The 144179-nt window shown below is 42.7% G+C and overlaps 2 protein-coding genes across 3 annotated transcripts; one reads left to right on the top strand and one right to left on the bottom strand.

The window, feature by feature from the left end:
* The first annotated feature begins 36116 nt into the window (after window positions 1-36116).
* Window positions 36117-112288, top strand: cc2d1a (coiled-coil and C2 domain containing 1A). 2 transcript variants are annotated; one of them, XM_052042057.1, is made up of 29 exons: window positions 36117-36488; window positions 39341-39479; window positions 45573-45679; window positions 47573-47665; window positions 49046-49177; window positions 49482-49821; window positions 54001-54125; window positions 54949-55021; window positions 55238-55336; window positions 55713-55843; window positions 56271-56343; window positions 57224-57348; window positions 60888-61014; window positions 61897-62069; window positions 63277-63399; window positions 64684-64742; window positions 66369-66485; window positions 71973-72046; window positions 72944-73002; window positions 74638-74689; window positions 75838-75937; window positions 77703-77793; window positions 80539-80670; window positions 83376-83431; window positions 100500-100566; window positions 102069-102195; window positions 102818-102894; window positions 104036-104083; window positions 106409-112288. In XM_052042057.1, exons 1-29 carry the CDS (start codon window positions 36429-36431, stop codon window positions 106427-106429), a joined length of 3000 nt encoding a protein of 999 aa, XP_051898017.1. In that variant the 5' UTR covers window positions 36117-36428; the 3' UTR covers window positions 106430-112288. The 2 variants fall into 2 exon arrangements, with proteins under 2 accessions (XP_051898017.1, XP_051898018.1); XM_052042058.1 differs by lacking the exons at window positions 100500-100566; window positions 102069-102195; window positions 102818-102894; window positions 104036-104083; window positions 106409-112288 and adding an exon at window positions 89040-89203.
* Window positions 112289-114297: 2009 nt separating this feature from the next.
* On the bottom strand, window positions 114298-137090 carry LOC127584862 (podocan-like). The gene is made up of 10 exons (XM_052041830.1): window positions 137034-137090; window positions 135026-135253; window positions 134070-134163; window positions 133053-133117; window positions 130643-130752; window positions 128337-128493; window positions 121636-121751; window positions 118962-119619; window positions 116655-116803; window positions 114298-114517 (listed from the first exon to the last, which is right to left on the bottom strand). The coding sequence occupies exons 1-10, from the start codon at window positions 137076-137078 to the stop codon at window positions 114298-114300; spliced, it is 1842 nt and encodes a 613-aa protein (XP_051897790.1). The 5' UTR covers window positions 137079-137090.
* Window positions 137091-144179: the final 7089 nt, after the last annotated feature.

Here is a 144179-nt window from a genome sequence, read left to right as displayed (position 1 = left end):
AACCATGTAATTACTGTAAGATCTACAAAGTTCAGACTTCTCCTTAGTGTCCTTTGTGTAACGCATGCCTGGATGCTAGTTCTGCGATTTTCACCAATGCAAGCAAGCATGGTCCACATCTTCACAATGCTAGCAAAGCCTGCTTCGGTGTTATCTAAAAGGGACCATCTTAAGTAGGTTCCAGTCCTCAAGTAGATCCCCTTTAAGGAATATACTCTCTCAGGTTTCAACCTCTTAGCAATTTGTATTCGACACCCCATTATAATTCTTGCACACTGGTCTCAGACTTGCCTTTGTCCAGATCCCAACTGATTCCTGGCAGCCTGCCCCACACTGACCCCCTGGCCTAACTCCCACTCCTGGCCTTCACTTTATCAATCACAACAAGATACTCCATACCTATTTCAACATCTGCCACCCAAGACCAAAGGCTTCTCTCTCCCTGAACCCTCAGTCATCCCACCCGCTCAGGACTTAATCAATTACCTTGAAGAATTCTGCAGTAGTGAACCACATGAAGGAATAACTTAATGTCTGCTTGAAAAAACACACCTTGGGCTTTGTGCTACTGAATTGTTAAGCATCGGCTCTCAAATGAAATGTACCTTGGGCCGCTGTATGCACTACCCCATAATGTGCCTTTATGGAAGTCATTTCAAGACATTAATCTTTTAAATTCTCTTAAGACTGAAATCACATTTAAAAAAATTAAAATTTAATGAGCTTGGCTTTTCACAGAAAGTATTTATCCATCCTATTTTTGTTAGTTAGGCAGTGATGTGTCAGAAGTAATGCATGGTAAAGTTCTATTTTGTTGCTGTGAAAAATCAACAATTGGTGCCACTGAGTCCCGGGGTTTAAATTGCTAATTACCCCATTTTATGTTTGCTTCTGGATCTTCTCCAAACAATTCCTACTGATCTCTTTCCATTGCCACAACAGTCATTCTTGTGTACTGTTAACTTTTTTTGTTCAATGTCTCATTTGTAAGGCTTTTCAAATTCTAGCCAACAGCCCCTGACCGTTGCTTAAACTTCCCCATATTAGTTACGTGTGTGGCCAATTCCCAGGACAGCCCCAGAAACTCGAGTTTACATATTAATTTCCTGGATACTGCTATGAGAAACTTGGGGGTGGGGGGGGGGGTGGGTGATGGGGGCAGGGGGAAGGAAGAGGGAATTCACATATTAAAAGTGTTATAGAGCTATAGAGCAATACAGCATGGAAACAGGCCCTTCGGCCCAACTTGTCCATGCTAACCAAGTTGCCTGAGTCAGTCCCATTTGCCTGTGTTTGGCCCATATCCCTCTCAACCTTTCCTAACTTTGTACCTGTCCAAATGTCTTTTAAGTGTTGTAATTGTACCTACGTCTTCCTCTGGCAGCTCATTCCATATGCACACCACCCTCGATGTGAAAATCTTTCCCCTCTTACTTAAACCTATGCCCTTTAGTTTTGGACTCGCCTACCCTGGGGAATAAACTGTGGCCAATCACCTTATTATCTATGCTCCTCATGATTTTACAAACTTCTATAAGGTCACCCTTCAGCCTCCTATGCTCTCAGGAAAAAATTCCTAGCCTATCCAGACAACTGACTGCAGATGCTGGAATCTGGAGCAACGAACAATCTGTTGGAGGAACCCAGCAAGCCGAGCAGCATCTGCTGGGGAAAGGACTTGTCAAAGTTTTGAGTCAAAACCCAGGTCTTAACGCAATTCCTGTTCCCCCCCCCCACCCCACAGATGCCGCTCGACCCGCTGAGTTCCCCCAGCAGACTGCCCGCTGCCCCAGACTATCCAGCCTCTCATAATTCAAACCTTCCAGTCCCAGTAACATCCCGGTAGAGTTATATTTTACTATTTTCTTTTAAAATTTTTGCTTAATAGTCATAAAAATAATGAAGGTGGGAAAATGGTGCTCAACAGACTTGGGTAACAAAGAATCTAATTTGTCTACTTTCCAGTTAGCATGGAAAGGTAGTGTGCTGTGAAGCACTGGCTGACCAGTCATGGGAGAGACTTAGAGGTCACGCAATTCAACCTCTTGGACAATGTCCAAACAGAATTGACATTACAGTATCCTATAAGCAGTACGAGTGCAAACGTGGCAACCAAATAGATGTTCTCTATGAATCTGCTATGTTACTTTGCATTAGATTGGCACTTTGAGGTTTCTCATAAATTAAGAAGCTAATGCCACTTGAAATTTAACAGTAATTCCAAATCTGCAGTTAATTGGCTGAGGGTAAACCATAAAGGAACAATTGTTGAGAGCAAGAATTCCTCTGGTCTGTGTTCAATATTTCTTTAAAGATAGTAAATTGAGGAACTTTCATCAATCGGTAATGATATTACTTCAACGACCCGAGGAATCCTTACCTGTGGTGTGTTGAGGAAGATGAAGTTCTCCTACTTATTATGTATAGACAGCAAAAGCAAAACTATACAAATGTATGCTCTCCCTAGTTGAGAATAGGTAGATAGTTGCTGACTTTATTAAGATACAAGCATTTATTTCATTAACAGTTTACAAACATTTCAACATAATGAATTAACAGTATCTGCCAATAAATGAGCTGGTGGCAGTGTTTCCTAACCAAACATCATTCACTGCAAGAACTTATTTCAACATATATAAAAACAAAACTAATTGTGCTCCAGGATAACTTTCCCCAGTTACTGTCTAGTGACTTAAATAGAAATACCAACCAAAGGACATTCACCCACACCTTCTTAGGAATCATCAAAGGGCAGTGTACATTTTTCAACTGATACTATCCTCATATAATATGAAAGAGGAACTATCCAAGAACATTGATAACAAATTTCTGCTACCCAGTGAGGTGATAATTCCCACTGGACAACAAGATTCTATGGTTTCCTTTACACTCAGAGGTGGCACTGTCTAGTCTTTCACATCATCTATAGCATGCACCATCCCTTTGCTATGGTCTACTTATTTCAGACTGGTGACAGTGTCCTTTTGATTTTTGAAAGTTATTATTCATTTTTCTTAATCCCATCACACCACCTCCTGTCATTTTAAAAGTTTGCTTATGTGACAATTGAATAAAACCATGTATGAAAGGGAAAACAGAATAAGAGAAAAAGTTAGCTAAATTTACAAGGTGGGACATAGTGATCCATGAGAACTGGTGCTGGGCCCCTACTGTTCACCATTTAATAAGCAATTTGGCTCAGAAATAGGAATCTCAAAATTTGTGAAAAGAACCAAATTGGGGCATGCGGGTCATACAGAGGACTGATAAAATACAGGAGCGCATTAATAAACTTGAAGGATAAGCATGCAATTGAATTTCAAAAAAGGTAAGCGCGAGATGTATATTGTGGCAAGGAGAATAAGGAGGTCATGCATTCCTTGGAAAATAAGTTTTTAAATGAGGCACAAGAGGAGGGATCTGGGGGCCATGAACACTACCTCATTATTCCTCTTTTTGCACTATTTATGTTGTAATTTATAGTAATTTTATGTCTGCACTGTACTGCTGCAAAACAACAAATTTCACATCATACAAGTCAGTGATAATAAATCTAATTCTGAAAACTAACAGTAAATGAAGGCTAATAAACACTGCAGCTCATTTCTGAAGGGGAAGAACTGGAATGCAGACAAGTTACAAAACAATGGTTTATGAAACTTGGACTACTATGATGAATCTTTGTATAAAAAGGATTTAGAAGTTTTGGTGGCGCAATAAAGATTTACTAAGATGGTATCACAATTGAGGTTAATCGGGAAAGACTGATCACACTAGAGCTCTTTTCAATAGAAATAGGGATACTGAGGGGTGAGCTTAGTATCTTTTATGAAGAGGTAGATACAGATGTTTTCACTTGTGCAAGAGGTCATAACTAAGGTCCAGAAACATAAGATAGTCATTGGAAAAATGAAATCAAATGGGGATTCCAAGAAAACTTCCTTACCCAGAGGTTAGTTGCAATGTGGAACTTGCGGACACAAAAAAATATTGGAATAGTCTAGATGTATTTAAGGGGAAACTTGATAAGCACATGTGGGAGAAAGGAAAGGAAGGATGTCTTGATGATCTAAAGAAGGGAGGCAGGAGGTTTTGCGTGCAGCATAAACACCAGATGGACATTGGGACAACAGGCTTATTACTGTGTTGCAAGCACTTCAGTGACTGTGTGAAACATCAGCAAGCCGTAATTTCTTTCATGGATCTTTTCTCTTCAGTAAATATGGTATATTTGTTGATCCTTTTGAGAAGTGTGGGTGTCGGCCAACAGGTCTCGCTTTCCTGTTTTTGTGCCGTTTCATGCTTTCCAGCTCCCGGTGAGTGATCATAATGATACGACTAAGAAGAGATTATCAATCAAGAAACAGTTACAATATTATAAATAAATATGAAACTTATAAGATAATATGATTAATGATTTGACACTCCAGCTTGGCTTAGTTTGCAGTGCTCACAGCTTTTAATCAGAGGGGCTGTGGGCTTCAACCCCACTAAATGACTGGAGCTAACAAGGCTGACACTGTAATAGTTCTGTATTGTCACAAATAACACCTGCACTTTCTCGAGGTACAGGTGGATGGTCAGGAACCTAAAGTGCTGCTGAACAAAAGCAGGAAGTCTAATCTCTGCTCAACAATAACCTCCAGGATCACATTAGGTCACTGTCCTTGTTCGAAATCAGTTCCTTGATTTAGTTACATTATGGCTACTGCATTTCACCGTTTGCCAAGATTTTCTATCCAAATCCTAAACAGTTGGTAATCCTGCATTCTGTGGTGCTCATGTGGAGGAGAAAATCAGCTTTAATTCTGAAGCAAAATAAACTAATTGGCTATTTGTGGAAGAGCATTAATCACTGCACTTCACCTTGTGCTGCTGCAAGTGGAAATTTGGCTGCAGAGTAGTCAAGGAAGATTGGCTCCACGTTATTACGAAATTCATGTTTTGGTCTCAATTATTTGAAGTTATGCAATACCCCTCCAGAAATACAGATATACCTTGGACTTGTTCACTTCAGGGGACTCCAGCACCTAAACCTGCCTGTCCAATGGCATTAGTTATTGGCCAAAGAGCCATGATTTTGAATAGATCCAATAGCTAGCTGGCACTTATTGTCTATCCTTATTTACCACTAATGGAGGAAGTACTTAAGATTCAACTACATTACCGGGTCTGGAGTCACCTATAGACCAGAACGAGCCAGATCAGCACATTTCCTTGCTGAAGAACTAGCTGAATTTCTACAACAATGTGGTAGTTAATTACTGCAAATAGTTTTCTTTTAATTGCAGATTTTATTTAATGACTTGAATATAAACTCCCCTGCTGCAGTGGTGGGATTATTCTACCATGGATGAACCAGGAGATCCACTCCCTACTGAAGGAGAGGACTGCTGCACACAAATCCGGTGAACCTGATCTGTACAAGAAATCGAGCTATGACCTTCGGAAAGCTATCAGGGATGTCAAGAGGCAATACCGACTCAAAATAGAGTTCCTGACCAGCCGCCAGTTATGGCAGGGCTTACATGCCATAACAGGCTACAAGACAAAGTCGGGCTGCATAGCTAACAACAGCGCATCCCTTCCTGATGAACTTAACGCATTCTATACGCGTTTTGAACAAAAGGTAAGTGGATTGTCACCATCCACCCTGACGGCCACCAACACAGCTGAACCTGTGATCACAGTGGAGGACGTAAGATTAGTCTTTTGGAGAGTGAACACGAGGAAAACACCTGGCCCAGATGGTGTCCCGGGCCGCGTGCTCAGATCTTGCGCTGATCAGCTGGCAGAAGTATTTGCGGACATATTCAATCTCTCTCTGCTTCAATCTCAGGTTCCCTCCTGTTTTAAGAAGACCACTATCATCCCGGTACCAAAGAAAAGCAAGGTAACATGCCTCAATGACTACCGACCAGTGGCTCTGACATCCACTATCATGAAGTGCTTTGAGAGATTGGTCATGGCACGCATCAACTCCAGCCTACCAGACAACCTGGACCCACTGTAATTCGCCTATCGGCAAAACAGGTCTACAGCGGATGCCATCTCCCTGGCCCTACATTCAGCTCTGGAGCATCTAGACAGAAAAGACACATACGTTAGACTATTGTTTATTGACTACAGCTCTGCCTTCAATACAATAATTCCAAGCAAGCTTGTCACCAAACTCTGAGACCTAGGACTCAACACCTCCCTCTGTAACTGGATCCTTGACTTTCTAACAAAAAGACCGCAATCAGTGAGGATAGGCAGCAATACCTCCGGCACGATTATTCTCAACACTGGTGCCCCACAAGGCTGCGTCCTCAGCCCTCTACTCCCTATACACTCATGACTGTGTGGCCAGATTCTGCTCTAACTCCATCTACAAGTTTGCAGATGATACCACCGTCGTAGGCTGTATCTCAAACAGCGATGAGTCGGAGTACAGGAAGGAGATACAGAGCTTAGTGGAATGGTGTCATGACAATAACCTTTCCCTCAATGTCAACAAAACAAAAGAGCTGGTCATCGACTTCAGGAAAGGGGGCGGTGTACATGCACCTATCTACATCAACGGTGCTGAGGTTGAGAGGGTTGAGAGCTTCAAGTTCCTGGGAGTGAACATAACCTACAGCCTGTCTCGGTCAAATCACGTAGATGCCACGGCCAAGGAGGCTCACCAGCGCCTCTACTTCCTCAGGAGGCTAAAGAAATTTGGTTTGTCCCCTTTGACGCTCACCAACTTTTACCGATGCACCATAGAAAGCATCCTATCTGGATGTATCACGGCTTGGTACGGCAACTGCTCTGCCCAGGACCGCAAGAAGCTGCAGAGAGTTGTGGACACAGCCCAGCGCATCACAGACACCAGCCTCCCCTCCTTGGATTCTGTCTTTACCTCTCGTTGTCTTGGTGTAGCAGCCAGCATAATCAAAGACCCCACCCACCCAGGACATTCTCTCTTCTCTCCTCTTCCATCGGGTAGAAGATACAGGTGCCTGAGGGCACGTACCACCAGACTTAAGGACAGCTTCTACCCCACTGTGATAAGACTATTGAACGGTTCCCTTATACAATGAGATGGACTATGACTTCACGATCTACCTTGTTGTGACCTTGCACCTTATTGCACTGCACTTTCTCTGTAGTTGTGACACTTTGTACTGTTATTGTTTTTACCTGTACTACATCAATGCACTCTGTACTAACTCAATGTAACTGCACTGTGTAATGAATTGACCTGTATGATCGGTTTGTAAGACAAGCTTTTCACTGTACCTCGGTACAAGTGACAATAATAAACCAAGTTTCCCTTTTAATACTATGATTCTTCAATGTTGCAGACCCATTAAAGTCCAGATCTACTTCAAACCCAGGACCCTTCCTGCTTGAATGAGTTCCAGCCTGTGAGATTGCCTCTACTGAACATAATTATAGTGCACAGTGTGTTGACAAGAAAGCAGTCAAAGAAATGGAATGTGAAACTGATAATTTGTTCTTTAAATAGAGGAATACAGTGAATGGAAAGAAAAACTACCCTCAAACTCTTGTTCTCATTAATTCCTCTTGTTCCCATAAAAATTTCCTTTGCAAGCTAATTACCTCCTACTTTTTACTTTCCTCCTGGGCATAATCCCTTCCTGGCATTACTCTTACTGCAAGATTACTGCAACAAAATTGGCCACATCTAGTGCTGCTTTTGGCTAGCTCCTTGAAGGCACCCAAGAGCAAGTATTGAGTATGTAGGTTTTTCTCACCCATGCATTTGCTTGGCCCACGCACAGTTCCTCCACACTCAGCCTGTCAGCCCAAATACTCCAGATAACATTCACAATTCCTTAAAAGTAAGCATCATAGCATTCCCATAGGTCTCCAGTGAGTTATATTTTTGTATAAATTGTGGGTCGGAGCACAAAACCCATTTATATCTCACTTGCGTGTGGGGTAGTCAGCAGCAATCATTACATTAAGTACAAAGCATTAACAGAACATGATTCACTACTAAAAGAACTGTAACCATTACCTATATTAGTTGTTTCTTTCTTCAGCATTTACACAGAATTTTAAACACTTGTTAAAAATGTTTAAATACATATTATTTTACAACGGTTTAGAATTCTGTTAAGTGATTTCAAGAGCATAAAATTTACTCACTTTATTTTGGATAGTTCATTAATGAGGCCACAGACAACATGTGTAGCATCTTCCTCTTCTGCAGAAGAAAGGGCCTGCCAATCGGCTTCACTGTAACCACACCAAGAGTAGATGCATTTAGATCACAAAATTATGGAGGTGCTCATTAAGGCCACAAATACTACACCTGACTAGAACTGTTAGGGGTGATTTACACGTTTCATAAAACATAGAACAGTACAGCACAGAACAGGCCTTGGTTGGCAGAAAAAAAGTTGGGAGAATGACAATCATCAAACAAATATTACAGGTAGGTGTGTAACTAAACTGGCAATACATTTACTTAAAAATCGATAAATGGTGCTATGATATGTAAAATGGATTCCTATGCTTTGTTAAACAAAGTTTCTTTGCATTTGCCAGATGCAAGCAAGCAGAGCTGCACTCAGCACACATTGCCTCTGATATCGAGCTATCAACATGTTATTACCAGCATCCTCAAAGTTGAAAAAAAACTTATCTGAGGCCTCTGGTAACATTGAACAGCTCAGTGGAATAGCCAGATGAATCTCATCTCCAGACTTTCAGGACAACTTTCTATAAGAATCTGAATGAGGCCCAAGCCCAAAAATGTTCTACCCCAGAGTGAGCAGCAAATCTGTTTCAGTGACTGTGCACCCATTTCAGGTGGAAGACTCCCCACACCTCCTCCGCCACCCCAAACTCGCCTACTACCTCTTGAGAAAACTAGTTGAAACTCTGTGGCATTATTTAAACAGAAAAGACTTCACCTCTGGTATGCTTGTGGCCCTTCACCTCAATTTGAACAAAGACGACTCCATTGGGTACATTAAGTCTTTTATGTTTTATCCTTTATGTAAAAAAAGGTACCTCTTTAAAATGCCACTAACTTAGGAAAACAGGATCAGGAATAAGCCCTTAAGGCTGTTCTGCCACTCAGTATCATGGTTCATCCATAACCCAATGTCAGTAAAAATTCATGCAACACTGAACTAGCATCCATAGTATAATAGACATGCCATCCTTTACATACGTGTTTCCTAACTTCACTCATGAAAAGTTCTATTATCTTAGACTATGTACCAGTTCCAGATTCCCTCTTTCTTGAAAACTTATATCAAATCATCTCCTCTTAAATCACAGGAAATACAATTCCAGTTGTGTAATCTCTCCTCATAATTTGGGGATTGCAGGTATTCGTTGCACTGGCTCTAAGCAATCCCAATTTGTGCACTCTCTCCATTTTGTGATTAAAAAATGGCAAAACTAGATCTACCAAAAAGTCTTTCAATAGCAGCCTTAAATTCATAATATAACAACTCTTAGCAACAATTAATCCTTGTAGACAAGGTAGGTCAGAGCTATAGCAGGCTGCTCCTTACTAGTTTTATGGTGACATAGTGATCATGTTATTAGGCTACTGGATCTTTGAGATCAATTCCCATCACAAGAGGGAGGGAGTTTTAATTTAGTTTTTCTTACCTATTCACTAGGCATTGCTCACACAGCTAGTTAATCAAGTTAACTTTAGTCAAGAGTCCTTTAACTGTGAGGGTTGATAGGCTACTTCTGGGGGCAATTTAGTATCAACCACCTCGTTGTGGGTCAAAAGTCGCACACATGTAACATCACACGCACAAGGTTCCAGAGGACTAGAAAATCACAAACATCACTACTCTTTAAGAAAGGAGGCAGGCAAAAAAACCCCCAGAAATTATAGGCTAGTTAGCCTGACTTCAGTGGTTGGTAAGATTAACATCTTACATGACAAAATAGGCCGAAGTCAGCATGGTTTCCTTAATGCCTCACAAATCTGTTGGAATTCTTTGAGGAAGTAACAGGCAGGATAGACAAAGGAAAGTCAGTGGATGTTGTTTACTTGGATTTTCAGAAGGCTTTGACAAGATCCTGCACATGAGGCTGCTAAACAAGATAGGAGCCCATGGTATTACAGGAAAGGTAATAGCATGGATAGCAGATTGGCTGACTGGCAGAAGGCAAAGAGTGGGAATAAAGGGCGCCTTTCCTGGTTGGTTGCCATGACTAGTCGTGTTCCGCAGGGGTCGGCTTTGGGTCCGCTACTTTTCACGTTAATGATCTGGATGATGGAATTGATGGCTTTGTGGCCAAGTTTGCAGATGATACAAAGATAGGTGGAGGGCAGGTAGTGTTGAGGAAGCAGGGAGTCTGCAGAAGGACTTGGACAGTTTGGGAGAATGGGCAAAGAAGTGGCAGATAGAACACAGCGTAGGGAAGTGTATGGCCATGCACTTTGGTAGAAGAAATAAAGGTGTAGACTATTTTCTATATGTGGAGCGAATTCAGAAATCAGAGGTGCAAGGGGCCTTGGGAGTCCTAGTGCAGGATTCCCTAAAGGTTAACTTGCAGGTTGAGTCAGTAGTAAGGAAGGCAAATGTAATGTTAGCATTCATTTCAAGAGGATTAGAATATAAAAGCAAGGATGTAATACTGAGGCTTTATAAGGCGTTGGTCAGACCACAGTTGGAGTATTGTGAGCAGCTTTGGGCCCCATATCTAAGGATGGATGTGCTGGCATTGGAGACAGTCCAGAGGAGGTTTACAAGAATGATCCCAGAAATGAAAGGGTTAACGTGTGAGGAGTGTTTGATGTCTCTGGGCCTGTACTCACTGGAGTTTAGAAGTATGAGGGGGAATCTCATTGAAACCTACCGAATATTGAAAGACCTGGATAGAGTGGACGTGGAGAGGATGTTTCCAGTAGTGGGAGAGTCCAGGACCAGAGGGCACAGCCTCAGAATAGAAGGACATCCCTTTGGATCAGAGATGAGGAGGAATTTCTTTAGCCAGAGGGTGGTGAATCTGTGGAATTCACTGACACAGATGGCTGTGGAGGCGAAGTCATTGGGTATATTTAAAGCAGAGGTTGTTAGGTTCTTGATTAGTAAGGGCATCAAAGGTTACGAGGAGAATGAAGGAGAATAGGGTTGAGGGGGAAAAATAAATCAGCCATGATCGAATAGCGGAGCAGACTCAATGGGCTGAATGGCCTAATTCTGCTCCTCTGTCTTGTGGTCTTATAGACCAGACCAAAACAGGAAAGCAAGACCTAATGACATCTATAGTCAGAGAATGAATGAGAAATAAATAAACCTTAATCTGCCAGTGTGGTACTCTCCTATTTCCCATAATTATTAGTTCAGCATCAGATTTATTATCACTGACATATGACGTGAAATTTGTTGTTTTACAGCAGCAGTACAGTGCAAAGACAAAAATCTATAAATTACAAAAATATATTGGTATTGGTTTATTATAGTCACTTGTACCGAGGTACAGTGAAAAACTTGTCTTGCATACCGATTGTACAGATCAATTCATTACACGGTGCATTGAGGTAGTACAGGGTAAAAACAATTAACAGAATACAGAGTAAAGTGTCACAGCTGCAGAGAAAATAAATAGCACAAAAAAAAAGTAATAACAAGGTGGTTGCACTGTACATCCAGAAATAAGATTGCCAATTTATCAACCATTTCTATAGACTGTGACAGCACTTTATATACTATAAGCCAACATTAAATAGGAATTATACAGGGTCTGCCTCATTAGATACTGGAACTTTAAAATTTGTATGAAGTTCATATTGAACACTAGGAAATCTGATAGTTAACATCCTAACAAGCCTAAATTCCATTTCTAATTAAAAGCCATAGTTGGTACTTTATTAATACCTTAAATGCAGGTCTTCCATCTCAGATGTAAAATTAGCCTTATCCTGAGGGGCAATGAGCAGTGAAACATTCATTACGTCCTTGTTTTCCATCACTGGTTTAATAAGTCGTAATTCATAACCTTTATCATCTACGAAGCAGATATGCTAGTTAATTGCTTTAATTAGTAATTACAATAGCTTTCTGTGCAATTACAATTTTAGAGATTGCCATGACTCTGAAAGCCTATATTAGATATATCCTTAGCTGCTCCTAGGGCCATAGCAACCATTCTTTTAACATTTCTGGAAATTATATACTGTACCATGAGAAAATAATCAAAATATTTTTAGCTATGTTATCTCCGAGCAAGTTTCCATATAACCAGATACTGTGAAGTTTCTACAACAGATGTTTTAATATTTACACCTAGAAAGTTTCATGTATTGCCCAATGTTTTTATGTAAAACCAGATTGTTTAACTTGATTGGGCACAGTATACAAAATTCTACCAAGCATTTGTAACTAATGAATGCTGCGGTCATTGCACATACTGGAGCAGGCCTTAGCTGTTGGGTTGAAGCCTGCTCTCGTATTAGCTCAGTGTCTGTCCCTCCCTAATCGAGTCAATGCTGGTGAGACTGCGACAACGAACTTCACTTAGTCAAGATCTTCTGTTTCCTCCATTACCCCTTCATCATCTCCACTACCTACCTACCCCTCAAAACCCTGCTTCCACATTGATCTTCACCCTAACACCCTGATCTTTTATCAGACCCATTGACCTCTTAGCTGACCTTTTCCTTGCTATCCCTCCAGTTTCCTTTTGATACCTGATCATAACCCGGGCACCATTCTCCTCCATGATCTTCTCCACTTTCTGCTATGGTATTCTTCCTCTAATCACTTCATCAACACCCATTCACACACTCCCTTCCTTCTGGTCTCCAGTCCCTCAGTGTAACCTCCCTCCCCCACAATCATCCTCTTAGTCCCACAATATTCTCTCCATATCCCCAGTTTTCTCCCCTAACATCTCCCCAATCCAATCTACTGCCCAATCACTCTCAGCAATGGCAAGAGATTATGACAGAAAAGCTCTTGTGCACAATTGTGTGTGAAAGATCTGCTATACGTGGCAATTTTTTGGGTTTTGTGCACTAGAATATCAGGATCTAGGGGCCTTTGACCAAACTGGCATAAGTCCCCACCCAATGTCTCTGCAACAAATGAAGTTATGTGCTGAATACTTGCTAGTCCTTAGTTCTGTAAATATCATGATTGTTAAGTCTCCAAATTTCTACTCCTTCCAATATCTAAAGGTGCTTAAAATAAGCAACATCACAACCAATTAAATCTTACCCTTTTTCTCTTACAGTTTTCCATCTTTGCTGTTGACCCACGCAATAGATCTTCAAGTGTCAGCCAAGAATGTGATGTTTTTCCCCCTGGTTTATAGTCTTTTTACATAACATATTGTAGACGTGAAAAACATTTAAAATTTACACATCAACAGTTGCAGTTGAATGTGCATGAAATTATCAGCATGCTAATTCTCAATTTGTCACTGTGAAAGGTCAAATGGTATTAAAATGGGGAAAAAGAAAGTCAGTGAACACACCAACTCTCCTACATCTCTTAGCAACCAGCTCCAGTTTAACACGGACAAAGCTTTCAATATGATTTTCTGTTTCCTAAAGAATCAATGAAGAGTACAAAGGGATTTAAAGTGGAAAGGAAGCTAAACCCAATCCAAACAAGTGCCAATATACCATGCCGAGTGTTAGAGTGATGGGATTTCTTTCTACAGTCTTCCTCTGCTATGGGGTTGCCAGTCCATCTGTACAAACTCATATCATCTAACAAGCCTCCAACCATCTTTCCTCTTTCAAGAATGATATGTACCATGGAAGACTCGAAAGAAAATGGGGAAAATGTATAAATAAACAATGAATAAAGTTGATAAACTTTAATTAAAACATTACGTCACAAAACATACAAATAATTACCTGGCTGGACCTTGTCTGGAATGGGCTTGGAGGTCTAAAACAAAAGAAATAAAGCTAGTGAAATATCAAAGAACCTGTACAAAAGGGGAAAGATATTTATTGACTGATATTTTATCATATATTTACACTATTTTGTTCTTTGTTATGTAACAATGTTGAGTACAAACAATTTCATGGATGATCGGTAAAACTGCCCATTTTGTTTTGGTGTCTCATAGATCACAAATGAATAAAGCACAGATGACATGGTGGCTACATTACTGGTTAAACACCAAACATTGACCTTAAATCTACACTTTCAGCACAAGCAAGTTGAGAAACAATATCACCAAATGTCAATGATGTTAGATCTCACCAGATTGAAAGCGTACACTCAATGTCTCAAGGTCTGCTGAAGGTTGAATCTAACATTAATTGCAACTTATAGTTATTTTGAACCTGATCACATCTCTCAGAAACTCTGCAAAGTATTTCACATAAAATGAATTATATTGTTGAGATATGGATAAACACACTTATTCCCTCCCTCCCCCACAGAACAGTAATGTGTAAATAGTTATCCTATTTACATGGTGTTAGTTAAGGAAGAAATGCTTATGGTGCTCACTGCTCTTGAAATAATTCCATAGGATTTTTAATCACCTGAATCAAGAGGAGGGCACTACAGTATGAAGTTTCAGCTGGTACACAGGACCTTTGAACATGCTATATATCCACAATACTGCATTGGATTACCAGCCAAGAAAATGACATGGTGGAATTTTAAACTGCAACCTGTTGACTCAGTAATGCTGTTAATAGCCAAGCCAGTGATATTCAATACAGAAAAATGGAAACTGCTCCAAACTGTGGTTATATTCTGATGCTGCAGAATAGTCAGTTTCTGCACTGAGCATCAGAATTATGAGAATTATTACACCAATTCTGCTTTTATTCTTCGCTCATTTCCCTCAAACTCCCCCAGATTCTACCATTCACCTACATGCCAGGAGCAATTTACAGTGCCTAATTAAACTACTATCTTTGGGATGTGGGAAGAAACAGGAGCACCCAGAGGAAACCCCATGTGGTCTCAAGGAAACATGGGAACTCCACACAGACAGCATCAGAGATCAGGATTGGAGCTAGAGAGGTAGCAGCTCCATTAGCTGCACCAGAGCAGTGTTGGGAATAAACACACAATTAGATTAAATCCATTCACTAAATAATGGAGGAAATAGTCCTAACTGTAAATACAATAACTAAAATACTGTAAATGCTGTTAGAAATATTTGCTTTGGTTGTTATTTGCAAATTCATGCATCATTTCCTTTATTTTTGAATTAGTTTTCTTTGTCTCTAGAAATTACAAAAAGAACAAAATATTTATGAACACATTTACAACATCATAGCTCAGGAACCAAAGAAATTCTTTCCTGATATCTGACAGTTAACGTTTGCAAAGTCTGACGTTTAACGTATGCAAATGGGTTAATTTGTCTTTGGTTGATAGTGCTAAATGTATGTTTGTATACCTCCATATATTCTGTTTTACTGAAGTCCATGGAACTGAATATATGGAAGCAAACCCAAATGGTAATTGGTATTCTTGCATGCGTTTTGATAGCAACCAAGGACAAATTATTCCTTCAATAACTTTCTAAAGCACTTTGAGGAATTGCAGCCGAATATGTAAAATGCAACAAGGTTATTAATAATTGTTAATAAAAGCATCTTTACCTCACAGTTTGTACTGAGGCATGGATTTTGCTCACTTTCGTCCCTTTGATTCACAGTCCAAGGTGCTGACACATGTTGAGCATTAATCCTCTCCTGAGCCTTACTGGAGGATCTCTCATCCACTACAGACAAACTGTAGCCCTTACATTCATTAACATTATTTATCCTGTGATCAGTTTTTGTGTTTGTTTTCCTATGAACAGAAGAAGCATCTGCTGTGTTAACACTTGAAGTTGGTATTGCCATTGAAAGACCTCCGTGCCTTGCTGTGAAATCCTCAGATTGATACTGTGAGGAAACTACTGAAATGGTTGTTAGATTTGGACCACTTCTGGGTAATGTGTTCTTGTCTCCAGTCACAAGGTCATAACCTAGTTGCAAATCCACCTCTGCCATAGAAAAAACTGTTTGATCAGAAGTACCAGATTTATCTAAACTTTCTTCTTCCTTAGCATGGTCCATCGAAGATGGCACTGTGTGTTCTTCTACACCGGATTCTTCATTACCATTGTTGGTCACACCCCCACATTCCATATTTCCTCCATCTTGAATCTGTTGTTTTACTTTTTCTTTTTGATGACACCTATCAGCATCATCTTCCATTCCACTGCCAGATAACTGTAAAGCTGCAATAATATCCTCATTCTTTATTTTAATGCTAACCTTATGCTGGATTTCTCTTCTATTTAAATCTACCTTGCTTGAATCTTCAATGTCACTCACATGGCTTTCAATCCAGAAGCCCAGGTTATCTAGTGATGACAATTCATTACATGTTACTTCTCTAGTAGTGGCTAATGACCTTTTATTGACCATTTGTTCTTTTGTGTCCTCTGTACCCTTACTAAAGTGTATCTGATGACTATTTACTTTACTATCAGAAATAACTTCTTCATTCTTGACTGGATAGACAGCTGTTTGCAAAGGGTTGATAATTGTATTCAGCTGTTGTGGTCCAGTGTTGCCACTTTCCAGGTGTGGCTCTGGCTCAGAACTACAGCAGTTTCTTGTACGCATCTTGAAGTCCACAAGGCTCTTGGACATGTCAGTTTGGGAGAAACTGAGTACTGAGTTGGCTAATTGAGTTTCTAAAAACTTTGATTGACTGGGTTCAATGCACTGTTCTCCTAGTCTGCCTTGACATTGTGTAGGGGAATTACATTTCTGGTCTGCACAGTCAGTTGATATAGCACCACTGCCATGATTTTGACTTATTGTTTCCTGGATCAGCTGCCTTGTTTCTTCACCAGCATTACCACAATTTACAGAATTACATCCATGAAAAGTTTCACAAGAAATCAGGATGATCTTCTGATATTCATGGTTTCTGGCTATATCCAGTTCTGTTCGGTCACCAGGATGCATCTTAAGTTCAATCTCCATCCTTTCAACTTCCGAAAAGCATTGGTTTAGTTGTTGTTGAAGTTTAACATCTTGATCACCCGAGCCTTTGTGGAGAATTATATTGTCAGTCACCTCAGCCAAAGAGTGGTCAGGGACATTCCTGTCAGACCAGTTACCATTAGATTCACTTTGGCAATCATCATAGTTTTTCAAGACACAATTTCTCACTGAGTTGGGTGACACTGGCAGTTTCTTATTTACATTTTGGTGTTCATCCATTATACTAGGCTGAGAATTAAAGTCACAGTTCTCCAGCTGATTTTCAGCATTAGTATCAAGTGACAGGTCAACAGGTTGTGAACAAGTTTCCTCTTTCAGGTCACTCTCTGCAAACAGATCTGTGACGAGATTCATTCGGACAAATGGTTCCTGTTTGTTAACTTCTATCTCTTCACAGACTACATTATGAGTCTTCTCTCCACAGCTGAAGTTCCTTAATACCCCAGGGGTATGTGTACTGCTTTCGACATTCTTGTCAGCATTCTTATTGATTACTATATTGCATGCTCTTTGTTCACTTTGGGATAGTGCCAATTCCTCATGCGTGACTGGCACTTTGTCAATTTTTTCCTGGTAAAAAGAATGGTGCAACTGCTCACTGCCAGGCTCTCTGTCAGAGAAAGGGCTGCTTAAATTCTGTGTTTTGTGTTCTGATTGAGTTAGTGGCCACCTAAATGCTGTACTATGAGCTATTGGGATTGGACTGCTGCAAAGCACATCCATTTCATGTTGATGGCTGTTCATTTTGCTGCTTTTGTTCCTTACTTCAGTAACATCAGAATTTATGGGGTCTGAGTTGCATGTCAACCCTTCTATGGCATGGTCTACAAAGTCTGCTCCCACTTGCATTCCTGAAAGCGATACACAGCTATTGCTCCCTTGTTGAATGCAATCCTCATCTGCCAGAGTCTCCTGCTGCTCTTCCCCTGACACTTTAGAGTTTAGATGACTTGAGTTAAGGGTAATCTGTTCTGAAGGCTGTTGCGAAACCTGCACTTGGTGTTTGGTTGCAGCCAGGCAGAATCCCGAACTCTCAAGAACCATATTATGAGAACTGTCATCACCTTCCGTTTTACTGCTGTTTGCGCTCTTAAGTAATGAAAATAAGGAAATTAAAATAAGGACATGTCTAATACATTTACTTACAAACAAAGCCAGAATACAAGTCAATCTTTGTTTTATGTTATTGTCTTTCATGAGTACAACTTATTGACCATTGTTTTGCTATTCTACACAAAAGGGATATGATAAGTGGACCTATAATTTACAAAATTATTACCTTCAGAAAATACACTCTGATGAGATCATCTCAACAGAATATACCATAATTCCAAGCTACAGAAAACAAATGCATGATAGGCCAACTAGTAAACCACACTGGTCAATGGAGACTTAGGAAGACTGTATAGATGCAGTCAGTGGGATAGCTGATTAGGACACTACATTGTGTATTGTCATGCTATGATTTAGGTTCAGTTCTTGGTCTATGCTAACTTTTCGGATCTCAGCCAAGTCAGTGAAAGGCATGCTAAACTGGTTTCACTGATCAGGCTGAAGAAAGGAACAAAAACAAAAAAAAAAGATCTGGAGACACAAGAGATTCTTCAGATGCTGAAATCTGAAGCAACACACACAAAATGCTGGAGGAACTCAGCAGGTCAGGCAGCATCTGTGGAGGGAAATAAACAGTCGACTTTTCGGGTCAAGACCCTTCATCAGAACTGGGAAGGAAGAGGGCAGAAGCCAGAATAAGAAGGTAAGGGTAGGGGGAGGAGCACAAGCTGGCAGGTGATGCGTCCAGGTGAGAGGGGGAAAGTAAGTGGATGGGGGAGGGAGTACAAGAGGGAATGATGTGAGAAGCTGAGAGGTGATAGGTGGAAGAGGCAAAGGGTTGAAGAAGGAGTCCTGTAGGAGAGGACAGCAGCTTTGTAAAAGATCTGGAAATACCTAGGAGGTCAGACAGCATCTGTGGAGAGAGAAACAGAGTTAACAGTTCATGTCGATGACCCGAATGAAGAAAATTTTGCACTCATCATCCTGTAACCCCTGTTGTAGTCTGTACAGATATTGGTGGAGGCAGGAACATGTTCAGTTATGATGCCTTCCAGAGTCAGCCTGTTTTTATTTTCTGTCTAGGCGCATGCATTAAAATAAGGCCATTTGGAAGAAAATTTTATACCAATAAAATAACATACCACAAAACAGGAAGAAAAAGATCCACAATAATTGAAATGAAAGAAATACAAGCTCTGGTGTGAGTAACTTGGTATTTCATTGACATATTTCTAAACTTAAAACAGATATGACAATACAGCTAGTATGGTATTGCCATCCCATGAAAGAATTGCCGCATAATACCTCTTTGTTCATCTTCACCATAACATTCTTCAAAGAGTCACTGTGAATAAGTTTATGTTTTGGCTTTGGAAAGACAGGAACATATCTTCCAGCTGAATTCTGTGGGGGAAAGAACAAAATCACAAAAATAGAATGAAATAAAATAATTGAAGTGACATTTGTTTGAGAGAAGAATATTTATTTATTTTGCATTTTACAAGATGTATGCAGGTTCAATAGCTACTAGGGTGCCACAGGAATCAGTGCAGGAGCCTCAACTATTTATAATGTATTATAAATAATAAACCATTATAATTGATAATTTTGATGAAGAGGCTGAAGGTATTGGAGCCAAATTTGTTGATGATACAACAGTAGTTACAAGATGTGAGGAGGACATAGGGAGCTTGCAAACAGATATTTAAGTTAGTGAGCAAGAGTGGCAGATGGAGTATATTGTGGGGGGGATAAAAAGGAAATTATCCAGTTTGAAAGGAAGAATGAAAAAAATATTTAAATGGAGAGTGGCTATAAAATGTTGTAGTAAAAGGGATCTGGCGAAACACAAGCAGCTATAATAAATGACACTAATGGAATGTTACCCTAAATTGCAAAGGAAATAGGGTAACAAAAAAGGGTTTTGATTCAACTCTACAGGGTGCTGATGAGGCTACACGTGGAATATTGCAAACAGTTTTGTCTTTTCTACTTAAGGAAGGATATGCTTGTATTGGAGGGTGTGTGGAGAAAGTACACTTTACCGATTCCTGGGATGGTGGGGAAGGGGGGAGGGAGGTGGGGGTTGGAGAAATACACAAAGCAAGGTTGAACAGTTTGGGCCTGCAAACATAAGAGTAAAGAATGAGAGAAGATCTTATTGAAACTACTGAGGGGGACTGACAGTGTGGCTGCTCAGAAGGAGTTTCCCCTAGCAGGCATATCTAGAAAAAAAAAGGGCATAGTTTTAGAATAAGGGGTTGCTCATTTCAAGTCAGGTCATGTTTATTGTCGTGTGCGCAAGTATGGCGAGGTACAGGTTCAATGAAAAACTTGCTTGCAGCATCATCACAGGCATGTGGGTACAGAAAACACAGAATATAAATTATACTTAAATTATAGAAGACAGTGAAGAGAGGGAAAACAAAGACTGTGCAAAAACAAGACAAGACATTTGTGCAAAAAGAAGACGACAATCAAGCCGTACAAGAGGTGGTCCAAAATCAAAGTCAAATTTATTGTCGTAAGCACAAATACACATATGCACAGGTGCAATGAAAAACTTATTTGCAGCAGCATCACAGGCACATAGCATCATATAAGCAGCATTCAGAAATTAAACATAAATTACGCAATTTTTTTTACAAGAAAGAAAAGAATTAGAACAAAAAAACAAAGTCCATTTTAGTGCAAAGTGATCAGTGTTCCTAAACTGTAGTGAATAGGGTTAGTATGTAGTGTTCCATTGCTGAGGTAGGATTAGGATCATGCAGGTTGGTTCAAGAATCTGATAGCTATAGGAAAGTAGCAGTTCCTGAACCTGGTGGTGTGGGACTTCAGGCTTCTGTACCTCCTGCTGGACAGGGGTGAGGAGGAATTCCTTCTCTTACAAGGTTGCAAATCTTTGGAATTCTCTACTTGAGAAAGCTGTGAAGGCAAAGTCTTTGAATATACTCAAGACAAACACTGACATACATTTAAACTATAAGCATTATAAGAAAGGGCACAGGAAAGTGGTCTTGAGCCAAGGCTGGATCAAGCATGGAGATCAAAGGGTCAATTGCCCCATTTCTACTCCAGTTTCTTATGATGAACCACCTAAAATAACTTTAATGACAGCAAAAATATCAATTCATTTACCACCATCACTGATTTAGACAATGATATCATTAAGGACTACATCATTGTGCAGCAAACCCGTGATGGAGTATATCCAGCAGCAGAAAATGTTCCTTCTGAACTACTTACAGTATAGTGCTCTATTATAGCATTAATGACAATAAATGTTTGGTTTCAATACCCAAAATTACAAACGCAATGAACAGAATAATAAGTACACGTTTTGATAATTGAATGACTGCATATTTGGGATTATAGGTATTTGAATGTGCATGTTTGCTGAGCCTTCCTTAGTGCTAAAATTAGAAACAAGCTATTAGGTACTTCAGTATGAATCACTTATAAAGTTCTATTTTCATTATCAATATTTGCACAGGAAGAAAGAATCCAGTGTTTGAAAAGTGGATTTTTTTGTTCCTTTTAGGTTTTCATGGAGAGGAATGTAGTGGTGGTGAATATTAATTTTTCAGTTTTAGATCCCTAATGCCAATGACTAAAGGAAGTAAGCTCTGAGAAACAGACAAAAGTTCCTTAATTATTTTTATACTTTTTTAAAAAAATTAATCCTAGCCTTTAAAGAAACCAAAGGTTATTGATGAGCTATGTATCTTTTACATGGATTGAAATTGTGTAATTCTGAGATCAGCAAGGCATGTTCATGAGAGAAGCTGGTTCTTCAATCCTTCTCAGATACGAACCAATTCTCTTCCAATGTAGCAGTAAGAACACGAAAAAAGGTGTCAAAATGTTGTGGTTAATTCTAGTACTGACTAGAGCATTCTACTATACAGAAGGAATACATACCCATTAAACTGAAATACAAATCTGTCCTTGGCTGGCAATGCTAAATGGGCATAGGCAGAAGCAAATGCATATTGGACAATGATTCCAAAATTCCACTGAAGTCGTTCACTTTTAACACATAATTGAAGACTAACTCCTACCCCAATTAAATTCTGCAACCAATGTTTTAATTTGTAAGGTATGCTGACAAACCTGGGTAAGTGGAAGTGATAAATGTTCTTCTTCCTGAGATTCATTCACTCTGCAGTCTTTTTCCTCTACTTCTGGTATAATCAGATCAGTTCTAAAATAATAAGAAAATAGCAATGAAGTGAATCTAATTATTAAGGTGGCATGGTAGTGTAGCAGTTAGCGTAAGACTATTATGGTGCCAGCGACCCGTGTTCAATTCCGCCACTGTCTGTAAGGAGTTTGCATGTTCTCCCCATGACTGTGTGGGTTTCCTCCGGGTGCTCTGGTTTCTTCCCACATTCCAAAAAAGACGAATGGCTTAGGAAATTGTGGACATGCTACGTTGGCGCCAGAAGCGTGGTGACACTTGCCCCCAGCACATTCTCAAACTGTGTTGGTTGTTAACACAAAAAGACTCATTTCACTGTGTGTTGATGTACATGTGACTAATAAATAAATATTAATAAAATATTAAAAGTGATAACATAAGAAATCTTGAGAATTGTAATATACGTGCAGTCTTTTATCATTCTTTCTCTATGTAATAGAATAAAAAGCGTCAACCACTTCAGAACTAAGCAGACTGTACTGATGGTGACTTTAATGTTTTTCATAATCTAACTAACTAAATATTTCTATCAAGGTATACAGAACTTCTGGGAAAACTGGCAACCATCTGAAAAAATTCCGAGATTAGTGTCTCCAATGACCACACAAAAGAACCGGATTTTCAAAAATTTACCTTTCTCCCATGATCAATTGAACTTTATACAGGAAAAAATTTGGGCACCCCTGGTCAAAATTTCTGTTACTATGAATAGCTAAGCGAGTAAAAGATGACCTGATTCCCAAAAGGCATAAAGTTAAAGACGACACATTTCTTTAATATTTTAAGATTACTATTTTTATTTCCATCTTTTACAGTTCAAAATAACAAAAAAAGGAAAAGGGCCCGAAGCAAAAGTTTGGGCACCCTACATGGTCAGTACTTAGTAACACCCCCTTTGGCAAGTATCACAGCTTGTAAATGCTTTCTGTAGCCAGCTAAGAGTCTTTCAATTCTTATTTGGGGGACTTTTGCCCATTCTTCCTTGCAAAAGGCTTCTAGTTCTGTGAGATTCTTGGGCCGTCTTGCATGCACTGCTCTCTTGAGGTCTACCCACAGATTTTCGATGATTTTTAGGTTGGGAGGCTGTGAGGGCCATGGCAAAACCTTCAGCTTGTGCCTCTTGAGGTAGTCAATTGTGGATTTCGAGGTGTGTTTAGGATCGTTATCCTGTTGTAGAAGCCATCCTCTCTTCATCTTCAGCTTGCTTTTTTTTAGACAGTGTGATGTTTGCTTCCAGAATTTGCTGGTATTTAATTGAATTCATTCTTCCCTCTACCAGTGAAATGTTCCCCGTGCTACTGGCTGCAACACAAGCTCACAGAATGATCGATCCACCCCCGTGCTTAACAGTTGGTGAGGTGTTCGTTTCATGAAATTCTGCACCCTTTTTTCTCCAAACTTCCCTGCATCCTCACCACAAAATTCAGTGTCAGAAGTTTGCAAAGGAACATCTACACAAGCCTGATGCATTTTGGAAACAAGTACTGTGGACTGATGAAGTTATAATAGAACTTTTTGGCTGCAATGAGCAAAGGTATGTTTGGAGAAAAAAGGGTGCAGAATTTCATGAAAAGAACACCTCTCCAGCTGTTAAGCACGGGGGTGGATCGATCATGCTTTGGGCTTGTGTTGCAGCCAGTGGCACGGGGAACATTTCACTGGTAGAGGGAAGAATAAATTCAATTAAATACCAGCAAATTCTGGAAGCAAACATCACACCATCTGTAAAAAAGCTGAAAATGAAAAGAGGATGGCTTCTACAACAGGATAACGATCCTAAACACACCTCAAAATCCACAATGGACTACCTCAAGAGGCATAAGCTGAAGGTTTTGCCATGGCCCTCACAGTCCCCTGACCTAAAAATCATCAAAAATCTGTGGATAGACCTCAAGAGAGCAGTGCATGCAAGACGGCCCAAGAATCTCACAGAACTAGAAGCCTTTTGCAAGGAAGAATGGGTGAAAATCCCCCAAATAAGAATTGAAAGACTCTTAGCTGGCTACAGAAAGCGTTTACAAGCTGTGATACTTGCCAAAGGGGCGGGTTACTAAGTACTGACCATGTAGGATGCCCAAACTTTTGCTTCGGGCCCTTTTCCTTTTTTGTTATTTTGAAATTATAAAAGATGGAAATAAAAAAGTAATCTTGCTTAAAATATTAAAGGAACGTGTCATCTTTAACTTTTTGCCTTTTGGAAATCAGGTCATCTTTTACTCGCTTAGCTATTCACAGTAACAGAAATTTTGACCAGGGGTGCCCAAACTTTTGCATGCCACTGTAAATTTAACAATACCAAGTGAAGCAATTCAGGGATCTAAGCAAAAGGCATAAATGAAGGTGGCATGCGTTAGTTGAGGTGGCAGACTGGTTAAGAGAGTGACCTGTTCTGCTACCCAGTAGCTGCTTTTTTAATCCTTTTTGTAAACTGACAGAAACTGATAGTACTTGCTGCACCTCATAACAACCTTAAGGTGAACTACCATACACCTCTCATATAATAGATAAAAATAAAAGACAAAATTAGGCAAGACAAGACACAGAAGAAGTTATTATGATAGACACTCAAAGGAATGATCAGATAATTTCAGTGAGGATCTTTACATAAAAAAAGAGAGGTGGAGAAGTTTAAGGAGAGAATTATGGAGTTCAGGGCCAAAGCAGATTAATTAAAATCAGCACACAAGAGGCCAAAAATTGAAGTGTATGGAGATATCTAGAATGCTTGAGGCTGAATAAGAATGCAGGGATTAACAGGGTGGACATTATTGGGGGTTCAGAGTGCAAATGATATAAAGTCAGAACACAAGCCAATGTGAGTCATCAGTCATAGTAGTGAACACGAGCTAAGTGAGTTAGAGACAGGCAGTGGAGCTTTGGATGGGCACATCTCTTCCAGTATGAACTAGAAGGGCAGTCAAGAGAGCAACGGAATAGTCAGGTATGGAGATTACAATGGAATGGAAGAAGGCTGAGCTGAGGATGGAGCCCTGCAAGGTTACAGAGGTGGAATTTAGCAGTTTTATCGACGGAGCAGCTAGATAGACAAAAACTTGGCTGTGTCAAACCACATGAAAAAAAAGCTGTGAACCAACTGACTCAGTTTTGAATGATTTCCTGGGATGCCAATGGTGGCCAAAAAGCCAAATATGTGGCAGGGCCAAAGACACTCAAATCTTCCGTATACTTAGTTTTAAGAGATTTCTGTTCATTCAGGTAGTGGAGGGGCCAGAAAGGTGTTTAGGAGATTGAGCTCCATGTTCCCAGTATCGATGTAGAAATTGATGGAGCTTTGAATAACAACATGAAGGGGAACTCCAGAGGATATAGTCTAGAATTGGGATGAAAAACCATTGCAGACATTTTTTGTTAACTAGGAACAGAAGCAATTAAGAGCAGCCAGCTATCTGACTAATGAAGGAAAGGTATTAGAAGGGGATGCAAGGATGTTGAAGGTAGGAGGGAAAGTTAAGCAGTTCCAAAACCAAAACAAATTGTGAATTTTCTATGAGCCATTTCACCACTGAGATGGGGCCAGAAATCGAATTGGAAGAATTCAAGCTGCTTTTTCTTACACAGACCCTGGGGTCAAAAATATCTTGCTCCCATTCAAGTTCTGTGGGTCCTGAGGTGGCTAACAAACATGCTTGACATAGAGATGGGTAGGTACTTTAGGACATGATGTGCTCCTTTTGCCATTACGATGGGCTTAGCCAAAAGATCAAGAAATATTAATTTATTCCACAGAAAGAGTGGCAGAATTGCTCAATTAGCTCATTCTTGAATAACAGAACCCATTCCATGAAGACAATATTCTACTTCTGAGTTCATCTTTTAGATGTACCCACAGTCTTTTTCTTTCAGCTGGACGTCCTCTGCCTATTGTGTCTCACGTTGTGTGGTGATATCAGAATGCTTGAGGGCTATGACAGCACAGTGATGGTCAGGTCTATCATTTCAAGATTGTTCTCAAGGGAACTGACATTTCCAGATCCTCAATTTCACATTGAGATGTGGAAATTGTATACATAGAACATAGAAAAACTACAGCACAATTCAGGCCCTTCGGCCGACAAAGCTGTGCTGAACATGTCCCTACTCTAGAAATTACTAGGCTTACCCATAGCCCTCTACTTTTCTCAGCTCCATGTACCTACCTAACAGTCTCTTAAAAGACCCTATTGTATCACAGGATTTATTTTAACATGGAATAGTTGTTGCAAGCTGATAAATCCATACCCACCTTTTCTTCTTAAGTATCATGTTCAATGTCCATGGACAGGAAAAGTAGATTGGAGATGGGTGACAATTTATCCAGAATAACATCTGAAGTCTCAGTGAATAGCTATCCCTATTTCATTGTTATTTTGATTTTACTGTTTTCCCACATTACATTATTTTAGGAATTAAAGGGAGAACAATACTTTACCTTTGCTTTTTACATTCCATATTGTGACTCATGGTTATTGGCCCTTCCTCCTCTTTAGGTTTCAAGGCAATATCCTCTGTACCTTGCTTTTCTGTCATAATCTTGCATTCTTCTTCTGCTGTGTCTGTACTCTGGTCCCTGCCAGGTTGGAAATGTTTCTTTCTCAGTGTCCTTGCAACAGGTAACAACGTTCCATCTTCCTTTCCTTTAACCAGTAACGAAAGAAAGAAAAAGAAAGAGGCACTCTTAAATGTTCACCACACTTTCTGATAGAATGAGGAAACACCCTTTAAATTCTCAGAACAGTGTTCTAAAAATGAGGATTTAATATAAAAGTAGCCACAAGTTAAAGTAGAATGTTGTAAAAGTAAAAGCAAAAGTGAATCAGGAAATGTTTAGTAGAACAAAATACTATAACATTAAATATTACTCCAGAAGTCAGGAATAGTACAAATATATATAAAAATGCTACATGTTATTTGCCCTGTGCAACACTTCTTATAGATGTTTAAGCTTCATTAACTTTTGTATTTCTCAGATTATTTATGTTGGTTACAAAAAAGGCATACCCTGAATAATAAGAACCTCCAGATTCCTCAAGTACATGGAAAAAGATCTCCTAAATTTAGTGTATACAAGGGTGCTTGGCACACCCACAGCAGACTCTTGCTTTCTCTTGGTTAGAACATTCCCTTTGGCGTCTATTTTTATCAATTATTTATCCAGTAAACATAGAAGGGTAACTTTTACAAGGAAAGAGAATGAGGTCATATATAAACAAAAATCAGATTAAACAGCTGTGCAAGTCAGTAAGGTCAGAATTAAGAGCTTTAATATTGAACAGGTTTAAGTCTATTTACTCATATACAGTCAATTGTATCTGTAGTATCTCAGTTGGAGAAGTGGATTTGAATGGAACAGAAAATTGCATCACTGTAAGGTAGCAACATCAACTCATCATAAGAACAATACATATAAGCTCGAGATGTACTGATAGCCACCAGCTCACTCAACCATCACAGACTATCTAACACAGTGAATTCGTCAGCTATTTAGCTTAGTAAAAGCTAATTTGTTACTCATTAAGTAACTATTAATTATTGGTTATTCCTATCTAATCCTATATATAGTTATTTGCAGGCAATAATTGTTCAACAATTCATTATTTATATACAATAATTAGTTGTTAGTGCATCACTTGCTGTTTGACTTCTTTGACAATTTTATGTGAAAGAGTTAATTTATTCATTTGGCAGCTAACGGATACCCAATTGTGAATTGGCAAACTCAAATTCAAATCAAACTGGGAGATAAAGGATTTTGTCATCATTCACTCCTAAAACCACCCACAATTTTCTGATAAGAAGCAAGGAGAGATCAAGGATTTATCTGGTTCTTTGCCACATATTTGTCAGATACTGAAACCCAGTTTTCTAAGAAACAGTATAACATATCTTGCAATTTGCCTTGGAAGATCAGGAATTATCTTTATTTGCTGCAATTTTCAATATTACACCCTTATCACACATCTGTACTTTTAAAGTGATAACATCCCATGGCAATTCACAATTTGTCACCCAATCTACAGACATTAGGATAAAAGAACAAAGGCTTGGACAAGTAATAAGTTTTTTTAGGAGTGTCTTAAATCTGTCAGGGTAGAGAAGCTATAATATTTAAGGAGTTCCAGATTTTATGACCTGAGACAGCTGAAGACCCCACCAGTAAAATAAATGGTGCACTGAATGAAATGACAAATCTGAATGTAAATCAGAAATTGGGGTTGATCATGTTCAACCAGAACTCCAGTGGCTTCCTACCAAACCAACTCAAAATGTTCACCCATGTAGGTATTTGCTGCAGCCTACAGATTGCAGTTTCTGAGCTGCAGAAAATCCTGAGTGATCATAGTGTAAAGCTGGTCAATTGCTTCAAGACAAGATGCCTCCAACCCAGCAATAGCACTCTACCATGCCAAAGGAACTAAACATCTTAGTGAATGTACGAAAACTAATGCATTCTGCACTACTCGACAATAACATACCTAAGTCAACCGAGCAAGGTAACAATAAAAGTTAAGACGTGTCTTCTCCCTTCTGAGGGAACTATTGTGCTCATCGGGAGTGACGCCACAACCATTAGGGCACAGCCTCAGAGTAAAGGGACAAGCCTTTAAAACTGAGATGAGGGATTTCTTCAGCCAGAGGGTGGCGAATCTGTGGATTTCACTGTCACAGAGGGCTGTAGAGGCCAAGTCATTGGGTGTATTTAAGGCAGAGATTGATAGGTTTTTGATTGGTAAGGGGGCTAAGGATTATGGGGAGAAGGTGGAAGAGTGGGATTGGAAAAAAATCAGCCATGATTGAATGGTGGAGCAGACCTGATGGGCCGAATGGTCTAATTCTGCTCCGATATCTTATGGTCTTCTGGCTTCAGTCCTTGCCATCCCATAAATGGTGTACTAACAAGAACTGCTTTGGCAAACTCCAAATTCCAGTTTAATTCAATAAATGACACAAACTTTCCAGACATCTCATCTTCTATGGCTCCTCTCTTGCTTTGTTACAGGAAGGGCAGCTTCTGGCATCAGCCACAAAATGGTCTCTTATCATCTGACCCTGGCCCTTGCCTGCCTGGATTCTACCTGCCATGTCATCAGTTGGTCCTTCTTAATAGCTTGCAATACGAGGAAGGTATCACCAGTGGATCAGCACTACAAGGATTTCTGAGACAACCGAGCCTGCAGCTGTGATGCACACTAAACCATGGCACATATTGTGAATGAATGCCTGCTGGCCAAAATTATTGGTAGCTGTGAGCTAAACTTGCTTATCAAGATCGCTACTTCTTGGTTTAGAATACACGCAAAAGCTGATAAATAAATAAGCAGCAAGGAAATTAGCAAATAAATAAATAACAGATAAAGAAAGTACAAAAGACAACTGCATGCAGGGAAATTCAAGCATGAAAACAATGAGAGAGAAGGCAGCACAATTTAGAGAAAATACTTGTTACTTCTCCAGATTAAGTGCTAAAAAACTTGATTGAAGCAATGAGGGATGTAAGACAGCTATGAGATCTTGGTAAGTTTTGATTTTGACAAGTACTTATGAAGGTGTAATAGTGTGTGAGATAGCACATTTAGGGCTTAGTGGCAAAGTTTAAAGCTTAAATTCTATATTTCTTGACTAGAGATATGGAATTGGAGGGGGAAAGTTAACAGTATTGGAAGAAACACACAACAGACTCCAGCAGTTTTGGTACAGGATCTTTAAGGTTCTGACCACAACACAGAAAACTACTTTTGTTGTTAACTCCCAAATATTGACTTGCAAATGTAGTGGTCATTATAGTTTGAAGGAGAAAGCAAAACAGGGAAATTATCCCTGCAAGACTGATGTGAAATGATAATAGACAAGCTCACACTTACTTGCAGGAACATATTTCTTCCGTTTACTCATGCCCCAGGTGTTTTCTGCAAAGCAACAAAATCTAAAAGTAACACATATCACAACTAGGTACAGCGTACAAATAAAAACAAAGTCTGAAGATTGAAATAAAGAGAGAATGTTCATTAGTAAGGCTACCAGCAGCTGAAACAATGGACAAGTGTATTAATTCCAATTGAAATCCTTGATTAGAACTAACATTGAATATACATTATTTATTTTGCATTAAAATTTACTGATTTTATTCAACAACTAAGTTTACCAATATAAATAATGGACGTTAACCATTGAATTCAACAATCATTAGCATTGAGGGAATTTTAGTTATTGGTTATAGGATCTGAAGAAATCTGTTTTTCTCAGCAGAAACTTGTTTAGCACGTTAAATGCTAAACTAATTATTCTGCAGTAATATTAATTAAGAAGATTTATTTCTTCCCAGTCCATATAACATCCACGTTTAATAGCAATATGCTCACCTAATATGAAGCACATAAGTATCTTGTATTCAAGCATACAACTTGGACATGTAAAACAAAAGAACACTTTGACTTTAAACTAAACAAAAAAAGTGATTAAAAACACTGTTTTGGGAGCCTTTAAATTCAAAGAAGAATAGAAAGTAATTTTTCACCAATTAAGTTGTACCTTTGTTAATCTCTATCATGCTCCTCAAACTGTAGCTTGCATCCTATATATAATTAACAGAGCACTGTTTCAGTTATACTGTTTGCAACAAGGGGTTTCAAGTAAAACTAGAAGTCTGCTGCAGCCCCAGCAACACCATTTGAGATTTTAAAATATCCCTAAAATTTCCTGATTACATTTTGTTTACAACCATCATGCTATGTCCAGAGCTTGGGAATATTTCTCACACAGGCATTAAACTTTATTAAACGGTAATGGTGGCATTACATTGAGTGCTTATCACCATAGCAGTCATCGTATATAGCAGCAAATCACTTTTCCATAAGGGTACCCATTGTAAACTGTTCGATCAATATAACCTCTTGTATTTGCAGTAAACAGTTAAATACATATTATAGAATTGAAGGGGTGTGAGAAGGGGTTGAACGAACTACTCCTGCTATTGTTTCTTACGGTGACTAATACAAATTACACTATAAATGTGTACACATCAATTATCACATTGGAACTAATTTACCAATATCATTGCAGGAAATTGGATGAATTTACTCTTTATACATTTCAGTCTTGACATTGGTAGTAGCTCTTGTCTCTGAATGAGGTTGCAGGTTCAGGTCCGACTCTAAGTATGAACATATAATGTAGCCTGATATTCAATGTAGTACCAAGAGGGAATATCATTATTTCAGAAGTCTCGTCTGAGGCAAGATATTACACCAAAGTCTTCTCTACCGCAGATAAAATGTTCCACATCATTGGAAACTGATGAGAATGAAGGATTTCAGCAGAAATCAAACTGTAAATTACCCACACTGTAAATTTTCGTCGCCAAACCTTATTCAACTCCTTCCTCTATTTTAGGAAACTTTTTAAAGACTTCCTTTGATGTAGTCGACTCACTCTTCTCTGGCACAGCATTCAATTCTTTATACTCAAGTTCATGGGATACATTCAGCATTAAAAGACATTATAAAATGTTGAATCATGCAATTCATTCTATTTTTGCAGATGGTTGGATTTAAAAATATCAAGTATACAAGCTTGGCCAGCTAGTACATACTATTAACAGATGATCTCACACAAGGTTCTAATAATTTATACACTGTCTTTATCTTTTGGTAACTAACCGCAGATTATCACTTGAAAATTACTGTATTGTAATAAATACAAGATTAATGACTTAAACCAATTGAAAAAGCATGAGAATGAAATTACTGGCCATCAAAGACTGCCATTACACTATTTATAAAACTGTTCTGTGAAATTTAACTCAAAACTCAGTCTAGATTAAAAAATGATTGTTATTTTAGAAGGAAATCTCTTACTCATCTCTGATTTGGTGTCCCATTAGCGAGCATATCCTCATAGCAGAGCCAAATTTAATTTGAAGAGAGTAATCAAATTTCAGGAGATGCTGGAAATACTCAGCAGGTATGGCAGTACAGGCGCGACCTGTGTTATAGCTGTTCGGGTAACAGAAGTTTGCCCGGACAGAATTTCACAAATCACTACACAAAGAGATATTGAATGAAATTTGTTCTCACGGAATTTTTGAAAAAAAAAGTAAATGAATAAACATATTTTTCCACCAAACTTGTGTTTCTTGATGCAGATGATGTAGTTTCAAGTTATGGAAAATCACAATACGAACCATTTTCCAGGAACACAACCCCTCCCCTCCCTTAACATTGGGGGAGGGGTGGGGGGAGGCAGGTGGTCACCTGTATCTGACGTTCATTAGTGGAGTCTGATGAAAAGTCAATAACTCAAACACTAACTTTGTTTCTCTCTCAACAAAGATGAAGCTTGATCTGTTAAGTATTTCCAGCACTTTCTGTATTTATTTCAGACTTCCAGCATCTGCAGTTTTTAAAAAAAACTTGTTAAATCTAATTTCAAGCTTGACTTTATACACCAAAAATATGTTTCTCTCAATATTTCCAACACCATCTGAGTTCTTTCAATGAAATTGATGTCCTGTAAAATATCAGTTATGCTCCATGTGCTGTCATTGCAAAGAAATTTAACAGGGAATATATCTGTAGTTGATTAAGGAGAAATTTCACATATACATCTTATGGCAATTATCTCACTAACAACTACATTGTTCCACTTCAGTTTCAGATTCTGTACTATATCCTGGAAATTACTAAGAATTAGCTTTGTTTTAAAGCCAGGATTACAATATTTTATCAACTTTGATACAATGACCATCTCATATTCTAAAACAGACTACAGTTAATTTCAGTCATACATTCTTACCACAAAGTTCACTCCACCCACTAAAACTACCCATTGCTAACATCTGGAGATGCAACTACTAGATGTTCTAAATTACAATTATATTGACCACTGCCTTTTACTGTGCATTTACACTGCAAGTTCACTGTTAATGTCAAACAGTTGTAGACCTTGCACAGAACAATAATCTTACGATTGCGTCAAACAACGAATACAGAAAAAGAATTCCCGACACAGAAAATAAAACAAACCATGAAACTAGTGAAACTTAAAAATATTACAAATGGGAAAATTACTTTGAGCTGAAATTTCTTCAGGGCACCTCAAAGCTTGTGTTCCTCTACTTACTAAAGATGTTTTTACCTTTAATGGGACGCCAATGAGACTTTGCAGTATCTTAGTGTCTGTACAAACTTTAAGTTGCAAAGTACAAAGCCAATGCGCCAACACCAGCAGCACATGAGCAACAAAATGACAACAACCCAATGATTTGGGAGGTTGGATGAGGGAAAAATATCTGGCACATAGAGGAGCAGCACCTCATATTCCACCTGGGCAGACTCCAAAGGCACGAACATTGAATTCTCAAACTTCCAGTAACAATTCCTCCTCTGTCCTTTTTCCCTCTCTCCTCCTGATCTACCCGGCCACCATCACCACATCTCTGTTTCCCCTCCCCACCTCTATTCTATGCTTCACCTTCCTCTCCTATCAGATTCCACCTTCAGCCCTTTGTCCCTTCCACCTATCACCTCCCAGCTTCTGACACCGTTCTCACTCTCCCTCCATTCCCTCATCTGCCCATCACCCCTTTCAGCTGGACCCACCTATCAGCTCTTGCTCTAACCCTTCCTCTCACCTCTTTATACTGGCTATCTCCCCTCTTATCTTTCAGTCTAGATGAAGGGTGTACTGTCCATTTCCCTCCATAGATGCTGCCTGACCCACTGATTTCCTCCAGCAGTTTGTGTGTTGTTCCAGATGCCAGCACTTGCAGCCTCTTGTGTCTCTAGAACAGTACTCTGGAGATCTCATCCAATCTGACAGGGAGGGAAAATGGCTTAACGACTGGCTTGATGTGTCGACCAAGCGGCACTCCCTCAGTGGAGCACTTGAATTCAGGCCTGGGGCTTCCAGCCGCTCCCACCTGATCTGCCACACCCAGTCCAAAACACTCAGCATTCAGCTTTTTAGAACATAGAAAACCTACAGCACAATTCAGGCCCTTCAGCCCACAAAGCTGTGCCGAACATGTCCCTACCTTAGTGATTACTAGGCTTACCCATAGCCCTCTATTTCTCTAAGCTCCATGTACCTATTGTTACGGACTCGGTGAATGTTCCTTTAAGGTAGAGTTAGGTGTGCGTGTGTGTGGCGTGCTTACGTCAACCAAAGATAAAGGACGTAATGATGTTGTTGAAGAAGTCAGTGAGAGAGAGAGAGAGATAGAAAAGGGAGAGAGACACCAGCCTGCTAGTTTCTCTTATCGATGGATGAGAAACAATAACTGTGTCTGTCACTGCAATCCACGTGTGGAAATTGGAAGTAATCCAGTGGAGTTCACTTTGTTGCTGACCTGTAGAAGGAAACAGGTATTTGTGTGGACGGCCACGATTGGGATGCTTTTCGGGGTGAGGAAGTCACTACTAAGTAAACACTGAGGTGTTGTTTGGGTTCCATCGTGGAACATTTGGATTTCGTAATTACTCTCTACGTCCTCTCTACATCTACGTTTTATCTTCAGACGACGGTGGTTGTTGAAGAAGCCTTTGCTCATGTTTCACCTTATGGCTTGCTGAACTGAACTTTAAGAACCATTCCTGGACTTGGAGTTTGGGACTTTGCCACACACACACACACACACACACACAAACAAAGAGTTTAGTTTTGGGGTTAATGTTCAAGGTTTAACATTTTTACTTCTAACATACTAATATTTTTACTTTTATTTTTCTTATTATCATAAGTAGTGATTAATAAAGTAGTTTTTAACACTGAATCATGACTCAGTGTGTTTCTTTTGTTGCTGGTTCGTAACACTATCCAAAAGTCTCTTAAAAGACCCTATCGTATCCGCCTCCACCACCGTTGCCAGCAGCCCATTCCACGCACTCACCACTCTCTGAGTGAAAAACTTACCCCTGACATCGCCTCTATGCCTACTCCCCAGAACCGTAAACCTATGTCCTCTTGTGGCAACCATTTTAGCCCTGGGAAAAAGCCTCTGACTATCCACACGACCAATGCCTCTCATCATCTTATACACCTCTATCAGGTCCCCCCTTATCCTCTGCCGCTCCAAGGAGAAAAGGCCGAGTTCACTCAACCTGCTTTCATAAGGCATGCTCCCCAATCCTGGCAGCATCCTTGTGAATCTCCTCTGCACCCTTTCTATGGCTTCCACATCCTTCCTGCAGTGAGGCAACCAGAACTGAGCACAGTACTCCAAGTGGGGTCTGACCAGGGTCCTATATAGCTGCAACAATACCTCTCGGCTCCTAAATTAAATTCCACGATTGATGAAGGACAATACACCATATGCCTTCTTAACCACAGAGTCAACCTGTGCAGCTGCTTTGAGCGTCCTATGGACTTGGACCCCAAGAGACCTCTGATCCTCCACACTGCCAAGAGTCCTACCATTAATACTACATTCTGCCATCATATTTGACCTGCCAAAATGAACCACTTCGCACTTATCTGGGTTGAACTGCATCTGCCACTTCTCAGCCCAGCTTTGCATCCCATCTACGTCCCTCTGTAACCTCTGACACTCTCCACACTATCCACAACACCTCTTTTCTTTAATCCTTTGCTCCAACATGTCATTTTAATGACATTGCCAGACATAAGACACGCTCGGACGACACACTACCTGACTATCTTCGCATCAATCAGCTCCCCAATCCACCTCGTTGCCCTCACGAAGCCGACAATCCTTTCCCGCCCGCTCCGCGAGCGCCAAATGCGCCTGCGCGCCCGCCCGCCGTCCCTTGGGTAATGTAGTCGCCCTCCCCGTCGCCTTGCCGGCACGACGTCGGGGGAGGTGGGGGGGGGGGGCGAACTACAACTCCCAGCACGCACAGCGCGGGCACACCTGCCGCCGCTTCCCCGAGCACCTTACGAAAGGAGCGCCGCTTTCACGACAGTGCGGGCATATCTTTTGCGACGGTGTGGGCAGAGCCGTGCGGGTTGTCATTCACTGGAGCGGGGGAAGAAGCCGGAAGTTCCAGTTGGAGGGGAGGTAGCCGTAAACATCTCTGGCTGGGGGGTTTGTGAGGGAAGGGGGGGAATCTGCGCTCTTGGAATGATCCGATTATAATCGAGATGCCCTCTGATCTCGGCGGCCCCGCCTAAGTGGGAAAGGAAGCGAGGATTTTTGACGTGTTTCCCCCCCCCCCTCTGAGACATGAGGCGTTGAGAGCCGGGAGGCCAGCAATGAACAGGAACAGAAGAGCTCCGGAGCCCAAGGGCCGGGGAGCGGCCAAGGCCAGGCAGGTAAGGCTGGGCCGGACGAGTGGACGCTGCCTTCGGGCAGATACCAACCTCCCGGGAGCTGGCAACCAGCCCCAGCCCCTTACAGTTTCATAATGCAATGGGCATTACTTTATGCATTAATGCCACTGCTCTCCTGGGCGTCAAAAGTGTCTAAAAATATACCCCCACGCACACAAAAATATTAATCTTGGCAGTAAAAACATAAATAAACAGAGCTTGTTGGCATTCTGGAGAGAACACAGTTGGTGTTTACAGGAGAGTTGTGTTTTCAGTCTCGGATTGTGTGTGGCGAATGCACTTTGAGCTTTTCAGGCCTGCCACATCGGTAACCAACAGGGTTTATAAGGGTGAGGTTTTTAGGGTTATTAATCTAATCATAATGGTTTAAGGTAAAATTAAAATGTTTTCTGAAATAAGTTTTATATTATCAAAAAGTATTTGGTTAATTGAAAACGTCCCTCTTACAGTGCAGTGACAACACTGCCACTGCGTGGTGGGTCGTGGGCTTATTCAACAGTTAATTAACGCTGAGAACTCCCCAGAAGCTTGATCTACCCTGTGAATAAATATCCTTGTGATTTAACTATTCATTAGAAATAGCTCTAATGGCTTTCTCTGAAAATATAATTTTACTTGCTATTGAAATTAGAAATAAAAAATACAGAAAATGCAGGAGTGAGTTAGATGTGTGGAGAGAGAATCAGTTAAGATTTCAGGTTAATCAGAACTGGAAAAGTGAGAAATCAAATGTTTTTAAGTTGTATAAAAAGGCAGAGAAAAATTGAATAAGAGGAATGTATGCGCTAGGGTGGAAAGTAAAGTTGTTCAGGAGAGAATAGCTGTCTGATGGGGGAAATGAATGCTTGTCAATCATAGCTGATGCATGAACTATTCATGATTAAGAAGGAAGTATAGTCAGTAGGCAAAGTAATTGGTGTGTTTTATCACTTGATTGGCAACAATGGAGATGTGTATGGAGACGAAGATGACGGCAGTTTTGAGGATGAAATCTACCAGCACTATTAGATGCAGAACATAGCAGTTGCTGGGAATGGGGAATGGTGGAAATACTCATCAGGTAGCTTATGTGGGGAGAAAAAATATTGTTGCAAGTGGATGATCTTCCATCAGAACTGGTCAGTTCTAACACTAATGGGTAGGGTTGGTTATCTGAAATTATTGTATTCAATATTGAACCTTGAGGGCTGCAGCGTGCCTGGGTAGAGGTGCTGTTCCTCAAGCTTGCGTTAGGCTTTGTTGGAAAAGTGTAGAAGGGTGAAGAATTAAAATGGCAGGCAACTAGAAGCTCGTGGGCACTCTTGAAGACTAAACAAAGGTGTTCTGCAAAGTAGCTACCCAATCTACCTTAGTTTCCCTAAGGTAGAGAAACTTACATTATGAGCACTAAATTGGAAAAAGTGCGAGTGAATTGTTGTTCATTTGGAAGAACCAATTAGGTCCATGGATGGTGGGAAGGGAGGAGATAAAAGCATATGTTACATCCTCTCTGGTTTCTTGGGGAAGTGCCATGAAAAAGGGAATGATTGGGTGGATTAAAATTAGATATTTAGTATACAGTAGCAATTCCATTGTAAAATTTGGTTTATCAATGTTTTATTTATCCTTGTGTGATTTCTGTTGTATTTGGTGATATGTATATGATATTTGTATAAGTGATATGCACTGATAAGCTATTTGTTCAAAACTGATGGTAAAGTTTTGAAAACTAGACCAGTAAAGAGGAATAGATTTGAATGTTTTACAAATTGTCAAGGATGGGTCTGTTGTAATATGATCCATGACTTGGGAAAAATTAGACAACTTGTTAACAGTGCAGTTTTAGCTAGCTGATTGATATGCTGTACTAAATGATTTGAGCTGGCTTCATAAACCATAAGAATGAGCATGTGTGCTTTAGCAGCATCACTTGGACATCTCTTATTTTTGATGCAAGTGGTATTAGATAAATTTTAACTTGAAGGATGTTTGTTGTGTTTTGTGATTTTGCTTTTTCTGTGTCAAACATGGTCAGGTCCAAAACTAGTTTGCATCAAACATTTCCTATGTGATCTGGCTGGTATATATGCTGGGACTTGAATAAAACAATAATTCTGTTTGTGTGAAAATAACCAGTTGTACCCACTTTGATAATGTTTGGCAGTACAAATGGGACCTTGGTTGTGGGAAGAAACGTTGTGCACCACTAGTTTGCATTTACTTAACCAATAGGGCTAATCCCTTAAAGTTGCCGTGCAATACTGACAGTGACAGGTTGGCTTGGAGCATCAAGATTTGCATCAATGCAAAGCAACTGGGAATGGCTGTACATGGATGTGATGGAACTGTGGCATTGATTCATGTGCTCACTGTAAGTGGAGGCTGTGTTGCCACCCATGTAACGGGTATCCTGGCAGCATTTGGGAAGGCAGAGTGAAAAATGGTTTCTTTTAAATGTTATAATCCAGGTAGTTAGCTATCTACAGTACATTTAATGTCTGGCTTACAACTCTACCCTCTATTTTGAATTTTGTACTGGCTTTGAAGTAATGAGAGAGACTTCAGTTATAGTTAACTATCTTGAGGAGTTGGAATTATTTGAATTTTTTCCTAAATTTGCTGCAATTTCTTTTTTATTTTTGTGAGTGAAAAGTTTCTCCACATTTGTCACCAAATAAGCATCATGTCTAATGATTTCTGTTCTTGGGGATTTGTCTTCAGTGAGGTCATGAACATTGCAAACTGATACAATAAAAATTCCAGTTATAACAGTAATTTTTATGGAATTTTATTTGGAAATGTTGTCTCTTGGGTGTTTATCGATGGTCAAGTTCATTGTAAGTGTGTTTTCACAGCTTGGCTTGCTGGTTGACTTCTCGCCAGATGGTATGATGATGGATGTGAATGACAATGAAAATGATGCTGACCTAGAAGCAGAACTGGCGATGATTACTGGACAGAAGCCGGCTGTTAAAGGAAATCCAAAGGGGAAAGGTATGATATGAGACTTATCACCTATTCTCCACCCTTATGCTATTAATATTTATATAAAGGGTTAGGGTGGGTTCTTGGCATTATTTGAAATTTTAAGTATGTGCATTAATTGAAAAATGTCATTGTGTGGGTTGGGAGGAGAGGTGTGTGCATAACTTGATTTAATACTTGTATCTAGTTTTTTGCTTGGTGAGGAGTGATTTAAAGAGACAAACTGATAGTCTAACAGTTGCCTCTGGACTCCAACTTATTACTACTTTCAATTCACAGCCTATCAGCTACGTGCTTTGTGCTTGGTTTGAATCCTCTGTACAGCTGGGAAGAGCCAAAAGTGAGGTACTCACCGCAGAGAATCCAACCCTTGCCCTAGTGTTAATATAAGAACATAAGAAATGAGAGTGGGAGTAGGCTCTTAAGTTTGCTCCACCATTCAGTAAGGCCATGGCTGCTCCAATCTTGGCCTCAGTACCACGTTCTCGATCTCTCCACAATCTCCCTTGTAATCAAAATGTCTGTCAGTCTCTGCCCCAAGTATATTCAGGGACTCTGCCTCCACAAGCCGCTGGGAGAGAAAATTCCAAAGAAATTCCTCATCTCCATCTGGAATGTGCAACCTGTTATTCTGAAACTATGCCCCCTAGTTCTGGATACAACCACTAGAGGAAACATCTTCTCAGACCCACCCTGTCAGTCCACGTCACTGTTGTGTTTCAGTAAGATCATGTTTTATTCTTCTGTACTTCAATAGGCTAAATCTTTCTTCTTCACGGAATCAACCCAGTGAACCTTCTTTGCACTCCCTCCATGTAAACGCATCCATCCTTGAGTATGGGCTCTGTATTGGTTTATTATTGTCACTTGTACCGAGGCACAGTGGAAAAACTTGTCTTGCATACTGATCATACAGATCAATTCATTACACATTGCAGTTACATTATGCAGTACTCCAGGTGCTGTGTCACTAGAACTTTATAAAGTTGCATCAAAACTTCCCTACTTGTATACCTTATATCCCTTGCAATAAAGGCCAACGTTCCTTTAGCATTACTTGCTATGCCTGCTTGTTAGCTTCTTGTGTTTTATGTACTAGTCTCCCAGATCCCTTTGTATTGCAAAGTAGTCTCACTCTATTTAAATAATTTATTTTCCTTCATTCTTTCAGAAGTGGACAGTCTTGCATTTTCCCACATTATACGCCATCTGCCAGCTTTTTGTTCATTTGGAGGCTCTTTCAGCCCTCCCCTCAGCTTTCTAACCCACCCCTTTTTGTATCATGAGCAAATTTGGCTCAGTACACTCAGTTCCTTCATCCCAAGTAATCACTATGAATTATAAATAATTGAGGCGCCAGCACTGAACCTGTGACACCTCACTGGTTCCTAATTGCTAGCATGAGAAAGATCCGTTTATCTAGATTGTCTCATTCCCTGTTTGCTAATCCCCTACCCATGCCCTCAACCCCATGCACTCTTGTGCAGTAACCTTATGTCACATCTTATTGAATGCCTTTTGGAAATCTAAATATATTGTGTATACTTTTCCCCATTATCACCTTGTTTACGTCGTCATCCTCAAAAAAAAATTCTAGCAAATTTGTCAAACTCTATTTCCCTTCCATAAGCCTGTTGGATTTGGTTGATTGCCTTGTGATTTTCTTAATGTCCTGATATTACATCCTTAATAATGGATTCCAGCATTTTCCCAATGGCTGATCTTAGGCTAACTGGCCTATGGTTTTCTGCTTTCTATCTTCCTTTCTTGAATAGTGGTGTTACATTTGCAGTTTTCTAATGCATCATGTCCAGTTAGACTTCAGGCTGGTGATACTCCCTCCCAGGATCGTTAGTAATAAGGAACTAGTTGGTGGTGTGCTGAAAGGGATAATGACTCTCTTACTTCAAGTGACAATGACTCTCTTACTTCAAGTGACTAGAATATCAGAAATTTAGTTGGTGACTATACAAAGGAAAGCAGAAAAGATGAGACAAAAAAGTAAAGGAATATGTGGAAACCATCTTGTGCACAAGATTGCAGAGACAGCATAGAGATAAATGAAAGATAATCTTTGTTTAGAACAAATTTTGGTTAGGTCAAAACAGTCCCTCTTACCTTAAGTGTGTCCAATAAGAGTATGGCTGATTTTTATCTTTTCTCCACCTTTCTCTCATTTTCCTGCTTTAAACTCCATATCCCTTTATTTTGTTAATGTAAAAAAAACCTATTGATGTCAATCTTGAATATACTCAATGACTGAGCCTCTATCCCTCTTTGGGCAGTGAATTCCAGAGGTTTACCACCCAAGGTGGTGAAGAAGTTTCCACTCGCCTCAGTGTTGAATGGCTGATCCCGTATTTTAAGATTGTGATACTACTGCTAGGGGAAGCTTCATTCCTGGATTTACTCTATGAAGCCTGCAAGAGATTTGTATCATTATATGTATGCTTCAGTGAGAGACTTTCTAAATTTGGGAGAGTTTTGGCTCATTCTTTTTAGCCTTTCCTTGTATGGTGGCTTCTCCTCTGCCCCTGGCCCATCAAATTCCAGGAATTAATTTGTGAACTTCTGTTGTACTCCCTCTATAACAAGTATATCCTTCTTTAAATAGGGAGGCCAGGTCTGTATACTACTTCAGGTGCAGTCTTGCAAGGGAAATATCTGTTGATGACCTAACCAAATTTGTTCTAAACAAACACTGCCAAAAAAACAGGTTATCTTTCATTTACCTCTATACTGTCTCTGCAGTCTTGTGAATGAGATGGTTTCCACATGTTCCTGCACCGTAGCAATGGCTACACTGTGAAATATTTTGTGTCTGAAGTACTCGAGCATCACTGCTGTTGTAGGAATCCCAGATTGTTTGATTTTATTTCAAATATCTGGAATCTCTGCCTTGCATCGGGAAAATTCCTGATGAATAACATCTGGTAAGTACACAGTGCCATATTGTTTAGTACAACTGTATAAAATCATGGTTTGGTTTTAAGTTTATACATAATAGTAATTAATAATCCAGTTACTCATTGCAATATATCTTGCCTGCCAAGCTCTTTCTCAGTTGATAGAATAGGCAGGTCTTCATGTCTAGTATTTGTTTGCAGGAAATGGGCAAAGTAGATGTTAGTTAACTAGATCTCTCATTTATTTAAAATTTAATCAATCAGAGTTCCTCTCATTACTTAATGATCAGGAAGAGATTTGGTGATGTATAAAATCTATATTATTCTGAAGATCATTATCTCAAAGGAACCTTTTTTTCTGATTTAGGTGTTATCTAGGGCATTTGTTTTCAACAACTGGGCTGTGTAGTTACTGCAACAAGTAATAATCTCACAAAACCTCATTAATTGTGTTTGAATGTCTTTCAATCCTATTCAGTTGATCTTGACCTAATTAGAAAAGTACCCGACAGCTGTCCCACACTTGGTGACATTCTTGCCTTTAAGTCAGACGATCCCTGTACCAAGACCTACCAAACCTGAGCACACAAGTATATGCAGATAACCCAGTGTGATACTGCTGGCTCCAGTGTTAGAAGTGCTATTTATTAGGTGACTTGTCTGTGCTGTCAGGTAACTGAAAAGATCCTTTAGTTTTATTTCAAAAAGCAGTGGAATTTTCACTGTAATTGCTCAATGTTTATCCCTCACTTAACATGACTAAATATTTTTTTAACTAGGAACAAAACCTGTTGCTATCATTTTGTTTGTGGAACCTCCTTTTGAGCAAATTGCCTGCCTCATTTAAAGCATTTCAGCAGCTATCAAACTTAGAGTATGTTAGTGATTGAATGTGTTTAAAGAGAACATGAAACGTGCTTTCAAAATGTCTTTAATTTACTTGCAGCAGATGGTCTTAAAAAATGTTCATTGTAGTCCATTAGTTAAACATATCTTCTGGCATTTTATTACAAGGAGTGGCATTAGGCCATTCATAGCAGTTATTTTTCATTTATATCTTTGTGCTGAGTAAGTGAAGAGAAGTTAAGTACAAGGAATACGACATTTCCTACTACTTGTGTCAGGTATCTGGTACTTTTGGATTTGGCTTGCAATGGACCAGGTATATATTTTTTTACCCTGACAAATCTTATAGACCAGACTTGAAAGAATCCCTCTATTTACTTGGCTGCCATCAATATTTTATCAATTTACAAAAAACACTTTGCATTTATATAGTGCCTTTAACATTGTACTTTGTCTTTAAGTTTCTTCATGTTATCAAATAATTGAAACCATACCAGAGAGCTCAGTAAGACGTGGATGGACCAGATGACGTGGCTATAGAGGTAGTGGATGCTCTGGTTGTCATCTTCTAGAATTCCATGGATTCTAGAATGGTTCCTGCAGATTGGGAGGTAGCAAATACAATCCCACTGTTTGAGAAAAGAGGGATGTTGAAAACAGGGCACCGCAGACCAGAGAGCCTGATCGTGGAACATGGTGAATGTACTATTAGGGGAAGTAGTAACAGAGTACTTGGAAAATAATAGCAAGATTGGGTAGAGCTAACATGGATTTAGTTTGGCAAATGTGTTGCAATCTTCTGAGATTGTAACCAGCTGTATAGATGGAGAGGGGCTGGGGGTGGTGGTGGGGGTAGGTGGAAATCGTTGGTTATGGTGTGTTGTATTTTCAGAAGGCCTTTGAGGTGCCAGACAAGAGGTGATTGAACAGGTTTAGAGAATGTAGGATTAAGGGTAAAATACAGTCAGATTGAGAAAAGGTTATTAGATAAATGGTCATTTAGGGTTGGGAGGCTGTGATTAATGGGGTCCCACTGGAAAGGGTGCTGGGTCCCCGACAGTCGCATCCTACATCAATGATTTGGATGAGGGGATAAAGTATAATGTATCCAAGTTTGTGGATGATACAAAGCTATATAGCAGTGTGCGTTGTGAAGATAATGCAGAGACTTCAGGGCTAAGTGAGTGGGCAAGGACGTATCAAATGGAATATCATGTGGCAAAACATGAGGCTGTCTGTTTTGGTAGAAAAAAGTGCAGTTTTTTTAAAAAAGTGAGAGACTGAAAGGTATCGGTGCTAAAGGGTCTTTGGTGTCCTTGTTTGTGAATGAATGCAAATTAACAAGCAGGTACAGCAAATAATTCAGAAAGCTCAGAATATGTTAACATATGTTGCAAGAGAATTTGAGTAAAAGAGTAAATATATCTTACGGCAACAATATAGACTCCTGCTGAATGTGCCTGGAAAATTGTGTGCAGATCCTTTCAGGTTACGGCAGGGTTCCATTCCTGTGAACTGTTTGTAACCCGAACTGTTTGCAAACTGTGTTCCCTCCTGGCAGAAGGTACCCACAGCCTCACAGCAGTGGGTAAATCCATCCAGCCAGTCTCCCAAGTGCTCGATTTTTTTTTAATATATATACATATCTATATATATGTGTGTGTGTGTGTTTATGTGTATGTGTGTGTATATATATATATTGTGTGTGTGTGCGTGTGTGTGTGTATGTATGTGTGTATATATATATATATATATATATATGCACATACATACATAGGCTGTACTTAAGATGGGTATTTGTAAACTGGGGAGGACCTGTACAGATCTGGTCCTAGGAAAGATATATTTAGGATAGAGTGTGTGCAGTGAACATTTGTCAGATTGATTCCTGGAAAAGAGGGTTTATTGTAAGGAGAGACTAGGTAGACTGGGCCTATATTAATTTAGAAGAATGAGAAGTGATCTTATTGAAATATAAAATTATAAAGGGGCTTGACAGAGTAAACACACAGAGGTGGTGAACCTTCAGAATTCTCTACCTAGGGTTGTGGAGACTTGGTCACTGGGAATATTTAGGAAAGAGTTTCAGGAATTCAGGGATAAGTGGTTAGTGCAAGAAAGTGACAGCTCAATGATCAGCCATGATTTTATTGAATGATAGATCAGGGCAGGGGACTAAATGGCCATCCTCTGCTTCTATTTCTCATTGTTGTGACATGCCTGTGATGACAACTTAAATCTGTGAACCAGAAGTTGTCAAGTTGAATGCAAGCTCAGCAAGATGCTCAAGTACTGAGTGGAATAGTGAATATAACAGGTTAATTGTCCTGATGGGTTCTTTTTTATGCAGCCCCACTCCCAATGGAAGCTATTGAGAGAATGGCTGCTCTGTGCATGAAGGACCTTGATGAAGAAGACAGTGATGATAATGTGGACGATGATGACCCAGACTTGATGGTAAATATATCTTCCCAAAAACCTTTGACGTATCGCCCCTTTTGTTTTGTCCAAGCTGAAGGATAATTGCGGTTTTCAATGTTCTCCGTGACCTAAGCACCTACATGATAACACTAAATCAACAGGCAGGTCTATGACTCAAGCTTCAGGGGTCAACAAAATGTCTGGGAAATGCTATCTGGAATAGTAGAAGGATTATTAATTCTTCAGTCTGAGAAATGAGTCCTTTGCTTTTGAAACATCAAATAAACTAGGCTATTGTCCCTGTTATTTTAGTTGCTTTCCAATAGGATAGTTATAGATTAACTTGCAGAATGCAGTGAAGGCATGATGTATTCTGCTCTTAATGTGTTTAAATAGGGCACACCTGGTATCTCATTACCTGTAGTACAGAGGCCTTTGAACCTGCAGTTATGTTGGTGTGACCAGCGGTACCTTGCACAATGTTTTCCCATCGAATTAAGAGCTTTTACATCCCTGCCATTTGGGCTAATAACAGCAATACTTCTGTGATTTGGGAAAGCAAGCGTCTGATTTAATAATTTATTAGTTTGATTGTGTTTGTTAGTCTATTAGTATTAAAACATTCATGGCTATTACTGCCAAGCTTCCTCATACTGTAATGTATTTGCCACATGTTTTCAACAGGTTTGTAATGAAGTGCTAGTGTTTTTTTTGTAGCTGCGGATACTTGTGGGGAAAGGATTAAAATAACCACTCAAAAAGTGGCAACTGAGCACATTAAGGGTGTGTGTTAGGGGCTGCCTACCAGTTGAAGGTGTCTAAAATCATTAAGTTGTATCTTTGGTGTTCCTCACTCTCCCTCTGTTATACTATGCTATTGTATGCATTCTGTCTGCCATCATGCTTTTCACAGTCATTTGTTGTTCTCTTTCTTTTAATGTTCTCTCTTTTCTTATCTTGGTTTTTTTAATACATCTGAGAATTGCTGTCCTGGGCATTACCACTGCAGAGACAGCCAAGAGCTGGCAGTTTTATGGCCTTGTATCTAACCACTGACCAGGGCCACTTCTTAGACTTGGGAATCTATATTGTAACTTTAGTGTCGAACTAAAAGGGTGATGTTCTTTGGGGCACTAAGTTAAAGGTAGGCAGGAGAGTTTTCGTGTTACTCTGAAGAGCAGGAGTCCTGGGTAGCAGTCATCCTTTAATTGATGTAAGTAAAATGATGATTTAGTGATTGTAACATTGCTGCTCGAGGTCTTGCAGTGTACAAGTTGGCTACCATGTTTTCTACAATACATCTGTAACCACCTTCAAAAAGTACTTCATTAGCTAGAAAGCCAATTTGGACATTCTGTGGGTATGAGAAGTTCTTTTTTTTAATCTCTCTTTCTGTGCTCTTATAGGAAGTGGGATTTATTGATCTCTCAATGCACAGGACTGACCTATATTTAAGAAATAAATCTAAAAGTTCCTTATTTACAATTGCTTTGTGACTTTGCTTCTCAATGAAGATCAGGTCTTATTTTCTTTTTCCAAATATCAGCAAAACACCTTGCCCTAATTTTCTGGAATAAATCTTTCAACTCCTATTCCTGTTGGAGGTTTCAATTCTACTGGTAAATGCCAGGGAAAAGAAGCACAATGGAACTTAAATACAGTTGGGTTAACTTCTTAATGAACAACTGTTAATGTATCTACACAAAGGAATGAGAAAAATAAATTTATCCTTGTGTCAGATTGAAATTCTTTTAGTTTCTCAAAGCTCTGACTATTGTCTAAAGTCATCTATTAATACTGAAAGAAACTTGCTACAGCTACTTTACAATTATACTCAGGGTGAGTGTTTTGAACTAATGGTAAGCCATTAGTTTGAATTTAGATTAATCTATGTAATTTTGGATTGTTTTAAAGTTACTGCTTTTCTAGGCAGAGCTGAATGAAGTGCTTGAAGATGATAAACCGAATATGAATGTCACTTCCGTTGCAGAAACTAAACCTACGCCTGACAGAATTTCGCAGGTAGATTAAATTCTATTTGCATTCTTGTTTTAAAAATGCAATTTATTACAATGGCATTTCTTGCAGTTGCCTTTTGAAGTTGCCACTAGAATTAGAGCTTCTAATTTCCCAAGTTTTACCTCTAAGTTATCACTGCCATGAAGGTCAGTGTGGATATGGTGGGCTTGCTACTGTGCTGTATGACTCTAAGTTTTGAGAAGCGACTAAAGCCTTCCCTATTTTAGAATCCCTCATTTAATGGCTTGCGTATTTGAGTAGTTCAAACAAATGCAAGGTGCTAGGGGTTAAGATCAGCATAAGAAGCTTAAACAGAAAAGCTAAAGTAACTTGGATTTGCATGGCTGATTTATGAAGCTGTAGAATACACAATGAATTTAAGAAGAAATTAGGTGACCACTTGAATATAAAAAGGGAAATTAATTATGTGGGGAGAAAGTGGACAATTCTCCTTGAAGCACCTGGTCCACTTGGGCTTCCTTTGAGCTGAAATCTCCATGATGCTTGCTTTGAGAAAACAATGGATTTTCAAATATGGGATTGCTAATCTGCAGTGCTCTAGTAATTGTTGCCATTTGAACGATGGCCATTCATTTTTTCAGAAAGAGCTCTCCATATTAGAGTCCTAAGGTCATATGGCACAGAAACCATCATGTCTATGCTCACCATTGAGTAACTATCTATACTAATACCATTTACCAGCCTACTGTATTGTAGGTCTGTGAGTGTCTCTTTGGAAGGAATGTCTAAATTGAGGACCTTTGTGTCATATATGATGGTAGAAATTAATTTTGAAGGTATCTACTCAGATTATCAGGAGTCAGATTTGACCTATTGGGACTAAAATTTATCTTCAGACTTGAAATGTTAACTGAGTTTCCTCTTGACCTCGAGTGTTTCCAGTATCTGGGATATTCGATTGGACTGGATTCAAACAAAGCACCAGAGTTTAATTCTTAATAAGATCTCGATGTATAATATGACTTAGAACCAGTTGATAGATTGTTATATTAAATCAATATGCATTACTAAAAGCTCCTTAGTGAGTTCTGTGGGACAGGGTATAGTCTCACAATAAAGAATTGACCATTCAAAACTGAGATGGGGAATAATTAATTCTGAAATTTGAAAATCTTTGGAATCTTCTTCCCCACTGAGCAGTGGCTACTGCTCAAGGGGCCTTGTAGTTAGTTACTCTCCTGTTTCTTTTGTTCCTTTTAGGAATCTCTTGTAGTAATGTTCCAGCAATCAAAAGTTTCCCAAGTATTTTCTTCTTGGTTTGATACTTAGAATTAACCAAATGTTTGATCAGAATGTGAATTGTTTATAGATAGCATTTCGCTCTGACGTTAACTAATTGCGTGTGCTTGTTTTTAATTACAGTCCAGTACAACAGCTGCAGACGGACTGGAAGGCACTCTGGCAGAGAGGATTGAGATGTACAGATGTGCAATAGACAATGCTAAACGATCTGGCGAAAGCTCCAAGTTGCGAAGATATGAACGTGGCCTTAAGGTTTAAAAAAAATAGTTGATTTTCTGAAATCTAGTCAGTGCACCTGTGCAATTAGAATTGATGAACCTGATCTGTTTCTGTGGTACAATGTCGCCTGAACATTGGGTTCAGACTCTTGTTGCTGGATTGAGTGTCAGCCCAGATTATACTTGTTGTGAAATAGGGCTTGAACTGTCTTCTTCTGACCACTGGTAGCTTCTTGTGCTTCTTTGATGGTCAAGGATACCTAGATTGTGGATTATAGGCAACTGAGCAAATTAGCTTTTTCAGTTCTCTAACTGATTTACTCTTTTTGTTTTGAAAGACTCTACAATCAATGCTTACTTCTGTGAAGAAAGGGAAACAGATTAATGAAGAAGACATCCCACCTGCTGTAGCTTCTGGGAGAAATAACAACACAACTGCTCCACCCACCACAGAGACCTCAACATCTTTAATAGGGGATCAGTCTTCATTGATAGACCTTTCTGTGTCCAGAGAGCATCCCGTGCCAGCAGCAAAACCTGCAGCGCCTCCTTTGTTACCCAAGCCAAAGATGTCTGTACCCCAAGTTATTCCTCCATCAGTCAAGAGTCAAAGCCCACAGGCACTGCCAGAACCTGCAAAGATAGAAGCAGCCATCCCTGTGTCTGCTAACAAAGCAGGTAGGATCAGAGTTCTGCATGTGTCAGTCGGTTTCTATTTCCTGAAGGGTTTCTTTTTAATAAATACCAGTTGTGTCTCAATGGGTAGCCTTGCACCCCTGAGTTTAGAAGCTTGGAGTTCAAGTGTCACTCCAAAGATTTGATCTAACCTGATGCTCTTTATTGCGGTGGTGAGAGCATTGCTGGAGACATTGTCATTTGGATGAGGTTAAACGAAGGTCGCCCTCTCGAGTGGGCATAACAACAAGTACCATGTTGTTAGTTTGAAGAAGAGTAGGGGAATTCTCCCAGTCCGGACCAATGATTATTTCTTAGCCAGTATCACTAAATCAGATTATATTTGATTTGTGTCTCTTGACTGCACATGGGACCTTGATATATGTGAGTTAACTTCCTCATGACTTCACCCTGTGCAGGACGTTTCTGATGGCACTTAAACTTCCTTCCAACTCAAACAGAGTTACATAGAACTCTCCTCTCCGGCTCCTGCAAGCTTATTAGGTACAACAATGACTATACATAATGGTGAAAGATTACAGCATGCTGTTGTGCAGAGGGACTTGGGAGTGCTTGTGCGTGAATTACAAAAGGTTGGTTTGCAGGTGCAACAGATTATCAAGAAGGCAAATGGAACGTTGGTCTTCATTGCTAGAGGGATTGAATTTAAGAGTAGGGAGGTTATGCTGCAACTGTACAGGGTACTGGTGAGGCTGCAGCTGGAGTACTGCGTGCAGTTCTGGTCTCCTTGCTTGAGGAAAGATGTACTGGCTTTGGAGTTGGTGCAGAGGAGATTCACCAGGTTGATTCTGGAGATGAGGTGGTTAGCCTATGAGGAGAGATTGAGTTGCCTGGAACTAGACACGCTGGAATTCAAAAGAAAGAGAGGGGATCTTATAGAAACATGTAAAATTATGGAGTGGATAGGTAAGAGAAGTGGGACAGTTGTTTCCACTGGTAGGTGAGACTAGAACTAGGGGACATAGCCTCAAGATTTGGGGGAATAGATTTAGGATAGAGGTGAGGAGAAACTGCCTTTCCCAGAGAGTAGTGAATCTGTGGGATTCTCTGCCCATGGAAGCAGTAGAGGCTACCTCATTAAATATATTTAGGACAGAAAGATTTTTGCATAGTAGGGTTTTGGGGGGGGGGGGGGGGAAAGGCAGGTAGGTGGATCTGAGTCCACAGCCAGATCAGCCGTGATCTTATTGAATGGTGGAGCAGGCTCGACAGGCTAGATGGCCTCCTCCTGCTCCTATTTCTTATGTTCTTAAAAAGTACTTAATTGTCATTTAAGTTGTGTTAAAGTGTCATACCTTCCACTCACTACAAAATGCAAAACATTTTGTAATCATTTCAATCTAATAATTGATATCTATATTTGATATAATCTGATATGTTGCATTTCTACAATAATTTTTGCCTTAATCAGAAGCCTGACACATGGTCAGACTGTTGTCTGAAGGTTATAATCAGAATCAGGTTTATTATCACTGACTTGTATGTTGTGAAATTTGTTGTTTTGTGGCAGCAGTACAGTGCAAAGACATAATTTTACCATAAATTACAAAATAAATAGTGCAAAATAGAAGGAATAACAAGGTAGTGTTAATGAGTTCATGGACTGTTCAGAAACCTGATAGTAGAAGAGAAGAAGCTGTTCCTAAATCATTGAGTGTAGGTGTTCAGACTCCTGTACCTCCTCCCTGATGGTAGTAACGAGAAGAGGGCATGTCCTGGATGATGAGGGTCCTTAGTGATGGATGCTGCCTTCATGTCCTCATTGGTGGGGAGAGTTGTGCCCATGATAGAGCTGGATGAGTCTATAACCCTCTGCAGCCTCTTGTGATCCTGTGCATTGGAGCCTCCATACCAGGCTGTGATGCAACCGGTCAGAATGCTCTCCACTGTAAAGCTATAGAAACTTGCAAGAGTCTTTGGTGACATACCAAATGTCCTCAAACTCCTAATGAAGTAGAGCTGCTGACATGCCTTCTTCATGAATGCATCAATATGTTGGGTCCAGGATAGGTCCTCTGAGATGTTGATGCCCAGGAACTTGAAGCTGCTCACCCTTTCCACCAATGATGCCTCAATAAGGACTGGTGTGTGTTCTCCTGACTTCCCTTTCCTGAAGTCCACAATCAATTCCTTGGTCTTGCTGACGTTGAGTGTGAGGTTGTTGTTGCGACATCACTCAACCAGCCGATCTATCTCATTTCTACCAACAACAGTGGTGTCTTCAGTGAATTTATAGATGGTGTTTGAGCTGTGCTTGGCCACACAGTCATAAGTGTAGAGAGAGTAGAGCAGTGTGGTAAGCACATATCCTTGAAGTGTGCCTGTGTTGATCGTCAGTGACGAGGAGATGTTGTTACTGGTCCACACTGACTGTTGTCTCCCGATAGGGTAGTCGAGGATCCAGCTGCAGAGGGAGGTACAGAGGCCCAGGTTATGAAGCTTGTTAATTAATACTGAGAGCTTGATGGTGTTGAATACTGAGCTGTAATCAATAAACAGCAGCCTGACGTATATTTTGCGGTTGTCTAGCTGCTCTAAAGCAGAGTGGAGAGCCTGTGTGATTGTGTCCACTGTAGACATGTTATGGCAGCAGGCAAATTACAGCGGGTCCAGGTCCTTGCTCAGGCAGGAGTTGATTCTAGCCATAACCAACCTCTCAAAGCACTTCATCACAGTAGATGTGAGCACTACTGGGCAATAGTTGTTGAGGCAGCTCACTCTGTTCTTCTTGGGATTGCTGCCATTTTGAAACAGTTGGGAACCTCTGACTGCAGCAGTGAGAGGTTGAAGATGTCCTTGAACATTCTAGCCAGTTGATCGGCACAGGTTTTCAGTACCCGGCCAGGTTCACCGTCGGGGCCTGACGCCCTTCAAGGGTTCACCGTCTTGAAGGATGTTCTGACGTTGGCCTCCGAGACACAGATCATAGGGGATTCTCCCTTTCAAAGTGTACATAAGAGACGTTAAGCTCAACTGGGAGTGAAGCGTCACTGCCATTTATGCTGTTAGGTTTTACCTTATAAGAAGTAATGCTGTTAAGGTTTGCCTTTATAGCAAACCCTGCCACACAAAAATATCTGATTCCTGTTATCTAATTAAGATCTTCTGTTCATAAACCACAGTCAAAGTTTACTCAGTTGTCAAGGCAGTAAGTTAGGTCCAAATTATCACAGATCTAGGTGTTAGCAAATTTATGCTAATATTCACTAACAAGCTCTAATTTTTTCCAGAACACACAACTACCAGAAATCAGACAAGTTTATATGTCTTTGTTTTTATTGATGGAAATTGAACTTGTAGATGTCGAATAAATATTTAGACATTTTAGGAGCAGCATGTCTATTGAAGCTGTTTAAATTTTCATGCAAATTCATACTATCAAAATGTATTTAAAAAATCCAGAAAATACATTTGTTTCCATGAGGATTTTTTTTAAAATTTAAAAATAAATATTGTTTAAATCAGAAGGTAATAGGAAAATATAAACTGCATACTAAAATTTTAAGTACAATTTTATGCTTTCTGCATGATGGGCAAGTTACTTTAATGAGTAGTGGAGGGTTGTAGAAGTTTCACTGAGTCAATGCAGAAGATCAAGGAAACTGTACTTTAATTAACAATTGACTTCTTTGAATTTCCTTCCTCTTTTACCAACCACTTGTCAACTTTGACACCAAAACACAGTATGGAGTAATGTTGAAGTATGTACATTTAAGGTCTTTTCCTTTGTACAGAGATTTGGGATTGTTTACAGATGTGTATTTGGATAGTGTAGGAAATTGCATCATGTGATTATTGTGAAGTGTTACTGAATTTTGTGTGTTAGTATGCATGAGTAATGTGAACAGCCTGCAAAGTACATGATTGGCTAGACTGTTGCTGGCTGGGACAAAAATCTCTAGTTCATAGGCTGCAGAGATTTAAAGAGAACTTTGAGTTGGAGCTGAATTCCTTGTGTGAATGAATAATATGATCCTTGCTCCTTCTGATGCTCCATTTCTCATGCACACAGAGCTGGTGCACTTCACCTTGTAGTTTGGCGCTACTGTTATAGAATGTTTCTCTTGAAATTAATGAGGTATTATCATTCTAAGGAACAATGTGCATGATTTCTCTATTGCGTTGAAAAGCTATAAGCTCTGTTCTTTCAATTTTGTTCAGTATCAGTGAATTCCAGCATGAAAGAGAGTGCAATGAGCAGACAAAGAGAATACAAGCTCGCCGCACTGCATGCCAAACGTAATGGGAATATCGAGCTTGCAACAAAATACTACCGAATAAGCAAGGTGAGGTTAATGTTAAACCATATTAACCTTTGTTTCAAACACCAGCAATCTGAGCAGGAAGTGAGTTGCATGCCAGTGTTCATTGAATGAGGGATAAATATTTCCCAATATGCCCAAACGTTATCATGTCCCACTTGACTATATTGTTCAGTTTTTAATGATGTTGAGAGTAATGTTAAAATGATGAATAGCACTTTTCTGCAGTGAACGAACTGGTGATCTGTTGGGTGCAACAGCCTAAATTAGATTGAACATCTTCCCTGCTTGTTATCAGCGTAGATCTGACCTGAAATGGATTCAGTCAGTTTTTGTTGCTTTCATAACTTGACCAAAGCACAAAACCATTGTGTAACTAACTTGTCATTAAGTATGCAATCTTGCTCAGAGAGCTTGCTAAGATACCTGGTGAAAGGAATGGGAAAGTAATAGGATGATTTGATTGGTATCTGAGAATGCTGGCACTGTGCACCTGAAATGGAAAGTGTTCCATCCCTACCCCTCCAGTTAACATCCCTAATCTTGATACCAATGAAATTGTGCAGAATTTGGACTTTCAACTAAAAATTTTTACGCTTTTATTAACTATGGGTGTTGAGTTATGGACCAAGATGGTAGATGCAAACCAGCCATGATGCCATTGAATGCAGAACAGGAAACGGAATAATTTCCTCCCCTTTCTGCATTTTTGCACAGTATTTGGAGAGAGGTAATGGTGTGATTACTCCAGCAAGGTCACTGACTTCCACACGGACTGGAGGCTATGGTGAAAATGTAGATTATCTTTGCATCTTTAACAGCATTTTGTTCTTTCTGTTCAAACTAGAAATTTGATCCTTTTCTTGAGGCACTGGATAGAGGAGAGACCGTGGATTTCAGTGAGCTGCCACCCCCTTTCGGTAGGCATTTGTACATCAGTATCCCTTTGCGCTTTAGTGTATTTTCACTCTTCGATTGCTGCAGTCAATGATTCTTGCAAAGTGTCATGTGATCTAGTTCTTAACTGCTTAATCTGGGGTTTTCTCTGAGTTTTATTGGCTTAAGAAATTATTCAGAAATGTAGAATTAGTTTAACTGCTACCATTTGTTTATTCAAGTGTATTTTATCTTCCTAGATGCTGTACCAAAGGACCAACAATCAACCCCTCCTCCTTCTCATGTGCCTGCTCCCTCAGTCCCAGTAGCCTCTCCTGCACAGTCAGTGACTGCATCAGGTGGGTCTTGAATGCATTTGGTGAATCCTTCTGTTAGTACAGAATAATCTTGGTGTTTTTTTTCCCCCAGTTCTCTTCCCTTCTGCTATTTTGAAGAGTTGATTTTTTTTCTTCTGTGTTTCTTGGTGTTTTGGTTCTAAAACTGTAGGCACCATCTCACTGCCGGTAATCTCAATGCAATCATGCACTCCTATTCTCCACTGCCTGCATTGGAACAAAGCAGTGAAAATACACAGTTGGCAAGTGTTAGAGGTTCAGTACCGTGCTATAACACTTGTCAAGTGTCGTCACTGCACGGAGCTTTAAATTCTGCCCTGTCCTTGTGGAGATTAACAATCCTTCTGTTAATTGAAGGTTTCAATTATCTTATCCACAGCAATTCCCCCTCCCCCTAAAGATGTCATGGAAGCCCTTCAACAGAGGATGGACAAATACAAGTTGGCTGCTGCACAGGCCAAGAGTGCAGGCAATGACCGGAAAGCGAGAATGCATGAACGCATAGTTAAAGTAAGCAAGCTTCCAGAATCATGCACTTTGGTCAACCTTTCAAGTTAACTGCTTGTTCCTATTTAATTCTAGCTTAAATATTAAGAGATTGTTGCTATGTTCAGTCTTTATTTTTCCAGACTGCCTCTCCTTAAGAGTTGGTCTTGAGTGAGTCAGCGGGTCATTTTAATCTAATTGTTGGTTGTCAATAGAAATTTAAAAAAAATAGGAGATGTGTGAATTGGTCTGCTGACCCACTTTCAGCACTGCAGGTGTACACAAGGCCTTCCCTCCCTTCCCCTCTCCTTCTCATTGATCATCTTGTGTGAGGTCATCTTCCTGCTTTGCTGTCACACCTCTGCTCTTACTCAGATTTGGTGGTGAAGGAGCAAAAGCTCTGTATAACAATTCCCTGCTTTCTTGACCAATGTTCTACAATCTTTTCCAGCAATACCAGGATGCCATTCGAGCACACAAAGCTGGAAGAAATGTTAACCTCAGTGAACTTCCAGTGCCACCAGGTAAAGAACAGATTTTGATTTATCTTGGTCATCTATTGCTGGACGAATCAACCTGTGACCTGTAGTGTGCAGAAGGCTAAAATACAACACAAAATGTTGGAAACACCTAGCTGGTGGGCTGGGGGAGACTCACAGGTTGTCAAAGCAACTGTCTGAGTGCAGCCAGCTACTTCATTGGGTCTTGCTGTAAGACTCTGCCTGGAACCTAGAGGCATTGGGGAAGGTAATTAGTTTTTGGGGTACAGAAGACATCTCCCATTGGTGAGGTTAGGAGCATGGATGAGGGGAGCATTGACTTTGGCATGAGTCAGTCTATACATATTCCATATTTCCTTACGACATGGAAAGAGGACACTTTGGCCCATTGAGTTTGCTCACTAATTTTCCCTGTAACATATTCTCCTGCATTCTCATCAACTCCCACTGGATTCTACCTCCCATGCTGGGGGCAATTTACAGCAGCCAATTAACTCACAAGCCTGCACATCTTTGTAATGTGAGAGAAAACTGGAGCAGCCAGGGGCAACTAATGCAGTCACAGGGAGAACATGCAAACTCCACACAAACGTCACTGGAGGTCAGGATCAAACCTGGGTTGCTGGAGCTATGAGGCAGTAGCTCTACCAGCTGCGCTCCTGTGTCAGCCAGTTTGTGCTGTGGAGATTGTAATTCCATGGATATATTTTTTTTATTTTTAGTGTTTCATTCCTGAAACAGTCACTTCACAAATTTCTGCATAAAAATTGGTTTAAGTGGCTGATACTGACTGCTTGTGTTTCACCACTAACACCCACATCCCTCCCTCAACCAAATAGCGTGGTAACTGACAAGGTGATTAAATGCTGTGTTACGTCTTTCTGCCTCCATCGTGTATCTCCAGGTTTCCCACCACTTCAGGGATCAGAAAGTAGTGCACACAATCAGACCATTGTGGGAGTGCTGGAGAGTGCGATGAAGCTGGCCAACCAGGAGGTGGATGAAGATGGTGACCGTGAGGAGGGTGAGGTAGGCTTTCATAGCTGGCAAAAAGATTCCCATCCCATCCCGTCACTAATAAAACATCGTCATATTCTGTCTTCAAATCCTGTTTGTGGATGTGTTGTCAGCTACCATGGAAATGAGCTACTATAAAGCATAGTTCTGTGATTCAGAACAGTACATGCCATAAAACTCTGATAACCTGCTATTCACCTGTTTAGAAATCCTGATGGTTCGACATCTGGCTCACAAGCTCAGGTTTGCCACACTTGTTCAGTTGGGCCCTGGTTCCCGCGCCATCTTTAAACTTGCTGGGTTCACTGGGCAATTTATTATGATACCATGAACATTTTTAAAAATAATTCTACAAAATCTGCCAGTCTAACACCACCAAAGTCCCAAACATGCCAGATTATTGGAATTTTGTTGTATCTTACACAATGTTATAAGACCATAAGGCATAGAAGCAGAATTAGGCCATTTGGTGCGTCAAATCTGCTCCACCATTCGATCATGGCTGATTTATTTTTCCCTCTCAACCCCGTTCTCCCTGTAACCTTTGACGCCCTTGTCTATCAACCTCCGCTTTAAATACACCCAATGACTTGGCCTCCACAGCCATCCGTGGTAATGAATTCCACGGATTCACCACCCTCTGGCTAAAGAAATTCCTCCTCATCTCTGTTCTAAAGTGACATCCTTCTATTCTGAGGCTGTGCTCTCTGGTCCTGGGTCTCCCATTGCTGGAAATATCCTCTCCACGTCCATTCTATCTAGGCCTTTCAATGTTTGGTAGGTTTCAATGAGATCCCCCCTCTCATCCTTCTAAACTCCAGTGTCATCAAACAGTCTTCGTATGTTAACCTTTCATTCCTGGGATCATTTTTGTAAACCTCCTCTGGACCGTCTCCAATGCCAGCACATCCTTCCTTAGATATTGGGCCCAAAACTGCTCACAATACTTCAAATGTGATCTGACCAATGCCTTATAAAGCCTCAGCATTACATCCTTGCTTTTATACTCTAGTCTTCTTGAAATGAATGCTAACATTGCATTTGCCTTCCTTACTACTGACTCAACCTGCAGTAACTCTAGTACAAATAAATATAATGTGCTATAAGTATTCAGATCAGGCAGCACCTGTGGAGCGGGAGGGAAAAGTCAATGTTTCAACTCAATGACCTTTCCTCAGAACTGGGAAAACAAGCGGGGTTTAAGTTGCAGAGAAGGGGGTGGGGTAGGGAGGACCAGTGGAATCTTGTGATAGAGGGGAGACTGAGTAACTTGTGGTGGTGCTGCCTGAGAGAGGGTTCTGAAGGCTTATTAGTTGTAGCTGGTCTGTCTGGAGATGTATAACTGAAGGGAGATGAATGAGAATAGAGAGAAAAATTGTTAGAACTGGGATGCTGTTGCTGGACATCTGAAATGAGAAGGAATCTACTTAGCAGGTCAGGGAGCACCCATGGATTGGTGACCTTGCATCAGAACTGGCCATTTCTGAGAGGAGAAATAAAATGGGAAAGGCTGGTTATCTGAAATTGTTAAATTTAATATTGAGTCCTGAAGGCTGCAACGTGCCCAGATGAGTAGCTGTTCCTCAACCTTGCATTAGATTTATTATAAAGTCACAGCAATACAGCACAGATACAGGCCCTTTGGCCCAATGAGTCTGTGCCGACCTTAAAAACTCGACCTTGTTGAAACTCTACAAGGGTCCAAAGATCGAAGTGTCGGAATGGGAGTGGGATGGAGATTTAAAGGGACAGGCAACATGATGCTCAGGATTATTCTTGTGGATTGAATGGAGGTATTCTGCAAAGTCCATCTGCATTTGGTTTCTTCCTTGTAGAGGAGACCATTAAATTGGAAGAAGTGTGAGTGAATCACTGCTTTGCCTGAAAGGACTGTTAGGGTTTCTGAATGATGGGAAGGACAGATGTTAAAGGACATGTGTTGCACCTCCTGCGATTGCCTTGGACAGTACCTTGAGAAGGGGAGTGGCTGTTGGAGATGGGAGGATGGACTAGGGAGGTGCACAAAGAACAGTTCCTTCAATATGGTGAGGGGAAGAGGAGGCTCTGTAGTGGTAGCATCTTGTTGAAAGTGGTGAGGAGACGTGGTCAAGATGACGAGGACTGTGATGGATATTTGTTGCTAACCTGTTTCCTGAGATGGGGTTGAGTGGGATATGGATCATATGAAAATAAGAGTAGTGTGGAACATGACAGAAAGAGCCATGAAATTTTTGAACTCCATCTAAGTGCAGCAAGCAGCACCAATGCAATCATCAGTCTACTAGAAGTGGAGGTGGCTAGAGCAGGACTGAAATGATGGATGATCCACTTGTCCTATAAAGAGATGGGTGTAGCTTGGACCTTTGCATTCAAGCCCTCAGCGTTGCTATGTCACTTAAGATCGTGACTGATCTGATTGTTACTTCAGTTTGCATTCCCATCTACCCTTTCATCCCCTTGTCAAGTTGAGAATAGATTCTGTCAGTTTGTGGAGGAGGGAACTGGCTGGACCTCCGTGCAAGGAATCGGGGAAACTTTCAAAGTGTTGAAGGTTATCAGAGGTGTCACAGATGTAAATGGGAAGTGTGGATGAGAGGAGGAAGAAGAGAGATAAAGTGGGACAAGAACAGGAAAAAACAATATCTACAAATAATACATTTAATTCCTTTGTAATGTGTGTAAATGGCCTGGGTTAACCTGGGTTTGTTCTGCTTAGCTGTTGCCTAAAAACCCCAGAGCCTTGTTTCCAGCAACACTGCACTGGAGTAGGCATCACACTGTCTTGGGTTGGTGTCTTCAGGATATGTTAAAGAAAGCACCTTAACCACCCTATGATAGATGTGCTCTTTAATCACATGGTGAGGGATGAGTGAGACATCTTCTTGGAAGGAGGGGAGGAGTTGGTTGTGAATTAAGCCATGACATGTGTACCCTCCTGGAAAACTAAGAGGCGAGCTGTATTGAGAAGCCAGTAGACATGTCTAGGAACGTTGGACAATCTGGGGCGACCAGTGGATGTCTCTGAATTTAGTTAAGTAGGAAACTAGCAGAGGTTAGGGCTGAGAACTTGGCTGAAGAATGTAGAGTAAATATGGTTCTAAAAAGCGGCTAATTTTTAAATATAAGAAAATTCGGCAAAACTACTATGTTCAGTTAATTGTGGATTAGGATCTTTTCCATGTCCAGTCTTTCTCGCATTCTAATTCCTTTCAGGTGTAACAATCACTTCCTGTTGGTTAGAAAATGTAACTCGGGCCTTTCTTACCAGCTTCATGGAGATCTGAAATGGTGCCCCTAAATGTCAGGTCCAGGTGGGTTTTATTGGCTGTGAACTTAACCAGGAGTTTAGCATCCCACTGAAGTTCTCACCCTGTATGTTGTACTTTCACATAAGTGAACTCTGTGGCTATTGTTTTCTAATGGATATTTTTTTCTCTGGCCAAAGAGAATGATTTTTTTCTGTAGTAAATGAATCATTGAACATCTAGATATTGCAAAGTGCTGGAATGTGAGCAGTAATGCATATTTTTCCCCCTGTACTCTTTTTAAAGCCAGCACAAAGGACACCTGCTCAAAGACCTTCTCAGCAAGCACCCTCCCGGACATCAGCACCAAAGGCATTGCCAGCTGCCCCCAATGGCTCTGAGAATCCAGCACCAAAGCAGATGTCAAACAAAGGTAGTATGGAAACTGAACTTTGGAGAGCAGCCACACATCGTGAAACGTCCCTGATGCAAAGTTGATTGTGATTTTGGAATTTTTATTCAGTGCAAGCTTCCCTGCGGCACCAAAATATTTGACTTCACTGGTCTATTATCTGGATCTAAGGCCCCTGATTCCTATTCAAACCACTGTGCCATGAATATTCTGCACTGACTTGTTTTGGCCTGTTTTAATGTGCTAAATGTAAGTATTTACAAAGCAAGGGTTCAAGATGCACACGGGAGTCTGCAGGTTCAACCAATGTAGCAAGAACTGTGGAGCCCAGTGTTTAAAGGACCCAAGTTAAATCCCAACTCTGATTTGAAAAGTATTAAAATAAAAAGCTACAAATAAATTTAAAAGTAAAGTTTTCATAACAAATGAAGATCAGATAGTTAAAATTATTCTTGGATTCAAATCCCCCTCCTTTTCTGCAGCTGTTGAGCAGCAGACTGTCATTCCTTAGTTTCTTTCCTAAGTGACCTGTCTGCACGTGTGAGTGTTGAATATTTGACTCTGCAGCACCTTGTACTCTGACCTGACTCTAACATCCACAGGTATCATCCTGCAGGTCATGGAACTAAATGTTTTGAGATCTGACTTTTGTTTTCTATTTCTAGTCCACACTTTTGACAAAATCCCTTGCCGGAGTTGCCTTTAACTCTTGCAAACCTCGCTCTGTCCCTCCCTCTCACCTGTTTTTTACATCCCTAAGAGCAGGCTGAAGGTTGAACACTGCATCTCCTTGTATGTGTGGCTCAGCACTGCATGGCATCATGCTTGTCACATTGACACTGCAGTTCACAGAAGCATTTATCACACTGAGCCCCTCCTTGTTTGTTTTATTCCACCTGGCAGCTCAGCAGCAGTTGCAGTTCTTGCAGAACAGGAAAAAGCAGTTCATGCAGGCAGCCCTGCACAAGAAGCAGAAGAATGACATTGAGGGAGCAAAATTGTATCTTCGGCAGGCTAAAGGCCTGGACCCCATGATCGAGGCTGCCAAAGCCGGGCTGCCTGTAGATATCACCAAGGTAAAGAATTTGCTTTCTGAAACAACTTGTCCTTCACTTTGATAAAAGCCTGTTTGGGGGGTGGGTGGGGGTGAAGGGGAAGGAAAAATCTACAAATGCATTGTACAGCTGGGATGTTTCAAAGACTTCAAAGTCACCGAAACCTTTTTATTTTGTAGCATGGTAACAATTATATGAAAATGACAGCTAATGTGTGCAAACAGCTGTATGATCTTTTTCGTCTCGGTGATGTTTGGTGGACAACAGAATGATGTTATGGTGTCATTATGTGACCATCTGAAAGGATGGGCGGGGCTTCTGGGTAAATTTTCATCCAAAAAGACGGCAGCTCCACCAGGAAATGTCGGCAGCATTTTGTTCAGGTCTTGGATGCGTGATTTAATTTGAGTTTCATCAGTGTTCTTGTTGTTGCCAGTAAACTTTAGTGCTGAGTAGACTACTACTAATGTGGACGAGACACAAAGGACCACAGATGTTTGTAGCTCCACAATCCAACAATCTGCTGGGGATCTCAGTGGGTCCATAACACCATAAGCTTCAGGAGCAGAATTAGGCCATTCGGCCCATCGAGTCTGCTCTACCATTCAATCAAAGAAAACAGCTTTAACCCTTAACAGTTTTTAACCCTATTCTCCTATCTTCTCCCCTTAACCCCCTTACCAGTCAAGAACCTACCAATCTTTGCCTTAAGTGCACCCAATGACTTTGCTTCCACAATCCTCTGTGGCAATGAATTCCACAAATTTACCACCCTCTGAAGAAATTCCTCCATATCACCTTTATTCTTCACCTTTAAAAGGGGCATCCCTTTATTCTGAGGCTGTGCACTTGGATCGTAGACTGCCTTACTAATGGAAACATCCTCTCCATGTCCACTCTATGCAGGCCTTTCAATCAAGTAGCATCTGTAGGGAGGAAGGAATTGTTGACATTTCTGGTGGAAGCAGCATGAGGTCTGGAAGTGTTGACGATTCCTAATTCTTCTCCCCCATCTCCACAGATGCTGCTCAACCCGCTGAGATCCTCCAACAGATTGTTGCTGGAGAAGCCCATGCTTGCTTCCAGATGGGGAGAACAGCTGGTAACCCATAGGACTGGGTTGATTCGAGCCCCTGTTAACATTGACGGTTGTGATGTTAACTTGTCTGGCTAAATGATCTAATAACTGAGCAATGCTTAATCTTGGTGGCACCCCTTAAATTTCTAGGTACCAGCACCCCCAGAAAACGAGGAAGACTTTGTGTTAGTGCGACAAAGAGGGGTACATGTACCCCAGAAAACGGCGGAACAATATGGTCAGCTGATGGAAGTTCTGAAACAACAGTACGAGGTAAAAACACAACAGCAATAGTAGGATTAAGGAAAGGAGTATAATAGAGTATCTAGTCATGTTAAGATCTTTTTCTCAAACAATCCCTCAGGATTGAGGATGATTTATTCCACACAGCTTTTGTGGGTTCTGAAGTGGCTAAGGTGGGAAACACAACCTCTTTCACAGTTGGGACAGGTGGTGACTGACCAGACAGGTAGCTTTGTGAGGTGGTGTGCTCCTTCCACCATTTTCACAGGGACTCTGGATGCACTTGATCATGGTCTTAATGTTCTCAGTTAAAATAATAGAATAATCTTCGAATAGGTGCATATCTCATTTGCATTTGTGGAAGGGATTCTGTTCAGATTTTAAGTTCATTCCTCCAGCCTCAAATCTTAATATAGTATCCTCCATTTCTTTCTGCGTTAGACCATCTGTTTGTAGGAGTGTCAAGGTTCATATGTGGTATCCACACGCATTGTGGAAACGTCCAGTGGAAGTTTGTTTATGCCAGCACTTGGAATCTCTAAATGCATCATTCATTAATTCACTTTTTATTATTTTGTGTGTTTTTTTTCTGTATATAATTTATAACTGAGGAGGATAAACTGTGTTGGCAGTTTAGGTTGAACAGTTGGGCAAGGTGTGGGAGGATGCTGGGCAACTTTGAGGACTTTGGAGGAACAGAAGGTTGGAAAAAATTGTTTGATTAAAGTAATCACAACAGGGTGTTGCTACAAGGATGAGAAACTAATGTTCAAGTTGTGCCGCTTGGCACTAATGGGCATTGGGCAAGGTTATATCAGAAAGGGAAATTCTGTAATTATTGGGTGGGGGAAATAAAAATGAATAGAGTCAGAGTCATTCAGCACAAAATCAGACCCTTCAGCCCACCATGTTGACCCAGTACCCACGTTTATTAATGCCATTTACCAGCAACTTTATGATTGGTAACTGTTGATTTTTAAAATGAACGTTAAGTTAGTTTTGTACTTTTAAGGCTTTCATATGCTTAGTAGCCACCATGATTTGGATAGGTCAGGACGTAATTTTCTGTTTTTTTTTCTTGCTGCAAATGCACATTAGAACAACATTGGAAGTGATAAATGAAATGTTAACTTATCTTGGTCACATCGCTAACAGACTGAAGAAAGCCAAGTTTTTTCCTTTTTTGTTTTCAGTCAAGTATACTAAATTGCACTTGCACACACGTACTTGAAAAAGTTAAACTCCATTGCAGGTGAGATGTGTATTTGGGAAAATGTGCCTACTAATGATCCTTGCATTTGTGTCTTCCTGCAGAAATGCATGAAGTACTCCAAGCAGTACACACATCTTGGCAACGTGTCAGAGACCACCAAGTGAGTAACTGTGCTTTCACCCTTTCTTTTCCGTCCTGCATGAAGCATTTGATTTTCTGAAGTAAGTAGCAAGGATATCATTTGATGGGATAATATGGGATGCAGTAATCCGGTGTCCAGTTGTTTGGAAATCCCACTGGTTTGGCATCCAGTTTGCTGGGGCTCTGCTCTCCATGCTTCCTTTCAATTAGCCAGGTTCATTGGAAAATGAGAGACATATTTAAAACAAAAAGGTGAAATTGTTTGCATTTTAATTGGAATAACATCCAAAAGTCTGCAAAATCTGCCAAAGTCCCACGGGTATCAAATTAAGGTTTAGCTATAATTCCATAGTTGAAACTCTTGTCAGTTTGCATAGTTTTCTCAACATTATGTTGTAGCTGATTTGTTGCTTAACTTTACCTTTGTATCTGGTTGAATACAAACTGGAGATGTTTACCGGCATCTGCTCACTTTGTCGGACAATGCTCACGTGGGCCATTGTTGATCACGTATTTGAGATGAAGTGGTAGTGAAACTTGCAGCCCATGTTTTGCTCTCTACTTAAGCGCTGGTGGATTAAGTCTGTAACTGAAATCCTTTGGCTGTTTAATTTTGATTAAACCTTTTTCCTATCCTAAAGGATGCCAAGATTTAGATTAGTCATTAACACAACAAAGGCTAAGGATGGCATCCAGGGCTTCCTTGATGCATTAGATTAGTTTTATATTACGCAACATATTGTTTGATTGAGTCTTTGTTTCCTTACTGCTAATGTGCCGGAGCAGCATTGCACTAATTTTAAAATAAAAATTGCAGAAGAGCCTGGCCTGTTTCTGTTTCATTTCTGCAACTTGGTCAGAAAATGGTTAAAGTTTAAAAACTAGAGCCCAGATGCTCTGCATTTAGTTCTTGAGAATTTTTAATTTCGAGCTGAATTTAAAACTGAATGTTTCTGATTTTTTTTTATTTTGGAGTGCATTCACTTTTTTTTTTGGATCATTTTGTATTGCTTGCCTGACTTCTACAGGACATTAAATATGCATTATCAATAGTGAAATGATTTTCATAACTAGAATCATTGTACTTTTTTTCCAGTATTTTCTCTTGCTGTTGAGCAGCCTTGATTGCTGACTGGATTTTTCATTGCTGGCTGTTGATTCTGAGCAGTCACTAATATTATGTTAAAATTCTACTGAAGTTCAGAATGTGGTGCTGAGGTTTAAAACTTCCAGGGAGCAGAAGTTTTGAAGCTGTAATATAAACAGAAGGTGTTGGAAATAGTCAGCAGGTTAAACACCATCTGTGCAAAGAGAAAAACAGTTACTTTCCAGGTCGAAGATCCCTGTATCAGAGGAGAGTCAGTTCTGACGACAGGTCTTTGACCTGAAACTTTAACTCTGTTTCTCCTTCCACAGATGCTGCCTGACCTGCTTAGTGTTTCCAACATCTTCTGCTTCTAATTCAGATTTGCAGCATCTGTTTTTTTTTGATTTAACAATTGAGCAATTATAAGCTTGACTTGTTGGGTGCACGGAGTTGTGTCTTTATTGTAAATGTACCATAAACAGTACATTTATAAGGAAAATTGAGTAGGAAGGGGTTATTCTTTAACCAATTCATTCCACTGTTCGTTTGCTTCTAAAGATTTGAGAAAATGGCAGATGATTGCAAAAAGAATATTGAGATCCTGAAGCAGGCACATGCCCAGGGCTGCCCTTTACCCAGATACCACCAAGAGGAAAGGACCTTCCAGGTGATCAAGTGAGTAGCAGCTCAAGAAATGTGTAGAAGGTTTGAGAATAATTCAGCTGTTGGATTCATTAGCTTCTGCTGGTGTAAATTGTTCGAACATTATTTTGGAATAATTACTTTTGAGTAATATTAACATGCAAATCTTAATCGTATGGAACTGCAGGACTCCCACAAAGCTGAGAGTAAAAGTGCTTGAATTGTCTCTTGAAGTATTGTATCAACGCAGCCATCGTAATTTCCTTCTTTCTGTCTTGTCTTACCCAATGTTAGAAAATATGTGTAAGGGAGACTGATGTATTTCCGAAGTATAAATAATGTGCCAGAATGTAATTATGATGCCAAGTGGGTAAATACCCATCTGCATTACCCTAGTGGTTATGTTACTGGTTTTGTAATCCTGAGGCTTATCTTGGATAACAATTTGGCAGTCATGAGCTGAAGTTCCACAACAGCAGTTTGGCGGTTCAAATTCAGTGAATTAAATCTGGAACAAAACCAATTTATTATCAGAAATGGGGGGGAAAAAAAGCAAGGTGCTGGAGGAACTCAGCAGGTCAGGCAGCATCCGTGGAGAAAAACAGATGGTCAATGTTTCGGGTCAGGACCCTTCTTCAGGACTGAAGACAGGAAAAGGGGAAGCCCAATATATAGGAGGGAAAAGCAGAGCAGTGATAGGTGGACAAAAGAGGGGAGGCGGGGTGGGCACAAAGTGGTGATAGGTAGATGCAGGTAGGAGATGGTGATAGCAGAGGAGGAGGGGAGAGCAGATCCACTGGGGGATAGGACAAAAGTATGGAGGCAGGTGGCATGGGGGAAGGGGAGGAGAGGGAAAGGAGAGAGGCTAAGAAAGGAAAGAAAAGAAGAGGCAAGGTTGGCAGGTGGGGTGGGGGTTGGTTTACTTAAAATGGGAGAATTTGATGTTCATGCCGTTAGGCTGTAAGGTCCCAAGATAGAAAATAAGGTGCCGTTCCTCCAATTTGTATTTGGACTTCTGGCAGGGGAAGAGGCAGAGGACTGACATATCAGTGATGGAGGGGGATTTGAAGTGACTGGCAATGGGGAGAGGCAGATCGTGGATACAGACGGAGCGCAGGTGTTCTACAAAACAGTCACCTAATCTATGTTGGTCACGCCAGTGTTGAGGAGGCCACACTTGGAGCACTGAGTGCAGTAGATGGGGGGAAAAAAGGGGAGGTACAGGTAAATCTCTGCCTCACTTGAAAGAACTGTTTGGGTCCCTGGATGGAGGTTCCTGCAAAAGGCTGAAAAGGGAGGGGAGGGGAAGATGTTCTTGGTGGTGGGGTCCCATTGGAGATGGCAGAAGTGGCGGAGAATGATGTGTTGGATACATAGGCTGGTGGGATGAAATGTGAGGACAAGGGGGACCCTATCCCTGTTGGGTCTGGGAGGGGTGGGGGTGAGAGCAGAGGTGCGGGAAATGGCAGAGATGCAGATCCGAGCTCTCTTGACCACAGTAGGGGAAGAGCCATGGTTAGTAAAGAAGTTGGACATCTCGGATGTCCTGGAGTAGAAAGCCTCATCTGAGGTGGAGAAATTGAGAGAGAGGGATAGTGTCCTTGCAAGAGACAGGGTGAGAGGAGCTGTAATCAAGGTAGCTGTGGGCATCAGTGGATTCGTAGAAGATGTCAGTGGATAAAGAATCTCCTGAGATGGAGAGATCAAGAAAGGAGAGAGGTGTCAGAGATAGTCCAAGTGAATTGGAGAGCCGGGTGAAAATTAGTGGCAAACTTTATGAAACTGTCAAGTTCCACATGGGTGCAAGAGGTGGCACCGATGCAGTCGTCGATATAGCAAAGAAAGAGTTGAGGAATGGGGCCAGAGGAGGCTTGGAGTCTGCTGATATCGTAGCCAACGAAAAGGCAGGCATAGCTGGGGCCCATGCGAGTGCCTATGGCTACGCCCTTGGAAAGTGAGAGGAATCAAAAGAAATTGTTTAGAGTGAGGACAAGTTCAACCAGGTGGAGGAGAGTGTTAGTGGAAGGGGACTGGTTCTGTCTCTGGTTGAGAAAGGAGCGGAGGGCGGTGAGGCTGTCATGATGGGGAATGGACGTATATGGGGACTGGGCATCCGTGGTGAAGATGAGGTTGTGCATGCCAGAGCAGAAAAGTCAAGACGGCTGATATCGTGCCGACAGTTGGCTATGACTAGGTCCAGGGAAGGTAACACCCCTGGTGGGGAGATCCAGGTGGAAGAAGAGGGCTGGAAGTGGGAGAACGGGTCATCTGAAGGGGGAGAGGTCTCATTACTGACGAAGGCGGCGCAGAGGCAGCGGAAAAAAAGCTCGACATCATGGCGGACTCGGAATTTGTTGAGGTGGGGGCATAGAGGTACAAAGGTGAGGCCTTAGCTGAGAACAGACCGCTCAGCCTCAGAGGGGAAGGTCAGCAGGGAGGTCGCCCCTATCAGCCTTTAGCAGGGACAGCTCTTTCCATGACTCCCTGGTTCACTGCTTCCTCCCCACCCATCCCACTCCCACCTCGGGGACTTTCCACTGCCCCCCTTATAGGTGTAACACCTGCCCCTACATCACCTCCATCCATGGACCCAAGCAGTCCTTTCAGGTGAGGCAGATTTACCTGCAACTCCCCCAATATCATCTACTGCATTTGGTGCTCCAAGTGTGGCCTCCTCTACATGGGCGAGACCGAATGCAGACTAGGTGACCGTTTCACAGAAAACCTGCGCTCTGTCTGTAACCATGATCTGCATCTCCCCGTTGCCGGTCACTTCAACTCCCCCTCTCGCTCCATCAATGATATGTCAGTCCTCTGCCCCCTCCACTGCTGGGAGAAGTCCAAACACAAACTGGAGGAACAACATCTCTTTTTATGTCTTGGGACCTTACAGCCTAAAGGCACAAACATTGAATTCTCCCACTTTAAGAAAACCAAACCCCACACCACCCCCCCACCTTGCCTCTTTTCTTCCCTTTCCTAGCCCATCTCTTTTCTCCTTGCCTTTTTTTTCTCTCTCTCTCCTTTTCCTCTCCTCCTCTCTCCTCTCTCCCTTTCACCACCCCCCCCCCCCCCCCCCCCCCCCTCCACCCATGCTGTTTGCCTCCATACCTTTGACCCATCTCCTGGTAGATCTGCTCTCCCCTCCTCCCCCACACCTGCCCATAACTATCTCTTACCTGCATCTACCTATCACCACCTTGTGCCCACCCCACCTCCCCTCTTTTGTCCACCTATCACTGCTTTGTTCCCCCCCCCCCCCTTTTATATTGGGCTTCCCCGTTTCCTATCTTCATTTCTGACCTGAAACGTTGACTGTCTGTTTTTCTCCATGGGTGCTGCCTGACCTGCTGAGTTCCTCCAGCATCTTGTTGTTTCATCTAGATTCCAGCATCTGCAGTCCTTTGTTTCTTTATTATCAGAAATGGTGACCACAAAATTGTACAGGATTGTCAAGAGAAACCTAAACCTGTTCAGCAGTGTTTCAGACTTGCCTCATCTATCCTGCTTGTGACTCCAGTGCTTGACCCTTAACTCCTTTCTGTAATGACTTGGTAATCCACTTTAATTAGTAATGAACAATAAATGTCCTTGCCACTATCCTCCACGTGCCATGAACAATTTATAAAAACATAGCTGGACAGTTCTGCATGTAAACATCTAAAAGTAGTTAAGAGGGCAAATGGCATATTCACTTTCAAAGGGTTTGGGGTTTAGAAGCAGGGAATTTTTTTAAATTACAAATGTACAAGGTGTTGGTTAGGCCACACCTGGAGTAATACACACAGTTTTAGTCTCCTTCCATAAGAAAGGATATAGTAATGTTGGAGACAATCTGAAAGAGATTCACCAGGCTAATTTCTGGACTGAATATTGTCCTCTCTAGAGAGGCTAGACTGGTTGGGTCTGTGTTCTTTGGTGTGAAAATGAGAGGTGATCTTACAGAAACACAAGATCCTAGGGGGACTTGATAGGGTAGATGTCAGGATATTTTCACCAATGGAAGAATATTAAATAAGGGGACAATGTTTTAAGGTAAGAACGTAGAACACCACAGCAGAGTACAGGCACTTCGGCCCATGAAGTTGTGCCGACATGTTATCCTGCTTTAAGATCTATCTAACCCTTCCCTCCCACTTAGCACTCCATTTTTCTATCATGCATGTGTCTATCTAAGAATCTCTTAAATGTCCCTAATGTATCTGCCTCCACCACCTCTGCTGGCAGTGCATTCCACGCACCCACCACTCTCTGTGTAAATGAAAAAGACTTACCCCTGACATCCCCCTTATACCTTCCTCCAATCACCTTAAAATTATGTCCCCTCGTGTTAGCCATTGTCGCCCTGGGAAAAAGTTTCTGACTGTCCACTTGATCTATGCCTCTCTTCATCTTGTACACCTCTATCAAATCACCTCTCATTCCTCCTCCTCTCCAAAGAGAAAAGCCCTAGCTTGCATAACCTATCCTCATAAGACGTGCTCTGCAATCCACGCAGCATACTGGTAAATCTCCTCTGCACCCTCCCTAAAGCTTCCACATCCTTCCTATCATGAGGCGACTAGAACTGAACATAATACTCCAAGTGCAGTCTAACCAGAGTTTTTAGAGCTGCAACATTACCTGGCAGCTCTTGAACTCGATACCCCAACTAATGAAGGCCAACACAACATATGACTTCTTAACAACCCTATTGACCTGCGTGGCAACCTTGGTCATTTAAAACAGAGGTACATAGAAATTTCTTCTCGCAGGGGATAATGAAGTTCTGAAATTCTGTCCCAGAGGGTTGTGGCTAGCTCGTTAAAAGTAATTAAAGTGCAGGTGGATAATTTGTTTTGCAAGATCAGGGGATTGAGGGCTATGGGGACCTGGCACAGAAAGGAGTGGAGGTGTGGGGCAGATCAGCCATGATTATATTGAATAGTAGGGCAAGCTTGAGGGTCCAAGTGGCCTCTTACTGCTCTTATTTTCTTTTGTTCTTGTGTGATATTAATGTAGTACACTGCTTAGTTTTAATCTGTTATCTGTTTAAATAAAATATTACAAAGCTCTGTATAAATTAAATACAGATGTATTTACATAGCCAAAACTCTCAATTCTTCAGCCACCATTTATATTGTATGTTACATGGGTGGCCATTCTGTGCATAGGCACTACATTTGACAAGTAATTGATTGCCTGAAAAATATCCTGAGACTGTGAAACGATCAATAGATATTGAGGTAAATTTTTGCACAACATCAAAATGAAGTTGCAATCCATCAATGGAAAGATTGTTGAGGAAGGAAATGGACAAGGACATCTTGTCTTCGTTGAGATAGCTTCTTGAGATCGTTAGCATCTACGTAACTGGGCTTGCAGGGCCTCTGTAACAGCACTGCCAGTGGGGTATATACCCAAATTACAATCTGGTCCTGATATGGCTCTGACCCTTTGACCTTTGTATCTGATGTTTGAAATACTGTAGTTAATTTGATGTGGGGCTATGTTTTGATGTCTGTCTTTGCTTTGTTTCAGAATATTTCCTGACCTCTCAAATAGTGACTTGATTCTTTTCATCGTTAAAGGAATCAACCTGCCTCCCCCTCCAGGTAATACAGTTGGCTTAACAGTTTACCGACTCCCACCCATCTGGGTGGGAAGGCAACATTGGTCATTAGAGTGAGAAGGATAACTTCTAAGCCAGTGCAGCTCGGGCTTATCTTGGATGTTGGGTCTTCAGAGTGTTAGATACAGGCTGGCGTCAAACTAAGGTCAGACTGAAAGTGGGATAGAAAGTTAGTCACAGGCAGCTGGAAGCACTGTCACACTGGCCAACTAACTGGAGGTCTTCTGCATAATTACCACCCAATCTGCCTTTGTGACTTGTGTAGAAGAGAGCACATCATGAGGAGTGTAGAGCTCTCTCCCTGTGTAGAAGAGAGCACATCACGAGGAGTATAGAGAACTCTCCCTGTGTAGAAGAGAACACATCATGAGGAGTGAATGCAGCACACTGAATTGTAAGAGATGCAAATAAATTGCACTTCTCCTGGGAAGTGTTTGGGGGTCATTGACGGTGGGAAGGAAGGTAAAAAAGCAAATGTGCTATATCTTGCTTTCACACAGGAAAGTGCTGTGGGAACCAAACCAGTCTGTTTTCTTGCAAGCAGAATCTATGGAGACTGATGGTTGTGGATGCTACAGGGTATTGAAATCTGATTTATGCAATCCTAAACAGTCTCTGCGATTATATCTGAGAATCTTTTTGCATCAATACCCTCTGCACTTGAAAGAAGAATAATTACAGGAGTGGAGCTAGTTTCCAGGTGTTTTTCCTTTGATGGAAATAGTGACTGGCATTGTTGAGGTGGGTTGATGGTATCCTGCTAGTGCCAGTACCCATTCATTGATAGGGTATGGGGGTGGTTATAATTTGGGAGGGGCAGAAGCCTGTTCTTTGCTGAGTGACAGCATAATACCTAATAACCATTTCCTGTTTCCTGCAGGTGTTGCACCAAATGATCTGGATGCCTTTGTCAAGTTTGAATTTGCCTTCCCAAACACGGTAAGTGGAACAGTACTCAGGAGTTGCTCATTGACCCAGCTGTTGGACTTGGGTGTCAAGTTAAGCCCAGGACGCCCAAGAACAAAAACAGGATAGCAGACCAGGTAAATCCAGGGGCTACAGATGAGGCACAGAAACCATGATGCTGGAGGAATACCAAGAAAGTAAGAGATGTCCCTGTTTTAATAAACTGGGAAAGTAAGTTCCAATACCAGACAGCAACAAACTTTTTTCAGCGTGTTGTGAAAAGTCCAATGTATGAAAAGTTTAATGACCTTTATTTCACTGAAGTGAGTGGCTTGAATCTTAATTGGAATCAGTTTATTATATTCACATGTACCCAGGTACAGTGGAAAAACTTAGTTTTGCAAGCCATCCATACAGATCATTTCAAAACATAAGTACATTGAAGTAGCACAAAGGAAAAAGCAATAACAGAGTGCAGAATATAGTGTTACAATTACAGAGAAAGTGCAGGTAGATGATAAGGCCCATGATGAGGTAGATTGAGGTCAAGAGTTCATCTCTAACATACAAGAGGTCCGTTCACGAGTCTTATAACAGTGGGATAGAAGCTGTCCTTGAGCCTGGTGGTGTGAGTTTTCAAGCCTTTGTGTCTTCTGCCTGATGGGAGGGAGGGAAGAGACAATGTCTGGGGCAGGTGGGGTCTTTGATTATGTTGGCCGCTTTACCGAGGCAGCGACAAGTGTAGGCAGAGTCCACGGAGGGGAGGGTGGTTTTTGTGATAGACTGGGATGAGTTCACAACTCTCTGAAGTTTCTTACTGTCAAGGGCAGAGCAGTTGCCATACCAAGCCATGATGCATCCAGATAGGATGTTTTCTATAGTGCATCTATAAAAATTGGTGAGGGTCAATGGGGATGTGCCAATTATGTCACATATTCTACTAAATATCATATCCTGTGCTGTTTGCTGATGACATTTGAGAGCTTTACATGAACGAAAAGAACAACAAGCAGGAAGAAAGGAGGATGGAGAGTACCAGTGGGTATAATTGTGAACAGAGAAGTTTGAAAATTGGGAGAACCTTGAGCAAAGGTGCACAGACTCAATGAACTGATCTAATTGACTTTGTACTGCAATGCCTTTATTTGAAAATTCTCCTCCCTTGGGTAGCTCAATAGGCTTGTCCCTCCCTACCTCTAACCTACTTCAACCTGACAGTCCTCAGCTCTGTCCTTCAATTCTGGTCTCATGCACACACCTGGCATCCTTCACTTCACTGTTGCTACCTGTGCCTTCAGTAGCTTAAGCTTTGAATGCTGGAATTTTTTCCCTAAGCCTCTTCTATCTACTTTTTAAATCAATTCTTGAAACTTGCTCCTGACCAAGTTTTTGATCACTTGTCCTGATATCTCTGACTTGTCAGATTACACTCCAGCGAAGTACCCTGGATTGTTATTACTCTTAAAGATCATGTAAAAAAGCAGGTTGTTGTTGGTTTTAAATTTAATCCTAATTTCTATCTGTCTTTGTATTTTTTTTGTATTTATTTTCTCATGTAATTGAGTTCTACAAGATCCAACATACATCAGCACAACTTTAGTACCTCTTGTGCTTTTATGAATCTGTGTACTGCTGTCATCATGGTGGCCACTCTGTTCCTTTCAACAGGAAGAAGCGCAGAAAGACAAAACCAACGTTGTGAAGAACACAAACTGTCCAGGTATGTGAAGCAGGAGAGCTTTGGTTTCCACAGTCGTTGGCTTGCAAAAGTCGCGGTGAGTTTGCACTGTCGGTGGTGGCTGAGAGACAGTTGTTCACACCCCACTTCTGAACTTTCACTTAAGCAAGGCTGGCGCAGCCGTACTGAGGCAGTGCCATGTTCTTAAGAGGTGTGGTTTTGTACAGGTGGATGTAAGACCAAGCACTGATAGAAATGATCCCATTGCATCATTAAATAAATTGTATGAGGGACTAGTTTGGGGACAGAAAATGACAAATGGAATTTTATCCAGAGAAGTGAGAGGTAATGTAATTGGGAGGTGCAACCATGCAAGGGAATGCACAGTAAAGGGGACAATATTGACTGGTGTGGAGGAACAGGAATGTTGGAGCGTGTATGTGCTCATCCTTAAAAGAAGCAAGATCAATGGCATACGAGGACCTTTCCTTTGTTAGCTGAGGCATAGAATAAAAGTGTAGGGAGGTAATACATACAGCATTGGTTGGTGAGAGGTGAAGAGGGGACTTGATTGAAACAAGGGGTCTTGACAGATGGGCATGGAGGGGATTTTTCCTGTTGTGGGAGAATCTTGAACCAGTGTCATTCTTTAAAACTAAATTGCCTCAAGGGTAAAATAGATGCATCAAATCTTTTCCCCTCCAAGGGTCGTGATTCTTTGGAAAACTTTCTCAAAGGGCAGTGGAAGGAATATTTTTCAAGGCAGCAGGAGATTAAACTCTTGGTAAGGGGAGTGAAAAGTTACCAGGGATAGATAGAAATGGGAAATTGAGGTTATAATAAGACCAGCTATGATATTAAATCGCAGAGCAGGTTTGAAGATCTGTTAATTCATATGTTTGCATGACCATCGTTGCTAGATTTGGTGAGCAGGTGTGGACTGCAGGGAACCACAGCCAGTGAGTTGGAGGGAAAGCAGTCATCAATGGACAGCAGTAAAATGGAGTGACCAGGGTCACAGTGAGATGACAGATAGGCAACCCATTGATCATTCTGCTGTCACCCTGGACGTTGCTGCACTGTTTTGGTAGTGGGAGCAATGGAAGCTCTCAGCAATCCAGTCTGTTTGTCTTCGATCGCTGATTCCTTCAGTGCAGCCTACTATAATTGCACCTTTGTTTGCTTACTAGAATTCAAAGAGAAGTTTAAATTGAATATCAACCGAGAACATCGAGCATTCAAGCGGTTGGTACAGACCAAAGGAATTAAATTTGAAATACTGCATAAAGGGTATGAATTTTCACTTTAATTGGTTTATTATTGTCACACATACCTAGATGCAATGAAAAGTGTTTATTTCCATGCCATCCAGATAGATCATTTCAAACATAGGTACATCGAGGTAGTACAAAAGGGTGAGAAAAAAAAATGCAGAATATAGTGTTACAGACAAAGTGCAGTGCAGGTAGATAAATACAATATCTTTATTAGTCACATGTACATCAAAACACAATGAAATGCATCTTTTGTGTAGAGTGTTCTGGGGGGGGGGGCAGCCCGCAAGTGTTGCCACGCTTCCGGCACCAACATAGCATGCCCAAAACCTCCTAACCTGTACGTCTATGGATTGTGGGAGGAAACCGGAGCACCCGGAGGACACCCATGCAGGCACAGGGAGAACGTACAAGCTCCTTACAGACAGTGGCCAGAATTGAACCCGGGTCACTGGTGCTGTTATAAAGTTACGCTAACCGGTACACTACCGTGCCTGCCCATACGATGCAAGGGCCATTTCAGTAAATAGACTGTTAGGTCAATGGCATTATGGACTACACGTGAGCTTAATGAACTTGCTACAGCAAAGAGAGTTAAGGGTATTGAGTTGATCGGGTGATTTTTCCAAAGTCAACCACATGATGGCAGGGAAGTCAAACCTTTGATGCAGTGGCTGATTATTAAACTCTGATAATCCAGCCTGTTTGGGACTTTGGTGCCAGACTTGCAAATTTTCTAGACTATTGGATCTTATTTCAATTAATGCACCATCACCCTTTACATGAATGTTTTTTTTAGATGTTAGTATTAAAACACTTCTCAGTGAAGCAGGTAGGCAGGAAGGGAAGGCAATATGTAGGAAATGAACCCGGGAACCTGGGCCCTGGTGAGTGGGGAGGAAGTGGGCAAATGTCACCTGTGGCACCGGATGCTGAGCCGTTGGGATTCCAAAATTGTTGGCTAGAGGATTATCAGAGTTTTACTAGTAATTAGTTTATTACTATCATATGTACAGTGGAAAAACTTTTGTTTTGCATACAGATAATTTCATCACATCAGTACATTGAGGTAGTAAAAGAGAAAACAATAATGGAGTGCAGAATAAAGTGTTACAGTTACAGAGAAAATGCAGTGCAGGCAGACAATAAGGCGAAAAGAACATTAGTAATTCTTAAAATCTTAGAATTTAGATGTAAAAGAGTAGAATGATTATAAAAGAAGTAGTGAATGGATCTGCAGAGAGCAGTTTGCAGAGTCCCCACACTCTGGTGCCATCTTGTAACTAATTCTCAGTCCACTCAAACTCCACTTAAAGCTTTAATCCACGTAGCAGAGGATGTTGTCCGTCTCTGCTGTTGGACATTCTAGCTGGGCAGTCATGTTGCTATGGGCAAAGTACCCCTTGTTCTCTCTCTTGTCTCCACAATACTGGCTCGTACAATTGGATGCTCATAGTGAAGGGATAGGAGAGCATGTGGACGTGCTTGCTTATGCTCAGCTGTACTGCCAGGAACCTCAGTGGAAAAATTGAAGCCTTGGTATGGATCTCTTGAGCAGCACTTCTCACCTGCTGCCAGTATCTTTTGGTTCCCAACTCCCCAGCACATTCTGCTGTATATTGTATAACTTTTGGGTTACTATCTGAGGCTATAGAGCCCAAGTTATTCTATCAATTTTCCTTCAAACCATTGCATGAGGTTACCCAAGAGCTGGAGTGTAAAATAACAATTATTTACTGTCTTGTGTAACAGTAAATAATTGTTCTTTCTTACCCTGACAGGGGACTTTTCAAGAATGATCGTGTCGTGGGAACATCTCAGCTTAAGCTGGACAAACTTGAATCACGGTGTGAGATTCGGGAAATCCTGGAGGTGAGTTTCATGAGTTATTAAAATGAGACTTTATTTAATGTATCAATTACAAGTTGGCTTCTTTGTGATTTGAAAACTAGAGTTCAAAATAAATCTCCTGGAAAATCTCCTCGGCCTTTTCTCCTTGGAGAGACGGAGGATGAGGGGGGACCTGATTGAGGAGTATAAGGTGATGAGAGGTATTAATAGGGTAGATAGTCAGAGGCTTTTCCCCAGGGCTGAATTGGTGGCCACAGGAGGACATAGGTTTAGGGTGCTGGGGAGTAGATATAGAGGAGATGTCAGGGGTAAGTTTTTTACTCAGAGTGGTGAGTGGGTGGAATGGGCTGCTGGAAACGGTGGTGGAGGCTGATACGATAGGGTCTTTCAAGAGACTGTTAGATAGGTACATGGAGCTGAGTAAAATTGAGGGCTATGGGTAAGCCTAGTAATTTCTAGGGTAGGGACATGTTCGGCACAGCTTCATGAAAAAATGGCCTGAATTGTGCTGTAATTGTTTTATTGAAAGATTATGACCAAGTAACTTGAGCACCACTAAATTGACTCAAACTCTGTGCAACTTCCACTGCTTGCAGTGTGGAAGGAGCCATTCAGTTGGTCAAAATGGTACTGGCTCTCAAGGAGCAAATCAGCTAGTCGTGTTCCCTCCCCATAGCCTTGCAAACTCTGTCCTTTTACAGTTATCCTGTTTTGGATGCCATAATTGACTCGACTCCCACGGCAGCACATTTCAGACCTCAGTCACTTGCAACATTAAAAAAATGTGTTTCTGTATGTCAGCTTTTGTTCTTTTTGCCAGATGCTTCTAATCTATTTGCAACCTGAGTATCCTCCTTCAAGACAATTTGTGAGGACAGTAACGTCAGTAAATTTCAGGGGAATTAAGTCTTTTGAAAAAGGAACAGATTGTAATGTATGAGAAAGGGGGAGACCAGACAGCATCTCTCAGACCTGGAAAAGGTTCCTGATTCTATAGGTTTTCCATATTGCTGATTACTGATTTTAATTGTTCAGTTTCATTATCATTGGGACTGCTTTTTTTTCTTTGTCACAACGATCTGTCCTGAATGTTTACACCCATTCTGGCCTGGCTTTCTGACTTGTTTCTGCTTGGCTGTTAATTGAGAGCCTCTTCATCTGAACACTGGTACCTCCTGCAAAGCCAGTACTGAAGCAGTTCAGGCTGAAGACCCTTGGTCAGACTTGAATGCTCATTCAGTTGAATGGAATATTTTTTTAAATAGTGAAGCTAGGAACTGTGGATGAGCAATGAACCTGGGGATCTAATGCAGAAATCCCTAAAGAGTAAAGAACAGGCACAAAAAAAATGCCTCTATCCTGAGTGGGCTGCAGTATAATGGTTGGATAGGATTTATTTTGCAGTTATATTAACTTCAGCATGGATATATTGACTCAGTAAAAGGTACAACACTGATTAACAGGAATGATACAGGATTAAAAGTATTAAACTATTCACCATAGGGTATGTGGTTAAAGGTACATTCCCTTGAATCAGAGTCAGATTTATTATCACTGACATATGATGTGAAATGTTTTTCTGCAGCAGCAATACAGTGCGAGTGTGGAAAGTGTCCCTTGAATGTGGAGAGTAAGGGGTTCAGTGGTAACTTAAGTCCTCCAGCCCAGAACATAAAGTCCAGTGCTGTTGTTCGAAAACTCTGCACAATTTTTTTTGGAAATGGGGAACTCTTTCCCTAAAATGGTTGCTCAGGCAGATTGTTGATCAAAAATAACAAGGCCCTGATTTATGTTAGGCAAGCCATTAAAAGATGCAGAGCCAGGGGAGGCAGATTGAGTTGAGATTCGGGTTGGCTATAATCTGATCTCCCTGACAACAGAGCAGGTTGGAGGTGATCAATAGTCTGCTCTTGTTTCTGTGCTCCTGTCATTTCATGGATTGACAAGAATGGGGCATGGCAGAGGTCCTCTTCCTTGTTGAGGGCTGCTGGTGGTGGGTCTGCATTCTTGAATTGCTTTTCACTCTGACACTGTTTCTGCTAAGATCCTGGTTACAGCTAATAGACTGAGAGTATAACATGCTAAGCTGTGTGTCGATGGTCTAAGCTGCAAAACTTCAACCTGTTGCTGGTACCGGTGCCTGTGTCTTGTGTTCCTTTCTGCTGCTCTTCCTGGATGGGGTCAATGGAATTCACTGTTCAGAGATGGTCCAAACCATCAATTCTGATAGAATCAAGGCAGTGTCTGTAAAGGCAGCAAGGAGGTAATGGTTGAGCAGGCAGTAGAGGGGGATTTGGCAACTATCTGATCCATGGTGTAATTACAAAACTTCACTGTATTTGCGGTCACTACAAGAAAATCACACATCATGCTGCCAGCTGTCCAAATAACTCTACTAAACTATTTATGATGAAGGGTCTCAACCTGAAATGTCAACTATCCCTTTGCCTTCACAGATGCTGCTTGACCCACTGAGTTCCTCCAGTTTTTTTGCTCCAGATTCCAGCATCTGTAGTCTCTCGTGTCTCCAAACTATTTATAATGGTTTGGCTTATAGTTGAGATTTTCAGCAAAATCATGATTCCTTTTCCTCAGCATTCAGTGATGCAGTGTTCTTCTGTGGATGGAACTCTTGGAGAATTAGCAAACCCATCGGAACCAGTCTACTTGGATTTCTTTCCACCAGGCTGGGAGGATGCAAGGTCTAATCAATTGCTGTTTCTGTCCTTGCCACATGTAATAACTTTTTTCTTAATGTTGCTCTAGGTTCTGGATGGCAGAAAGACCACTGGAGGTCGGCTGGAGGTGATTGTAAATATCCGGGAGCCGCTGAGCTCCCAGCAGCTCGAGAGAGTGACAGAGAAGTGGCTCGTCATTGATGCTCAGAGCTTGCCAGTGGTACGGTAGCACTGTAACATTAAAAGTTAAAGCTCTTTGAAGCTGACACACTGAAGCTTCAATGTCATTTTGTAAACGTTTAATTTTAAGGATGTCACAATAGCAAATGTTTCTGTTGTCTGCTGCATATGGAGCAGGGAAGCCAGGATGTGAATATTTATCTTACAGATATAATGTTACATGGGAAGTTCTGTTGCTTTTGATATATTTAAAGTCTTGTTTCTTTGCTCAGTTGTAAAGTTGTTTCTCTGAAGGAGATGGTGTCATTTTGGATGGTTACCTTGGGTTTTGGGCTGTGGTTAGGATGATGAGCTTCCTGGCTCTCTACAAACTAAACCATGCATGTACAATATTTGGTTAATGGAGGTTCCTGAGGTTCAGTAGAAATCCCTGTTGCCATTTTAAGCTTTCTGGATGTGTCATTTGCCCTTGCTTTTCGGATAAGAGTACATTGTACATATTCTAGGTTAAGAGTATTTCTATGCGAGTTCCAAGTGTAATATGTTAGGGTGATTGAGTTCAAGAGCCACAAGGTAATGTTGCAGCTCTATAAAACTCTGGTTAGACCACACTTGGAGTATTGTGTTCAGTTCTGGTCGCCTCATTATAGGAAGGACGTGGAAGCTTCAGAGAGGGTGCAGAGGAGATTTACCAGCATGCTGTTTGGATTAGCAAACGTGTCTTACGAGGAAAGGTTGAGCTAGCTAGGGCTTTTCTCTGGAGCAATGGAGGATGAGATGCAACTTGATATAGGTGTATAAGATTATGAGAGGCATAGATAGAGTGGACAGCCAGCACCTTTTTCCCCAGGGCGGCAATGGCCATTACCAGAGGACATCCATTTAAGGTGAGTGGCGGAAAGTTTAGGGGAGATGTCAGAGGTAGGTTTTTATTTTTGACACAGTGGTGGGTGCCTGGAACGCACTGCCAGGGGTGGTGGTAAAAGCTGATACTATAGGGACATTTAAAAGACTCCAACATAAGCACATGGTTGTAAGAAAAGTGGGTTGTGTTGGAGAGAACGGTTAGATTGATCATGGAGTAGGTTTATATAGGTTGGCACAACATCGTGGGCCGAAAGGCCTGTACTGTGCTGTACTGTTCTATACCCATGGCATAATCTGCTGGAGGAACTCAGTGAGTCGAGCAGCATCTGTGGGAGGAAAGGAATTGTCAACGTTTTGGGTCGATAATTCCTTTCCTCTCACAGAAGGTGCTGAACTCACTGAGTTCCTCTAGCAGGTTGTTTGTTTCTACAGTCTCTTGTGTCTCCAGGGGTTAAGGGTTGGTTGCTTGGGTGGGGTAGTTCTGTCTTGGCTTGTATTTTCCATTATTGGCCATCATATAATTAAGAAAATTGTTTTGTTCCTATCGTGGTGCAGGTACCAATCCTGGCGATGGTAAATATCCTGCCGTGTGAGAGCTTTCAATGTGCAATCACTTTTAAATTAGTATTACAGCAGCAGAATTTGTGAATCAAGGTGTTGTTGAGAGTCTGGATTTCAATGACCAGGGTGTGGGTTCTGTAGGATCTGCCATGAAATTAAGGGAAAATAGTGAGTAGAAATGTGATAGTTACACACAGGTTTCTGAAACAAAAACTAAGAAGAGAGACAGCAGCACCTTGTTGTGGTCACTGCTAGGTTTGCTAATAATGCAAAGTATGAGGTGGATGGGACACAGATATCATGGCAGATGGAATAAAATATGAAGTCATCCACACTGATAGAAAAACTTGGAAAAGTAGAGCTTTTCTTTTACAATGGTGAGAGATTAAAAATGTTGCAGTTCACAGGAACCTGGGTGTCCTTGTACACGAATCACTGAAAGTTGACATGCAGGTACAGCAAGTAATTAGGAAGGAAAACTGTATATTGGCCTTCAATGCAAGAAAATTTAAATACAAGTGTAAAGTCTCTATAATTATATGGAGCCCTGGTGAGACTGCACTTGGAATGTCCAGTGTCCCGTCGCAGGATGTATCTGGGATAGCGGGAGTGCGATGTTACTTCACCAGATTGATTCTGGTGTTGGGAAAAGGGATGTTGGTGGTGGAGTGGGGGTGGGAGGGGAATTGGTTGTATGGGTCTTAAAGTTTAAAAATCATCTGCACATGGAGGGTGCGGAGGTCACCAGATTCAAAATAAGGGGTTGGCCCTTCAGGACTGAGAGGGGATTTCTTCACCCTGATGATAGTGAGTCTTGTCATTGTCATATTGCTGTTTGCCATGATGTTGATTAAGGCATAAAGATTTTCCAAGATACTGGAGATAACCACAAGGTCTTTGGCATCCACCAGAGTAAGCAGATGGGTTTGGTCTAATGTCTCATTTGAAAGACAGCTCTGACAGGACAGCAGTCCCCTCTGTACGGCATTGAAGTGTCGACCTAGATTTTAATGCATGTTACCGGAGTGGGACTTGAACCTGGGACTGCTACTTGTGCCCCTCACTGAGAGACTTCCTTGGTCCTTTGGTTTCTACTTTCCTCAGGCAGCAGCCAAAGGCAGGGGAACAGAAGCTCCCCATGAGGCTGAAACCAGCAGGTACTGTAAATGGGGAGGAGGGGTGGAACACCTCTGCTTATATCCACCCCATTTGCTGTCTCTCACTGGCCAGCAGGGCACTGTTTGAGGTTTTCTGTCATGCTACAGCAGCAAGTACGTGGAGGAAGATGTGAATATAGTCAAATTTGTTTCCTTACAGATTGCAGTTCCAAAGACAAAAGAACGACGGGATGCTCCACAGGTGGTGAGCGGGAGGTAAGTGCAGACCCACATCAGTACAATGTAAGCACGTGTATCTCTCCAGTTCTTGTATTGCAGCAGGGGGGAGCTGATAATGGGGATTCATTGATCCATGGGTCCTGAATGAAGCATGTTTGGGTCAATTAGTTTCCTTGGTCTGAACTGTCATACATTATCTGCACATCATAAGAGCATGAGTTTCTTGTGAGAAATATTCTGATACCTCAGTTTTTGAAGCACTATGTTCAAGAGTTCTATAACGTGATATACTTTAACGCTATTCTGAATTGTTGAATATATTATGGCCAAGATGGACAGAGGTTTGGTCTCAAAGGGAGTTGAGGGATTTTAGTACCAGTCGATATGTAAGAACATAGGAGCAGGAGTAGGTCAACTTCTGTGTCATTCAACAAGATTGTGGCCAATCCAGTCTTGGTCTCAGCACACTTTCCTGCTCCCTCCCCATATTCATTGACTCTCCTGCAGTTAGAATGTTGTTGATCCCTACCTTGTATATATTCAGTGACTACTTTGCAGCTCTCTGCGGTAGAGAATTCTGCCAGTAAAAACATCTCTAAAAGAAGGAATTCCTCCTTGTCTTCATCATCAAATGATGAATCCCATACTCTGAAATTATTCCTTCTAGTTATAGATACCCCTGCTAGAGGAGTCATCCTCTCAGCATCCATCCTGTCAATCTTGTGTTTCAATAAGATCACCTCTCATTCTTTACTCCAGTGAATACAAACATAACTTGCTCAATCCTATCTTTCTAAGAACCAACCCATGGGGAGGGGAGGAGTGGAGTGGAGACCAAGATAATGTCGTCATGATCTTATTGAATGAAGAACCGGCTCCTGGGCCCACGTAATCTACTCACCCAGCTTTGACCAGCCCTCTGGAATTTTGGTCACAGCACTGGATAAACATCATTCCCTGGATCAGAGCAACAGGAAGCCTCTGGAAGTCTGTAGTATATCAAGGCTACACTGAGTATAGAGCGACTAGATCTTGCACATCTTTTTGTTGGTCATGAAGTAAAGATTTCAAGGTTCACTGTCTCCCCTGTACTCTCTTTGGTATTGGTTATTATTGTCACGTGTACTGAGATACAGTGAAAAGCTTTCTGTATGCCATGCAGACAGATCATGCCATACACAATTATGTCGAGGTAGTGAAAAGAAAACAACGCAGAATATAGTGTTACAGTTACAGAGAAAGCAGTGCAGGTAAACTAAGTGCAGGGGCCACGATGAGGTAGATTGGGAGATCAAGAGTTCATTTAGTATATGAGAGGTCCTTTCAAGAGACTGTTAACAGTGAGATAGAAACTGTCCTCGAGTCTGATGGTTTGTGCTTTCAAGGCTTTGTATCTTCCCCACGCGAGAAGAGAGAATGACTGGGGTGGGAGGGTTCCTTGATTATGTTAGCCGCTTTCTCAAGATAGGAGGAAGTGTAGACGGAGTCAATGGAGGGGAAATCTCTTAACCATAGAAGAGATGAAGCATCATGTGGCATATCTGGATTCCTGCTCTTGTGAATACTATATCAGTGCCAGCATCCATTTCTAGCTTGAATTCTTTTGTATTTATGATCTCTGCCTGCAGTTAGAGGCACAGGTGATGTTTTGGCAAGTTTATCCTGGTGTATTGCTGCCTGTACTAATCTGTGTTTTTAGCACTGTTTATTTCACAAATCTGGAGTCCATGTGGGCTTTCAGTTGCTGGGTGTGGGAGGGTGATGTTTTTTCCTGTTTGCATACTGTCCCTGCAGTGACAGAAAGAGGCCATTCCTCTGAAGAATTGCTCTGGTAGAGGGCTGGTATGGATGTGACAGGCCAAATGGCTTCCTTTTGTGATGTAGCCCTTCCATGGCCCAGTATATCCATGCCAGCTCCCAGGGGAGCAATCCTATTAGTCCCATACCCCCTTTATTTCCTTGGACTCCAACAACTGATTCTTGACTCTGATTCTTTTTACCCCCACTAGAAGGGTTAATGGCAATTTACAGTAACCTGCCATCACATCTTTGGGATGTGAGAGGAAACTGGAGCACCAACTCACAAGGTCAAAGAGAGAATATGGAAACTCCATGCACATGGCAGCTGAGGTCAGGATTATCACCTGGAGGCTGTGAGGCAGCAGCACTAACTGCTGTGTTGCCCTTTTAATTTTTAGAGTGCACCTTCTGTGCTTGTTGAATATGCAGTGATCAACCAATGGATCACCTCCCCCCGCCACCCCCCCCCCCCCCCCCCACCTCTGTTACTGTAAACTAGTTACCAATGGCTGATCCTATGGATGAATCTCCATGGTTGGATAATCCCTAATTACCTTTTCAGTGCACTGATGCAAGGTTCTGGTGTAATGTGTGTAGTTTTTCCTTGTCTGGTCAGGCTACCTAGTCTGATTTCATTGGCTCAAATCTTCCTATAACTAAGAGATTATGCATTGTAAAGTGAGATAACTGGTGACAGATTTTGCTATTTAAAAAAAAAACTTTGTTTCAAATTCTAACGTATTGCAGTGAGCATAATGACCAGTCAGGAAACACAACCATTGTGTTCCAGCAGAATATTTCAATCTCTTTTGTGCACTTCTGGTCACCCCATTACAGGAAAGATGTGGAGGTTTTGGAAAGGGTACAGAACAGATTTATCAGGATACTGCCTGGATTGGAGGGTATGAACTATAAGGAGAGGTTGGACAAACTTGGATTGTTTTCTCTGGAGTGTTGGAGGCTGCGGGGAGACCTGATAGAAGTTTATAAATTTATGAGAGGTATAGATAGTGTGGACAGTCAGAATCTTTCTCCCCACATTAGAAATGTCAAATACTAGAGGAGATGCATTTAAGGTGAGAGGGGGAAAGTTTAAAGGAGATGTGTGAGGCAAGTTTTTTTTGAGTGGGAGGTGCCTGGGCAGGCTGTCGGGGAGTGGAGGAAGTAGATTGGATAATGACTTTTAAGAAGCTTTTAAACATGAATATGGAGGGATATGGATCACGTGCAGGCAGAAGAGATTTAGTTGAATTTGGCATCATGTTCACCATAGACATTGTGGGCAGAAGGGCCTGTTCTTGTGCTGTGCTGTACTGTTCTATGTGCTAAAGAGTATGTAAGAACCTACATTAAGTCCTGACACTCTTGATGTCCAATTTATTTTTTGTTACAGGCTATGTGAGTAGTAATTGGAAAAAATAGAAAACAAAAGTACTGGGTATCATTTGGAGTACAACTGGTTTCTTCAAGTACTTTATGGTTCCCAGTATTCTTAATTTAATGCATGTTTCTGAGTGTTAGTTTTTAAAAAAATTGTAATGTAACCACTTAGAAATTTTATGTAACATGCCCTTTCATGTTGTCTAACTGAACAGTCATTTATGATTATTTTGATAGCTGTCTGACTGCCAAGTGGGTATTGATGCTGTATACATGGGTAAATTAATTGCTGTTGAATGATCATTTTGAAGTGGATTATAGAGTGGAAGGTACAATTGAATCAGTTGTATAGACTGCTAGTTTTAATGAAAACTCAGATGTTTCATCAGCATGGTTTCAGAGCCGACGATTCATCAGTTGGAAACCCAAGCACACAAAGGAATCCAAAAATGGTTTGCAAGGAAGAGAGTGATAAGTGGAGAGGTGAAGCTGGTCAGATCAAAAAAAAAATCTACTTGCGATGTAGGAGGATATGGCTGACTAAATCACTCCTATACATCTGAGTTTGCCAACTAAGGCTACGCTCTTGGAGTATTGACAAAAGAAGATGCAGCTGGGATCATAAACAATCTGCTGGTGGAACGCAGTGGGTCGAGCAGCATCTGTGAGAGGAAAGGAATTGTCGACATTCTGGTTCACTTGCATCAGGACTGAGGAGAGATGGCCAATGTAAAGGAGGGAGGGGGAGTGGTGAGACGGGAGCCTGAGCTGATTGGTGGACTGAGGAGGGGTGAAGGATGACAGGCAGATTGAGCCAGATAGGGGGAGGGGTGGAGCTGGGAGACAGGCAGGTGGGTGATCGATGGAGGTAGGCAATAAAAAGATAGTGGAGCTAGGTGCGAGGAAGGTGAGGGTGGAGACATGCTGGAGGGTGAGATGCAACAAACAATTTGCTGGACAATCTAGCGGTTGAGCAGCATCATTGGGTGGGAAGGAGCTGAGATTCTGGGTGGCCTGAAATCTGATAGAGGTACTAGAAAAGCAAGCTGTGCCTAAAAGTGGACAAATTACCTGGTCCAAATGAGATGGATCTTGGGTTGGTGAGAGAAACAAGGTAAGAGATGGCTGATGTACTGGCCATAATCTTTCAAACATCTATGGATTCGGGGCTGCATCCTGAGGACTAAAAATTGATCAATAAAAGAGTATGGGGACAAACCCAGTAGTTAAAGCATCATTTCCTCTCTGGGTGGTAGGGAAAGTTTGGAGAAACCATCAGGGGCAGAATTAGCAGTCACTTAGACAAGCATGACTTGATTAGAGAAAGATGGCATGGATTTTTAAAGGTGAATCATGCCCAACTAACCTAGTGGACTCTTATTGAAAAGAGGTTCAATGAGGAAAAGGTGGTGAATGTGGTTTATATGGGTTTCCAGAGAGCATAATGGGTTTGTCATCCAGATTGAAGACCATGAAGTGAAAAGGGCTGCAGCAGCATGGATAGAAAATTGACTTGGTAACAGAGGATAAGAGTCAGTAGTGAACTTGTTTAGGACAAAAGAGAATTGTACAGGAGACTTCCCCAAGGTGTACTCAGACCACCGCTTGTCTTGTATTTTAATGACTTGGACTTGGGTGTATGGAGCACATCTTCCAAATTTGGGGGTAGAGTGAATTATGAGCAAAATAGTAAGACTTTGAGATGTAGACAGGCTGGTGGAATTTAATGCTGTGAAATACAAAGTAGGAATAGTAATGATGCAATATGAGTTAAAGGTTGTAAGTGGGGTACTGGAAAAGAGCTGTCGGGAGTATATGTGCTCAAAACTGGAAACACAGGACAATGACTTTGTCCTGACCAATCAAAGTTGTGCACCAGAGAAGTATAATTCTATTGTACATTTTAATCTCTAATTTTGTCTTTCACCTTTTGTTGGGCACTTGATATTTGATAACGCTCCATATTTTTCCGTGACGGATTTCCTGTGGGCAGTCTCGTGTGAAAACTGCCATCTCTATTCAATAGGGATGTATATAGCTGCGATCATTACCCTTCTAAACAAGGGGTGCTGTGATTAGTCTGTCCTATCTTAATTTCCTTCCACCAAGCTATAATCTGATTGCATTTTAGAACTAAGGCAGGTAGATCAAAAAGTGCAGCTGATGGAACAGGACTAAGGGATTGAATGGTATACTCTTGTTCCTATATAAATAGAATATAATGGAGGGACATGTGTCCCAGGGAAAAATGGAGCATCAAATTGAATTGCATAAGTTATTGACTCCATGAATTCCCAACTCTGGGGGTTGCATGTCCTCGTATGAGTACTTGTAATGATTCTGACCCCACCTGACCTGGGGGACTCTGGGCCAGTATCTGGCAGATTGCCTGATTCTGCAAGTGCTCAACTTGGCTTTTGAGTTCAGTGTCTATTCATGTTTTAATTTTTAATTTCCTTTTCAGATCCTCAATTTGCTCTTTAACTTAACGAAATAAAAGCCCGAGACAGCTGTCCTGCAGACATCCGCAGAACCTTTTTTGTTTTGTTTCTATTTTTGGTTCAAGTTTAGACTTAAGTTTCAGTCTGTGGTGAGGAGCCAATGAAGAAAGTACAAATCCGAGAAAGCCAGCTCCCTGGAAATGACGAACTCTTCAAAATCACTGAACAGAAATCCAGACACTTCTGAGGTCAAAGTGAAATACACTGTTTACTTCTCTCTGCCAGTACTGGAAATCTGACACATATCCACATAATCCTGGAATGGGCTAATCACTGCCCTGAGAGAGGACATGATACCTCTTCCAGTTGGGACTCCATCAGAACTGGCAAAGGAAGGCAGAAAAATCCCTCCTGTTTGTTGCAAAGTCTGTAGAAGTCAAGGAATCATCAGACAATTTTCACTGTAGCCTTTCACCAGAGGGTTTGTACCACTATCCTCCTCCAACCCCTGCATAAAAACTGCTAGATTCTGTCCAGTAGCATAGTTCATCCTTAATCGTTTGAGAATTATAATTCTACATTGTGATGCAGCCACAAAGCTTCCAGGCGTAAGCTTGACAGTTAAATATCACAACTGATTAGTTTGCAGGAGATACAAAATAATCAAATCTTTTGTATAGTGCAAGCCTTTAACAAATTCTCAAATGGTTAAGGAGGAGTATCTCGATCACCTTCTGATTTTTGGCACACTTGTACTGAGTGCTTGTTTATCCAGTATACTAATATCATCTTGTGGGAAGAACCAACTGTTTAAAACAAAAATAGGAATGTTCAAAGAAATAGTTTTATTATTTTACAGTTTAGTATATAATTTTATACATATTGTGGGTTTAAGTGGTACGAATGTCTGTGAACGTCACTGGAGATCAGAACCCGGGGAAGGGTGATAGCTAAAAATTGGAATCCAGGTCTTCAGAGCAGGATTGAGGGGCAGTTAGATGTTTAGGGGTGGGGGGGTGGGTGCTGCACGGCTTGAGAAATAAAGTATATGAAAACTCAAAAGGGGCCTACTATTATCCAGGTTGGGTTCCAGTGATCCAGGAGAGCTGGAGCAAAGGTGGTATCTCTATGAAAACCTATTCTGGAAGTGTTCTGAGGAGCACCTGTCACAGGACAATGTAAACATTTCCCAGGCAACCTGAAAAAGGAAACAGCATGACGTAGTGCTGGGGAAGTAAAGCAGCACTGTATGATGGAATTTCTAGGCCACTAAATAGTTCTGTGTGAGCACTGTGGAACGTTGATAGAGAGCTTGCTTGGCCCACATCTTCTTCAGTTGATAATGAGGAGTGTTGCGAGGGGTATTTCAGGAAGTAGGTGACAAGGTATGGGATTATTGGAAAAGACTGGTTTGTGGACTTAAGGAGGAAGATAGAAAACCTGGTTTGAAGCTGGTTAAAAGACAGTTTACCATTGGGCTAAATTTCTAGTTCTGCCCTGGATTGAGAGGAGGTCTGTTAGAGTGAGGCCCTTTGCCTTTCCCTTTGATCCTGCTGCCATCCTGCAATCTTTTTTGAAATGCCAACTTTCACACAGGAAGCAGGCTCTGATAATTTCCTACATTAAAAATGCCTTCAAGTTCAACGTTATTGTTCTAGGCATACATACACGGTATAAATGGCATGAAACTGAGTTTGTTGCAGCAGCAGCACAGTACATTACAGACATGACAAACACAAATTAACAAACTTAAATTACTATAAATTATATACAACTTGCACAACACAATAAACATAATAACACTAGTGTAAGTAGAGAGAGAGATAAAGAAATGTAGTCCAAGGTGGTGGTATGGTTTTTCAGGAACCTGATTGCAGTGGGGAAGAAACTGAAGAATGCACATTGCTGTTGTGAATACTCTTTGCAGCATTTTAAGAATAGTTTGGATGGCCTGGGGATGTTTTGAAGGAAAGAATCAAGGGATATGGAACAAAGTCATGAACATGTGAATACTAGAATGGATTGAAAGATAAGAGAGGAGATGGCCAGTGTGTGTGTGTGTGTGTGTGTGTGTGTGTGTGTAGGTATAAATAAAAAAAAAAAGTGGAGGGAAGGGGGTGGACCCTTTCCACCATTTTATACTGGCTATCTCCACTATATCTTTCAGTTCAGATGTAGGGTCTCAACCCAAAACTTTGCCTGTCTATTTTCCTCCATAGATGCTGCCTAACCCGCTGAGTTCCTCCAGCATTTTGTGTGTTGCTCCAGATTCCAGTGTCTGCAGTCTCTTGTGTCCATCACAAGAATGGATTGGTTGGGTTAAACAGTTTGTCACTTTCATATTATATATCTAGGGTTTCTGATGTTACTAAGACAGGTAACGTTGTAGGCTGTGTAGTTCAAACTACTAAATTACAAAGATATTGAATATAGAAAAACTGTAGCAAATAGCTTATATTGTGAGGTAATAGACTTGGGAACTGAAAGGATGGTGCAGAATACTTTCTAAACAAAGAAAAGTTGGAAAGTACACATCCAAACAGACTTGGGAAGAGGGCTGGGTGGCAAGGGTGGAGATAGTACCATTAACACAGATCATTAAAATGTCAGGGGTACAAGAATGATCAAGAAGTTTAATAGAATGTAGATCTGTATCAAGAAAACTATGCAAGGGGGTCAGAATTGTGCTTACTGTATCAAGCCCTGGATTGACTACACATTAAGCAGTTTCCACTACCACACCTTGGTTAGGATGTCTTGACCTCAGAGGAAACAAATACAGCATAGATTTAACAGAATGATGCTTGTATCAAAGGGTTAAATCAGGTTTGTAGTCTTGGGAACTTTGGAATGGGTAATTTGTTCAAACACTTGGCATTATTAAGAGAAACTCTTTGAACAGATAGCTTCTCTTTACCTTCTGTTTGGAGAGTAAAGTGCTGGTGGGCATACTCTGAAAATTAGATGAGGCTTTTCAGGAATGAAATTAGGAAATCCCTCCATGTGCAAGTTTTTTTTAAAATGTCATTTATTTGCTCTTCCTGGATCTGGTATTGCTGGCAAGACCACCAGTTATTGCCCATCGCTAACACACCTTGAAGACAATGGAGAACCTTGAACTGCTGCAGTCCTTCTGATGAAGCTGCTCTTGTGCTGTTGGGAGGGAGTTTCAGGGTTTAGACCCAGTGACAGTGAAGGAATAAAATACAGTTCCAAATCAATATTGTGTGTGGCCAGGAGGAGAGCCTGAAGGCAGTGGATTTGGGAGGTGCTATTGGAGTAGCCTGGATGAGTAACTGCAGTGTATTTTGTAGATAATACACATTGGAGATGCTGTGCATTGGTAGTGAAGGGAATGAATGCTTAGGATTGTGGATTGTCGCCAATCAAGTTGGCTGCTTTATCCTAAATGCTGTTGAAACACTTCAAACTTGTTGGAGCTGACTTCAGCCTTGCGGATACTGGAAAGGCTTTGGAGTGTCAGGAGGTGAGTCGCTCGCTGCAGGATACACAGCCACTGGCCTGCTCTTCGTGGCTGGTCTGGTTGAGTTTCCAGTCCATAGGTTACCCCATGTGTTGCTAATAATAATGCTGGTCAATGTCAGGGCTAAGTGGTTTGACATTCTCTGTTGGAAATGGTCATATTGCCTGTAATGTGTGTGGTATGAATATTACCTGCCCCTGCCTGGGAAGTTTGGAACTCTTCTGTAAATTATTGATGTTACATCTGAGGTGGATTGATTTCTGATTATCAATGACTGGCGCAAGATTAGATGTATGGAGTTTGAAAGATCGTGGCTGATCTGTGACCTTGGAAAGAGTGAAAAGCTTTGAGTCTTTTCCAAGAATTTTGTTGATGTTCTTTTACCCAAAAATGGTTTTTACTTGAGCTGACAGTCAACAAGGTCCCTTAAGTTAAACTACCATAAGCCAAATGTAGGATTCCAGGCATTCCACAGTACCATTTGCTCTAATCTCCTGATTTATAGACAAAAGGACAGACTTAATTTATCCTATGACTATATACTGGGATCTTTGAATCATATTCTGCAGTTCTATCCTTTCTATCAAACACAAAGTCTTGTTTTTGCCCAGTGTAGAGATGGTTTTAATTGCAGGTTTGAGGAGCTTGTTTCCAAACTCTCATTGATTTGAATTAGCATGAGTTAATTCCTGGGTAATTATAGTGCTATTTGTGACCTCTGTGAATGAGGCTGTAAAGCACTGGATCAGAAACTGTTCAAACTTTTATTGATCATGGGAGTGATGCCCTTTTGATGCAACATGATGGAAAATCACTTAACAGTTTGTGAACCAAGCCTAGTCTGGTTGTTAGCTTCTTTGTATTATCTGGTTAAATGAGCTGTACTTATGGGTACGATGTTGTACCCATTTGAGTATCAAAGCACCAGTCTGGAAGTTTGACCCCTGTTGACTTGGCGGGATTATCACTCCTTGGTACCTCTTTGGTGTAAAACTCCCCACAGATGATATCAATGATTCTGCAGTATGCCAAATATTTCTTCAACATGGCTTTCAGCCTTACTGGCCTGAGAGAGGTTTTTCCAAGGGTTAACACTCAGACTGAAATTTTTATCCTCGAGATCATCAGCCTAAAGTATCTGGGCCTTGACTGCCTGTGGAGGCAAAGTTCATGGTCACTTTCAGCTTCCCAGCCCTGGAATCATTTCAGGCTGCTCCTGATGATTATTTGTCTGTCTTACAGTTTGCTGCTCCCTGTTGCATTAAGGAGGGCACCCAGATACAAGAGAGAACACAAGCTTGATACTAGAGCAGTAAACACCTTATCTACTTCTCCTTCACCCACAGGAGCAGGCAGAGCAACCCATCCCCCAAAGCTCTCACATTCATGAACTGCACTTGTAGTATTACTCTTGCAGGGATCTTGTGAGTGTTGTGTCTCCGATGCTATGTGCCTGTGATGCTGCTGCAAGTAAGTTTCTCATTGCACCTGTGCACACATGGACTTGTGCAGATGACAATAAACCCAACTTTGACTTTCCAGGCCAACTTCCTCCTCATAACACCTGGTTGTAGCGCTGGAGTGTCTTTGTGGTCCCTTGCATAGAAACATGCCTCCTGTGGCTGCTACTTCACCAATCTGTCCACTTGACCCTTTGAAACATTCTCCCATTGCTGTTCATTGAGTAGTCATTGCAAGAGAGCTTCTGCTACGTTATGCCTTTTTGAGAGGTGACAGTGGAGAATGCACCTGCAAGGCTAAATTTCACAGCTGCAAGAACAAGGAATAAATTAATAGAGCACTCTGCTGAAACTGACCGTGTCAAAATCAAAGTCGAGTTTGCCGTATGCACAAGTAAATGTGTGCACAGGTGCAATGTAAAACTTAATTGCAGCAGCACCACAGACACATAACAACATATGAGCAGCACTTACTAAAACATTAAATTATACACAATTTTTACAAGAAAAAAAGCACAATTACAACAAAATAAGCCTAAAGTTCATTTTAGTGCAAAGTGATCAGAGGTCATAGTGTTGCTAACTACAGTGGTGATTAGGGTTTTCCCAGTTCAAGAACCGAATGGTTGAAGGGAAGTAGCTGTTCTTGAACCTGGTGATGTGGGACTTCAGGCTTCTGTACCTCCTGCCCAATGGTAGCTGTGAAAAGATGTCAAGGCCCAGATGGTGGGGATTTTGATGGATGTTGTCGCCTTCAGGTGTTACATAGCGAAACCCAACAATGTTGTCTGTGGGATCTAACATTGAAAATTGTGATCTTCATGGAATCTTACAAGCATCACTAAGATGAATGACAATGCTATTTTTGTGCTGTTAAAAGGTAGTAAAGCAGTTTCTGGGCTCATTTCCTCATCATTCAGGGTTTATACAGAGGAGAACAAGGTGGTTCTCTTAGTATCTGAATAGCCTGTCACTTATTCAGGATCTTTGAAATAGATTAACAGGCCATTCACATCTTTGTTTAAAAAAAAATTAAATGCTGCTTTAGCCAGCATTAAGTACTACAAAGGAAGCTGCTGTTGTGAAGCTGTTGGTGTAGAAGGATGTGCTAAGAGACTTTCTAAAACTGGGTTTATGGATTTCAGAGCCATTCTTTGGCCATGATGGGGAATTATTGTGTCAGTGAGTGAAGTAATGTGCATTTCTATAATGCCTCTCGCAATCTTGGGAAAACCTTAAGTTTTCTCATGGCTAATGAAGCACAACTTAGTCGGTGTTGGCATTTCAGGTCAAAGGTACCTTCCCCCCTGCCCACCCCCCCCCCCCCCCCCCCCACCCCAGCTGCCAGTTTGAACAAAGATCCTCCACCCGAAAAGTTAACTCTTTCTCTTTGCATAGATGCTGCCTGACCTGATGTGTTTCCAGTATTTTCTATTTTTCTTTCAGATTTTGCATCATCTGCAGTTATGTTTTGATTTTCACGACTTGGTCATTGTTGGATGGAATGACTGTCATTATGTACAGAGCAAAGATCTGCTTTTGTTTCTTGTTGTTTGAGGGCTAAGTGCTGGCCTGAACATCAGAGAGAATTCCATCATATTTCAACTGGTGCTGTGGGATCTCTTGCATCCACCTGAGATGGTGGTTAACATTGGGTTAATGGCTCATCTGAAATCTGATCCATTGGTTTGGATTTTTGTGCTGGAGTCTCTGGGGTTGGATCACAAACCTAGACTGTTTGAACTCCTGAAATAAGAGATTTAGGACCATATGTTGGTAGAGCTGGGTTATTTTGTTAAAAGAACTTTTGCTCATGCTGCAAACAATCTGCTGGAGGAACTCAGCAGGTCAACCGGCATCTGCAAGAGGAAAGGAATTGTCAACGTTTCAGTTTGAAACCCTGCATCAGGACAGTGCAACTCGAAACGTTGACAATTCCTTTCATCCTGCAGATGCTGCTCAATCCGCTGAGTTCCTCCAGCAGATCGTTTGTTGCTCCAGCATCTGCAGTCTCTCGTGTCTATCTTGTTCATGCTAGTTGCATTTGGTGCAAAGATCCTTTTAATTTTTCAGTTGAAACAGAAGTGATGATTGTGATTCCAAAGTAGCTAGTCGTATTGTTTTGGTGTGCCTTCTAGTCTATCCAACGGCTTTCCTGTTGGACCAAGCTGTTTCATTCTGAATTTATTGTCAATGCTGTCATCCCAGCCTGGTTAGTGTCAAGTATATTGGCTGTACCTCTACACTCGAGGTTCATCCGAGTGCAGTTGGTTGTTCCACGATGACACAGGTTTCCCAATAAAAACGCCTCCGTGACTGCACTTCAGAAAACACTAGGTAACCTGCGCCTGTTTCTGGATAAGTTCTTGCTAATTCATGTGGTGCATTTTCTTGCAACAGCACCCTTTTAGTTCTGAATCAGTAAAGTGATTGGAGACTGTTCGATAAACCAAGAACTGGTTCAGTTGGAGCAATTCTTTTTCTACTCTATTCTATTTGCTACACAGTTCTAGAAGGCCTGCTGGCCCAGTTTTAATGTTGTCGTTTTCTATACCTGTCACCTTTTACTGCTCGGTTGAGTAATCATTGCACTTCAGGCTTGTTTTATATTGGAACTATTGTAAACTGATGCTTCACCAAATGTCTGCCACAGCTATAAATGTGGCAATAGGTTTACGGATTGCTGCACAATAAAAATGTTAATATTTAACAATCAGCATCTGTTAATGATGGCCTATTAGTGTCACACATTGTTGGGGGGGTGCATCCTTCAATTAAAGCAGAGTAGAGGGAATAATTTGTGCCTTTTTCTAGAATGTTGATTAACACTAGATATTTATTTAATTAAAATTATTGGAACAATACTTGTACATTTATATTTAATAAAAGTTTTTTTCATATAGATGTATAGCCTTGGCTGATGATTTGGTCCATAATTAAAATTATGGGTTTCAGGGTCTTCAGAGGACAAGGTGGATGTGGAGAGGATGTTTCCTCTGGGAGAATCTACAACTAGAGGTCACTTTTTAAAAAAAATAAGAGCTTGCCCATTTAAGACAGCTGAAGCCAATTTTTTTTTCCCTGAGGGTTGAGAGTCTTTGGAGGCCTTGATCATTAGTGAGTTTGTTGAGTGAGGTGGATGGGGAGAAAGGTTACTGGGGTGGTTGGGAACATGAAGCTGAGGTTATGATCAGACCTCATTAAATGACAGGGAGGTTTGGGACAGATTGACTGGCTGCTATTCCTGCTCCTGTATGCTCTGGGATTTTGGATCTGTTTGCACTGGGAGGCAATGTTTTTTTTACATGTGGTCATTGTGATCCCTTTGTCATTTTGCCCCATTCCTTGCTCTTGTTCTTCCATCGGATTTTACCTTTGGACAGAGAACAAAGTGTAGAAATGTATTTACAAAAGCTTTTTTTTTTAGCACATTTTCTTCCTTCCTCCCTGTAGGCACTTACTCCAGTTGGGTTTAGAAGGTAGAACGTGGAAAAGTACAACACAAGAACTGGCCCTTCAGCCCACAATGTTGCACTGAACTAATTAAGCTAATAACCACCTAATTAAAGTAATCCCTTCTGCCTGCATATGGTCCATATCTCTCCATTCTCTGCATATTCATGTGTCTATCTTAAATGCCTCTATCATATTTGCCTCCGTCACCCCTGGGAGTGCATTCCAAGCACCCACCACTCTCTGTGTAAAATGAAACTTGCCCCGCGCTTGTTCCTTGGCTTCCTTGTATATTCACTGGGTTATTCCTCGTTCTTGAGACTGATGCTGTCCTTGCTCAGTGTGGACCTTTTTGCTTGATGATAATGTGCATTGAAGTGTTTTCACTGCTGAAATTGGCCACCAGCGATTCTGATTCTCCTGCTCTCTAGCTCAGACGTTGAACGTGCCAAGAGAGCGGTTGATCACTCCCTGAACTTTGGGGTCATGTTTTAGAGACACCTTATATATAACAAAATAAAAATACTCTTCTTACCAGAAAACCTATCTCATGTTTTCAAAATCATTTGCAATTGAGGAAGTGTGAGGGTAATTATACAATGTATCAATAAATAGTGCACCCAATTAAATATTTCAGAAGTGATGAAGTGACTTGCATTTTTTTTTATAATGTGGGGGTCGGGAGGGTATTGGTTAGGCCAGCATTTATTCCTCATCCCTAATTGCCCTTGGAGCTAGTAAGATGCCACATGGTAGTCCCTGTGGTACAGAGGTTTCCACACTGTTCTGTGATGAGCGTTCAAGCATTTAGCTTCAGGAAATTAAGGAAATCTACTACAAAAGTTTTCACAAACGTTGTGGGAAATGTGATTGTGTGCAGTCCCATGCAGAATAAAGCAGGTGTTTGATTGGGACCCCATCCAACACTGTTTAAATTCCCATCATCAGCAGCATACACAATGCTCTGTAGTCACTCACCCAAGCTTCTCAACAGCATCTCCTAAAACCATGATCCACCAAGCAAAACAAGTGCATCAGTCTGCCACTACTGTATGATTTGGCCCATCAGGTCTAGGCTGCCTCCTAGCAGAGCAATTACATCAGTCCCATTTCCCCTCAGTCCTGCACCTTGTGTGCTCATCACCTTCCCTTCAATTCTTTTGCCACTTACCTACACCAAGGGGTAACTTGCAGTAGCCACTTGACCTACCAGCAGCTCGTTGGGGTGTGGGAAACAACCAGAGCACCCAGCAGAAATCAGCATGATTATAGGGAGAACATTCAAATGCCACACAGACAGCACCTGAGCTCGGGATAAAATCCAGTTCCCTGGAATCTGTAAAACAGCAGCATTAACTGCTGCCCTCTTTCTCCCCCCCGGTCCCCCCTCCCCGGTCCCTTCATGCCAGCCAGGTTCTCATCCAAGTTGGGAAATATTTTGCTGATCCTTCATCCTTGCTGGGTCTCAATAGTAGAACTCCCTACTGTACAATATTATAGTATTGGATAATTATTGTCACATACTGAGATGCAATGAAAAACTTTTGTTTGCAGATAGATCATAGTGTATATAAGAAGACAGGTAGTAAAAAGGAAACAAAATGCAGGATATAGTGTTAGTTACAGAGAAATTGCAGTACAGGTAGACAAAATACAAGGGCCACGATGAGGTAGATTGGGAGAGCAAGAGTTCATCTTTTAGCATGCAAGGGTCCATTCAACAGTCTGATAACAGCAGGGTAGAAGCTGTCCTTGAGCCTGGTGGTACTTGCTCTCAAGTTTTTGTATCTTTCGCCTGACGGGAGAGGGGAGAAGCGAGAATGACGGGTGGGAGAGGGCCTTGATTATGTTGGCTGCTTTCCCGAGACAGCAGGAAGAAGAGGGGAGATTGGTTTGCTTGATAGACTACAGAAGTTCAAGAAGGTTGCTCTCCATCTTCTCAAAGCCAGTTGTCCATGGATAGTAAATCGCAGCCTACACTGGCCATGTCCATGTTCTGAAAAATAAATAACAAATAAATACCAGACACCAAAGAAAGCTGCTGCGATGGTGGCATGGTATCTTTTTCACATTCCCTGGCTTGTCTGAAATGGCACCTCCAACTGTGCAGCCTTCCCTAAGTACCAGCTTGAAATGTCAGCCTGGGTTCTGTGCTCAAATCCCTGGAGCAGGACTTCAGCCTCTGACTCGGAGGTGAAAGTGCAACTTGCTGGGCCGCTGTTGTTACTGGCTCGTACTCTGCATTTATATTTTCCCTACAGGAAGTGTACCACCCTTCTCTGTCCTGCATAGCTCCCAATAATTAAACCTATAGAACACTAATAGCAGGAAACTGTTCAGTCATAGAGTAATACAGCATGGAAACGGGCCCTTTGGCCCAACTCGTCCATGCCAACCATGGTGCCCACCAAGCCAGTCCCATTTGCCCATATCCCTCTACACCCCTCCTATCCATGCAATAATCCAAATTTCTTCTAAAGGTGGAGGAACTGGCCAACTCCCAACCCAACTCCAGCACCTCCACCTTGCTGTTTACAGGCAGAGTCTTGAACCAATAGCCTGGACGTTTCACAGGCAAACATCTCCTGTGGCTCGTCCATTGAGCTGGTAGAAGATCATTGGAAGAGCTATTCAGTTAGTTGTGGACCTAGGACTGCTTGGCCAGCTGAGTTTAGTAAGGTTCAACTAAATTGCATTGAGTTTGTTGGAAAAATCAAGTCTCTGATTAAGTTGTAATCTTCCTATCTATGCTCAGTGCAAGATTGTACAATGGGTAAGTGCCAGTTCATCAATGATGTTGAGGAAACCACTTGTAGATATTTTTGGTCATTCCACCTCCCCATGTCATACTTTCCGAGCCAGTCTCTTATATTTCTAAATCTCTTTGTCAGTCCCCTTGTCCTACTGCTTAGACTTCTGGTTTCCCCAGTAAAACCCTGTGATTAATGGAAACATTCTTGGCAAATGCTTTTGCTTTGAGGTTTTTAACTCTGCTGTACTCTTAAATAGTTCAAGGCTTGAACTGATGATGTGCAAGTAGACCAATATTTACTTTTAACCTAATTAAAGTGTTTTGTCATTTCCAGCAAACCCACCTACCATCTACAAAGCCTCAACGTACTGAAATTTGACAAAGAGCGCATGGAAAAGAAGGTGAGTGACATCTGAGAGTAATGCAGTTTATCTACTCTGCATTCGGTGCTAAAACCTGGTGCTGTTATCTTGAACTGCTGCAGTCTCTGCTGGAAGTGCTCCCACAGTGCAGTGGGTAGGGGTTTCCAGTGACAATAAAGGAATGGTGAGATATTTCCATAAAGGATGGTGTGTGATTTGGAGGGAATCTGCAAGTGGAGGTGTTCCCAGGGGCCTGCTCGTCCTTTTTGGTGGTAGATGGCAAGGGTTTGGCACATGCCTTTAGAGTAGTCTAGATGAGCAACTGTGGTGCATTTTGTAACTGGTACACATTGCAGTGAAAGGTTAAGAGGCTTTAGGAAGATGTATGTAGATCCTGAGAACTATCAGACAGGAATATAAAAAGACAATGCTGGATTCTTAGATGCAAAACTGGGCCAGCTCTTGGCCTGCAGAAATCGGTGCTTGTGTTGGGCTCGAATAATATGCTTTCTGGTCATACAGCCTACGTCTGCTATGAGCTATCAGAGGACATTTTCTCCTGTCTATCAATACTCCATTGTATAGAGCAGTTCCTTCAGAAAAGGAGTGGAACAAATTGGTGGGACAAGAAAGAAGGCCTTTCCTATCTCTCACTCCTTTGGAGTTTGGGATCTTGAATTCAAAATCTCAAACATCAGAGGAATGGGTGACAGGAAAGATCTGGTTCAAGTTCATCGCCATAGGCGCACACCCAGGGTATAAATGCCATGAAAATGAGCTTTTTTGCAGCAGCAGCAGCACAGTACGTTACAGACATGACAAACATAAATTATACATAACTTACCATAAATTATACATAACTTACATGACAAAATAAACATAACAACATAGCGCAAGTTGAGAGAGAGAAAGAAATATGTTGTCTGGGTAGCTTCTCTGAATAACCTATTTTCAGCAAATGCTTAGTAGCATGAAGGTTAGGGATGCAATTTATCAGCTGTCATTCCATTGTCAGTGATCTGTTTCCTATCGGGATGCTGTGTCCATTCCAGCATCTGTGAGAGGGAGGTGGACTGGTTGGGAGATGTCTGCCTCTGTTTCATTGCTGCTGAACACAGCTGTTAATTATCAGCTTTGCTAATCCCATTTATTAAAGTGTTAACTGTTTATCTCCTGTAATATGTCACTTCTGTTGAATTTAAAAATGCTTGTAGTGTTTCTGCATGTTTCTTGAAAACACCAAATATCTATCTATCTGACACACACACACACACACACACACACACACACACACACACACACACACACACACACACACACACACACACACACACACACACACACACCAAATTCTTTGATGGAACGAACTCTGACATAAAACTCTTATAAAAGGCTTTGGTGCACATTGTTGGACACTTGCTACAGTGGGTTAAGGCATTTGATTTGTGAATACGAATACAACTTGCAGAATGTTTGTTGCCAGAGAGCCAATTGCCCTCGGAATAGATTTATCCCAACTATTATCCCAATCATTTTTCTAGATTCTCCTGTGCAAACAGGAGCACAAAGCCCTTCCAGAAGATCTCCTGAATCAGCACCGGGACATTAAACAGCGGATCCAGTGGCAGAATTCACATCTGGCTCATGGAGACTCCAAAGTTCTGAAAGGTAGCAGACCCCACTTTCTACTCCAGGGACTTAAAAACGCTTCTTGTTTTTCTTCTATTTTCAACTGAAGTGTGCTTGTTATTTACAAGACTGTGTGAAGAGTAAGGTGCAGGTCAAAGACGACTAGACTGTCCCTTTCATGTTAGCCTCTCTTCCCCTGTTCTCCATCCCTGTCCCAACTCTCCCCACCCTATCACCCCACCTATTTGAACTAAATTAACCCGGCGATCTCCTACTATTTTAAGTAGTGGTGTTTGTGGAGGAAGGGCCTCTGTGAGGTTTGATTTACAAGGCCTGCTCTGTTGTTTTAAGCATTCTACCTGATGGGATATTACCGCCTGTGGGCCTTCCAGTAGACCCCTGACAGCACCACTTTTGCTGGGACCTCTTTCACTGACTGTTGCTCTAAGACTGTGCAGTAACTGGTAGGAAGTGCTCCCGAACTAAGGTGGAATCATAGTCCAGAACTGGAGGTCATTAGCGATAATTTGGGACTTTGCTCGTATGTTTCAGGTTGTTTGAAACATTAGGCCTTAAGAAAATCGTGATTCCGATCTTCTGTACTATACACATGCAATGTTTCGGTCAGTTTGGAGCACATCATTATGTTTTTGTTTTACAGAGTACATAGCCCAGTTGGAGAGGTATTTACACCATTACACCGACGCAGCTAAGCGACTTGGTAACGAAGGCCAGCGGGTAAGTAATCAGAGTGTCTGATTGTTGTGATGGGCAACTATGTGGCAGAAAATGGAGTCTGTATTCTTCAACTGGATGGAAGGTGGAATTTTCACCCTCCTGGAGAGCCCGCATCCTTCAATGGAACAAATTCCTTTTCTGAGAACAAACCTACTTGGAGTCTGGTCCAGAGAGAAATTTGTAGAATGAATGCTGCTAGTGTTGTGCTGCAGAGTCTAACCCGGAGCAGTAGGACACCTCTCCAGACTTGACCCAATAACCCAGGGTCCAACCATCTGCATGTCTCCTGGAGAAGTCTATAACTGCCTTCCATATGATAAGTTGCATTGTCCTTTCAGTTAAAGACCCATCAGTCTTGCGTGTATTCACCCACAATGGTGGTCATGTTGCCACAGATTCAATTTTAAAGTTCTCCAACTAGTTTTAAATCCTTTCCTGGCCTCCCTTTTCCCTACCTCTGTCATCCTCTCCAACCGTGCAGCCCTTAGGTCTCTGCACTCTCCAGTTCTGATCTCTGGCCAGTGTTCATTGTGCCTACAGCTGTCTGCATCCTGAATTCTGAAATCCCGTCCCCTGCACCTACTTTAAAATTGCTCATTTTCCCCAGTTTTTTTTACGTATTTATCTATCAGTCACATGTACATCGAAACACACAGTGAAATGTGTCTTTTTGCGTTACTGAGAATGTGCTGGGGACAGCCCGCAAGTGTCACCACTCTTCTGGTGCCAACATAGCACACCTACAGCTCCTAACCCGTAGGTCTTTGGAATGTGGGAGGAAACCGGAACACCCAGACAAAACCCACGCAGACACGGGGAGAATGTACAATCTCCTTAGAGACAGTGGCGGGAATTGAACCCGGGTCGCTGGCACTGTAATAGCGTTATGCTAACCGCTACATGACCATGCCGCCTATAAAATCCAACACAGCATTTGTGACCCCGACGTGATTCGAGCATGCAGCCTTCTGATTGGAGACAGACGCCTTACTGTTGTGCCACAAGGTCTGACAGTACCTGATAAGGTGGATAATTTTTGCCAAAAGTGAATTTGCATAATTCCAGCATCATACAGAGTGCAATGTTACATCTTAAGTTTTCTTTTTATACCCTGAGTGGCTTTGTTCTCCTTTCTGAGCAGGATTTGGCAAAGGAAGCATTGCACAAGAGGAAGCTGGTGAATGAGGAGGTGAGGTACCACACTTGCTGCTACTTTATTCAGAATGGTTATGTACAAGATGATACTCATTTATCTACACGTCTTGTCTTTAACTTGTTCACACTACTCAAAAGTAAAGCAATCTAAAGCAAAAGAGTAAGTTGGTTGTGGGTAGTTCTCTTGCTTCTGAGTCAATAGTCCATGAGTTCATAGAGCATAGGACACTACAGCACAGTACAGGCCCTTCAGCCCACAATGTTGTGCTGACATGTTATCCTGCTCTAAGATCTATCTACCCCTTCCCTCCCACATAGCCCCCTATTTTTCTATCATTCATGTGCCTTTCTAAGACTCTCTTAAATGTCCTTAATGTATCTGCCTCCAAACCTCTGCCGGCAGTGTGTTCCACTCTGTGTATAAAAAAAAAACTTGCCTCTAACATCCCCCTTATACCTTCCTCCAATCACCTCAAAATTACGTCCCCTCATGTTAGCCATTGTCACACTGGGAAAAAGTCTCTGACTGTCCATTCAATCTATGCCTCTTATCATCTTGTACACCTCTATCAAGTCACCTCTCATCCTCCCTCTCCAAAGAGAAAAGCCCTAGCTTGCTCAACCTATCCTCATAAGACAATTCAACTTGAGGCTTGAACAGAAGCTGGATGCAGGTGCTTCAGTGCAGTACTTATGAGTGCAGTTGAATGAGCTGAGAGTTCACTTATCCCCTCCAAATATAAAATATCTCTTGGTGTTTCTTTGAAGAGCAGGAAGCTACTGCCTGGGTCCTGGGCAATATTTATCTCTCCACAGGGCAAAATAGATTATCCAGCGTGCTGTAAACACTCAATAGGTCAGGTCAGAAAGAGAAAATCTGCCTTATCTGCTGAGTCTTTCCAACATTTTCTGTTTATATTTCAGATTTTGATCATCTGTAGTTCGATTTTCACTCTCACATTGCTGTTTATGGTAGGTTGGCGAGCAGAACATAGAACACTGCAGCACAGTACAAGCCCTTCTGCCCACAATGTTGTGCCGACATTTTATCCTGCTCTAAGATCTATCTAACCCTTCCCTCCCACATAGCCCCCTATTTTTCTATCATTCATGTGTCTATCTAAGAGTCTCTTAAATGGCCCTAATGTATCTGCCCCCACAACCTCTGCCGGCAGTGTGTTCCACACACCCACCACTCTTACCCTGGTAAGAAAACTTACCCTGACATCCCCCTTATACCTTCCTCCAATCACTTTAAAATTATCTCCCCTAGTGTTAGCTGTTGGCCGTTAGCTCTCGTGTTAGAAATTGGCTGTTACGCCTTTCCTATCACACCAGTACCCCCGCCCCCCTCCAATTCCTCCACTGTCTCTGATTTGTCACACTGCTTATCCGTAATACAGTATTGAATCTCCATATATATCCGCTAAAGGAATATTTTAAAACTGAAGCTCATGCCTTTGGGAGAGAGACATGGTGGGACCCAGAGAAACGAGGTGCTGTGGTCTGTGATGCATGTGTCCAGCACAACAAGCACAAAGTGCTGGAGGAACTCAGCAGGCCAGGCAGCATCTATAGAGGGAAATGAACAGTCAATGTTTCAGGCCGAGGCCCTTCATCAGGACTGTGTCCAGAGTTGTCTGTGGTCTCTCTTTTTGGGACTGAATTACAGAAATGAGTCTAGGTTGTTAAATTCCTTTCCTCCTGCCTGAAAGCTGCTAATGTGTGCGGTGGTAAGTGGAACACTGCTCTGCCAGTTTTTGCCTTGCTGTTACCTTGTAATATTGGTGTCAGTGTTTTTTTATGTTCTCCTGTGGGGCTTTAGGAGGAGTCCACTGCTGGTGTAATAGAGTGTATCAACTCCAAATGCTGACTTGCTCAATATCTGATTTTGTTGCCATTAATGCTATTGGTAGATATTGGTCACTCTAGGACTGGACTGGACTTTAAATAAAATAACTAACTTTCACTTTTTCCCCTTTTCTCTGTTTCAATCCTCCACGCTCTTCAATCTCTGCTCTCCCTTACAATCACCTCATTGCCTGCACCCTCTCACTTTCCCTTTCAATACCCTGGTGTATTTCTCTCTTGGTCATGATTACTCACTCACCTGTGTGTGTGCATACTCACTCACACTCTTGCTTGCACGCTCTCATGGTCTCTCTCTGTCACGTGCTATTGCTCACTCCTTCCCTCTCCCCGTTGCACACCGTTACTCTCTCTCCCTCTCCCTCATTACTCCTTCTCCCCTCTCCCTCACTACTCCCCCTCCCCTCTCCCTCGCTACTCCCTCTCCCCCCTCTCTCGTTACTCTCTGTTTCATGCGGTTACTCACTCCTTCTCTCCCTCCCACACACAGCTGCAGAGATTCAAACGCTAAAGATCACAGTACTTGGACTGGTGCTACACCTTCCCTCGCGTTCCATACTAAACGTTCATTTGAAGCTGCTTCGCCACACCCTGCATCTCCAAGGTGAGCCAGCACTATCGGGGCAGCCGAGTGGCGAAGACCAACTGACGTCAGGATCTGATAATGCCGCCTCCTGGCCCTGAAGCTCCTTGGAGTACCTCATTCCCCCTGCACACTAGGATACCAAGCTGCTCAGGGGCAGAACACACGCACTTGGAAACTGCAACACAGAGACTTAGCAAAATGCCCACAGACTGTGTGACCCTGCACAGGAGATGCTTGGAATACTTGTCAATAGAGGCTGGAACCCAATCTTGAAGCCACAAATTGGCTTGCTTTGCTCTCTTATGTTGCCAGGGTCACATGAACACTCTTTCCTCCCTCCCTCGCAGTGCCTGACCTCCACCCTGTCTAACAGCAGGAGATGGTTACTGATGCAGTACCTTGTCACTTTCTGATGCTTGAGACAATCTCCACATGAAAGGGTTATTGGGTCCAGCCATGAACATACAGTCGGTTCATATTTTCAGTACCAGCTGCCCAGAAAACTAGAATTGGCCCGACCAACCTTATATTAATTCAAATGTGGGGATTCTGGAACTTTTACCAATGCATTCTAATCTAATTCTTTATTTCCCGATTATCGATTTTCCCCCCATGAATGGATGCGCTTCAGTTCCTGGCCAGCTGCTGATGTATTACTCAAATGTATAGTATTTACTGTTTGGCTTCTCATTTATTGAATGGAGCTCTGAGCAGTGAGGGTGCACCTGTAATGCTGAAATGTTCACTAGGTTGCATTACCAGAGGAAAGTTGAACGGCTCCTGGAACCCTTTGGGAGTTAATGCCCTGCCAGGTTTGAGTATTGATCCTGCCAGTTCTGTGCTGAGGCTGCAAGTATGTTAATAATACTTTAAGGAAAATAATAAGGAGAATTGGCTAAAAAGAATAGACTGGATTCCGTCTTTAATCGTGTGACTCAATGATACAGGAAGCAGCTGGTAATGGCCTTGATATTGGTATTATTGGATCCAGGAATGGAATGGTTTCCCACAGGATGATGCAGCTCCACTTTAACCCTAATGAGTGGGGTGGTTTTAAGAAGGCACAGTTTGTTTTCCTTGGAGCTCTATCTTAATTAAAGAACAGTTGACTGATATACTGCAGTCCCTGATTGTATGCAGCCCATTCTGTGCAGTGTTGGAGGATATACTGTATGCCATTTCTACCCATTGTAGCTGTTTGTCATTTACAAAATATCGCTGGATCAGGAGCAATGACTTGTGACTATATAATTTTGAAGACTTTTGATTATATAGTAACTGAAATGTGACTGTCGTAGTAAGTGGAAGTCCTTGCAAATGAATGGCATTGAGTTTGGGCTTGAGTTTACACAGGACTTTGCAGCCTATCTGGGAGTGAAGGCTGTTCTCAATTCCAGGCAAAAGATGATGGATTTCTACCAGCCCTAATTTTGGGATGTTCAATTACGGGCTTATTAGACAAGTAGACACTAGGGTTCCTGTTATACTTGGCACAGCTTCAGCCTCTGGTAAGGGTTGTTCAGATCTTCAGCCTGCTTCTGAATAAAGTGATTTTTGATTTGTTTTTCTGCTTTCCTTTCCTCCTCTGCCAAAGCCCCAACCTACACATGGGGCTTGTTTCAGGAGCCTTGCTCAGCCACATTGGATCCCACCACAGAATAGATTCTTTGGGGCAATGCAGCTCTGAGGTTTGATCCTAATGAGAGGCGCGCATAAGTAAAGGAACCATTCCTTGCAGTTGTCCCTAACTAAAGAGGAGTGGACTGGTACATTACAAGCCCTGTCTGCACACCAATTGTATATAGTTCATTCTGTGTGAGTGTAACTAATGCCCACCTCTGTTTGCATGTGTAAATCCAGTGAGTGAGCAGTTAAGCATTTATGTGCTTTCCCCAGTGTGGCCCAAGGTGTTTTGCTGGTTGTGACAGTGGGAGCTGTCACTTCACTGCACCTGCTTGGTACCAGTTTCTGCCTTACCTGCCTCACCCCAAAAAAATTTATTTGGATATGCTGGTGTCCTATGACCAGCACAGTGACGCACAAGAGCTGAATAAAACCACAGAAATACAGCAGCTTCATTAAATCCTGAAGGGAAAAGGAGCAGCAGGAACTGAGACACTGGCCCAGCCACCACACAATCTGATTGAAATCAGATGGAGGTTTAGCTGGCCTTTTGATGCTTTCCAACCATCCGCTTCCTCCCTGGATGAAGGCGTGCTCACAAACAGGGCAAGTGCCGGGGAGCTCACTGCCACAGTTGGCTTTGTGGCACAAACACAGCCTAGATTATTATCCTAATAAATATTTTTTTATGAATTGGTAATTAAGAGTACATTAAGTTGCACCAGAATATAAAAAGTATATTTATTTAAAGCAATAATTTGGCATTACAGTAAATACTGATGGATAGTGCATTATTTCCGATGGGTGCCCAAGAATGAAATGTCTCTATGTTTATACACAAACATTTTAAAATGATGTAAATATTAGCTGGAATGAAAGGTGTGGCTCTGTGGGAATGTTGGAGCAGGAAGATGGGGTCAAACTACATCTGCCTCTTTTACTGTATCTGCTGTTTTACTGCATTGTTGTAGTGTCGGTCTTGCTGTTATCTCTCCTTGGGTGCAAGGCTGCTGTGGTAGATCTGGGTCAGCTTGTTGAGCAGACTTTGGTGCCACAGGAGGTAATGTCCCTGAACAGCCTTGAGATTTTAAGAAGGTGTTCTGGTGTTTCCGAGGTCTATTGACGCTCTGGGTCCCAGAGCAGATTGGAGCCATCCACAACTATCCCTCTTGCAACTAAATCAAGAAGAGTGATTCCTCCTTTTACTTGTATATATATTTTTTGTCTGACTGAGAAGGAGAGGGGTTGAGGGAGGATTTGAAATTGCTGAGTATACCACGTATTTGTCAGCAGAGAGTCAGACAGCACAGCTGAAGACCATTTGTTTCTCTGTGCCTGTGTTAGCTCCTTGAAAGAACATTGGCTCAGATCCATTTCCCTGCTCTGTGGCCATGAAGATCTTCCCTCTTTTGTTATTTACCCAATTTACTTATTATTGAATCTGCTTTCGCTGCCCTCTTGGGCAATGCCGTCCCCATCATTAGTGTTTCTGTGAATTTAAACTATTTTTTCCCTCTGATATTGAATGCAAGATACACTCAGCAGGTCAGGCAGTGTCAGTAGAGGGAAAAACAGCATTAACATCTCAGGTCAAAGACCCTTTGCATCAAGATCACAAGATCACAAGATAAGGGAGCAGAAGCAGGCCATTCGGCCCATCGAGTCTGCTCCAAGGAAAAGGGAAAAAGAAATGGGGTGGGAAAAAAAGAGAGAGAAAAAAAACTATTCTAATCCCATTTGCCAGCCTTATCCCCATATCCCTTGATACCCTGACTATTTAGATATCTGTCTATCTCCTCCTTGAACACCCCCACTGATCTGGCCTCCACTGCTGTGCGTGGCAAGGAGTTCCACAATTTCACCACCCTCTGGGCAGATGCTGCCCGGCCTGCTGAGTGTTTCCAGCATTTTCTGTTTTTATTTCAGATTTCCACCATCTACATTTTTCTTTTACTTTTGTTTCCTCTCCTTCATTCTTTGGTCAGTTACCGAAATGACCCATGTTGATGACCCTACCCTCTGCCAGCAGAAATTATTCCTATTTACCCTTTATAATCGTGAATGCCATTGCCTCTTAATTGTCTCTATTCTAAGGAGAACAGTCCCAACCTCTCCACTTTCTCCCTCCTTGCTGGGACTGTGCATCTTCTACAGAACTTACTCCCTTCCAGAGTTGAAGCCCAACGCTACAGGGGATGTCTGACTGGTAATCTTTAGAGAGACAAAAGTCGAAGGTTGCAGAGACAGCAGAACTGATTTATTGAGCTGGGTTTCTCTTTAGCCAGGCTACATATTTCTGGCATTTTTGGTTTTCAGTCAAGCAGCTGCTGCTGTGTAGTGAGAGTTCAAGACTGGGTGCAGAAAAAAAATCAGGTGACTTTGTGTCTGAACGTGAACTTAACCTTACAGATAGCTCCTCGGATTAGAGCTTGATGCTCCTCAAATGGTGACCCCATTCTCTCCCCCAGATATTCCAGCAATGGAAGTGGGTGGGGCCGAGACACTGACAGGGAGGGGTCCCACTATCAGGGGCCAAGGTCTGTCAGTGGGAGGAAAGACCTGCTCCAATTGGAGGTGGGGTCGGTCGAGGGCGTGGCCTGCACAGGAGGTGGGGCCAGTGGAGGGCGGGACCTGTCAGCAGGAGGCGGGGTTAGTAGAGGGGGAGCCTGGCCAAGTGGAATAGTCTTCTGGTTGAGTAGCTGCTGGCCTTAGTTCACTGATAGATTAAGGAAAGAAAATCCCTTTGTGAGTATAAACACTTCAGAGCAGAAACACATTTCCCAGCACTGAGGAGTGAATACTAATCCAATGATACAATGGAGCAAAACCTATCCAACTCTCAATGTTCCCCTAGCCTATCAGTAATGTTGTTGTGGCTTTGTTTTCATTTTCTTAAATTGTGACCACCTCCCTGCACTGATTATACTATCTACATAAATAGAGTTCAGATGTGGGGTGGAGGGAGTGGCCATTCACTGTAAGTGGCCTGACCCAGGGCATGGCATTTCTACAGGTATTCAGGAGGCTGATCCTCCTCATCACAGGGAGTACCTGCCCTAACAAGAACCCTGCAAAATAGTTGACTAATATTACAAGGGATCAGCTACTCGGATGATAATTGCAGCCAATTAATCCTCAGCATTACATACGTGGTGTGACTGCACACGGATCCCATTGAGAAGTGTTGCCCTGACCGGCCATTTCCCCCTCCTCCTGGAGTCTGTGGTGTGGAAGCTTTGCACATTAGGAGAGAGGGCATCTTCCCATTCCTCCATAGGACATGTGGTGACAGCCTCGGCTGGCAATTGGTAAAAGGTGGGGACATGACCTGCCCTACTTTCCATTTTGGACCAGTTGCAGTTGACGGATCTCACTTACGTTTCCTGGTTTAAAAAAAAATACACTAATATCCAACTGAGAAAGACCCAAATAGTTGTGTGTGGGCTTTGGATGCATCAAGCCTGCTGAGTTAGCAACTGAATAAGATGGGGTTTCTTGCTCTTCATCCTTGTCTTTGTTTATGGACTACTTTACACCAACACATCTGTATTGGAAACTTTCCCAAGCAATCATAACTTGGGAGTGGTAACCTTGGGGGTTTAACTCATTGGAGAGAGTTTACGACACTGCTCCCTGTGAACCTCCATGCATATAACCAGTATAATGCTGTCATTTTCATCTCTGACTGAGGCTTTGGTGCTGGGGTGGGAAGGGAGGGTTTTTTGGATGGGGCAGGAGTTGGGTTGGTGGTGTTCAGAATTCAGTGAAGTGCCTGCTATCTCTGTACTGAATGTTTTACAATTTGGAAAGTAATGTATAAAATGGAGATAATTATTGACAATAAAGAGATAAATGAAGATTTAGTAAACAATTGTTCTTGATTATTTGCAGTAGTTTTCTCTTTATTAGCAACTTCTACCAAAGGGACCTGTTTGGTGTCTCCTCCTACACCTCACACCCACCCTTTGTTTTCTCATTTTTGCCTAAAAGGCAAGGGTGAAAGAATGTTTATGGGACCTTCCTGTGTGTAGTAAGCTGGCACATTTCAACACTGGTGCTCTTTAAAACAAAAATTACCTTGGCACTTCTTGAACATTGTGCATTTACAAAAGGTGCTATACAAATGGGGGTTTGAAGGTTGTCTTAGTAGAGAAAATGACCAGGCCGAGTTGACTGACTGGGTTGAGAATCACTGCTCCTAAAGATTCAGTCTAAAGTTCAGCAGCTCAAGGATATCAAAATAAGAATGAACGGGTCTGGCGGTAAGCTTTGGATTGGAAATTTATCTTGATTGAAATCAACGTGCAAGGCCCTATTGAATCGATGCTGCATTGTAGCTGCAGCTCTTTGAAATGTCAGCTAAGGCCTTTGCTTGTCTGCCCTATTGGTTCAAGGGAATATTGACCATCACATGGTGCTATTTGAAGAATGGAGGGTTCTCCATGAGTCCTAGATAATGCTTTTCTCATTAGAGTGACTGCTTAGCTATCTAATTATTTGTGGGATCTGGGGCTGGATATCTGTAATATCAATCACAGCTCTCCACCAAAGGAGTTCATTGTGTGGGACCGCACAGGTTAGGCAGTGTAGGTCGAACCACCAAGAGCTAGTGGATGGCTATCAATAGACATATCATAGATGGACTCTTGACCTCACAATCTACCTCGTTTTCACCTTATTGTCTGCCTGCACTGCATTTTCTCTGTAACTGTAACACCATAATCTGCATTCTGTTATTGCGTTTCCCTTGTACTGCCTCGATGTACTGATGTGATGAAATGATCTGTATGGACGGCATGCAAAACAAAGTTTTTCACTGTACCTCGGTACACGTGACAATAATAAACCAATTTACCAATTTGCATTCAAATCGCAAACTTCACAGCTGGTGGTAATGTAGTCACAGCAGTTGTTTATTTGTATTAGATTCAACGTATTTATGTATGTTATGAAATCCTGCTTAACTAGTGGCAAGAATGATTGATAAAACTGGTCTTGAAATCGTGGTGTGCACTAGCTGGTTGTTAGTGGAGGGCAGAGAGCTTTGACCTGATGATTGGGTACAAGTCTGTACTGGAGGCCCAGTGAGGGCGGGGAAGGTGTGTGGAGATCAGGGCTCTCATTGAGGAGTTTGGGGGAAGTTGAATCTGGGAATCAGCGATTTTATTTGGAGGAAGGGTACTGGAAGATGGGGCCAGAGGCAATTGGGAAGTCTGAGATCAAGTGGGTGGTTGCTGAAGGATCAAGGAGGGGGAACAGGACCTAGAGATTGCTCAGGGAGTGACTAAAGGGAGCACTCCTGAAGGAATGGGTCTCAATGGAAGAGAAGGGAGGTAGGAGGTGAGCCTGGATTTAGGGAGGACTTGAAAGGTACGACAGGTCATGAAATTTGTCCACTGCTACCCACCCCTCAATCCCTGGGTGTGAGGTTACTCCTCATCATATCCCTGGCAGAACAACCATTGCCAGCATTACTACTACCATTAACCTGGCAGATGGTCCCTGGAGCTTGTACCGAAGTGTCATCTGAAGGCAGGATACCGTGGCACTGGTATCTCAGCAACAGTTGGCACTTTGGGCACCAAGATGACAGGAAAGTCAAGGATGTCATCACAAGGTAGTCTTTCTATCTTACCAGGTAATTAGGGAAGGGAGAACAGTGTGGACTGAATGCAGGAATGATTCATTAGCAGATTGATGACATGGCAAGGTTTTTCTTTGAATAAAAACAGAGAATGCTAAAAACACTCAGGTGGTCAGGCAGCATCTGTGGAGACAAACAGTTAACACTTCAGATGTGGGACCCTTCATCGGAACTCTTCAGTTTCTCGGTTTCTCTCTCCACAGATGCTGCCCGAGCTGCTGAGTGGTTACAGCATTTTCTGTTATATTTCAGATTTCCAGCATTGAAGTTTTTCTTGATTTTTTTTTCGTTCAGGTTTATCATTATTGTCGGTGTAGCTGAACAGTTTTCTGTTGAAATCCTTAAATCTTATTGACCATTGGAGAAGTCAAAAACATTTAATATAAAGATGAGTCGATGTATTCAGCAGTAAGTAGGTCGAGGTTATGACTGTTCCCGGTGTTAGGATTGTTTAAGCTGGCCAGTTGCTGAATTCTGGTGGTAAGGGCTCTTTAGTTGGTGTTCCATGATTGCGTTACTCACTGTTCTAGCCAGCCGTGGACAGCCTCTGCATGCCTCGGCTCAGCTGGTTTCTCGTAGTTCTTTGGCTGGCTGCTGTGCTGTTGCTCCCTGCTTGTGCTGGATCTCCTGAGATACTGTGCAGGACACTGATGTGCTCCAGGTTGCCCGTCAGATCCAGAACCTGCAGATGTTGCAGCCCCATGAATGCTTTCCTTTCCAGACCAGCGGCAGTCAACCGGTTCGACCTGTGGAAGAAAACCGGGCGCAACGATGAACACTGACAGCAATGTGCTGAGAGACGGGATTGTGCCAATAGCCCCGACTCCAAGTTTAACCCACGCCGGTTTGGGGAGTTCCAGGCTGCTGGTCCTTGCACTGGTGGGACACTGCAGTGTGGAGAGGAATGCTGAGAGACTGGGATGCAGGCACCTCAAGACCAGATGGGAGTGAGCAATCATCAGCAGTCCATTTTATGGCACGGACTGACTCAGGCACACAGATGTGGTGGATTGGGTTCTATCCAAGTGTAGATAACAGTCTGGTCAGCTTTGCAAGACAACTGTGGTAAGTGTGGCACTTTAGGAGGACACAGCCCAGTGCGTCATGGAAACCAGCCTCCCCTCCTTAGACTCTGTCTTTACCTCTCGCTGCCTTGGTGAAGCAGCCAGCATAATCAAAGACACCACCCACCCGGGTCATTCTCTCTTCTCTCCTCTTCCATCGGGTAGAAGATACAGGAGCCTGAGGGCACGTACCACCAGGCTTAAGGACAGCTTCTACCCCACGGTGATAAGACTATTGAATGGTTCCCTTATACGATGAGATGGACTCTGATCTCACGATCTACCTTGTTGTGACCTTGCACCTTATTGCACTGCACTTTCTCTGCAGCTGTGACACTTTACTCTGTACTGTTATTGTTTTTACCTGTACTACCTCAATGCACTCTGTTCTAACTCAATGTATCTGCACTGAGGAATCAATTGACCTGTACGATCGGTATGCAAGACAAGTTTTTCACTGTACCTTGGTAGAAGTGACAATAATAAACCAATACCAATACATGCTTCCTGCTTGGAGGCACATTTGTGTTGGCTGACCCAGTTTCTAGACCCCAAGTACCAACTACCCTCTCATCCGGGGGTTTGAACTTCCAATCTCTTGCCGCCTTTGAGATTTACTCCTTTCTGTTGGAAGCAACGGTGACAGGCGAGCTTCCCTCCTCGCCATCTCAGAGCTCAACACCAGTGATCCAGCTAAAGACGGGACTGCAGCTGTCTCATAAAAACAGAGGAGATTGGAGCAGGAATAGGCCATTTGGCCCTTTGAGCCTGCTCTATCATTCAACAAAACCCTGGCTGATCTACCTTGACATCATTTTTCTGTCCTATCCCTGCATCCCTTGATTCTTTTAATCTATTAATCGCCATTTATGTTCCAGTCAGTGACTGAGCCTCTGCACAACCACCACCCCCCAACCCCACTGACCTCCCGCCAGGTAGAAAATTTCAAAGCTTTGCCAGCCTTTGAGTGAAGAAATGTCTCTTCATTTCTGTCCCAAATGGCCCATCCCTTATTTTGAGACTGTGATCCCCAGCTCCCGACTCCTCACCCCAGGGAAACACTATCCCTGCATCCACCCTCTTGAGCCCTCTGAGAATTCTGTATGTTGTCACAAGCACACCTCTCATTCTTCTAAACTCCTTTCAAGAAAAAAATTGGGGCTAGCCTACTCATGCCGCCTCATGACAGATCTTGAAAGCGTACAGAGGAGATTTCCAAGGATGTTGCCAGGACTCAAGTGATTGAGTTATGGAGAGAGGTTGAGCAGGATGGGTCTTGTTTCACTGGCGTGTAGGAGAATGAGGGGTGATCTATAGAGGTATATAAAATTATGGGGGGCATAGATAGGGTGAATGCGCAGTGTTTTTCCCAGGATTGGGGAATCAAGAACCAGAGGGCATAGGATGGAGGGGAGAGATTTAGTAGTAACCTGAGGGGCAACTTTTTCACTCAGAAGGTGATCAGTATATGGAATGAACCGGCAGAGGAAGTGGTTGAGGCAGGTACGTTAACAACATTTAAAAGGTACTTGGACAGGCACGTGGATAGAGAAGATTTAGAGGGATATGGGCCAAATGTGAGTAAATGGGACTAGTGTAGATGGGAATCTTGGTCAGCGTGGACCAGTTGGGCTGAAGGGCCTGTTTCCGTGCTGTCTGCCATCCCAGGAACCAGCCTGGTGAATCTTTGACATCCTTTCTCTGCCCTCCATAGTGAAGAGCTTCACTGTGGAGTCTACAGTGCAGAGGTTTTTCTAGGCAGCAAGACTTCAGCAGAAACAAGTGGTGTAGCCAAAGCAGTGGGCAGTCATCTGCTTACCTCAGAACTATGACTTTGACATTTGGTGCAGAGGCAAAGGAATTCGAGGTGATTGTTGAAATGCGGTTATTCTGCAGGTAGACATACTCCAGGGATTCGGGCAGGTCTGGAGGCACGTAGGATAGTTCATTATATCCCAGATCCAATAACTAGAAGTAATAAAAGTAGATTGATTATATTTTTTTAACCAATGTTAAATATTGTACAGCTGCTTAATACCTAATGTGGGCAAGAAATCTGCCTTTGGTGGCTCATACTAAGTGGATGAGTGTCATCTGCTGGTTGACTTTACCAGAGCCAAAAGTTGGGGGTGAGTAGAATGAGTTTTTGCACTCATTTAGCAAGTGACCAGAGTTTCTACCCACATGTTCTTTCCATTCACATGCTTGCTTTTGTTTTGAAACTCGACACTTTGTGCCTAGTAGACCTCCTCCAGCCCATGAGGTTTCCCCGGGTGCTCCAGTTTCTTCCCATATCCCAAAAGCTGACTGGTAGGTTTAGTTGGCTATCCCTCAGTGTAAGTGAATGGCAAAAAAAGCAAAGGGGAGTTGATGAGCATGCGAGAGAGAATATGCTGCAAGGCTAAGGGGAAATAAGGAGAAGGGGGATGGGATTTATGGAACTGAACTGCTAGGAGCTGGCTTGAACACGATGGGCTGAATGCCATCCTCTGTGTTTTGGTAACTCAGTCCCAGGTACTTAAAGGTGTGAAATCTCTCTCCAATCTCTGTTCCCATCCACATATATTGAAGTTGAAATCAAGTGTAATCAAAGGCCCCACTCACCCCGGACATTCTCTCTTCACCCCACCACCACCACCCCCCCCCCCCACCACATTGGGCAGAAAATACAAAAGCCTGAAAGCATGTACCATCAGGCTCAAGGACAGTTTCTATCCCACTGTTATAAGACTATTGAATGGTTCCCTGGTACGATAAAATGGACTCTTGACCTCACAATCTACCTCGTTATGGCCTTGCACCTTATTGTCCGCCTGCACTGCACTTTCTCTATAACCATAACCATAAATTAAGATAAGATTTCTTTATTAGTCACATGTACATCGAAACACACAGTGAAATGCATCTTTGCATAGAATGTTCTGGGGGCAGCCCGCAAGTGTCGCCATGCTTCCAGCGCCAACATAGCATGCCCACAACTTCCTAACCCATACGTCTTTGGAACGTGGGCGGAAACCCAAGCAGACACGGAGAATGTACAAACTCCTTATAGACAGTGGCCGGAATTGATTCTGGGTTGCTGGTGCTGTAATAGCGTAATGCTAACCACTACACTACCATGCCGCTCTACTGGCTGCGCCACTGTGCCGGTGTTTATGGGCCCTTGCTGTACATAATACTGCATTCTGTTAGGTTTCCCTTGTACTACCTCAATGCACTGTGTAATGAATTGATCTGTATGAAGACAAGTTTTTCACTGTACCTCGGTACATGTGACAATAATAATAAAAACCAATTCTCATAGATCATCATCCATTCCCCACTGTTCAATATCACCCAGTCCTTTCCTCCTTGTGGTATCCAGCTTCTGAGACTTATCCCTGAAGCTCTGCTGTAAATTTTGACCCCCTAATACCAATGCCTGACCTGTTAGTGGACAAAAGGATGTGGGTCAGCACCCTGTAGCCAGGAAGCACAGCAGAACATGGAGCAGCAAGGTTATCAAAGGAGGCTGGTGGTTGTGTACCAATGGTCTCATGCTATAGGTCTCTAACAATGCAACTGATGGAAAAGATCTTGCAGACCTGATTATGGGAGGGGAGTTCTCCCTACTGTCCTGGTCAACGTTTCCCCCCTGTAGAACATCACTAAACCAGAATATTTGGTGGTTCTTACTACCATTTCCATATTTGGGAGCTCATTCGGCCCATCAAATCCATGCCAGCTCACAGAGCAATCTTCGCTAATTTCCCTTGTAACTTAGTCCCCACACATCCGTATCAACATCCCCCCCAGATTCTACCACCCATTTGCACTGGGGACAATTTAGTGGCCAATTAACTTATGTCTTTCAGATGTGGGAGGAAACCGGAGCACCTGGGGGAAACCCACATCGTCACAGGGAGAACATGTAAACTCCACAGAGACAGCACCGGTGGTCAGGATTGAACCCTGGTCACTGGTGCCGTGAGGTAGCAGCTCTACTGGCTGTGTCACTCTGCCGATGTTTACGGGCTCTTGCTGTACAGAAATTGCAAATGTGTTGAGCAATGCCCTGGACAGTCCCTGGTGGTGTGAGGCCCTGTACAAATGCAAGTTCCATTTCTTGGCCCGTTCTGGTACTCGCCTTGAGATTGGGGACCTCCCCCCAGGTTCCAGGCTCTATCTTGCCAATGGTGAGCTTGTTGTGATTGAGGCGCAGTTCCTCCAGAGCCTTCATGTTGCGTAGCACCCCTGCAGAGAGCTGGTTAATCTGACCGTGCTGCACCACCAGAACCTCCAGACTGGGCGGCAAGCCGCTAGGAAGCAAAGTCAGGCGATTGCCGGACAGTTCGATCCTCTTCAGCTGGTGAAGCTTCCGAAAGGCCAGTCGGTGAATGCGCGCGCTGTAGAGCTTGTTGTAACTCAAGTTCAGGTCGGTCAGGTGGTAAGTGGTGACGAAGTCATTGGCACCGATCTGCTCGATCCCATCGTGGAGCAGCATGAGGGAGTTGACACGACGAGGGAGGCTGTCTGGGACCTTGCTCAGTGGGTTGTTAAAGAGGTGAAGTGTGTGCAACTTCTTCAGCTTTGCGAACGCAGCCTTGTGGATCCCAGCACTCGTGATCCTGTTGTTCTGAAGCAGCAGGTACTCCAGGTTCCGGATCCTGTTGACGCTGCTCTTAGAAATGGAGGTGATGCGGTTTTTCCCCAACTGCAGGATGACGATGTTTGGGGGCAGTCCATCGGGTATCTTTACCAGGTTGTTGCTGGATAGATCCAGGTATTCCATCCCCTTCATTTTACTGTCAAGTAGGAAGAGAATGGAATCCTTACTCAAAGATGCAACAGAGAAACGTCTAGAAATAAAAGATACGATAGAGTCGTATCAAACAGGACAGAAACAGGCCCCGTGGCCCATGGAATGTGTGCTGACCATCAAGCAACCATTTGTGGACTGTTCAACAGTCATATAACAGTGGGATGGAAGCTGTCCTTGAGCCTGGTTGTACGTGCTTTCAGGCTTTTGTATCCTCTGCCCAATGGGAGGGGGGAAGAAGGGAGAATGTCGCTGCACTTTCTCTGTAACTGTAATGCTTTATTCTGCATTGCTTTTCCCTTGTACTACCTGTTGCGCCAAAGTTAAGCAGAATTGTTTGCAGATCTGATAGAAGTAAGCCTTGCACACGCAATGCTGCACACAGCACACTTTATTGTGAAGTGACAACAAGTGGTACTTACCTCGGAAGCGCGGCTGAGCCTGCTTAACTGCAGCGCCCCGTTCCGATCGGTCCACAGTGTCAGCCGTGACCTAACCTGTGGTGAGCCCAAATCCAAGAGACCTCACCACTGGTGCACTCACTCTTTTATACCCTGGTCACTCCTCTCTGCCCCTACCTGGGTCGATCCTTTGTCCAGGTCGACCCATCACGTGACTGTTGCCTCGGGCATTGCAGGCTCATGTCTGCAGAGGCAATACCTTGGTTACCTAGCACCCAGGTCACCCTTGCCCCGCGCACACATACATTTGAACCCAGCAATTGTTCCTTGCGCTCTCTGGCCGACATTTCAGGATTCTTACTGCACTACTTCAATGCACTGATGTGATGAAATGATCTGTATGGATGGCATGCAAAACAAAGTTCTTTCACTGAACCTTGGTACATGTGACAGTAATAATTCAATTTATCAATTTAAAATTTGCACTGATCCAACTTAATCCCATTTTATTCTCCTCATTGTCTCAGCTGCCCCCCAGATTCCACCAATCACCTACACACTAGGGACAATTTACAGCAGCCAGTTAACCTAACAACCTGCATGTCTTTGGGATGTGGGAGGAAACTGGAGCACCCAGGGGGGACCCCATGCAGTCACTGAGAGAACATGCAAACTCCACACAGACAACACCCGAGATCAGGATCGAACCCAGGTCTCTGGCGCTGTGAGGCAGCGGCTCTACCAGCTGTGCCACTGAGTCACCCAGCTGTGAAGTCAGTGTGGATTTCTAAAGGAAAGGACGTCATTGACCAATCTTGGATGAATGATTTGAAGGAGTTAACATAGGTTAGACAAGGATAGTTGTAATAACTTGAAATGTTTGACTTTTTTATACAGGTATCAGATATTCATGTATTTATTGCCAGAACTTGGGAACTAAGGAGACAGCCAGCAGAATGGATAGCAAACTGACTGCAAAATGGAAAGCAGCAGAGGTTAAAGGCAGTTACTTAGAGTGGAAGGGAGCCAGTGGTGGTGTTCCACAGGAATCACTCCAGGGACCACTGCAGATGATGTCACGTTGGGGAATGTAATCAATGAAGAGAACTGCAGTAAGATGCAGGAAGACATCAGTGAACAAAAGGGCAGGTGACGGGCAAATAAACCTCAATTTAGATGCATGTTTGGAAGATGGAGATCCCAAACAGAGCAGAGGGATCCAGGGACAGGGATAAACAAATTGCTAAGAGCAGCAACACGGTAAATGAGGGGAATAGACAGTCAACGTTTCGGGTCGAGATCGGGATCAGTCCAGATGAAGGGTCTCGACCCGAAACGCTAACTGTCCATTTCCCTTCATAGATGCTGCCTGACCTGCTGAGTTCCTCCAGTATTTTGTGTGGTGCAACCAGATCCCAGCATCTGTAGTCACTTGAGTCTTCAACACACTAAATGAGGCCACTTCTTTAAACAAACACAAGTGGAGCTTGGGATTCATTTCTAGAGGAAGTGAAATCAAAGGCAGAGTCGTTAAGCCCTACAGAACCTTGGCTGGGCCACACTTGGAACCTTGGGGTGCTGGTGAAGGTTGCATTGCTCACCTGAAGGTTTGTGCAGTAATGCCTGCGTTGGTCAGATGGTTGCTTTGCAGATAGAGTTCTCGAAGTTGCTGCAAATTACTGAAGGCACCTTTGGGGATCTTTGTGATTTTGTTGTTCTGTTACACGGAAATACAAAAAGAGCAAATCAGTGGGGCCTCAAGCACCTCCCTTCCCTTCATTGCATAGACTTGGCAATGCTGCTTCAACGTGGCCTGATGGACCTCAGCTTCCGCTCTCCTCTAGGTGTGTTTGCCAACTTGGATTGAGGCCTAAACCTTCTCAATGAAGGCGGTTGTCCACTGTACACACAGTACCTGTACCTGCTGTGCCTCTTGTTAAATATATCAGGCTGAGACCCATTCCAGAGGCAGGGGCGGGCTGGGCCCGTGTTCAATATGCAGAGCAAGGACCTGCGCCCACTGAGCCTTGCTTCAAACTACTTAAGTAGGAATAGGCCATCCAGCCCCTTGTGCCTGCTCCACTATTCACTTAGTTGATGGTTCATCTTTTACCTTAGCAACACCTTCCCACAAAACTCTGATATCTCTTGCATCTCTTAATATCCAAAAATCGTTTGGCGTTTGTCCTGAATATGCTCAGGATAGAAAATTCCAAAGATTCATGAACTTTTCATCTAGGTCCTGAATGGCTGACCCCTTGTTTTGAGAGTGTGACCTGTGGTTCTAGACACCACAGCCAGGGGACATATCTACTCCACATCCAGCCCGCTGAGCTGTGAGTATTCTGCAGGTTTTAATGAGACCTAAACTCAAGCAAGTTTAAGCCTAATGAATCTCTTCTCATATGACAAACCACCTATCCAGAATCCATCTGCTGAACCTTCATTGTACTTTCTCTATTGTGAGTATATCTTTGCCTGGGTGGGAAGACCAGGCCTGTACATAATATTTCAGATGTGATCTCACCAGGGCCTCGCCTAATAGGAGAAGGGCATCTCTACTCTTGTACTCAAATCTTCTGGCCATAAAGGTCAACGTACCATTCACCTTCCAAATTACTTGATGTATCTACATGTTAACAGTCAGCAATTCATGAGCAAGGCACCCATTTCCCTCTGAACACCAACACCTTTCAATCTCTCACCATTTAAAAGAAAAACTCTACCTTTCTTTTTCTGACAAAGTGGATGACCTGACATTTTTCCACATTCCACCTGCCGTATCCAACTGTTCACCTGGACTGTCTGCATCATCCTGAAGCCTCTTCACATGCACCTCACTGCTTACGCTGGCAATTAGATTTGCATCTTCAGCAAACCAGGATATATGAAAACATGGAAATATGATTTCCCTTTTTTAAATCCATGTTGAGTCTGCAGAATCCTATTAATATTTTCCATGTGCCATGTTACCACATTCTTAATAATAAATTCCAGCATTTTGCTCTCCACTGATGTCAGGCTAACTGCTATTACAGTTCTGTGTTTTCTCTGTCCTTCCTTTCTGAAATAATGGGGTTCCATTTTATACATGGCAATCTGTGGGAGCCTTTCTTGAATCTAGAATGTTGTAACATGACAATAGTGGCATTTAAGAGGCAGTTAGACAGGCTCATGAACATGCAGGGAATGGAGAGGCAGATGGGATTAGTTCAGTTTGGCATTGTGGTTGGCACAGACAATGTGGGCTGAAGGGCCTGTTCCTGTGCTGTGTTGTTCTATGTTCTGTGGCCACCAGTGCATCACTAAAGTTCATGGCACTTGATCTTCTCACCCACATCATTAATATAGATTGTAAGCAGCTGTGACTCCCACACCAATCCCTGCGGAACCCCACTAATCACAGCCTCCCAACTTTAACATGGCATGTTTATTCCTACTTAGTCTTGTGCCCATTAGCAACTCTCAGTCCATATCACCACATTACCCACATGTTGCAGCTACATAAAACTTTGGTTAGGTCACACTTGGAGAATTGTGTGCAGTTCTGGTCACCCATTACAAGAAGAGTGTGGAAGCTTTGGAAAGGGTACAGAAGAGGTTCACCAGGATACTGCCTGGATTAGAGGGTAGGAGCTATAAGGAGAGGTAGGACAAACTGGAGTTGTTTTCTCTGAAGTGTCAGAGGCTGAGGGGAGATCTGATAATTTATAAGAGGCATAGATAGGGTAGACAGTCAGAATCTTTTGCCCAGAGTAGAAATGTCAAATACTGGAGGATATGCATTTAAGGTAAGAGGGGGAAAGTTTAGAGGAGATGTGTTGGGCAAGTTTTTTTTACACAGAGAGTGGTGGGTGCCTAGAACAGGCTGCCAGGGGTAATGGTCGAGGCAGAAACAGTAGTGGCATTTAAGAGGCTTTTAGATAGACACATGTGTACACAGGGAATGGAGGGATATGCATCATGTACAGGCAGAAGAGATTTAATTTCATTTGGCATTGTGTTTGGCGCAGACATCATGGAGTGAAGGGCCCGTTCCTCTGCTGTACTCTTCTATGTTCAGATACCAAGTACTCTCATTTTGTTGCATAATCTTTTATGGAAACTTATCAAAGGCCTTCTGAAAGTCTTTTGCAATAGACTTGCAAAGGAATAGCAAGAGATTCTGCATCTGCTGGTTTGGCCTTAACTGTTCTGCTAGTTATAACCTTGAAAGATCCTAATAGATCTGTCAAATATGTTTTCCCTTTTATAAATCCATGCCCAGTCCGATAAATATTTTCCAAGTGCCCTATTACAACATCCTTAATAATAGATTCCAGTATTTTCTTCTCTCTCGATGTCAGAGTAATTGGACTGTAGTTCTGTGTTTATTCTCTCCCTCTTTTCTTAAATAGTGGTGTTCCATTTTACACATTGCAGTCTGTGGGAACCTTTCTAGAATCTGGTATTTTGGAGGATGAAAGTAATTTGGTAATTGGTTTATTATTGTCGTATGTACCAAGATACACTGAAAAGCTTTTGTTTCCGTGCAATCCAGACAGATCATTGCATACATTAGTACATCGAGGTAGTACAAAAGGGAAAAGAAAACAGAATGCAGGATATTAGCGTTGCAGTTACAGAGAAAGTGCAATGCAGGTAGACAAATAACGTGCAAGGGCTGTGACGAGGTAGATTGAGAGATCAAGAGGCTGCGGAGGGTTGTAGACACAGCCAGCTCCATCACACGCACAACCCTCCCCACCATCAAGGACATCTTCAAGAGGCGGTGCCTCAAGAAGGCGGCATCCGTCACTAAGGACCCTCACGATCCAGGACATGCCCTCTTCTCATGACTGCCATGGGGGAGGAGGTACAGGAGCCTGAAGACCCACACCGAATGATTCAGGAACAGCTTCTTTATTTTGCACTATTTATTTATTTTGTAATTTATAGTAATTTTATGTCTTTGCACATATTCCATGAAGACAAACAAAATATTTGTCTGATTTCTTTTCCATTTCCTATTTCCCAATATACCACACCCACCCGGATCATTCTCTCTTCTCCCCTCTCCCAGCAGGCAGAAGATACAGGAGCCTGAGGGCACATACCACCAGGCTCAAGGACAGCCATATTGAACGGTTCCCTTATACAGTGAGGTGGACTCTTGACCTCAAAATCTACCTTGTTTGACCTTGCACCTTATTGTCTACCTGCAATGCACTTACCTGTAGCTGTGACACTTTACTCTGTATTCTGTTATTGTTTTTACCCTGTACTACCTCAATGCAATGAATGGATCTGTAGGAATGGTGTGCAAGACAAGTTTTTCACTGTACCTCGGTACAAGTGACAATAATAAACCAATACCAAATACCAATTTCCCTTCTGTCAATCCATAGGGGACCCACATTAACTTCTGTTACTTTTTTCTTATCTGCAGAATCCCTTGCAAATCGTTTTGATGTTTCTTGCTGGTCAACTCTCGTGTTCCACTTTCCCTTTCCTTTTCAATGTCTTGGTCCTTTGCTGAGTTCTGAAATCTTCCTAATTCTCAAGCTTACTGCTATTATTGGCAACATTTTAGGAATTTTCTTGGATCTAATACCACCTTTAACTTCTTGGAAGCTATGACTGGTTTACTTTCCCAGATATTTTTGTCTTAGAGGAATTATGACTGTAAACCATACATTAATTCTTTAAACGTTAGTCATTGCTTGCATAGGGTAATACCTTTTAATGTAGCTTCCCATACTATCATAGCCAACAGATACCTAATGCCTTTATGGAGTCATAGAGTTGTACAGCATGGAAACAGGCCCTTTGGCCCAACTCATCAATGCTTACCAAGTTGCCTACCTGAGCTTAGTCCCATTTGCCTATGTTTGGCCCACATCCCTCTAAACCTTATAAAGTTTGCTTCATTCTGAATTGAACCCCCCTGATTTCAGATTGAACAAAATCACTTTCAATCAAGTTCTGACCTGCTGGTCCTCAATTCAAGGATTTGAGCAAAGGCCAGTACCAGCTGGGATGTGGTTTGAAGGTTTTGAAGGAAAATAATCCAGGGTCCAAGATACATTCCTATTCTGGAAATTTAAACCTTGGTCAAAATTGACACACAGCAGGTTATTATTTTGCACCAGCAGTACCCACGTTCAGAGGTTGGTCCCCGTCTAATATATGTCGGATCCAGTTATTTTCGAATCCACAGGTTCTTTCAGGAGTCCAGGAATGAGTTGAAAACAACTTGGTGCTTCACAAAGTTTTATTGGAAAAATTTAAAACAAAGAAACAGTCACAGAGCACATGGCACTAGCTTTACTACTGGGAGATGAGCTGAGACAAAAGGAACTAAAGATGAGCTCGGATCAGGGGGGAGGAGAGCAAGAGAGAGATGCGACACCTTTCATACCTGAGATAAGAGGTACTCCTTAGCTAACAATTGTCCAATCAGGGAACCTATTAGATACTTGTGGCCAAACCAACCAATGAAAAAAACCACATATTCACCTGATGGATGAACCAATAAGCTAGTAAGTGGCCATTCCTTGTGCAGCCACTTGAAGCATATTAAACACTATACATGTTAAAAATAATTAAAACAGTCGAATCCAACATATACACGCAGTGGCCTTTCCCTGGTTGGTCTATGTTAATATACAGTTTGCTTCATTATTAGGATTACTCAATGGTTGAGTTGCATGGGAAATAGGCAGTGCTCCTCTAATAAAACTGTTTCCCCTTTTTTCCTCTTCTGCAAGCCAAGTCATTATTGCAGTACACCTCTGCATTTACACACCATCCCTGGGTTATGAATGCCCGACATATGACACCCCTACATACAAACCATCTCCCATATTATTCATAAATTCAAAAGTTCGATGCACATACATATGTTCATTCCTACAAATGGCAGAACTAGTTTCCTCTCTCTCTCCACTTTTAATCATGTAATTATGTATGGCATATCTGTTAATAACCTGTTGTGTTCCAGTATTGACCAAAGCAAAACAAACTTTTCACTATCTCGGTACATGTGGCAATAATAAACCAATCTGAACCAATGTATTCTTTCATATCATTCTTACATGCTTTTGACAGGGTGGTGAAAAAAGCGCTTAGCATGCTGCCCTTCATCAGTCAGGGCACTGAGTATAGAAGTTGGGATGTTATTTGCATTTGTACAAGACATATTGGTGAGGCCGCATTTGGAATATTGTGTTCAGTTTTGGTTACTCTGCCATAGAAAAGATACCATTAAGCTGGAAAGAGTACAGAGGAGATTTACGAGCATATTGCCAGGACTCGAGAGACTGAGTTATGGAGAGAGGTTGAGCAGGTTGGAACTTTTTTCACTGGACCATCGAAGAATGAGGGGTGATCTTATAGAGGTGTATAAAATCATGAGGGGCATAGATAGGGTGAATGTGCACAGTCTTTTTCCCAGGGTTGGGGAGTCAAGAACTCGGGGGCAAAGGTTTCAGGTGAAAGGGGAGAAATTTAATAGGAACCTGAGGGGCAACTTTTTCACCCAGTATATGGAATGAGCTGCCAGGGGAAGTGGTTGAGGTAGCTACATTAACAGCATTTAAAAGGTACTTGAACAGGTACATGGATTGGGAGGGTTTAGAGGGATATGGGCCAAATGCAGGCAATTGAGACTAGCTTAGATGGGAATCTTGGTCAGCATGGACCAGTTGGGCCGAAGGGCCTGTTTCCATGCTATATGACTCTATAATGCCGTACAGAGCCCATTTATTACACAGGGGTGGCCAGAAATGGTGAATTCATCACACAGAGCAGGGAAGGCTGTGACATGTTGGGATATGGGCTGAAGTAGAGTCATACAGGATTCAAAAGAACTTGGAAGTTCATCTTTGACCAACGTTTAAACAGAATAGGTTTTTAGCCAAGAATGAGACTGGGGTTATCAGGTTGTTGTGCAGAGACATATTAGGACATTTGATAAGAGAAGATGCACATCGGGCTGGTGAGAGGCGCGGTTAGAATTGGTAACTGGTTTATTATTGTCACACGTACCGAGATACAGTGAAAAGCTTTTGTTTGCATGCCATCCAGAAAGATCATTCCATACATAAGTACATCCAGGTAGTACGAAAGGGAAAAAAAACAGAATGTAGTGTTACAGTTACAGAGAAAATGCAGTGCAGGTAGACAAATAAAGCGCAAGGGCCACGACGAGGTAGATTGGGAGATCAAGAGTTCATCTTTATCGTATGACGTCCGTTCATTGTCATTTGGCAGCGGGATAGAAGCTGCCCTTGAGCCTGGTGGTTGGCATGTTGGCACCTACCTGTAAATGCAGCTGGGTGAGCAGAGGTGGGAGGTTCTCAGGTACTTGTCTTAGATTGTTGCTGGACAGAATTAAAGTCGTCACCATCTGAGAGCCATTGAACATGGCCTTGGGCAGGCCTGAGTTTGTCAGCTTATTGTTGTGGAGATAGATAAACCTATTGAGAGAGAGAAAGAGAGAAAGAGGGAGAGTCACTTAGCCTGTTGCAGTGAGAAATACCAAAAATGAGTTCAGCACAGGTGGCTGGAGGGTAAAGGGTTGTGTAATACGGAGAGGTGACCGTCCTGCTGCCAAAAATACTGCACAGTATTGCGTGAGGCTGCAGAGGGTTGTAACCTCAGCCAGCTCCACCATGGGAACAACCCTCCCCACCATCGAAGACATCTTCAAGAGGCGGTACCTCAAGAAGGCGGCATCCATCACTAAGGACCCTCACCATCCGGGACACGCCCTCTTCTCGTTACTACCATCGGGGAGGAGGTACAGGAGCCTGAAGACCCACACTCAATGATTCAGGGACATCTTCTTCCCCTCCGCCATTAGATTTCTGAAAGGTCCACGAACCCAGGAACACTACCTCGTTATTCCTTTTCTTTGCACTATTTATTTATTTTTGTAACTTATAGTAATTTCATGTCTTTGCACTGAACTGCTGCCGCAAAACAACAAATTTTATGTCAGATTTCTATGATAATAAACCTAACTTTGATTCTGATACCCTGTAATAGTTGGTAGCACCGGAGATCAGAATCGAACCTGGGTTACTGGAGCTGTGAGACAGCTACACTACTGAGTAGTCCTCTCTCTGTACAGGACAGTTTTTCCTTTCCAAGCTTTGAGGTACACCTTTGGTTTTGGCTGATGGTCAATGATTGTAAATAAAGTTGATCCCTGTGTCTGTCCATTGGGAAGCTGTGTCTCAAGTTAGCGCTGCTTTGAAGTGCTTTTCCAGCACTGTACCAGGGGCATCTGTTTTGAAAATGTCTATGTAACTTGTCCAACTACTTCATTATTTCACTTCTTCCTGTGCTGGGGGGGGGGGTTAGCTCGTCGGAAGTTCCAAACTTTTTGTTAACACCAGACGCGATTTAGTTAACCTCATTGTCACACCTAATGGCCAGGAGCTTGATCAACCATGGACTGGGTAACAGACACATCAGCTTCACCACCGAACAGGGGATCAGGAGCTAGGCCGGAGGATTTACCAGAATGAATAAATGAGTAAATGAGTAGTATGAGTCATAGAGACTCAGAGTGATACAGCATGGAAGCAGGCCCTTCGGCCCAACTCATTCATGCCGACCAGCGTGTATTTGGCCCATATCCCTCTAATCCTTCCCTATCCGTGAACCTGTCTAAACATCTTTTGGACAATCTAATTGCACCCACCTCTCCCACTTCCTCTGGCAGCTCATTCCGTATACACACACCACCCTCTGTGTGGAAAAACTTGCTCATCAGGTCCCCTTTAAATCTTCCCCCTCTCACCTTTAAACCTATGCCCTCTAGTTTAAGGCTCCCCTACCCTGGGAAAAAGACCGTGACCATCCACCTCATCTCTGCCCCTCATGGATTTTCTATCAAGACACCCCTATATAGAGACACGATGCTGGAAATCTGGAGCAACGCACAACGTGCTGGAGGAACTCAGCGGGTCAGGCAGCGTGTAATGGAAGGAAATAGTCAATGTTCTGGGTCGAGACCCTTCATCTGATTTAAAGATAGATGGGAGGTAGCCAGTATAAAGAGGTGAGGAGGTGGGATTGGTCACGAACTGGCAGGTGATGGGTGAATCCAGGTAGATGATAGGCAGATGGAGGAGGGGAAAGTGGGAATAGCGACAGAGGCTGGGAGGTGAGAGTTGGAGGCGACAAGAGGGCTGCAGATGGTGGAATCTGATAGGAGAGGAAGGTGGAGCGTGGAACCAAGGGAGGGAGGTGGGGAGGGCAGATGGGAACAGTGGAGGTGGGGGACCCTTCATCTGAACATCTATAGAACATACTTTTACTATCAACAATTCAATTTAAACCCTTTTAGTCATAGAATTGTGACAGCACAAAGGAGACCATTCAGCCTATTAAGTCTGTACTCGCTCCTTGCAGAGCAATCCCACTCCCCGCTTTTTCTTCTACCCCTGCAAATGTTGTCTCTCGAGTGCCTTGGCCACTCCAGGTAGCGGCTGGAACAGGATAGGTGTTTGGACGTCAGCATTAGTGCGGGAGAGAGCAGAAAGGATCTGGTTGAATGGCGGGCCAGAACAGATGGGCTGAGTGGCCTACTCCCGCTGCTGTTCCTTACATCTTTACCTGAGCCTTGGTTTGTGGCTGAAGGTGAGCTCGGAAACCTCCTTGAGACGGTTGGCAGCAAAGTCGGTGATTTGCAAAGTGTTGGGCAGTCTCCTGGGTGTTACCGTCAGCTGCACAACAATAGGAAGGGCATAATTGAATCACATCTCCTCTTAGTGCTTCTACAGAGGTTTCCCGGGCCATTCACCTTGTCCCATTCTGGAAAGGTTTACACAGGACCCACTCTAACTCCCTCCTGCTTTTGTTCCATACCACCTCCTCTAGCCTCGAGTCCATTGGACCTTGTCCATGGGTAACCTCTCCCTCCCCCTAAACCCCCAAACCCTCCAATACGGCCCTGAGAGTCAACATGAGTGAGTCTCAAACATGCATTGAACAAGCCATTTTGCAGGCATCACACTTGACAATAGCGGGAGGATAGTCTTTCATTTGCACAACAATTATTACCTCCCCATTTTCCCAAAGCCAATACCTCTGACCCACACTGCAACAGTGTTTGTAGCTCAAGGTGGTGGAGAATTTATACACAGAAATCTGGACTTAAGTGAGGTTAACGTATTTGTTTCTGATTGAAGGAGAAACGTTGCTGGGGACCCTGAGAATTCCCCTGCTGTTTGCCAGATAATCCAACAGTGTCTTTCATTTCCAGCCCTGAAGACTTGTGGAGCTCCTGTTTAATGGCTCTTCAGGAGCCGGTCTTGGGTGGAGAGGGGATAGGGAAGGGTGGAATAGACCCCAGGAGGAGCCAGTCCTCGGGGAGGAGAGGGAAAACTTAGTACTAAAGGTAAAATGGCTCCGCAGCATTTGTGGGAGCTACTTTCAGAAAGTGAGGGCTAATTAAACATTTACAACAGCGACACAAGAGACTGCAGATGCTGGAATCAGAAACAACACACAACGGAGCTGGAGGAACTCAGCAGGTCAGGCAACATCTGTGGAGGGAAGTGGACAGTCGACATTTTAGATTAAGACCAGCTGAACTCGGTCTATGCCAAGCTCCTGTTTCTTGCCATTTCCATGTTCGATTTCCTCCTGACCAGATGAAGGGTCTCGGCCCAAAACGTCGACTGTCCATTTCCCTCCACAGATGCTGCCTGACCCGCTGAGTTCCTCCAGCGTTTTGTTTTTTTTTGCATTGTGTATTTACAGATCTGGTATCGGTAAGTTCCAGAGCAGGCAAATTTGTGAAACCCCAGCACTGTGCCTCGTCTCACTAGAAGAGTCCTTAAATAAACAACATATTTGCAACTTCATTCTCAGTTGCTTGAGATTCATTTTATTGTTTCTAGTAGTGGCTCCAAAGCCTGGAGACAGATTTAATAGGTTACTTGAGAAACCAAGATCCTAATCAGCTGTTTAACTGTGTCCAGAGCTTTGTGCAAAACTATTAAGACCAGAGTTTATCCTGTTTTGCAAGAAGTGCACAGCAGGTCGACCTGGAACGTTCCCTTCCAGATTACGTCAATGTTTAGCTCTCACTTTGGAGTAGTAAACATTTTATCCAGGATGGCACTCCCAGTGGAGCAGTGACGTGGTGTCTTTCACTTAATCTGAGGCTCTTAGATGGGAAAGGATAGGGTGAAGCAGCCAGCGTAATCAAAGACCCCACCCATCCAGGTCATTTTCTCTTCTCTCTTCTTCCATCAATACAGGAGCCTGAGGGCACGTACCACCAGGCTTAAGGACAGCTTCTACCCCACTGTGATAAGACTATTGAACGGTTCCCTTATACGATGAGATGGACTCTGACCTCACGATCTACCTTGTTGTGATCTTGCACCTTATTGCACTGCACTTTCTCTGTAGCTGTGACACTTTACTCTGTACTGTTATTGTTTTTACCTGTACTACCTCAATGCACTCTGTACTAACCCAATGTAACTGCACTGTGTAATGAATTGATCTGTACGATCGGTATGCAAGACAAGTTTTTCACTGTACCTTGGTACAAGTGACATTAATAAACCAATACCAATACCAATTTCACAGCTCTGTACCAAAGAACAGGTGAGTTCTCTGGAGAAAACTGGCCAATTTTTATCCCTTACCAAATGTTCAAAGATAACACATTACCCAGCCATTGTCTGATGGCTCCTTGTGGGACTTGGCTGTTGGAGAATTGGCTGCTGCATTTCCTACATTATAACTGATTGGACCTTAAATGCCTTTCAATGACTGCGACACATTGGAGTAGTGCAAATCTTATTTTCTTTTCTGTTATGTACCTCTATGTATTTTCTTCCTAATGTGTGCTGGGTGGAGAAGGGTTGGGATTTAAGGAGCCCATGAGAATTAAGTGACATAAGGCCCATCATCTCCGGCTGACTTTCTGTACAAGTCCTCCCCTCCTTTGATGAAGTGTGACCTGTGTAACCTATTGTAGCAGGATGGGGAAGGTCAGGACACTCACCTTATTATTGGACAAGTAGAGGTACTCCAGTTCCTGCAGAAACTTGAAAGCCTTATCTGGTAACCCTGGAAGGACATGACAACTTGAAAAAGGAACAGGAGTAGGACATAGTATTCCAGTTTACTCTGCCATTGTCATATACAGCACAGAAACAGGCCCTTCGGCCCAACTGTCCATGCTGACCAAGATGCCCCATTCAAGCTAGTCCCATTTGCCAGTGTTTGGCCCATAACCTTCTAAACCTTTCCCATCCATGTACCTGTCCAACCATCTTTTAAAAGTTGTTATTGTACCTGCCTCAACCACATATTTAACAACCTTTGTGTAAAATAGTTGCCCCTCAAGTTCCTATTAAATCTTTCCCCTCTCACTTTAAACCAATGCCCTCTAGTTCTTGATTCCCCAACCCTGAGAAAAAGTCTGAGTGCATTCACCCTATCTATGCCCCTCATGACACACCTCTATAAGGTCACCTCTCAGTCTCCTATGCTCTAAGGAATGGTCTCAGCCTGCCCAACCTCCCCCTATAACCCAGGCCCTCAAGTCCTGGCTCATTGGGTAAGACATCTTGATTCTATTTTCCTGCCCAATCCCATTTCCTTGGATTCTCTGGGTCAAAACTCTCCTGATCCCAGCCTCGTCCAGCTCAACACCGGAACATCCCCAGCTCTCTCAGGCAGAGAATTCCAATGGTCCACAGCCTCCTGATGCATCCAATGGCTACTGCTCAGCACCAAACCTGTGCAGCCTCCTCATTATTGAGATCAGCTCCAGAGTATAGACCCAACCTACTCAACCCTTGCTATCTTCCTTGCAAAGTAGGAAGAAGTCATTCATCTCATCTAGTCTATGCTAACCCCAGAGAAAGCTGATCAATTCCATTCCACCTTATTCTCTCTCACATCCCCATAAACTCCCCCCCCCCCCCCCGAGTCTCCCACAACCCACCTGCACTAGGCATGGTTTACTGTCATCTGTGGAACATAAGTGTATCCCCTCTTCCCTTCAGACCCTTACCTCTGGAGAGAAGCCTGTTGTTGTGCAGGCTGAGTGTCTTCAGTTTGGTGAGCTTGGCCAGGTGCTCGGTTGGAATATTTTCCAGTTGGTTATTCTGCATAGAAAGCGATTGTTAACCCAGTTCATTCCCACCTCATGGAAAAGCTGCTCCTTCTACATTTTACCTCCTTTTTTGCCCATTTTTCAGATTTTTTCCTTTAATTTATAAAATATGAGGTCCCAGGACCCTGAGCATAAGGTAAATACTTCCTGGGTGAACCATTATAGGGGGAGCCAGTGGGCTTTGCTGCTGATACTGGTTTCAGCCACTATCCACTTAGTCAAGCAATTCAACAGGGAGAAACTGTTTTCTGTCAAGATCAAGAATCCAGTGAGGGAGCTTTGCTCTGTGTCTAACCTGTTCTTTTTCTTTTAATCTCTTTTTTTCTAAACTGTAGTGTCCCTTCCCCAGGAGTATGTGATGGGACAGTATAAAGGGAGCTTTACTCTGTCTAACCCATGCCCTGGGAGTGTGTGACGGGATAGTTTAGGGGGAGCTTTACTCTTGTGTCTAGCCCATGGTATCCACACAGCAATCACAGTGATGGGTGTCTCTATGTTCGATGAGCCCGGGTTTGTCTCCCTAGGGAGATGCTTCTTTGATTAATTCATCCATTGCTAAATATTCTGGACTGCACTGCTCCTCAAGCATTGCTATCTTCCTGACCTAACAAATTTACTGGTGATCTCACAGACAAGCCCAGGATGGAGCAGTGAGGAAAGTCACAGCTCAAGGCATTGTTGGGCCATAGGTGTCTCAGATACATCCTTGTCTCCACTAGATCGGGCAGTGCAGTGCTAAGGTTGGGCTTCACACCGCTCTGGCACCGGTTCCACCCAGGATCCCTGCTCCTGGCCCTCTGAAGATGAGAGAGCTGGCTGCAGGTTTGCGATCGGAGCGGCTGAGGGCTTGGTACCTGCAGGGACAGGTGCTGGGTGTTTGCGGACAAGTTGCTTGGGAATAAACTGAGATCCACGCCGCTGCAGTCCACGGTCGCCTCCAATGTGCAGGTGCATCTGGATGGGCAGCTGGTCACCTCATCTCTCAGGAACATCGGGGGCTCATCCTCCTCGTTGCCAGGTGCCGGGGACGTAGGGGGGGTGGTCATCACGTAGATGAGCAACAGGGACCCCCAGGGTAACATCTGGAGAAGGAGGAACAGAAGTACCTGAGAGTGTGGGAAGGGGGACACTATTGCCCTATTGTGCTAACATGTGCTCCATATCGGTACAATTTCCTACACACTGTTCATAGAACATAGAACATAGAACAGTACAGCACAATACAGGCCCTTCGGCCCACAATGTTGTGCCGACTTTAAACCTCGCCTGAGACTACCGAACCCCTTCCACCCACATATCCCTCTATTTTAAATTCCTCCATATGCTTATCTAGTAATGTCTTGAAATTGACCAATGTACCTGCCTCCACCACCGCCCCAGGCAGCGCATTCCATGCCCCAACCACTCTCTGGGTGAAAAACCTCCCTTTGATATCTCCCTTGAACATCCCACCCATTACTTTAAAGCTATGCCCTCTTGTATTGAGCATCGGTGCTCTGGGAAAGAGGCGCTGGCTGTCTACTTTATCTATTCCTCTTAATATTTTGTACACCTCTATCATGTCTCCTCTCATCCTCCTTCTCTCCAAAGAGTAAAGCCCTAGCTCCCTTAGTCTCTCCTCATAATGCATACTCTCTACTGCACTTTACCTCCATAACAACAACCTACACCAATACTTCCCACTTAATAAACCATCCCAAGGCATTTCCATTTAACATCATGTAACTCTTTATATTGTTGAGACCAAGGCGGACTAGGTGACCGCTTTGCCGAGCTCCTCTCTTCCATCTGCCATGGCCTTCTGAAGCTCCCAGTGGCCAGCCATTTTAATTCCAGTCCCCTTACCCACACCAACCTGTCTGTCCTCGGCCTCCTCCACAGCCAGGGGGAGGCTAAACGCAAACTCGAGGAACAGAGCCTCGTATTCCGCCTGGGTGGTCTCCAACCCGATGGCATGAACTATGAAATTCTCCAATTTCAGCTGAGCTGCCCTCTCTCTGACCCGTTTCTCTCTCGATCTATTTGGTTCATCCTTCACCCAACCCAGCCCCCATCACCCTGTTTCTTTCCCCTTCCCCCACCCACTCCTCCCACGGGGTCCCCTCCCTCCACTGTTCCCATCTGCCCTCCCCACCTCCCTACCTTGGTTCCAGGCTCCACCTTCCTCTCCTATCAGATTCCATCATCTGCGGCCCTTTGTCACCTGACCAAGTACTGGTAAATGGGAGTACTGTAGATGGGCACTTGATGGTCACCATAGACATGAGGGGCCGAAGGGCCTGTTTCTGTGACGACTCAAATCTGAATCCCATTTATGATGCCCTGAGCTCATGGCGGGTGTGGAACCAGTCCCCAGACTGTGTGCACTCAGAGACAATGGGATCTCTCACAGCACTTCGGGAGGTAATTCATCCCATTTGTACCTGTGTCACCCACAGAGGCAGGAGTTGGGACAACTCCTTGTTCAGTGTTGTGTGGACCTGCCGATTAGTTTAGTGGTGGGAAAAAAGGTGGCCCCAGATTCATCTACACGGGAAGCAGATGGAGAGTGAGTGACCGGATCATTCCTCGCAGAGGGATACCAGGGACCTGGCAGGAGGCAACGAGTGGACCTGTTGGAGGAGGGAGCTCCCTGCCAAGGAACTGTGCACTGAAATAACCTCCCTCAATCAGAAGCCTCCCAATTCCTTCTCTCCCACCTCCTTCTCTCCCACCAGAGGCAATCAACATTACTTTGGGATTTCTTGGACGTTCTGATATATTACAGATAAAACTCACAACCACTTTAAAAAAATAGGTCTCCTATCTCACTAAACCAAGCTGTTGTCAGCAGAGGCACTGAAGAACGGAAGCTTCCCTTACCCTGGGGACTTTGCCAAAGACCAGCGGTACTACCGATAAATCCATGGATCTCGGAGAGAGCTGCTCCCTGGGACTGAGCTGTTCCCTGGGACTGAGGAGCTGCCAGGTCTCTCTCTCTCTCTCTCTCTCTCTCGCTCTCTCTCTCTCTCTCGCTCTCTCTCTCTCTCTCTCTCTCTCTCTCTCTCTCTCTCTCTCTGTCTGCTAAAAGACAAAGTCAACAGACCAAGAGTCGGCAGACTTTTTTACGAATGTACAATTGCTGCTCACCACTAACTTCTCCTAAAATGGATTTTTTGAGATTATAAGGATTTAGGATCATTCCATTGCCAGAATCTTATGTCAGCTTCACACACACACACACACACACACACACACACACACACACACACACACACACACACACACACACACACACACACATGCACACACACACGTACACTCACGCACACAAATGCACACAGATGTGCATGCAAATGCTTCTGCACACGCGTGCACACACACATGTGCACACAGATGTGCGCGCACACATACACACAAACGTGCACACACTTGTACACTCACATGCACTGTGCAGACACGTGCACACTCAGTAGTGTGTACATATACTACAAACACACACACACACACACACACACACACACACACACACACACACACACACACACACACACACACACACACACACACACACACACACACACACACCCCACAAACTGACATCCTTTTTAATGGAACAATGCTCTCCTCTGTCTTCAAGCAGTCCTTTTATATCCAGGACTCCCACCCTGTGTCTATACATGTTTTTTTGTTTCAAAGGAACTTTATTAAAACATCAAAAATATAATCGAAGTTGGAATGTTGCCCTCAGTATTGGGGATGATCCTGAAGGGTTTCTGTAACCTAGTGGACACCACGCGCTCCCACCCCAGAAGTCCCGGGCACAACCACAACCCCAGAATAGGACAGGTGATCAGGACAGAGAGAGAGATAAGGGAGATACCTTTATTGGTCACGTGTACATCGAAGCACACAGTGAAATACATCTTTTTGCGTAGAGTGTTGTGGGGGCAGCCTGCAGGTGTTGCCACACTTCCGGCGCCAACATAGCATGCCCACAACTTCCTAACCTGCACGTCTTTGGAATGTGGGAGGAAACCGGAGCACCCGGAGGAAACCCATGCAGACATGGGGAGAACATACAAACTCCTTACAGACAGTGGCCGGAATTGAACCCGGGTCACTGGCGCTGTAAAACTGGACCTGTGAATGGACGGCTTTGCCGACCTCAGGGGCAGACCAAGGAGGAGGACCCTACTCAGTGTGGAAGGAACGGAGGGTTCACATTGTGTGGGACTGGCTCCCGAAGAGGGTTTCAGGAACCTGGGTCTGAAGAGCAGTTCCAGCTCGATCGGGATCCTTCCACACTCTTGACCCCTTCAACGCCCACAGTGACAGGGTTCTCAGAGTCTTCAGTTAGAAGATTCAGAGCTCACTGCTCCACCGTCCAGTCTGTCCCCATGCTCGTCCTGACAGCCAGTCCCCATCTCGGCCAGTGGGGGCACTCTGATCGGAGGTCACTGAGTCCCACGCTCCCTCAGCGACGTGCACTAACACTTGCTGCTGGGAACTGCTTGTCATCACTTCTCGCTGCCTCGATAAAGTCAAAAGTCAAAGTCAAGTTTATTGTCATATGCACAAGTATATTGTACAGGTGCAATGAAACACTTACTTGCAGCAGCATCACAAGCACAGAGCATCAGATAAGCAGCATTCACAAGAAAAACATAAATTAAACATAATTTTTCAAGAAAGAACACAATTAGAACAAAAAAAGCACAATGTCCATTTTAGTACAAAGTGATCAAGGTGGTCACAGTGTTGTTAAACTGTAGTGATTAGGGTTGTGCGGTTGGTTCAAGAACCGAATGGTTGAAGGGAAGTAGCTGTTCTTGAACCTGGTGGTGTGGGACTTCTGTACCTCCTGCCCGATGGTAGCTGCGAGAAGATGGCATGGCCCGGATGGTGGGGATTTTTGATGGTGGATGTTGCCTTCTTGGGGCAGCACCTCCTGTAGATACCACCGATGGTGGGGACAGATGTGCCACCGATGTGTTGGGCAGATTCCACTACTCTGCAGCTTCTTACGTTCATAACATAATTAAAAAACCCTCACACCCTGTATGTTCTCCCTTCTTCCCTCTCCCATTGGTCAGAAGATACAAAAGCTTGAAAGCACGTACCACCAGGCTCAAGGACAGCTTCTATCCCGCTGTTGAAAGATTATTGAATGGACCTCTTGTACAATAAGATAGACTCTTAACCTTATCATGGCCTTGCACCTTACTGTCTACCTGCACTGTATTTTCTCTGTAACTGTCTCTGTGTTATTGCTTTTCCCTTGTATTACTTCAATGTACTGAAGTTGTAAAATGATCTGTATGGATGGCATGCAGAGCAAAGTTTTTTCATTGTGACCAAAATAAACAGTTACCATTTATCCTGCAGGCAATGCCCAGGAAGAAAAGATCTGGGAGAATGGTCCATGTACAGGTTCCCAGTGCTGGGTTTCCTGGGTATGGACACACACCAGTGACAGACCACAGCAGAGACCCAGTGTTTCCCATTGAATGCACCAGCTTTTTTCTGGATCTTGGTGACAAAAGCAGGGAGCAGAACCAAAGTGACCCTTGTGAGTTTGGTAGATTAAAATTAAATTGGTAAATTGGTTTATTATTGTCACATTTTATTGTGCAAGAGGTCCGTTCAATAGTCTTATAACAGCGGGATAGAAGCTGTCCTTGAACCTGGTGGTACGTGCTTTCAGGCTTTTGTATCTTCTGCCCAATGGGAGGGGAGAGAAGAGAGAATGACCAGGGTGGGTGGGGTCTTTGATTATGCTGGGTGCTTTACCGAGGCAGCGAGAAGTGTAGACAGAGTCCATGGAGGGGAGGCTGGTTTCTGTGATGTGCTGGGCTGTGTCCACAACTCTGCAATTTCTTGCAGTCTGAGGCAGAGCAGTTGCTGTACCAAGCTGTAATGCATCCAGATGGGATGCTTTCTATGGTGCATTTATAGAAATTGGTGAGGGTCAACGGGGACATCCTGAATTTCTTTAGACTCCTGAAGAAGTAGAGGCGCTGGTGAGCTTTTTTGACTGTGGCGTCTGTGTGGTTGGACCAGGACGAGAGATTGGTGATGTTCACTCCTAGGAACTATCCATAGACAAGCGTTCAGTCCCAGGGGCTGTCATTTGGGTTGTCATTAGGGAGGTAGAATGCCAACATATCTGCCCAAATCCTACATGGGAAGGTAAGTTATGTCCCCAAAGATGCCAAGCAAAATCCGACAGACAACACAGAGTTGTTGGCTGACGTTGTCAGGAAATCTGTTCAGGACATCTGGAGACTGGCCACCGGTTTCTGAAGAGGCAGAGATCACCCCTATTGGGCAGCAGGGTGATGACTGCCCTGCGGCACGTGGGGCATCTCCGCAGTCACCAGTCTTTCCCCAGTACATCCCAGAAAGTCTCGGGGAACTCCACAGTCAGCCTGTCCAGCGCTGGGGACTTGCCTCTCGAGAGCTGGTGGAGGGCACCAATCAGCAACGCCAACATGAAAAGGGTATCCAATCGATCGATACTTCTGGTCCAACCTTTGGCACGTCCTTGCACAAAACTTTACGTGCATCTTCTTTGGATAGGTCTAGCGAAAACACAGCTCTATGAAAGTATCAGACCGGATGCATCACGGCTTGGTACGGCAACTGCTCTGCCCAAGACCGCAAGTAATTGCAGAGAGTTGTCAACACAGCCCAGTCCATCACGCAAACCAGCCTCCCCTCCATTGACTTCGTCTACACTTCCCGGTGCCTTGGGAAAGCAGCCGACATACTCAAAGACCCCTCCCACCCCGGACATTCTCTCTTCTCCCCTCTCCTATCAGGCAGAAGATACAAAAGCCTGAGAACACGTACCACCAGGCTCAAGGACAGCTTCCACCCCACTGTTATCAGACTCTTGAGCAGACCTCCCAAACACTAAAAGCTGAACTCTTAATCTTTCAAGCTACCTCATCGTGGCTCTTGCACCTTATTGTCTACCTGCACTGCATTTTCTCTGTAAATGTAACACTATATTCTGCGTTCTGTTTTCTTTTTACTACCTTGATGTAATTATGTATGGCATGATCTCCTGGATGGCACACAAAACAAAAGCTTCTCACTGTATCCCACCACACGTGACAATAATAAACCAATTACCAACACCAATACCCCTTGCCCTGCCTGAGCTCCAGAAGACGCAGTGCGCCGTTGTCAGGGACTGGACACTGGAAGTTCCTTCTGCGCCCTCCCCCTGCACCAGCCGCGTGCTGAACTGGTGGCGGAATGTGGAGACAGTGGGACCTCCCCTCCCCCTAAATGGTGCGGGTAGGGGAGGAGGTGCTCACTCACAACGAAGTGATGAACGACTCTGCTCCCTCCTCACAGGCTGTTGGCAACGGGACTTATTCTTGACATGAAGGTTACTATCGCCAATGTCAACGCCAGTGGCAGCTCTGGGTCTCCAACGGGTCCACTAGCCCCCAGTGGGCCACGTAAGTCACTGCCTGGTCTTTCAGAAGCATACACCCTGTAGAGCATCAAGGTCTGACACTGGTTGAGGGGCAGGCGGTCTCTAACATCACCTTTACACAGGTCACATATCACCAGAGCTAAGGACAGATTCTACCTCACTGTTATCAGACTCTCGAATGGACCTCTTGGATGCTAAAAGATGAACCCTTGATGGTTATATTGGGGTAGTTGTAACTCTTGACTGTGATTGGCCTAAATGGTGACGGAGTGGCAGGGGGGATTGGAGCCAGCACAGCTGGAGGGAAAGACCCTACAGCCAGCAAAGGTGATGGGGTTTAAGGGTTGTACCAGGTTAAAGCAATAAACATAGCAGAACTAGAGGACGTGCATTTAAGGTTGGGGGGTGGGGGTAGTTTAATAGAGATGTGCAGGGCAAGTTTTTTACACACAGTGTGGTGGGTGCCTGGAACAGGCTGCCAGGGGTACTGGTGGAAGCAGATATGATAGTCATGTTTAAGAGGCTGTTAGACACATGAATGTGCTGGGAGTGGAGGGATATGGATCATGTGCAGGTAGAAGAGATCTAGTTTAATTCGGCATCATGTTGGTCACTGTGGGATGAAGGGCCTGTTCCTGTGCTGTACCTGTTCTCTGTTCTATTAAACCATAAATGACAAATGAGGGTAGGAAGAGGAGGCATTTCAGGGAAGGAAGGGGAGAAATGCCAAGAGGAATGTCTCCAGCTTTGACTTGTGATGAGGTACTTGGATGGCTCCAGCTCCAGAGACACAGGTTCAATCCCGACCTCTGGTGCTGTCTATGTGGAGTCTACACATTCTCCGTGTAACTGCATGGGTCTCCTCCGATTAATCCGGTCTCCTCCCCGTCCCAAAGACGTGCGGGTGGGTAGGTTAATTGGCCGCTGTAAATTGCCCCTAGTGAATGGTAGAATCTGGGGGAAGTTGTTGGGAACGTGGAAAGGATAGGTTACAGGGAAAACTACTGGTGGAATGGGATTGCTCTGTGAACTAGTATCGACTCGATGGGCTGAATGGTCTCCTCTGTGGTAAGAAAATATGGAAATATGGATTTTCCTGGTGGATTAAAACAACTTGTGTAACTTCCAACTTCCATCCACTTCTGCGGGAGGAGAACTCTTCTCTGGACAACGGCCGAGGCACTCTGCAATTCTGGATGAACACGCTTCAGATGCAGGAAATCCGTGTCCCACCGAGCCAATTCCAGTTGTCCTGGGCCAGGTAAGTAGGGTGGGGAGAGAGATTCTCTGTACTCAGGCTCCTCAGAGACAGTCTCTGCAGCAATAGGCAGTATCCAACCCCTGGGTCTTCCAGCTCCTTCAACTTTCCCCAACAGACCGACCAGATGTCCGCTGGTGTCGGACATCCGTCTCAGGAGGTTCTGTTCTTCTCATAAGTCAGTTCTTTTTCTCTCTCCCACACAACACAGATGGTTTAGGATTCACTCCTTCTTCACCGTCAGGAGCAGCCTCTGCTTCGCTGCTGTAGGCAGCTGATACTCATTAATGGAAACAGGTGGAACTCGGTTAGCGTAACGCTATTACAGCGCCAGCGACCCGGGTTCAATTCTGACCACTGTCTGTGAGGAGTTTGTACGTTCTCCCCGTGTCTGCGTGGGTTTCCTCCGGGTGCTCCGGTTTCCTCCCACATTCCAAAGACGTACGGGTTAGGAAGTTGTGGGCGTGCTATGTTGGCGCCGGAAGCGTGGTGACACTTGCAGGCTGCCCACTGCACACTTTATGCAAAAGATACAATTCACTGTGTGTTTTGATGTACATGTGACTAATAAAGATATCTTAGCTAACCCATGTGCGATGGTACAGTGTAGAGGGAACTTCACTCTGTATCTAACCCATGCTGTACCTGTTCTGGGTGTATGTGACAGGACAGTATAGAAGGAGTTTTACTCTGTATTTAACCCGTGCTGTCTCTGCCCTGGGACTGTGTGATGGGACAGTGTAGAGGGAGCTTCACTCTGCATCTAACCCATGCCCTGGTAGTGTGTGATGGGATAGTGTAGAGGGAGCTTGACTCTGTACCTAGCCCATGATGTTCCTGCCCTGGTGGGGGGGGTTGTGTGACAGGACCGTGTAGAGGGAGCTTGACTCTGTGTCTAACCCATGATATTCCTGCCCTGGGGATGTGTGACAGGACAGTGTAGAGGGAAATATTCCTATGCATCTAACCATTGGCAACTGATGTGTTAACCTTTTGCGATGAATGTTGTCAGAACATGCAAAACAATGGTTGAAAATGAGACCAAAATCTCTTGTATGGAAAAGTTGGACAAACGTTTAAAGTTGAGGATGATACAGGATTATGCCAGAAAGAGCAAGACTGTGGGAGTTGTTTTGAGTTCCTCTAGCACAGAGCCAGCACAGAGATCAGTGGCCTCCTTCCAAGGACGCACTGGAATTTAAATGTGACCACTTTTGGAAGACCGTGTTAAACACAGACATATTAGACATAATAAACTATATAAATGCACAAAGGTTGTTAAATGCTCTTCCAAAATACGAGTTTTCACATTCAAGCT

The sequence above is a fragment of the Pristis pectinata genome, chromosome 31 (genome assembly GCF_009764475.1).
Source record: "Pristis pectinata isolate sPriPec2 chromosome 31, sPriPec2.1.pri, whole genome shotgun sequence".
Classification (NCBI taxonomy): Eukaryota; Metazoa; Chordata; class Chondrichthyes; order Rhinopristiformes; family Pristidae; genus Pristis; species Pristis pectinata.
Note: the sequence above shows the minus strand (reverse complement) of the source record. Positions and strands in the feature narration are given on the sequence as shown.

Coding starts and splice junctions, on each gene's coding strand:
- cc2d1a (XM_052042057.1), top strand. CDS start 36,429: ATGAACAGGAACAGAAGAGCTCCGGAGCCCAAGGGCCGGGGAGCGGCC. Junction 49,822..54,000: donor TGTGTCTGCTAACAAAGCAG/GTAGGATCAGAG, acceptor AATTTTGTTCAG/TATCAGTGAATTCCAGCATG. Junction 75,938..77,702: donor TTTGAAATACTGCATAAAGG/GTATGAATTTTC, acceptor TTACCCTGACAG/GGGACTTTTCAAGAATGATC.
- LOC127584862 (XM_052041830.1), bottom strand. CDS start 137,078: ATGGATTTATCGGTAGTACCGCTGGTCTTTGGCAAAGTCCCCAGG. Junction 135,254..137,033: donor TCTTTGGCAAAGTCCCCAGG/GTAAGGGAAGCT, acceptor CTCCTTCTCCAG/ATGTTACCCTGGGGGTCCCT. Junction 119,620..121,635: donor ATTACTGCACAAACCTTCAG/GTGAGCAATGCA, acceptor CCTACTTGACAG/TAAAATGAAGGGGATGGAAT.